Source organism: Anas platyrhynchos, chromosome 2, assembly GCF_047663525.1.
Source record: "Anas platyrhynchos isolate ZD024472 breed Pekin duck chromosome 2, IASCAAS_PekinDuck_T2T, whole genome shotgun sequence".
Lineage (NCBI taxonomy): Eukaryota > Metazoa > Chordata > Aves > Anseriformes > Anatidae > Anas > Anas platyrhynchos.
The window spans coordinates 18,718,108-18,857,356 of record NC_092588.1 but is presented as its reverse complement, the minus strand read 5'-3'; the positions used below and the strand labels follow the sequence as shown (position 1 = coordinate 18,857,356).

At 37.7% G+C, this 139,249-nt stretch overlaps 1 protein-coding gene and 1 long non-coding RNA gene across 8 annotated transcripts; one reads left to right on the top strand and one right to left on the bottom strand.

Moving 5' to 3' along the window:
• Positions 1-19,499: 19,499 nt before the first annotated feature.
• On the bottom strand, positions 19,500-134,794 carry RSPO2 (R-spondin 2). Of its 7 annotated transcripts, none has more exons than XM_027452602.3 (6): positions 134,596-134,793; positions 133,765-134,097; positions 81,150-81,338; positions 70,473-70,616; positions 68,905-69,090; positions 19,500-23,830 (listed from the first exon to the last, which is right to left on the bottom strand). In XM_027452602.3, exons 2-6 carry the CDS (start codon positions 133,892-133,894, stop codon positions 23,721-23,723), a joined length of 759 nt encoding a protein of 252 aa, XP_027308403.1. In that variant the 5' UTR covers positions 133,895-134,097; positions 134,596-134,793; the 3' UTR covers positions 19,500-23,720. The 7 variants fall into 7 exon arrangements, with proteins under 7 accessions (XP_027308403.1, XP_027308401.1, XP_027308405.1 ...); XM_027452600.3 differs by having other exon boundaries at positions 68,905-69,093; positions 134,596-134,789; XM_027452604.3 differs by having other exon boundaries at positions 68,905-69,093; positions 133,801-134,097; positions 134,596-134,787.
• On the top strand, positions 48,151-68,106 carry LOC140001824 (uncharacterized). Its single transcript, XR_011807377.1, has 3 exons — positions 48,151-48,216; positions 49,052-49,169; positions 67,977-68,106. It is a non-coding gene; the product is annotated as an uncharacterized lncRNA (long non-coding RNA).
• Positions 134,795-139,249: the final 4,455 nt, after the last annotated feature.

Genomic DNA, 139,249 nt, shown 5'->3' with positions numbered 1-139,249 from the left:
ATGGAGATATATAAGAACAGAATGTGCCTAGAATGCAATATTGTTCATTGTCTAGTGTAAGTTTTAAGGGTGTACAAATGCAAGCTTAAAAGGGATTAACTTAACTCTTCCAAGACCTGCAAAGCATGTTGGACAGAACTTGTACACCAGGGGATCCCAAGATGACTGCTGAAAATTTTAACCATGGAAACTGAAGTTTGTACATTGAAATGGTTTGGGTAATGTTATGAGTCATCATAAAACTGTCACTGTGTTTTACTTTTTAATTCTACATTTTTTAATGGATGTTTAAAGTATAAATATGGATGGAAGACACCACTAATATAGATCTTCCCCAGTGTCAGTCTAGAATGTATTCATCATATTATTTTCATTTGGGGGGTAGTACCACAAATAAGTGCACTTTTCTGGCAGTTCCATGTTTCAAAAAAGTCATGTATATTTGCATGTTCCAGTTTGATCTGTACATGTAGGATCTCTTTTAATGAGTCTTTTTTCTAATCAGACCATGTGGCAAAATGATAGTCTTGTTCATACAACTTTACATTAGAAGTAATGCATATGTTTGCTTCATGCAGGGAACAAAGAGTCTATGGATGTTGGAATAAACTGCAAGGGCTGTTTACTTGAGGTTTAATTCCTGCTAGTCACAGCTGTCAATGTTGCATGTAAGTGGTATATTCCCCATTGTCTCCGAACTCTTTGTACTGTCTGTAAAATTAATACTGCTCAAATATTATATAAGCCATGCAGCTGCTAATCAACGATCTACAATTAAAGCAGTTTTAAAATGTGCTGGGTGTTATAGTCCCTCTAATTCTTCATTTGCTTTTTTTTTTTTTTTTGCATATTTGCAATTTCCTATTTTCCCTAGGAAATTTAGTACTACACTATAAGAAAATATGAGGTTTTTTTCCTCATTAAAAGTTTCCATTCACTTTAATAGTAAATCTGGGCCTGGAACTGTCTGGGCATTATCTGTTGAAGAATGATTGAAGAAATTGCCCAAACTCAAAAAACTGCTGCTTCAAAGTAGACAGGTGATCTTTCCTCTTTATTCAGCCCTTGTGAGGCCACACCTTGAGTACTGTGTTCAGTTTTGGGCTCCCCTATATAAGAAAGTCTTGGATGCACTGATAAGAGTCCAATGCAAGGCCACAAAGATGATGAAGGGACTGGGGCATTTCTCTATGAGGAGAGGCTGAGAGAGTTCGGGCAGTTTAATCTAGAAAAGAGAAGGTTCAAAAGAGATCTCATCACTGTCTATAAATACCTGAAAGGAAGGTGCAAAGAACATAGAACCAGGGTATTTTTCAGTGGTGGCCAGTGCCAGGACAAGAGGCCCTGGGCACCAACTGGCCCCACGGAGGCTCCGCCTGAGCACTTCTGTGCTGTGCAGGTGACGGAGCCCTGGCACAGGCTGCCCAGAGGTTGTGGGGTCTGCTCCTTGGAGACCTTCAGAAGTGACCAGAAGGGTGCTGGACACCCTGCTCTGAGTTTTCCTGCTTGGGCAAAGGTGGGACCAGGTGGCTTCCATGACCCCTGCCAGCCTCAGCCACTCTGGTATTCCATGACTAGAAGAATTTTTGCTATTTCCTAACTCAACCCCTGAACATCAGCATGATATGCTACCAGTCCAATTCTAAAGACCCGGTGGGGAAAAGGAAAGATGGTGGGACCTGTATGTGAAGATAAGACTTGGGCAGAACAGTGACTTCAGTATTTTTTCTCATTGTTTCTCAGAATATCAATTTAAAGACAAAAGGGAGATAATAGCAATATCAGCCAACATGTACCAGCAGCCTTCACCCTTCAGGTTGTGAGACATCTTCCTGGAATGGATGGATGTTTTAACAAAATGCTATAATAGAAATATCAAAAACCCAGTTAAGCTCTAACTCCATACTAAGCCAAAATGAGAAATGACAACATCTTGATTTAACTTACTCTTTTGTCTGTTCTGAAATTCTGACAATAAGTTTGAATTGTAGGATAACATAAGTTTTGGAACAATATAATTATTTCCACTGTCCTATCTTATATTCCAGAAGAAAGGTGCTTTTTCTTTAATATATATATATGTACTGGATGTGATGGGAAAGATCATTGCACATTTTATATCCCATTTATGCTTTGAAATGTCTATATACCAGTGTTTGCAGAGTACAGAAAGCCTAAAAAACATGACTTTTTACATTTGAGTAGTAATTCATTCACAGAACTCAGGAAAGAAAAAAAAAAAAAAAGAAAGAAAAAAAAAAGAATTAGAAGGAGGAGGAGGAGAAGAAAATATATATATATTTTTTTAATGTAGCAAATTACATATTTTTATATTTTCTCCTAAAACTAACAGAAGAAACAGGAGGAAATAATGAGCAACTGTTCCTTTAACCACTGTGCAAAAATGTCAAATGCTTTTCATTTAGCATACGACATTTTCTGCTTTTTCCACTGTTAAACAAATTACCTAAGAAAAAAAGATTTCCTATGAGTAACATCTCAGTAAAGTAAGATGTCTTCAAGAAGTTCTGCTGACTTTTATAAATGGTGAAAAAAGAAAGAAAGAAAAAAAGATTAAGCAAATTACCAGAGCTGAACAAAATTCTAAGCCAGAAAAGCCAGACCCCAGCAGACCTGCAAGAGATTTGAACTCAGAAAGTCAAGACGTCAACAAAGCCTCATGAAAACTCTCATGTGGAGCAGTCAGTGCACCACTGGAAACAGGGCTTGCATCAGTTGTGTGAGAGACATATTAAGTCAGTAGAGTTTGCACTGGGGTTGGAACATTGGAAATGTCACCATATTCCTTTTTTCACTTAGTCCCCATGTTCAAATCACTGATCTCCCAATTATAAGTACATTACTGTTTGCGTAAGAATTAATTCTTCTAGCAAGTGTTCTTATTTGAGTAGAGTAGCAGTTTGTACCATGAAGGGCTATTGAAAAGCACGCTTTGTGTTCTTTTAATTTGCTCCTATAAACACAAAAATTGGAATCAGCTGTCAGTTTAATTGAAATTAAAAGGATGAATATCACTTTAATGTTACAATTGAATGCAGATTATTTTTTAAAGAAAAAAAGCAGCAAGTTGTGCCTTGAAGAGTTTGTAGAAGATTTATTGCAAATGTACAAACCAAAAGCATTTAATGCAACCACTGTTAATATGCAATATATATTGTTTTATTTTTCATACAGCTAATTCTGGCAGATACTAATCATCCCACCCCAGACAAGCACATGTATTTAATTATCACTTTGTCTCTAAAGCTGATATAAATGCCAGTAATATAACACAATCTAAAACAATTTAAATATACTCCACTATTATTGGATCTAGACATTTTTCTTCATCTTGTGTTTAAAATTAGTTCTACTATTCTTACCAATTATTCTGATATTTTCTTGCTTGTCTCGAATTTTCCCTCAAAGAAAACCTCAGCTTAATAATGTTTTGTGACAACACGTAGACTTTTAAAATGAAAACACAGTAGAAAGCAAAGCTCATTGGGGTCAATTAAAAGAAAATTAGACAAAACAAATGCAGTTTGTTTCAACAGCCTTTGGCTAGAGTGATACCTCCTCTGCATGTAGCTACATCATTGAGAAAACACGTGCAAGTAAAATCTGGTAATAATAGCAGAGTACTCACCAGTCCTAGTTGTGTACTAGTTATGAGGTAATCTCCTCAAAACTGTTAATCCTCAAGTTCTCAATGAAGCCCATGCCTGCAGGAGTGTCTTCCTTACTTGGCATTGTAAAGGCTCTCTGGCCTTCTAGGCTCCAGAGTTTTCACGCGTATCAACTGCAGTGACCTCATGTAATCATACTCTTACTGTATTTAACTTGTCTTTCTCAAGTAACATCTAGCAGCATATTATTTTGTACTTTGCAGGTCCCATTTCTCTAAGTTTTGGTAGGACAGCATGCAGATGGCATTGAAGAGCTCTGGCAAAGTAAAACAGTGGATTAACTGCCTGCCTCAGGAACAGAGACCCCCTTGCCCTGTGGCACCTGTCCCCCACCATGGAGGAAGAAGTTTCCCTCCTTAGAGTTCTTCAAAAGCCAAATGGACACAGTCTTGGCAACTGATTGTAGGTGGCCCTGCCTGAGCAAGGGGTTGGACCAGATGGCCTCCAGAGGTCTCTGACAACCTCAACCATTCTGTGACTCTGTGACACCAGTGGGATGTTCCTGAGCCACCAGTCTGCACTGCTCTCTGAGTAGTGACTGTCCTCATGTGTATCTTCCCCCAGGCCAGTGCTCTGAGACCCTCACATGCCCACATCTCATGGAAACCCAGAGGTCATTTATACAAGCCACCTTTCCAGCAGAACTGGCATTTCCTTTATCAATTTAAAATATCACTAAAAAGGGGAAAGAAATGGCTGTGGCTGTGCTTTCTAATGGGGAGATGGGTTAAAGGTTCTGTTGTGGCTTAGTTCAGTATCTTGAGATGGCTAAGCTAGCCAGAACATCTACAGATATTCTATTTGCTTGGCATGAAATATGAGCCAAAATATGCAGGAAATATATCTTCCCCTTTTCCAAATACTTCCTTCTGTGCTGAAAAGAGTGATAAGCAATGAATGTCCTTTGATTTTACTTCTTAATGTTATTCATAAGACAGTTGTTTTTTTCCAAGAAAGGTCATATTTTGTGAACTATATGGCTGTAAGGATTTCCAAATTTGACAAGTATCCTCTCACCCAAATCATATCTGAGGTTTTCTCTGAAGCAGACAAAGCATGTGGAACATTGGTTTTATCCTGACTTCTAAGAAACCATGATTTTGATCCTGAATCTTAACATCTCAGTATGCCCTGCTATCAATGGCTACAAGGCCTTCTCACCCACTTAGCACCAGGTTATATGCCTCTTCTCTTATAGACTGGCCTCCTGGCCTCTCTTTGGCCCACCACACCATGGTAGCTAATTTCCATATTCTGGAAAACCTCTTTATTTTTCTGTGATTTGGCTAACAATCTCCTTGCCCAGCTGCTCTGAGACAGCTCTCCCTGAGATCTGGCTTTTGATTATTTCTGGCTCTAGCATGAAACAGAAGGAATGACATTCTCTCCCCAGCTTTATATAAGATTTTTAAAGGGAAAACATTAAAGAAATATTTTAACCAAAGATTTTTTCACAGTCTGAAGTCAGATATTTTATTTTTTCCTGTTGACTTTCATATGTGCTTAACATTAAAAAGGAGATAGGAAAGAAAGAAATTTTAAACTTTGCTCTGTCTCTTTTCTGTTTTCTTAAGTACATACATACATGCCTGTTCAAACAAGAGGGAAGTGAACCTTATCAGTGTGAAAGAAAACTTCACCTTTCCTGTTATCTACTGGTGCATCGTTGCATATCTTTGTTACTGTCAGCTACTTAGAGAAGCCAAATCCCTATGCTCTAGCCTAAGTTGAGAGGGCAAGTTTATCCAGTATAATATGAGCCCCCTCTGGACTGACCCCAAGGTACTAATAAGAACAAACTGCAGGTTTTGGCAAAAGTCAAGAGGGCAGAATGTGAGGAAAAAGCATCAACTTTAGCTTTCTGTAGACAGTGTCAGACTTCCAAGAACAAACCTAGCACTTTAAAGAGAAAGGCAATCTTTCCCTTTGACCTCTGTGCTGGAGTTTTGACTTGTGAAATGGGATTGAGATTTAAGCAAATGAGGATGTAAAATTACATAAAAGGTGTTTTCCTTCATCCATCATGTACCACCAATGTAATCTGTCCTTTTAAAATAAACAAATAAATGAATAAGGTGCAATAGTCTCATTAACTAAAATTAAGGTAGCTGGATGGTAGATGAACTAAAGATCTCTCTGTATGTTATAAATAAATACTTGATGAGAGGGAATGAAGATGACAGAGACAGATCCTTGAGTGGTCTACAGTGGAAGGGCAAGAGGTAATAAGAGGTAATAGAAACAAGCTGAAAAAAAGGAAAATCCATTTAAACTTCAGAAAAATATATTTTTTCTTTTTAATATAAAGGTGGTTGAAAACCTTTAACAACATGGAGAAGTTTGTGAATTCTTGACACTTGGAGATACTCAAAACCTTAACAGAGACAGTCTGAGCACTCTGGTCCAGCTGACCCAGCTTTGAGCTGGGGGTCATAACCAAATGATCTCCAGAGGCCCCTTCCAACTATACTGTGATTCTGCTTCCAAATCTATCTCCCTTGTTTCATAAACTAAATGAAATTAAAATTCATTTAATTTTCACTTCAGGATGAAGGTTAAATTTCAGTGGGTAGATAATTGAAAATTCCATGGGATTAAATTGAAGATTCAAAATTTAAAAGATTTTTAGTACTCTCATAATACCAAAAATGCATAGCCAGCTGAAAGTAACAAGTAATAAACAAGGTAGAACTACAAAGGAAAAGCTCTAGACATCACTTCTAACCAGGGTATTATTCTTTAAAAAAAAACAAATATGTATATACGTATGTGTCTTGCAAATGGCAAGTCCTGGATTCTCTGGAAACTGTATAAGCGACATTTTCAGGAACACATGATGGTAGCTTGTGGTAAAGCCACACAACTGAATGAAAGCAATTAAAGAAAGCTACCTACACTATGCTTAATTTATGTCTGACTTTTCACAAACACAATGGCTTTAGTTGTGGGTTTTCTTCCCACAGTGTAGAGCAGGCAAAAAAAATAATAATAAAAAATAAAATAAAATCTACTGCAGTACTTTAAGACATGATAAAAACACTTTCCTTTGTCTTCTGGTAAAAATAATTAATAATAATAATAATAATAATAATAATAATAATAATAATAATAATAATAATAATAAAGTCTTGCCATGGGTCTACATGTTATGGGTTAAATGACAAGCAAAATATGAGTAGAAGTATTATAGTTTCCATTAGCAAAAGTTGATCTACAAAAAATTATCTTACCTTCCAAACTCAGTACTCTCATTTGTTTTAACTACAGACAATGACAGAAGGTAGAAAAAGAGCTTGCTTTTTATTAGGCTTTGAGAGTATAGGACAAAGCTGTACTAGTACATCCAGAGAAGAAGCAAGCTTAATATATAAGGTAAATCTTGCCATGTCAGTTCTCTTCTGGTTAGAACAGTAAGTTGAAGAAAAGGTTAAGTTAGAACTAAGAATTAAATTTCTCCTTTAATCTAAGCTGAACCTATATATATACACATACACATATATATTACATACATTATATATTATAATATTATATATATTTGTAATAATAATATTTATATATTATAAATATTATATACATTACATACATAATACATTAGATATTGTAGTTTAAATATTAAATACATTATATGTTGTATTTCCTTAACAAAAAGAGCTTGTCTTCCATACAACTTTCAGTTCACTTCAACCTTTTAGTCAGGTTTTCTTTTGCTTTTTTTTTTAAACACAATCAAATCTATGTGTTGTTCTGATTTTTTTTTTTTTTTTCAACTAAAAGGACATCATAAAAAACTCATGTAGGAGTCTCTACTAAAAAGGTTTTGCCAGCATACATAGCAGAAAGGGAAAATATATATATATTTCCATCCAGGAGAGGATACAAATCTGAAATATTTCAACATTGTAATATTGCCCATTGAAAATTTCCTACTGATTTTGCAGGGGAAAGGGGAAAAGGAAAAAAAAAAAATTAAAAGGAAGAGGAAGAGAAGAAAAAGAAAAAATACACAATGACAAAAAATAACCTCATGAACTATTGACTCCTTTCAGGTCTGCATTCATTCTTTATGATTTCTTAAAGCTGTGTATTATCAGCTATTTATTTCCATTGTTTTGTAGAAGTATTTGCAAGCACGTTTAGCTTGTTTAAAGGAAATATCACTGAGAAACAAGGCTCGAGAGCCAACACATACAGTCTTGGGTAATTTAGGTGACTGCAGAGCTATCCCTGTAAACTTGGATTGCAACGAAAATGCAGTGGATGCCTTGTTTGTTAGCTTGATTTTTCTGCTGTGCTGTGAATCTCGGAAGTCAGTAGGTTAAAGATCATGAAGCCACATTTCATGAAAGATAATATTTCACTTTTATTGATGCCTGAAGCGCCGCACCGCCTCGGCGGCTGCCCCGTGCTGCCCAGTGGCCGCGGGGCGGCGCTGAGGCTCCGGAGCAGGCTCCGGTCCCTCCAAAAACCGTCTTGCTTGCTCCCGGAGTTGTCCCTGGGAAAGAAAAATCCTGAGGCGAAACAAAGGAGCTGTGCGGTATCTACGTGCAGTTCTTAGCCTTGGCTGGAGGCAGGCTGCAAGTGCCAGAGAGCACTAGGCGCTTCCCGTAGCTGTTCTGTACCGGTGGTGCTGCGGGAGGAAATTAAAATAAACATACACACACACCACTGTTCAGCTTTTGTTCTGAGATAAACCTAAACAGTCAAGCTCCTTTTTATTAAAAATGCTCTTACTGTCATTCACGGGGAGAAGAGGGGATTATAACACGAATGTGTGTGTTGGTTTCTTGGATGGTTTCTCAGATAAGGTTCCTTATCTGAGCTTTCTTGAATATTTTTGTCTGTGTATGGTTTTTGTTTTGTTTTTCTTGATAAAAATGCTATTCAGGCAATAAAACAAAATCTATTAGAACTTCTTTTGGAACTATTCTAGGTTTAGTGTATCTGATATTTCACAGATGGGCATCAGAGTGGTTTTGGAAACTAGGCACTGTTTTGTTACTAAAACCTACCATAGTAAAATCTCTCATCACTATTCAAGCTGCATACTGTTTTTCTTCAGTCAGGTAGATCCTGATTAACCAGGTAATGCTTTGCTTAACCTGAGGGAAGCAGAAACTGCTCTTTATTGCGTGCAAATAAATGAATCTGAATTAGCAAAAATATCTAAGAGAGAAAGAGAGAGAGAGAGAAAGAGGAAGGAAGGGAGGGAGGGAGGGAGGGAGGGGGAGAGGGAGGGAGGTGGAGAGGAAGATAGGGAAGGAGGGTGAAAGGGAGGGAGGGAGGAAGGAAGAGGTCTGTATATGACGAGTCTTTTCTCATCTGAGTCTGGGATCTATGCAGACTGGAAGGATTTACCAAAATCTTTATTAACAGATAGATTTTCATTAAATATCAAAAAATCCTTCCACGTCCAGCGTCCAGAGGATTTTTATTACCCATGAATCTTCATTTGATTACTTTCAAAGAAAGTAGTGGTCAATTTTGATGAATTCCCTTATTTTCAAACAGTGTTTATTTTGGTTCTTGTCCCTTTGAGAAAATCTTTTGAAGATTTGTGTGATGTGGGTTCTTTGTGAAATCTAATCTGTTAATCTTCTTCTGATGCAAAACTGTTAGGCTGTTAGCAAGAAGTCGTACATGAACATAATAGTTGTTAAGTAATAATGTTCTATTATACCCTGCTGCACAGTGACAAAGTGTTTAGGGATGGGATGAAGATGATAAAGTAATTGACTTCTCTTTGCTAAACCCAAAAGACTAATAGCACCCTTTCTCCATGGTGCTGCTAGTCCTGGTTTATTCTTGTGAAAAAATAAGAGCAACATCAACACAGTGGGATTGGAGGGCAGCTGAGCCAGAAAAGTGTATGGTGAAAGGATATTCAGAAAAGCAGGGCAGTTAACTGGAAATGAACAGGACAAGGCTAAATCTAGTAACATGGTATTTTGAGAGCAATTCAGAACTGTCATTGAAGTCCAAAGTCTACATGGTGCAGAGACAAGCCACAGACTGGAAACTTTAGGCAAGCTTGATAATATTCCAGGAAAAGAGAGCTTGGTAAGCTTTATCCCTCTGCATGAACCTATGAGTGCGTGAATCAGTGTGGAGAGAGTTTATCACTGTATCTTCCACCTATCCTTAAACAAAATCACATAGCAGGTAGGTAAGGTGAAGGGGTTTGTTGAAAAGGTGTCTCACTGGTGTATAAAGGTAACCAAGCCAATGTCATGTATGCTAACATACATGGTGTCCTACAACCTGATGATGTTGCTTAGGCATGGGCCAGAAATCAGGCGTGGCATTATTTTGCTCCGTTGCCCAATGTACAATGTTGGCAACGTCTAATTTTACTGTTCTAATTACCTTAATGATTAGCATGGCACAGCTCCTGCTCTGGGTTTCATGGAGCTTTCCACTGGAAATTAAGGCAAGACAGTGGAAGTTTCTCCTTTGCTGCAATGGCCATAAAAACAATGGAACAATTGATGGACAGATTATAATATCTTCAAAAAAGATAATATGTCTCTAATTATAAATTTTGTAGAACGGATAGATACAGCAGTCTTTTTCAAAGGGCTTGAGGCTAAGGAAGATGCCCCAGGCAACCAAAAAAACCTTTTACTCCATCTTAAGCAGAGATGGCTATGTGTAAGGAACTGGTATGAAATCTGCTTGCTCAAGCTGGAATGTAACAGTAAAATATAAAACTTTCCAAAAACCTCTTTCAGCACTGGAATACTCTTTTGTTAATACAAAGCAAACAGTTGGCATATTACTCTTGAAATATAAGAGTAAATTAAACAAAATTATGGTAAAAAAAAAAAAATAAGATTAGAGGAAATAAGGAACAATCAAATGAAGGGATGTGCATAAAATCCCAAGAGGTAATGAAAGACTGCTCAAAGCAGTCTTCTTTTCTATCTCTCTGAAGGCAATAGAGAAGACTGTTGTAGCAAGACCTGTTATTAAAAATTACTCCTTTTCCTTGTTTCTTGGTGGCAATACTTGACGCCTGTTACAGAAGGAGCTCAAAATTCAATTGTTTGCTGCTGCACAGCAGCACATCATGACTCTCTCTAGACTCATACACTCCCTTGAAGTTTCTGGATCATCTGTGAGTTTCTGCTGGGATGGAGCAAGAGCCTCTGTTCCTTTTTCAGCTTTTTTGAAGATTTATCAGCCCCTCTCAGAGTGACAGTTCCCTTTTTCTTATGAGGTATAATTCTGCAGTTGCTAAGGGACATGGTGGAATGTACAAGAACGTATTGTGACAGTCCTAGTTTTCATGCTAACAAGGATACAAATGTTTCTGCTCAGAGCTTTGGAATTTAGTTGCCCTCCTCCTCCATGGTGTCTTTCCTTTCAAAGGTCTCATCCAGAAAGCCCTGGACAAACTAGACAGAAATGAAGTGCTGCTATTCTCTTGGCAGCATTTATTATAGGCATGGAGGGCAAACAACAGTCAGCTCAGTCCTGTGAGTGCTGCTTTGGCTTCCAATTTACACAATAAAGCAAAACATCCTCTTTGGCTTCTATTCAGTTTTATGATACACAGAAATACACATAAAGTTTAATGCAAATTTTAGCATCCCCTTTGTAGAACTCTGTTCAAGTAAATACATGTACTTCCTCAAAGCTTCATATATTTCTAGTTACTTCCATGGCTTGATTTAAATATTTACTCCTTAAAAATTCAGCTTTATTTAATATTAAATTTATTAATGCATCTTTGAACTAATATATCTTTTCTATTGTTTTAGTTACATTCTTGTTATCTTCCACTATTATAAATATTTTTGTTGTGTAATGCCCGAATATTTCCACTTGTTTTGTGCAGACAGCTTGAATTAAAGAACAACATGGGGTCTGGCAATTTTATGAATAGACAGCAAGTCTGGGGAAATGTATGAAGGTGGCAAATGATCAGTGACTGGGGAGATCATGCAGAGACTGAAATTTTGAAATTTTGAAATTCTTAAAACCTGGCAGCTGTTTGAATATATGGCATTGATCCTAAGGAAGGATCTCAGCATTGCAGCAGACTTCGGGTATCCAGAGCCGGGTAATTTTGGTGTTTCCTGCACAGAAGTGTTGTCAAACAAAACTGAGCAGAACTGGATGCCCTCTGCAGCATTTCCAGGGTGGCTGATCTCCATCTTTGCAGTGCGCCCGGGTGTCAGTCTGCTCAAACATACCTTAGATGTGAAGATTCCTTTACAAAAAGTACTTTTTCGAACATTTTTATGACCATTCAGTTCTTCATAGATATATAAAAATGCACTCCAGTTTGTTCAGTTGCAAGACAACAATAGAGTTTTGGCTATTCCTGCTGTAGGTATTTCTGTCACTGATCCTTTCATTTGTTTCAGCACTGAGGCCAGTTTTGCATCTGCCATTTCTCTTTTCAACAGCAAAAGAAAGCATCAGGTAGATATGGACATTCTCTGACAGGTCTCTGGAGAGGGTTGAAAACGTATGTCTCCCTCGAAGGCACAAGGCTCAAGATCTCTGAAGGTCTCTCAAAAGAATTAACAGGAGACAAGAGAAGGGCTGCACTACTTGTTGAGATGTTAATATTTCTATATGTCAAAAAGAGAAACTCCAGTCTTTCAGCTATTTTTTAATCAAAACAGTGACATATAGTCAAAGTGATCCTAAGAATATATCAACTTAGCATTTGGAAGAGTACTAGAGAAATGAGACTTGAGATACAGTCACCTGAATCTTTAGGCCCTGACTTTTGCAAAATCTTTCCAATGGGAGAGATTTTGTGATGGGAAAACCTCTTTCCCTCACATGTTTCTCTCTAACATCATACCTGTCTCCAATTGCTTTCTACTGCAGACCATTAAACAAAATGCCAGCTTTGTGCAAAATGGTTTCCTTGCAGAACATTGTGGCCTCAGTGCTTACCCAAGTGACTTATTCTTGGGAAAAAGATTAACACTACAATACCCCACAGCTGCGAAAAGTTACCTTAATTCCTACTTGTTCAGCCAGCAAAACCTACAATATCAGCTCATCTGTTCCTCTGTCTGGATGCTTGCTGACTACAGAAGTACTGATCTGGATTTGCTCTGCTGTGGCATGTGCCTCAAGTACAGCATGTTCAGCCAAGGTCCCCTTAAAAACCTAGGCTTATACATTAAATGGTTTTGAATTGACTCTTACCTAGGAGACTGAACAGTAACAGCAGAGATCATGCACAGAGGCATTTGAGAACACAAATTTTTGTGAACTTAAGCATCTGTTTCTATTCCAGGTCTCCATTACTGTCAGCAAAAAATATAACTAGCTACCACTTGACACAGAGTATAAGACAATGAAAGGGAGCTACTAAATAAGGTCCACATTTAATTCTCTCTTTCTCTCTCTCTCCCTCTTTTTTTTTTTTTTTTTTTTAAGTACTGCTGCTACATTTCTGATCAGTATCAGAAATTATCTTAAATCAGGAGGGAATGAAACTCATCTGTTTCTGCAGAACTCTTGCCAAACACATCATTTCAGACAGCAAATTACCTGGAAATATTCACACACAACTTCTGATACAATTTCAAGGAAGAAAAAAGAAACACCAAATAAATGTTAAGCTGTCAACAAACCCAGCACAGTTCATTTCCTTTACTGCCTCCCCATAAACTCCTGGGGGTTTTCAGACTGAAAAAGATGTTGCCCTGTTTGATATTCTAATCTGCTCAGGACCTTGTAATTACATCTCTAACCCAAATGTTAGCAGCTCCCTCAGCTTCGCACTGCCTGACACGCTACACATCTCAGTGTATGGAGACTGTTCAGATTAAAACTGAAGCTCAGCTCAGCTGAAATATGACTAGCTAACACATTTTGTCGTGGTTCTCTCTATAGCATCCCAGCATTAGCTCAGCTTATCCTTTTTCTCCTGTTGCAGCTCATTTCTGTGATCTTAAGCAAGAGACCATGCACCACAGGACCAATATTGAAAGCTTTCCCAGCCATACCAACACAAGACAGGGTATTATAAACCACTTTTCATGGGGAGGGCAGTAATTTTTCTAAATTGACTACATTCATTATTTCCAACAAGGATTCAAAGAATTAGAAATATTATAAATAGTTTTCAGGAAAATTGTAAAATAATTGCATGAAGAATTTTGCATAAGGAACCGAGACATCAGCACAATCAGTGTTATCATTCTGCTTTATCCTGCACTGTTGTGGGCAAAATGGGAATTTTGCTAGAGTGCCAACAAATACAACCTCCACTTATCGAGTTTGGTATTGAGAAAAATAATATGCACACACACATGCACACAAATTTATAAAACCTCCTCCTTGGTCTTCAGTCTCTATTTTCCTTATTTCTGCTGTGGGTTACACTTGGTCTGTCAAAACTTCTCCAGTGAGGTAGTGAGCTGAGACCCTCAGGGGTGGCACCAGACATCCATAGCTGCAGTCCTTCAGGGGTATCCCTGCCCTGGTAAGGGCTGTAGTCCCTTGTGGGTTGTCTCTCCCCTGGTGCAGCATGCTCACAGGCCTCTCAGGGTGACCATATCTTCCTTCAGCATGGAGAATCTCTTGCTATAAAAGTACCTCTCCAGACCCCTGCAGCCACCATTGTCTTTCTAAAATATTTCTGAGTAACAGCACTGGGGGCTTCTATGTTTGGCTAAAGTTTTGGTCAGTGATGGGTTTTCCCACAGTTGACATTAGTTGCAGAGCCAGCTGCAAGCAGCAGTGACCATCACAGCACGGTTCTTGTCCACCTTGCACATATCACCACTGCTTACCCTTGTGGCTTAAACCTTGCAACTTATGCCCACTTATGCTTATATGCCCAATATAAAATTGGAAAAAAAATATAGGGTATGCTGAAAACTAAAATGAACATGTAGGACAAGCTACTGTGAAGATAGCACTGGCTTTCTAACACTTAAATATTTATGTCATACTCTAATTCTTCACACTCCCAAAGGTTTCCCATCAAAAGAATCCTTTGAACTTGTAAATGGTATATAAAGTGTTTTTTTAGGGTGGGTTTTTTACTCCAAAAAGTAGTTTTGCAAATTGACAGGTTGTACCCCAGTTCTTCTCTCTTAATATCATTTACTGAAATAAAAAACTCATGAAATAACTAATCATCTCTCTCTCTCTCCCTCCAAATAAAGACTAAAAACTAAAGGCTTGGAACTTTTTCTAAGAAGCTAAATAACAATTATGAAGCTCACAGTCTTCTAGGTAGCAATTTGCATAACTGGCATTGAACTGGTGCTGAATATGCAAAGCATTGGGTCCAAGCCAGTGGCTTCCTGTTCTGTTGAGAAGTTTCTATTTGCACACATGCTTTCTATCTCTCCTATGATCCAGAGATACCAGGACTGGCTAAAACAATGCTCTTGGAAAAAAATGAGGATATTTTGAGGACTTACAAAGCTTATATGAGTCTTATGCTGTCCCCCACTGATGAAAAACTGCAGCAGTAATTGTACTTTTTCATGAAAATCTTTTGTCTTCATTAAGAATTTATTTCTTTAGAAGTCAACAAGTTTACCTATATAGACTGAACGGGGAGCAGCAAAGATCTCATCTACAACTTCAGTTTTTAAAAATGAAATAAATTTTTGTGTTCCCATTTACAAAAAAATGGTGACTAGATTCATCTTTGTATCAGAACTTCAGCTGCTTGCCTGATTGTACCACATGCTATCCCATATGGCACACAGTTTTATACAACTAGTCATAGTCAAATACAGCTGGTCATAGTCTGTGAGATAATGGATGGCCTCCTTTCCTTTTAAGACCTCAGTGTCCTGTGCAAATAACATTATTTTTTTTTTAGTTCCATATATACACAATATCATGTGTTTCTTTACTACTGTTACTATGAAACAATTATTAAACATGCAAATACAACATACATTTTAGAAGTTCTTTGCTCTGAAGGGCTGAATCTGCATGGAATCTAACCATGGAGAGACTTCCCTAGCAAATAGCATTTGTGAGACTGCACTTCTGATTACATCTGATGTTAACTTCCAAAATGTTCAGGGTAGGACACTTGCCAGTTTAAGATTACACTGTTCTTCAGTCTAGTCAGAACATTTTTGGAATGTGTTTGTTTTTGTCTTTAGCTGCATCTGAATGAGTGCCAATGTGAATTTTCTTAAAAAAAAAAAAAAAAAAAGTGGGGGTGGGAGTAGGGAATGACATTTTAGTCACCAGCCAAGTCTGTATTTTTACAGATTTTTGCCTTCTCATATTCAATGGTGATTCACTGAAGTCTCAGTGTGCCTTCTGGGAACTCACAAATCAGACGAATACAGTGGCATCTGATAGCTTCACCTCAGAAAGATATACAGATTCAGCTGCAATATTTGATGAGACACCTGCAGGTGTCTCAGATTAATGCAATATAGCAGTATGTTACAAACTATGTCACATCCCATTGTTTCTGGGATGCTGTGGTTTACAGACTGCTATACTCAGATTTTCTATCTCCATCTATTTTCATTTAGATTAATATATGTCTGTCATCAACCCTAGCAAGGCTATGATCTCTGGCAGTCTGTGGAGCAGACAGCTGTGAACTCCAAAGTATTTGGCTGCCACAGGCAACTTAAAGAAGGCTAGTGAGTCAGTCCTCAAAAGTACCACCACAACTGTACAGACACCGTTATACAAGAATTAAAAGCTAGATACTGGCTGTGCGTTGCCCTTCTCTCTGTCCATATGCACATCTAATCTTTCAGAATATTACATGCAGCGCTCTCATATTGCATGTAGGCAACTAATCTCCCTTGCAAATTGCTTAGATCACACTTAGATGGGTTTTCATTTCATACTATTTTCAGTACAATGGATGACAAAATAATTGTTAAAAGGCTAGGCCAGGCTAAGCAAAGTTCTAAAATTCTATATATAAAGTGTTAATGTGATTTTATATATATTTAGGTAGATTTGCTATTAAGTCTCACCTGGACATGTATTTTATTTTCCTACAAAAACAATAGTATACTTCTGAGAGTTTTTAAATTGTGATTCACTGACCCAGATGCACTTTGCATAGCTGATACCATGTGGAAAATGTGTGTGTGTCATGTTTGAAGCAGGTCCTGTGTGAGATCTTTCATCAAAAAAAAGTCTGTGCAACTCTTTTCCTCACTGAATGCTCTGTGGAACCAAATTTTACAAAACAATGGATAGCAAGAATTAGCATAAAAGGACTTCTGTATTACAGTGAGAGAACTAGAATAGCATATAACTAACAAAGAAGAGGATATGTGTGCTTGGTGTTGTGCATAACTTATCAGTGACAAAGAAATTCATTACAATTAACACCACAACAGTCAAATTCAGAATCTCACTCATTTCAGCCTATCTAATCAACCCACCCTTGCTCAGTTCCCAGGAAGGCAGAAAATACACACAATACAGTGTATACAGAAGACCTTGTTGCTGTCAATCAATGTCAAAACTGCTACAGTATTGTGAAGCATGATCTGCTCTCAATACCTTTAAACTATTTCTAGAGGGATGGGGAGGTACAAAAGTTTCTACAGAAAATAAAAGCGACTTCCATTTGACAAATGTAGCATTCAAAATGGGCTACAGCCTGTGCACAGTTTAGGTGTTGGAAAAGTTAGGAAGGCAAAAGCAGGATGAGGAAAGGCCACTTGATGTGGAAAGGAAGAATAGCTTGCTGTTTTTGAGACAAAGTCAGATGGAGGAAAACACATGTCAGGAATTGCATTGTATATACTGCTATATTCCACAGTGGGGAAAAAAAAACAATCTGCTTAGCAATCAAAATCAGTCTTAATTTCAAGTCCTACTCTAAATTTTAAGAAACATATGTTGAGTTTTAAGACTGATCTTGAATAAAGCCTTGGTGATGCTATAGCCCAGGCTGAAATAAATCATACATCTTCACTGTTAACAAAGGGTCCTTAAATAGCCTTCATTTGCCAACAATCCTCAGTCTGAATCTATACTTATACCTGTTTGACATTTTAATAGGGAAATGGTAATTTGGTTTTATGACAAGGTTACTTGTGACAGAATGCTTGGTTGTACAGCTGAGTTCTCCAGCTCCTCTGTGTATTCAGGACAGTAATGCTAGGGTTCTGTTTAAAAACACAGTGATATTCTTGAGAGCCATTATGGTTAAAGATCTTGCTTTTCTAAGAAAAAAAAAAAAAAAATAGATGCTTCTCAGATCACGTCTGCCCTTTCTTTTTATATCACACTTTTTATATCTTTTATATCTTTTTATATCACACTTTTTATATCTTTTATATCTTTTATATCTTTTTATATCACACTTTTTATATCTTTTTATATCACACAATTGAAGCTCACCAGATAAATTATAAGAATTAATATATTTCTTCAAAATACATACACTAATTTCTGTCTCTGAAATAATTTCTGGATTTTCTTCAGAGTGGCTGGCTGTATAACTAGGAAATATGCTCCAAAACGTCTGCAAGTCTGCCACATATTGCAAAGCATCTATAGGTTGGAGATCATGGGATTTCCTTGAAGCATGGTAAAGGAAATGCCTTACCTGACAGAATAAGCAAGCTATAAAGCATTTCTGGTAGAAGCACAGTTCATTCCTTCTGCTAAAGACAGGCCAGAGTGTAACAAAGAAAACAAGGCTAAAAGGAGAGCACCAAACTGGAAGACAGAAATCCTGTGACTGTACTTCATGTCCCTGAGATTTTTTTGTGTATATACAGCAATTCAATAAAAGATTGAAATAATTATGGAGCAAAGATCAGAAGCCCCCCTGCTGTTACAGAACTTAGCTTCTGTAAATGGTAACCAATACCTCCAAGTCCACTCAGAAAGAGAAAGAACACATGGCCTGTCACCAAAATTTCTGATAAAAAGAGGACTTCAGAGGAAAAAAAAAATCTTATCTTTCCCACCTCCCCACCCCCTCCACCCCCCACACCCCTACAGTCTAAAGTCTGATAGGAAAGAACTAAGACATATTTGCAAGCCAAGACATATTCTCCAACTGACACTGTCTGGGCAATCACTTTTTTCTCTTGAACTGAATTTCCATTTTGAGAAGTGACTGGGGAGAAACAAATCAGCCTCATTTTCAGTGTTTATTCATTTGTGGTTTATAAACTTTTAGTTAGTTTCATTGGTATTTTTCAATTAGATCAACAAGATTACATGGGTGTCACTGAAGACATAACTTGAAAACAAGGAGTCTGGGCAGCAGTTTCTCCAGAGGAGTAACCACAGAGATACTACCAGCCAGTTTAGGTAAGGTTCCAACTTCCCTAGAGTTCAGAACTTCACTGGACATATTAGACATAAACAGTGCTAGCTTGCCTAAAAATAAAATAATAATAACAATAAAAAAATCTGTTGAAGCCTTGAAAAGTTACACAATGGGCTAAAGGCATCCTGTAGGTCAGGTTGCCCTAATACTTCCTAAATTCAATATTGTTTCTTCACTCCTGGACAGAGGCCTCTCTTGAAGGAAACAATGCCAGGCTCGGTGTAGAGCTTCAGTGAAGAACTAAACAGAAAGCTGATAGTGGTTTGTGGGTTACATTGTGAGAAGGGTACATTTTGTTCTTGTTGGTGTCAGTCCAAAATAACATCAGTCTAAACTTTACTGGAATTCATGCTGGCTTACACCACCAGAAGTGGAAGTGAACTAGTAGTGTCAAGAGACAAGTACATTTTGTTGGTGAAGGGAAAGAGATGTGCATTTTGAATTCAAAAGGCTCTTATACCATCTGCTGAGTGGTAGCATCAGTAATCAGTAGCATCACCCATGTTTTTAAAAAATCATGGCACTTTTGCAGGTAGTATCCAGTTAGTTTTATTCTATATGCTATTTCATAAACATAAGAAAATTGAAACATAAATTTTGGTCTTAGTCTGCTTGCAAAAGTCTTCTCAATTTAGAACCTTTCAATTAAGATTTTTTTTAATCAAAAAAGAAACAAAGTTAACATGATGTTTCATGTATTTTTGTTTTGTTTTTAGCTGACTCAATTTAAAATCTAACATATTTATTTCTGTTCTGCACTATAAACTCATATTGCTAAGAGAAGACACATCTCATATGTTCTATAGATATTAATATCATGTGCATCTTTATATATATATAGTACATATATATATAGTATAGTATATATAGTATATAGTGTCAGAGAACAATATCCTAACACTGACATTTGTAATATGGAATAATATGGAAGGTTTGCATTGATATAATGTGGAGCACAACATTTTTTTTTTTTTTTAACCCAGCAATAAGGAAAGAAAAATGTAGTAATAATTTATCACTATATCACTAGCAAGAACAGCTGAGATGCATTAAAGACCAGCCAGCCACAAAATAATTGCTTTAAATGTTGACCTGTATTTTTACTAGAAGGCTAGGAGAATGCAGAGCATACTGAGGATACAGAAGTCCTAAAAGGAGGGTGAGGCTATGAAATTCTCTCTTCTGAGAAAACTGAATAAAAGAATGAATGTTTTGGAAAAGGAATTATTTGGACATCATCTCAATGAAACATTTTTTTGTTAACATAGGAATATAACATGGGAAGTTTTGTCCTGCTAATTTGAATCTTTCCTAGTTTTGAACAAATTTCCAATAGTTAATGTTTAGAGACATAAAAACAATGTGAAGACAGAAGCTCCACGGCTCCAAATCCTTCCAGTATTTAAAGAAACAACTGGATTCAAAAGGTAGTGACAGTTCTGAAAAGGAAAAAATGTAATCTGTGGTTATTTAGCCTGAAGAAGATGTTAGAGGAAAATCTAGCTGCAGTCTTCAGCTGCCTGAATAGGGTTTAGAGAGGAGACTGAGTTCAGGATGACAGACAGAAATCACGACAACGAAATTCTTATTGGACAAAAGGAGAAAACTTCCCTGTGAAGGTGGTCAAACACTGAAACAGGGACTAAAAAGGTTGTGAAATCCTCCACCTCAGACATACCTGATTAAATTTGAGGTTAGCCCTCTTTCAAGTAGGGACTGGGATCAGATGGTCTATCAAGGACCTTGCCAACTTCAAGAGAAGTATGATCTTATGACATCCCAAATACTATGAGTGCTTTTATAGAATCTACTGTGCAAAACCAAGATAAAAATAGATGTCTAGGTCAAAGAAGAAACTACACATGAGAGAACTTGTTACTTAGAGATGAGTTTCCTGTGTCTATACTCTCAAGGAAAATCCAAACATGAGGATGACTAGGAAAAAAAAAAAATCAATGTATTTCTAATATATAGTGCCTGTATCCTTTTCAAACATGTTGTAAATATCAACAAAAACAAATCTGTTTGGAAAAATCTCCATATTTTCCACTCATATTTTCCACTCATATTTTCCAGTGTGAGGAAATCTGCATCCACATACCTTCTCCAATTATTCTGTCTGCATTTCGAAGGAATACACTCCTTGAATTAAAAAGGACCAAAAATATTTTAGTCAGAAGCTTGTGACAACATTTTATTGTATTTTGTAGCATTCTTTCCATGACATGCCTAATACAGTATTTGTAACCACTACTAGAAGGATGGTACGAAGGTATTCACTGCACTTACAGCCAAATTTGATAACCAGTAAGCAAAAAGGCAGCTACAATTCTTACTGTCCTTTTCTATTATTGTTATTATTATTATTTTTATTATTTTTATTTTAAAGTGAGCATTTAAAGTCCAAAATAGCAGCCCAGGATCAGAACAATCTTACTGTCCTTAACATTATTATGTTCTAGGTAAATATGAGCATATTTTAAATGAAAGGTGAAAACCTCATGGTTAAGTGGAAGTCCACAAGCAGTTTCATGGAATGTTTGTAAGTGTCTAAATTCTGCACATTTTTAGCAATATGTGTTGTAAGTATGAATATATTTGTGCTTATAGGTGCTTTATTTCCCTAGTTTATTCATAAAGCATACAACCCATAAAACTAAAAATAAGATTTGTGGGATTTTTCTAAACTATATCTCAAAGAGAGATTTGTAGGGTTCTGTGGTCTCTTTTACCTTTTTCTTTGTTGAAGAACACTGGGACTTCACGTGTGCAGTAACGCAAGTACAATTTAAGCCAGGTCAGACAGAAGTTTTATGGACTTGATCACAGTGAGAGAGCATTCAGAGAGCACCTTCCCCTCTGCTCCCCCTTTTCGGGCAAGCAGTTGTAGAGGACCCACTTACCTACTGTTTAAAACCAACAAAAGAGGTGAGGAGAATCATTCTAACATTAACTGAGCCAGATGTCAATCCTTGGGAGGGATGGGCTCTAGACAATCATTTCTTTTTATGTTAATAAGGCCAAATACCCATGCCTGGGAGAGATGGACTCCTTCAGTAGTTTGCTAACTGCCACAGCTGACACTACGGAGCAATGGCTCTCGGTGGATCCTATACAAGCAGCGCATCCAGTACATTCAGTATTATCCTATCTCAGAAGTGAGTTGAAGTGAGTGGGGGATAGAAACAACAGATTCCTAGATTTTATTTGAAAGGAATTAACCTTTTGTTAGGATAAACATGTTAGACGGACCTACCACAACTTAAATATAAGTATTTTTAACACCACACCTTGGTTTGTGTAGGTAGCGATGCAAGGTTTAGTCCTAGAACTAGAATAAATTCTCTAACTGACAGCATAAATGACAGTAATTTTAGTGTGGGCTTTTCCAAGCAGATATTCAAAGATCTCCTCAAATACAAGCCCAATAATGCAGGACTACCAAATTAGACATCCTGAGCCATTTTAACTTCCTACAAAGACATCCCCCTGCCCTCCTGTCCCCAACCCAGATGCAGATTAAATTTTCTAAACCTACAAGTAACTGGAAATTCTGGAATATTGACTGGTGCTTGATATACTTTTGAATGACTGCTCTTACAGTGTTTTTCTTTTGATTCTCTGTACTCAGGTGTTCAACTGTTGTATCTGACTGGATCAGGACTAACAGAAATAAATCATTGTGCATCATATTTGAGAAACTACACATACAATCTTAGATACCAAGAACTTCTGTAAACTTTCTTTCCTGATACTCAAAACATCTATCATCATTATGCCTCATCTTAAAAAAGTTACCCTTCTTTTTCTTAGACAAAATACACAGGGGATGAGATAGGAGTACAGAATAGCAGAAAAAACTTTTCTTTTACTAGTCTGGTAAGTATACTTCAAAGCTGACACTCCACTGTCCACTGAGGGCCAGTACAAGGTAGTTTAGCCATCTGAATGTGCTTTACAAATGAGAAAAAAAAAATCCAGTTTGGAACTACTGAGAAATATGAAAAGATACTTAAAACATAGTAAAAAGTAAACATTTACCGGGTTATTTTAAAGTATATTACTAGAACCAATTGGATATAACTTTAAACCTGTATAAAGTATTATACATAAAAATGCATAGATGTACAGTAAATATGTTCATTTATATGTAGACAGCATAATATGTACACATAGGGTCTGTTGCGTATCCATAACTCTAAGCAGTAATTCCTGTGGTATATTGTTTTAAAGCAGTTTTATTATACAACTGTTTCAATGTAGCAGGTGCTGAGAACAATGCACATTAACACTAAGTAGGTAAGTCATACCCATTGAATCTTGAAATGTACAAATATAGGGGGAAAAGGCCATAAATGCAATAGTACCTACACCTCCAAGACTTCCTTTTTTTTTTTTTTATTTAAATATGCACAAGTCCGCCTAATGGTGATACATAGGTTTCTTTCCTGCTTCCATTCAGTGTCAACATGTTGACCAAGCACTCAGTACAAAATCTTTGACACACTTCAGCACCACTTCCACTGATTCAACTCAGTGCGCTCCTGACCTTGAAGTCTTCAGGTCAAAAATAAGACGAAAAAATAAAATAAAAAATATATAAATAAAACAAACAAGCTTGTGGGCTTCTTTTCACAAGTTATTTGCCACCAATACTGTTAAAGCAGCTGAATCGTAGTGCATCCATGGGCAGGAGCGTATAGCAGCTTTTGTGCACTTCGCAAAAATATATTAAAAAAAAAAAAATCAAGTCTTTACTGGCTTGTTTTATCTGTAGCTAAAAAGATGCTGTGCTGCTTCTGAGCCCTCTCCATCAAATTCTTTTTCTTCTTTTTTTTCTCCTTTGTTTTTGTTGCCCTTCTTCCTAAAAAAAAAAAATAAATAAATAAATAGAAAAAAAATATCAATGAGTCAATTAAGTAAAGAATACAAGGCAATATTAGAATGTAGTCAAAGAACTCAGTGGCACAGAAATTACTGATGGAGACTGCAGATGTAATGCTTGGTTAATAAGCTTTGATCATCAGTGAAAACAGAACTTTTCAATACAGTACAAGAGGAAGCAGGATCCCCAACTGTCAGCACTTGTCCACATGCACAGTTTTGCTGGTATGAGTAATAATGTTTATGTGGGTCTCAGTTTAATGGGATAATTCATGCAAGCAATGTTATGCAAGTGCCTAGGGCCCAGAGCCAAACAAGTACGTAGACTCTAACTCACTAAAAGCTGGATACGTGCCTTAGACCCTTGCGTAAATTTGCTTGAGTGAGTAATCCTATTTAAGTCAAGTCCAATATATCCCTGATTTACATGAGAAATTAGGCATTGCAGCCCAAGTATTTGGCTGGACATAGTCTTACTTGCTTTGGCAGAAGGAATGCCACCTCTGTAAAGAACTGCTATTATTGATGATTAGCACACACTGCCTAATTCTCACAGCACATTATTGTGCTGAAACACAAAATTCATTACACGCTTTCTGTTACTGAAAGTTCACTGAAAAATAACCAAAATGATGAAATCAGGATCAATACAGGAAGAATTCTCAGAGATTCTCAGAGTTCCTGAAATTAGAAAGATTTTTTTGCTGTGAGGATTTTTTTTTTTTTTTACTACAATGGCAGCACATTATTTATTGGGAGAAATATTTGCTAGTATGACTTTGACTTACTTCCACATTGTTTTTTAACTAAAAGAATAAAGGCCCAAACCAGTATGAAACATTTTTTCTCTATTTGATAAAAAGGCTGAATGAATCTGATTCCAAAATCATTAAAAAAAAAAAAATCATTAAACACATAGGAAGATATATATTTGAGATTACATATTTGTAATCTGCTAATCTGCCGCCTATGCTACTATTCTTTAGGAATTATTACAATACTGCCTTTTAAAACAGGACAGGGCATTAAGGTAATGAGAACATGAGTTTAACCCATATTAAAATCGCAAGGGTCCTTGGAGTTTACTTCTGCTTCTCGTTAAAGTCTGGTATTAATACTACTATGGCATTTTGCCATTTTTAAATCTAGTTAATCCTACAAAGTAAAACTTCAGTCCAACCAATCATTAATCAAAGCCGCTTTTAAGTTAAAACTCTTTAGTAACACTGTATCTAATGACTAGGCACACCTAATGAGGTCAGAGAGAAGTAATACTTGACACAAAGGGGCATTACAACAAGATGGTTTTGATTACACAAATTTCCATATCACAATTTTGTTTTGTCATTCTATTAGCTAGTTTATTGCAGGGCATCAGAACTGGGATGAATATATAGTTGAACACTGCATTCTGTATTGCATTTTAAATACACTTTTTCTTTTTCACCTGAGTCTTTGAAATATTGTTAAGGCAGCAGCAGATGAAGGAAAAATCAAACTGAAACAAGTGGCAATCCAGTCAGAAGACCGACAGAATTTTACCAGAGTTTTGCTGTACAGTTTGCACAGTGATCTCACATTGTGAAGTTTTGCACTGTACAGAATGCTCATTAAAAAGAAATATAATTTCCAGTCAGTGCCACATCCAATTTTCTCTACAATGTCCTCCTGAAAACTAAAGCAAGAGCTTACTGCAAGTTTCAGGTAGTAACAGTTTCTATTATTTTACCTCTGAAAAGTCTGACATGCACAGGTAAAATGACACATAGCCTGCTTGGTGTGTATGTTTAAGCCTTACAAAATAGCTCCTGTAATTGTCAAATCATATTGATGGCTGATGCTCTACAGCAGCCATCTGGCTGCCTGCATGGAGAAGGCAACTCCCCTTCTTTTACACATGCCCTGGAGTAGAAACCTGTGGAAAGGCAGTACCACGGAGCCCTGCATGCCTCATAACTTGCTCTCATGTTATTGAGACCTTTGTTTGCTCACTAAATTTCAAGTGCTGTGTTGTACATAATAAGTTTTATTATTTATTATATCAAGTCGATCGGGCCGGATGGGATCCACCCAAGGGTACTGAGAGAACTGGAGGAGGAGCTGGCCAAGCCACTATCCATCATTTATCAGCAGTCCTGGCTATCGGGGGAGGTCCCAGTTGACTGGCAGCTAGCAAACGTGACGCCCATCTACAAGAAGGGCCGGAGGGCAGACCCAGGGAACTACAGGCCTGTCAGTTTGACCTCAGTACCAGGGAAGCTCATGGAGCAGATCCTCTTGAGAGTCATCATGCAGCACTTGCAGGGCAAGAAGGCGATCAGGCCCAGTCAGCACGGGTTTATGAAAGGCAGGTCCTGCTTGACGAACCTGATCTCCTTCTATGACAAAGTGACGCACTGAGTGGATGAGGGAAAGGCTGTGGATGTGGTCTACCTTGACTTCAGCAAGGCTTTTGACACCGTCTCCCACAGCATTCTCCTCAAGAAACTGGCTGCTCTTGGCTTGGACTGGCACACGCTTCATTGGGTTAGAAACTGGCTGGATAGCCGGGCCCAAAGAGTCGTGGTAAATGGAGTCAAGTCCAGTTGGAGGCCAGTCACTAGTGGCGTCCCCCAGGGCTCGGTGCTGGGGCCGGTCCTCTTTAACATCTTCATCGATGATCTGGACGAGGGCATTGAGTGCACCCTCAGTAAGTTCACAGATGACACCAAGCTAGGTGCGTGTGTCAATCTGCTTGAGGGTAGGAAAGCTCTGCAGGAGGATCTGGATAGGCTGCACAGATGGGCTGAGGTCAACTGAATGAAGTTCAACAAGGCCAAGTGCCGGGTCCTGCACCTGGGGTGCAATAACCCCAAGCAGAGCTACAGGCTGGGAGATGAGTGGTGGGAGAGCTGCCTGGCAGAGAAGGACCTGGGAGTGATGGTGGACAGTCAGCTGAATATGAGCCAGCAGTGTGCTCAGGTGGCCAAGAAGGCCAACAGCATCCTGGCTTGTATCAGAACCAGTGTGACCAGCAGGGATAGGGAGGTGATCGTCCCCCTGTACTCGGCTCTGGTGAGGCCACACCTCGAGTACTGTGTTCAGTTTTGGGCCCCTCGCTACAAGAAGGACATCGAGGTGCTTGAGCGGGTCCAGAGAAGGGCGACGAAGCTGGTGAAGGATCTGGAGAACAAGTCCTACGAGGAGCGGCTGATGGAGCTGGGCTTGTTCAGCCTGGAGAAAAGGAGGCTCAGGGGCGACCTCATTGCTCTCTACAGGTACCTTAAAGGAGGCTGTAGCGAGGTGGGGGTTGGTCTATTCTCCCACGTGCCTGGTGACAGGACGAGGGGGAATGGGCTTAAGTTGCACCAGGGGAGTTTTAGGCTGGATCTTAGGAAGAACTTCTTTACCGAAAGGGTTGTTAGACATTGGAACAGGCTGCCCAGGGAGGTGGTGGAGTCACCATCCCTGGAAGTCTTTAAAAGACGTTTAGATGTAGAGCTTAGGGATATGGTTTAGTGGGGACTGTTAGCATTAGGTCAGAGGTTGGACTCGATGATCTTGAGGTCTCTTCCAACCTAGAAATTCTGTGATTCTGTGATTCTGTGATTCTGTGATTTTCAGGACAATACTAAACTACACAGACAATATCCAGATGACCAGCAATGCTAACACAGTCCCAAACGGCAACTGTCACTTTAACCAGAAAACTGAATATGAACAGTTTTCCTTGGTTAAACATCAGCTCCCGTATCGCTACCATGATGCAATAGAGATTAGAGATTAGCAGAAAAGCAGTGACTATAAAGACTATGTTGCTGAGATCCCAATGCATGAAAACTTTTATTAAATTCAGACTTCAATTACAGTCCTGATTTTGTCAGCAAAAGCACAGTCAACAGAAGTAACTTCCGAATTCTTGCTACAGGCTTCTTTTGAAGAACACTATACAGAAAGCAAATCCCCAGAGAAGATCTGAGAGACAGACTCTCCAGGCTCCCCAACAGCAGGGCCACAGGGTGAGGATGGCCATCTGAGGAGACTTTCCATGGGTACCAGCAGCAAGCATGGAAGCAGCTCCCTCCACTCCAGAAGACATTCCAGGGTGGTGGACCTTGTCTACAGTGACACTTGTGTGGCCTCCTCCTCTGTGTCCTCCTCCTCATGCTCCCTGATCTTGAGAGCAAAAGCCCTGACTCCAAGGCCCTTTCTCCCTTGGGGCTCTGCTGTTCTTAGGTTTGCTTAGGCTGTTATCATGGAAACACAGAATCATCTAGGTTGGAAAAGACCTCCAAGATCATCTAGTCCAACATTACGTAGCAAGTCTCATCACTAATCCATGTCCCTTAGTGTCACATCTATCTATTTTCTCCAGGGATGGAGACCACCACTTCCCTGGACAACCCATTCCATGTTGAAAAGGATCTTGAGGTCTCTTCCAACCTAGAAATTCTGTGATTCTTTGATTCTGTGATATTAGCAGTGATTTATTTTAGTCAAGAACACTAAAGTGTTCTTTTGAAGAACACTATACAGAAAGCAAATCCCCAGAGAAGATCTGTGTGCAATGATAAGTTCTTGAGGGGGGGAGAACATAAGAACAAGTTTTACTTCTACTGTGTGGATTGCCAGCCCTCAGAGGGAACAGGGTGGATAAGAAAGTTGGACTAGCCTTTTTCTGCAAAAGCCTCCACTATCATTGAGAAAATCAAGCCACCCCTTTGAGTAAGAGTGACGAAGCTATTTGTAATAACTGCTGAAAACTATACAGCACAGATTGTGTAAAAATAGGGTTGCTAGAAAGGGAAAAAACCTACAGTCCCCCTCCACACATCCTAGGAGGCACTGAGGCCTCACATCAGGCTCTTCCACAGCCTGTTACTCAGCCCAGTGTTTCCTCCCAGCATGGCTCCAGCTCTCTCCCATCAATAGCAGGTTACAGCATTACTGTACAGAGTGACAATAGAGATAGCAATCCTGGTCCACATAGCCTATAAAACCCTCCTTATCAGAAACAGAGCCCCAGGGAGCAGATCGTTGAGCGCAGCACCTGGGATCTGCAGCCAGCAATGCTCTTTAAGTGACATCGCATCGTCTCCAGCGATAACTCGCCCACCTGTCAGCTGGCAGATAGCCATGAGCTTTTCTTCCCCATTCTAAGTTACAGGCCTCCACATCAGATCTGATTTTCAATCTTTATTTTATTACTGCAGACAACATATCCTTGAAAGACCTTGGTGTGAACAGCGGTTGGAGAAAATACAAATAATTCAATCAAAGAGCAGGTTATCTGAACATGGGCTGTTCAGGTTACCGTATTCCTGTTTCTATTTAAACTGACTTTTCCCTTGCATGCTAACAAGGTAACTAACTTTTTGTTAATGCTTTGAAAAGCATTTTTTATCTCAAACTCCCTAAAAAAAAGAGCGCCTCCATTTTTATTATCTGAGTCAGCTCAGAACATAATTTAGAGAAATGTGTTTAATACTTTGTACAGTTATGTGTAGACACTGAAATATGTTTATGGCCTAAGAAAGAGCAGAAATATAGTTAGATTTGGTGTTCAGTTATTTAGCAAATAAAATCCTTAAAAAGCTTATCTATCATTCTGTATCTCACAGTTCTGCACAAAAGCTAGACTGGCAAAGACAATCAATCAAATCCCTTATTTCAATGTTATACAATTAGGTTTTGCTGTTTGCTTTGTAAATGACTAATGACTAATTCTTTTTTCTTTTTTTTTTTTTTTTTCTTTTTCTACAAAGTATATTATCACAATCATCTGTATCTTTACAGTGTTATTCATTAAACTTTTTTGGACTACTTGTTTATGGCAGGTGTATGGTCAACTAATATGCTGTGCAATGAAATGTTATTGTTAGATAATAATGTAACACAATTTCTAATGGTATAATAATATACAGGCAAAGGTATAATAACATCTAGGTAACATTGTAATTCCAACATCAATTCCTGAAAAAAAAAAAAAAGTATGCTAATATACACAGCAATTGTCTATACACCATAGAGTAATAGCTGTGAGTAACTTTGTCAGCTTTGTCAGTATGTGAAGTACATTTTTTCTTTTTATGTTGTTGCTTTCGTACCACTTTATTATCATTGCTCCTAAAGCAGATGCATGTTGCTATATTAGAGATTCGTGCTCAGTTCCCTGGCTTGTCTCCTAACCTGAGCTCAAAGGGATTTGGAAATACTGCATGTACCTTCTGGACTGACCCTTCTGATCAATTCAGGATACACATTACTTGGTTCAGAAAGAGCCTTCATCAACTTCTGTCAGCTGCAAAAGTGTCTTTCTCCAGACAGAATTTGGGGGGCAGATTCTTAACACTCATGGCACACCTGATTCTCCAGAATTAAATGAAGCAGATATATTTACAGACTCCTAGACATACTGCTTGAGGCATCAGAAATCAGCATCAGTTCAGTGGCCAAATTGTCCTTCATTTGCTGTGTAAATACTGTTGTACGTACAGCTCTTCTAATGAAACATGTCCACTTCGAGTTTCAGCAGACAGAGAAAATGAAATGCGTTTTCATCCACATGAGGGCAGTAAGGATTTCAATCTAAAACATTTAACAAAATAAAATAAATAAATAAAAAATCTGCATCTTTACTTCGCAGTGTAATTCCTTCACAAATTTTCAGTGTAGTCACATAAACAATATTTCATTACAGAGAGATCAAAATGCTTAATACTCCCTTCTTTATTTAAAACATTTTCCTCTTCCATTGATGACTACAGAATGATGGGACTTAAAAATGTCCTATCTATTAGTTTCATATGCAGAATTTGCACTGCACTGTAAAGGCACAGTGTTGTCTTGGAATAATAGCATACCTCATTAAATGCACATTTTGATCTTTTCTTCCATTTCATTTGGCATTTTAGGAGCCAAATGTTACATACTTGTAAAACATTCTCCTACAGATGTAGTTCTAATTAAGATCCTGAGTGTGGCAGCATCTCCTCTGCAGGGTGAGCTAGAAAACTTATAACACTCAAATCAACAACAACAACAACAAAGGATTCAGTCCAGAAATTATTCTCCAATAGGAAAAAAAAATATATATATATATAGAAAAAAAAGTGCCAGAGTGCCAGAAAAATACACAAATTGTTAAGAAATCTTACACATTCAGTAAAAGAAAAAAGAAAATCCCCACTGCTACTAACTCAAGCTTAAAGTGTGGCTAAAGGATGATTTACAGACCAACTCTGACAAGTGGTCCACAGGAAGACAAGGAGAACACAATGAACTTTAGTAGCATAGTAAACCTTACATTATGGGCATCACTACTCTTATTACCTGTTACGGAGTTAATGACAGCTTTCCTAATAAGAATTTGGTCTGAAGTTATTTTTTAACATTATCAAATTTAGGCTTAAATTGCTCAGTGCGTTCTACAGAAAGAATATGACTAGGGGGAGGTCAGCCAAAATAACTATCAGCCAAAATAAATAGCCATTTTGGGCAGGGAGTGAAAGAGATTGGGACTTGGATGGTGGCACTGGAAAAAAAAAAAAAAAAAAAAAAAAAAAAAAAGAAGAAGAAGAAGAAAAAAAAAAGGCAAATGGGTTGAGGAGACGGGACAGAAGGGGGTAAGTGTCAGAAACCAGTGACTCATTCTCCTGGTTGAATTTCTGTTGTTGCTTGAACTCTTACATAAACACATTTGCCTCAGAAGATAACAGAAAGGATGTTATGATCACATAAAGTACATAATCTGTCTATGCCACCATTTCTAATCCCAAAATATCAGATTTTATAAACATGGATTAATATTTGCAAAGCATTGAAGTATGAGAACAATGAACACCTTAGAAAAGTCATGAATTATTTAATGTTCTAAAGGTTGAATAATGTTGAGCAAACTAGGCCTCAGAACAATTACTGAGTAAAAATAGAAGAAAAAAAAAATCTAATTATGCTGTAACGTAACCAATATGAAGGAGGAAATTAAGGCATTTCTTCAGCTTCTAAGTGCTTGATTTTGCAAACTTAATGGTCTTATTTTTTACTTTTTCATGCAATACTAATAGTTAATGATGTAAGTTATACATATTTGTAGTCTATTGAAACTAATAAAGCTATTACAATAATAGACAAAGAAAATGAGTTCCCTTATGTAAAAGGCACAGTTAGATGATTTTTACTCATTCTTGTCTGTTTGATCTGAGCTTTCCTGATGAAAACCATGGAAATTTCTGCCTTGAATAGACTTTGTAATTCCTACATAAACTGGTACGAAAGCATCGGTAATGCAGAGCTAACTTGTGTGATATCTTATTCAGTTCCTGGCAGTCAGAATTCTGACATCTTATTTTCAACTTAATAATTTCACAATTTAGGGTAAATGATTATATCCCATCCTACACACAACATTGCATATGACTGGTGTTTGTATGTTTCCAGACAGAGATGAAAGATAATTTAAAAGAAGAACATAATAATTTATTGACTTAAAAAAATAAAATAAAAAATCTGCAAATTTCTGTATCTCAATCCCACTATCTCTTTTTATGTCAAAATATCCACTAAGAAGTGAATGGTTTTATTATTTAGGGCAAGAATAAGCAAAGTGAGGTACTCTTTTCCTCCCAGAAGTATGTATCTACTTTTCATCTGCCCTGAATGAAAACTACTTAAGGAAAATCTGATGTTCTTTTCTTCTAGACAATATTGAGTATCATCAGACTTTGTCATCTAATTAAGAGACAGATTCCTACACAAAGAATGGAATTTATATGTCACAGTCTACTAAGAGCTCTGAGGAGTTTTCCTCAACTTCAGAGCAAATTGACTAAGAGTAGTCTTACATTGCTGAAACACAGCTTTCTCCATGGTGCAGTTTTAAAACATGCACAGTAGATGGCAGTGAGATATTAACTGAAAAATGGTTTCCACTTCCATCAAATAATATTCATTTTTCTTTGCAGAAGTATACACATTTACTCTGCCTAGAAAAATAAAAATGATAGAACATAAAAATTAGGACTACACACATACACACTCAGAAAAAGCAAAAAGAAGCACACTGTGGGAAGAGGAAAACTAGCAAAAAAAAGGTTACATGGAAACTCACAAAAAATCCTCTGATAGAAGACCTAAGCTTAACTGAGTATTATAGATGTTCAAACGTTGGGTATTGTACCCCATTTAGCCACAGTTATATGAAAATATGTCGTTATCCAATGCAGTCAAAATGCTAATCTAAAGTGGATTTAGCTCAGAATTCAAAAGTTCTGGACATTAGTGGCAAACAGGTTACTCACCAACCTTATCTCAGTCAGCACCATGTCAGATCAGATGCTTTAAAAGCACAGCCAAGCAAAATATTTCCAGTGGAAGTATTTTTTGTTTCTTCCTTTCACAATTTAATATAAATTTCAAAATAATAATAATAAAAATATACATATACCCAGTCAAGAATTTGCATTCATATGTAAGTATACTTTATGTATATAGGCAACAGTTAGAACTGAAAACTCTAACTGGGTTTGAACTTCTATATGTTCAATGTAACTTAAAACTCTTTTGTCGGTACTTCAAAATATTCTTTTTATTATTATTATTTTCTGCCCACTTTAATTCATTTTTTTATCTCTTCTTATAGTAAATATAAAATATTTTTTATTGATATAACATTTATTTGTGGCACCTGCAAGATTTAATTTCATATTAGAAATTGCATCAAGGAATGTTCCATCCATTGTATTAAAAGTTCCACCAAAGGTCTCTTACAGAGAGAGACTACACTGGAAAGCTAAATTTATTATTTACTTATTTATCTAGATATTTTTGTTCTATATTATTTAGTTCTATATCTTCTATATAATATAATATATAATATATAATATATATAATTATATATAGTATAATATAATAATATAATATAATATACAGATATAATATATAGATATAAATATAAATATATTATATTATAAAATATATATAATATAATTATATTTATATTATATTATATATAATATGTTCTATATTATTTAGTTCTGAAGGGTTTATCTTTTTATTTCCCTTTAAGGATTCTGACCCAGAACTGAATACAGCAACAATTTTGTTCCATAACTACAGCTCAGATAATAGTTTCAACTGTCTATTCTGCTTCTCTTTATGCAGAATATCACAGATGATCTTTCCAAGACTTAGTAAGAAGAGAGGCTACACTGCACACCTGACTACTGAATAAACTACTGTCAAACAGGAGGACCCCTGATGAATTGCAACTGAAATCCTATTGGTTTTTAACATATTATTTCTAATCATATGATGTAAAATCATTACCTATATATGCTCATCAAGAGCAGTGTACTAGATTAGCTGTTAAACCTGAGTTGCTCACATATGCTCATTTGGTTTATACTTGAGAAGGGGCTGAAACAAGATATTAAGGCTGCCTTCCTGACTTTGGTCAGGTTGATCTCTGTTTCTCCTTAGCTATACCAGTATGCAATGTGTACACTTTCCCCTTCTCCTCAGACATTTTTCTGGTGCAGAAAGAGGAAATACTTTCACTTGTTTTCTTCACTAGATTTGCAACTAGAACTTCACTCTATCCTTTATAGTTTCCACTATCAGTACTATGGTCATGATGGGATCACTGTCTCAGTTTTTGTCTAGTTTTTGTCTCAGTTTTGTCTAGTTACAGAAGACTGGTCTTCTGTATGAGCTTATCTTTTCCAGTACATTCCCTGTGCTGGTGCAGCATAACACACTCTCTATACCTAATGATCTAAATTTAGCTTTTAGGACCTCCCTTTACCTGTATACTGTGGCCATAGACTTCTGTAACCATTTAATCTACCGTAAATTCAGGCAGCCACTGAAAAGGGGGAGTTACCCTTCTTCCTGCTTTCACCTCCCTCACAGCAGCTTGTTCCCCATCCTTCCCACGTGTAGGGGCCAGGTCATCATCAAACTGTATCAGAGAATATCCCCAAACACTGTACTTCAGCTGTCTGCTGTGTTTTGGCTGGGCAGCCAGCACCCTCCCCTGCCCCTTTAGGAGATGTCTCAGGAAACAGCACAGGCCAGGACCATGCTCCTGTAGGCATGTCCCTGGTTGGGGAGCTCTAAGCAGAGCAATGAAGATGTGGATCCTTGTCTGTTGATGCTGGTGACAAAGCAGCCCCCAGCACATTTAATTAACTGCTACTGATGTAGTCACTATCTTTGAGTCATGGGCAATCTGGATTTAAGAGATGTTCTGATGTATATGTCTTTATCCCTAAATGAATTTCAGTAGCTCTCTTCCCAGCTTAGAATCACAGAATGGTTTGGGTTAGAAGGGACATTAAAGACCTAATTCCATGGGCAGGGAGCCTCCTGCTTAAACGTTAGCACTTTTCCATGACAGCCTATGAGGGCTCTTGGACTTACTGCACACATGGAGTCTGCTAACATTCATAAGCATGCTAGGTGTATTTATGTTGCAACCAATTACTTCTACATCATATAGCTACAGAAGGGTTATTCACTATCTGAAGCTTGTAAAAGGGCACTTTTCTGCCTTAATCCTATTTATTTCCCAATAGCCACACATCAGTTTTTCACAGATGTTAAAATTAATACTGCACAGCCATTGACAGAAAATAAATAGGTATAATATCCAATATGGCACTGTATCTTGCTAAAACTTTTGTTTGTGCACAAGTATCATCAAACCATTGTCACAATTTTAGAAATAGCTTTGTTGACTATAGCAGTATTGGAAAATATAATAATAAAACATTGTTGTTGTGTTTTTTTTTTTTTTTTTTTTTTTTTTTTGTTGTTTGCTCTTCATTCAGAGAATGCTTTATAATTAAGTTATTATAATTAAGTATAATTAAGTTAGGAACACCAAATCTGCTGACTGAGTTCTGCATAGTAAGCCAAATAATCAAATTACTCTAGGCTTATTACTAGACTTAGCAACTTCAGGTAGCTTGTTTGCCTTGAGATCAACAGAAGCAGTTCTTACTTGAAGTTCACTACATCAAGACTGTCTCAAACCTGTATATCTTTACAAAGTCTGCAGATGAAATAATAAATACCTAGATAAGAAAATTAGACATTGCATGTCTCCTTAAGAATGCCCATTCTTTATATTAATGTAATTAAAAACACGGTTTATTCCTTAAAACTAAAGAAGATGTGCTAATTGCAGGTGAGAAGCAGCTTCAAGAGAAAGTCTACTGAGATTTCTTACATAAACATGAGCAATCATATATTGCTCTCTTATGCTGTTGATGTTAATAACTTGTTGGAGAAAGGCATCCGGTATAGATCTGAAGGAAACAAAGGATCCACCACTTCCTCTGGTAATTTTTCCAGCAGTTAATCATTCCAGTTAGAAATATGCACCCAATTCCTAACTTAAATTTTAATATCCAGCTATTATTTCTCATTATACCTTTCAAGGTCGGACATTTTCTCTCTATGCACTATATATCATCATCTTTTTTGAAAAGTGTGTTTTTGTGTTTATAACATTAAAGTTATTTTTTAGGCCTCAAAAAAAAAAAAAATTGTGACTCATCTCTGGTTCAGTTTTTCAGTCACTTTTATAAATAATGTTTCTCTGAGCAGATGTTTCAGTTCTGCTCTTGTATAGGCTAGAACTGATTTACTGTGCTTTTTCATATTACATCATTACAGAGCCAAGAAATGCATGTTTTTTTTTCTTTGTTTTTTTTTTTTCTCACAACATTGTAGTAGACTCAATGTTTCTTCTAAGAAACATTTTTTTTGTATGTATATGCAATTCCTCATCCTGCAGGTATGCATTCCTGCAGGATCCATTTGATCTTCCGATATAGCATTATATTTAACTACATGAAAATTAATTGTATTTGAATGGGACTACTTTACAAAGCAAATAAATTATTTTGTCTTTAGATTTATCCTGGAGTATTGTTCACTATTATAAACAGAATTTTTATTTTAATTTTTTAAATAGGATTGACTGAAACAAACAGCAATGCTGTATAATACCATATTAAGGCCATCATAACTTTCTCCTTGACATCCAGCCAGCATGTGGTTTAATTTTGCTGTGGTAAAGATAAGAAAACTTTATAGATCTATAAAAGCCCCAAGTTTGAACATATCCATTTCAAGTACAGCAGCTATTCCTGCCTGCGACTTCTGTGATGCTTTTGTTTGCTTCATTTCTACAGATGCAAATATTAATCTAAAAGGAGATCAACTGATTTTTCAGAAGCTTTCCACATATGAACGTACAGTATCATTCCTCACATGAAGAAATTTTATTTTGAAAGGAATTCTGAATGGATAAACTTATCTGCCAGTGGTACAATAAAAACAAAACAAACCACATTGGGCTTGACTTGACTGTAAGCCTCTTAGAACCTCTACCAACTTTTACACCAGAAGCTGCAAAAAATAGACAATAAAATGTGATTTGACAGGGGAGTGCCATAGAACCTAGAATTGTTATTCACCTTCAACATAAAAAACTATGTCTAGAAAGAGGCACGAAACCTGAACAGACTGCATTTCCAGAATGAAACAATTATTGCCAAGGTTATGAGGAATGCCTCTTTCTGGATACAGCTGGAGCAGCTGAGGACATTTTGCCCCAGCAATGCCTCAGTGCCCAGTACTCAGTCATTGCTCTCACAGCTTTGTGTGCAGAAGAGACTGTATTAGCAACTGCTAATTCACATAAGCAGAAATCAGGGCCTGCAACACCACTCAAGCTATCTACCTGGGTCCTTAAGGCCACCCAGATGACCCTGCGCAGGACTGAATGGGAGTGGTCCTGTTCCCTCCCTGGCACAGCTGTGTAGCCATGAACACCAGGAGCAGGGCAGCACTGCCTTCAGATATATAGCAAACACTCAGAACTAAACAAAGTTTACACTGAAAATGACTTTCCTAAACTGAAGTTACACTTGGACAATAAACTTATCCACAAGAGCTGTTTCACATACTTAGACTGAATAATGGGCATGACTTTCAACCCTAAGTGCATCAGTATTTAAACATGTTGTATTTAAAACATTTATATATATATATCTATATATATCAGTACTACATATATATATCATGTATATATATATAGTGTGTATATATATATAGTAACGATTTTCAGAAAAACACTGAAATACTTTTTTTTTTCTTACCCAGAGGTTACAGACATGGATTTGTTAGGGGAATGAATGGTCTGCAGCACCTCTGTTGACAGCCTGTTGCTGCAGATGTTCTCAGCACCACAGGGGGCTGTCTTACCCCCTCACATACACAGCAGCTGGATTCAGCCTTGGCTGAATGATAAGAAGCAGTATAATGTGGTGTCTAATAATACATATGGAGTGGACAAATTAAGTTCTCTTCATATTCTGATTTACATCTGCAAGAAAGACAGAACTATATCTCTGCCATCAGTTTAAAATAATTCTAAACTAAAATAAATACTGAAAGTTTTTTTTTTTTTTCTGCATAAAATATTTAAAATATATATTCACTGATAAAGCTGGAAAAAAAAAAAAAAGTGTGGATGCTTTGTTAAGACGAAACGGAAAACGAATATATGAAATAAACACAGCATGTAGCTTAAAGGCCACTTGCCATAAAAGGCTTTTCCTGACTGGAAGTTACAGATGTACTTAAAAAAACAGATGTACATCAAAGGCTGTTGATTAGAAGCACAGAGAGAAGTAATTATCAGTTATTTTTCTTCCAAAAAGAAATTCTTTATTCTAATACCAATAAAACCTTAGTATGTACAGAATGAGTCTATGGGTTTAATTAACCATATGAAAATATCAGTGTATATGCTATTCCTGTTCCACATCATCACACTCTCATGGATACGTTGGGTGTGCTTCTGACAGATGCTTCATTGGCTTCATTATTCTGTGACAGTGTTAGGTTATAGATATTGCATAACTAGAATTGTTCGAGATCTATTCATTTCAAACTTGGAAAACAAATCCCTGATGCTAACAGTTCTCTGTGGGCCAGCGGTATTTCCACCAGTAATAGAGAGCCCATCCTGAACACTACAGCTGGTACAGCAGGACAAACCACAGTCCTTGCTAAGCTGGTGGCCAGACACAAGTACTACAGTTTTGAACGCTGTCCTGAAATACCAGCAGCTTCCCAGGCACATTTCTGACTCATGCCAAATAGTAATTCTCCCAGAAATGGTACATTCCTTTCTGTACATTTTTTGCAGAATATCAAGAGACGATGAAAGAAACCTTAACTCTTTAAAATTCTTGACTAACTTCAGATTAGTATTTGTTTTTCAGGCAACAACTTTTACATTTCTGATTTGGGACGCAGTTGTGATAAGCCCCCAGACTGCAATATATGGATCTAAAGGGAGACATCTGAGTGCATACTTTGACTGCATATTCAGCCTGGGCTGACACTGTTTCAAATGCTGGAAGGAAGTATTTATTTGAATCAAGCTCAGTTAAGTGATTATCAGCTTCGCACATTGAAGTATAGTTGATCTCTACTGAATGCTAATTATTTCATCATGTTAGCAAATACTCATTTCTTGGCCAGTGTCTTCATTACAATTTGTTCCATGTGTTGATGTAAACTGTCCTATAAGATTAATAGTGGGTGACAACTGGATCATTTTAGGGTGTGACATACTTATTAAATTAGTTACAAACATCCACTCAACTGTTTATTTTATTTACTGAGACAATTAATCCACCATTTATGCCACTTTCCTTCTCTTTAAATAAGACTGGAAGACAACATTTTAAAATTCTCCTTTGCTGACTTCAGGAAATTCTTTTCAAAATTATGTTGGAATTTATTCTCCTTCTAATTGTGCTTAATATCATGATAATTTCCTTCCGTGTAGCCAAGTGATAACTGACTCCTTAACACTATCCTTTATTCTCCTTAAAGTGCTGTACACACATTTGGCTTTGATGTAATTTCTGTTGTTATTTTTTGTGTAAATAAACTTTAGATAATAGCACTATCCCGGACCAGAATTGAATGGTAAAGATAAAGTACTAATATCCAGTCAAAAATATATGTTTGTAACAAAAGTATGTATTTCTCCCTGGTTTGCCTGTCTACACAGAGAATTAAATTTTCCACAATTATATGAATTATTAGTTAGAAATTGTCAGTATTATAGTTTTCCTCTAACAGAACTATAGAAACATCCTAGGTAGAATAATACTCTCTGTTAAATTTATTTTTCATATGTACACATTTTTTTGTTAGTGAATGATTAGTAGTAACTTAGTTCCTATGATGTGTAAATTTTCTCTTCAAAAAAGTTTTTGGTGCATTAGCAAGTTAAGAATCACAAAGGAGATTAACACTCATACTCTATGATGAACCTTCAGAATGCACTTATATATATGTAGTTAACTAAACACAGCAATCCTGACACCTATACAATAATCGTGCCACACAAAAAATTAAGTTTTAAAATGAACGTTAAGATTTTGCATCAACGTCACAAGTTATTTGGGTATATTAGTTATTTTTAAAGTTAAAGGTTCATTCATACACAGTTGGTTTTTAAAAGAAAATACCTTAGTCACTTGTGTATTTTGTAACACTGAAAATAATTCAACCACTTTAAACTACCAAGCAGTTTCTGCATGGGTTTATCCAAGAGAAGAACCACACAAAAACGTTTAAGAGTCATCTGTGATATAAGAGCAACAAAGCAATTATTCATTGTTAGGAAATGTGTTTATTTATATTAAAGGACCATTACATTGTTCTTTTCCAAGAAATACAATTCAATGCTCTTTAGACAATATTTAAAAATATTTTTGACTTAATAAATGAGATTCTTTTTTTTTTTTTTAATCTGTATAAATACACAACTGAAATCCTTGTGAAACAAGGCTTTCCATGCCAAGCATCAAATATGGGGAAATTTTTATGATTTAGTATGAATTCCTGGAAAACACCGTTTATCAGAGAAAAAACTGGCCATACTTTCACAGTATCCGCTCTAACAGGCACCACTGCAATGGGCTGCAGATCTATGAATAGGCCAAGAACAGAAGCTAAAACTAACAATGAACAGTGTAATATGTTACAAAGTGGGAAAACAACTTTTTTTTTACTTTTTTTTTTTTCTAGTTGGCAATAGATTTTGAACCATAATTTACATAGTGAAGAACTTGATTTCATCAAATACTGTTTGATAAGTGATTCCATTCTTAATTTTCATTTCAACTGTTTGGCAATGAAAATATAGTTATTTTTGAAGAGCTGACTTATTCTCTTCTTACGTGCAAGAATTTCTGCTTGGGAACACAACTGAGTTTTCAAACAGATCAGATATAAGAAGTCTGTTCACTCCATGCTGGCCAGAAGTCTTGAGCAAGACTGACCCTTGAATTTCTTAAATCCTCAAAAACATAGGTTCATAATGTTACAGGCTGAGACAAACAGCTGGTAGCATCAGAACACAAGAACATGGAAGTGGCTGCTCTGGGTCAAACAAAGATCTACCAAAACCACTATTGCAGCAGTGGCCCCAAACTTACATGTCAGTATCTGTATAAGCGAACAAAAATAAGTGCTACCTTTCACAAGAAACTTCACCATCATGTGTGAGGCCTGCTGTGTAAATGGCCACACTGAGTCACTTTCTGCATATGGGCTTACAAGCAGTTTTTTGCTGGGGAATGCATTTTCTGTTAGAATAGTTGGAAGTGAATGCCGAAATATCTGCCTTTCTGATTCTCAGTATCTTCTTTGCCACTTCACGACTGTCACACCGCAAAGCTGGTTAAGATCATGTATCTGTGACATTTCGGCTCCTAATTTTTCAGCTGATTACAGACCATGCCAAATTTCCTTTGCACAGAAAGGACAGTAGAATTTGCATGACACTGAAAATGCATGAAACCTAGTTTTAACAAGGGAAAAGCATAAGACGTAGTGAACCTGCAAATCTCACAAGTACAGCGTGTGACATGACAGATCAGAAATGATAAGGGAAAATCTAAACCACAATAAGACTAGAAGATAGAGGGGTAAAGAGTGGAGTTAAGCTAACCATAACAGTGTTCTCAGGTTAAAACCAGGAGACCTTATTTCATGGCACCATGATTCACAACAGGTCCGTTCTAAACATTACAGGGACATGATCGACATGATCCAACTTCTTTACCAACACCAACCTACAGTATCACTCATTTGTACAGAGGCTGTCAGTGAAAAACTCATGCCTTCATATCATGTGAATCACTGCAACTCTAATTTAAATGGTTTATGACTCAGGCTTACAACATCTGGAGGAAAGGCTGAGAGAGCTGGGACTGCTCAGCCTGGAGAAGAGGATGCTCAGAACTCATCAATTTCTATAAATACCTGAAAGGAAGGGGCAAAGAGGATGGAGACAGACTCTTATCAGTGGTGCCCAGTGCCAGGACAAAAGGCACTGTGCACAAACTGGGACACAAGAGGCTCCATCTGAACATCAGGAAGTATTTCTTTACTGTAGGTGTGACATAGCCCTGGCACAGACTGCCCAGAGGTTGTGGGTTCTCCTCCTTGGAGACCTTCAGAAACCATCTGGACACAGTCCTGGGCATCCTGCTCTGGGTGTCCCTGCTTGGAGGTGGCCTCCAGAGGTGCCTCCCAGCCTCAACTATTCTGTGATTTTGTGATCTGTATTTCCTAGGTTAACAGCCATAGAAAGTATTGCATACTTTTGCTTATGACTTCCAATTACTTACAGTTTTGAAAACTTATCCTGAATGTTGGTTACAAAAGATGAAAGCATGTGGAGACACAAATTTCAGATAAAATGACTGAATATTTGGCAAAACTTTATTCTCTCTTGCAGACCTCTACTTTTAAGATTACTTCTTTTATAAATTGATATCAGACAACATTCTGAAATAAGAGCTTTTTCATTATTGGAAAAGGAAACAGAAAATTATTTTCCTGATGCTTAAATGGGGTCAGAAAAGAGAAAAGCATCTGTTAATATTCTGTGTTGATTCTCACTTATTCATCCAGCTATTGTAGTAATGCGAATCTTAAGAGTTTGTTGCAGATGTGCAGCTATATATAATTCAGCCAAGTCATCTGGTCTTTTTGCATTGAGAATCTTCACCAAGAAGATGATGGTAGGTTTAATAAATATATTAAAATAGAATTTTAAGCACAGCACCTTCCTGCCAACCCTGCCACAACCACCAACACTGCAAACTTTCAGTTGTAAATGTTATTTTGAGAAGATTAAAATATAGACTGTCTTAGAAACCAAGATACAAGTTGCTATTAGATTTCAGGCTTTAACATTGACATTTCAAGACAGGATCTTTTCAGGTTCTACAGTCACTAATGATATTTCTTATTATTATTGTCGTAGAGAGTCAGAGATTGCCAACAGAGCAGATGATTTAGGACTGTAGAAAAGAAAAGAGACAGAAATGGTTTTAGTACCTCAGTTGTAAGGACAGAGCATCCACAGATGTAACAAAAAATGATCTTCAGGTAAACCAAATGAGCTGCAGATATTTTGCTTGAATTACTGTATGTTAGATAAGCTCTAATTACATTTTTTATTGTATTTTTTTTAGATAGCTCTCTACATGTTTTAAAATTGCCTGCAGTTTTCCATTGAGACTTAAGTCTTCCATAAGGGCAACATCTACAGCTGAACTAAAACATCATGTGCTCTAAATGATATATCTTCAAGGCACACTTGTAAGACAGAAAACAATACAATTGTTACTTACTGTCTTCTTCAAATATTATTTTGAATTCAAACTTAGCCTTCATACACACTGATCAGGATTTCTTACCTAAAGGCTGTACAAATATCCACACATTACTCAGAGTATCTATTAAATACAGAACAGTATCATCAAAAAACATCAAAATTATTTTGTATGTAGAAAAAAAAACCTGCCTAGACAAGTTACATAAATGAATTTATTTCATGCAAAATGAATGATAGCTCACAAAAATGTAGGAGTGCTTTTTAGCATGAGTAAATAAATGATGCATACAGAGTGGATAACACTGGTTATTTAAAAAATAAATAATTTTTTTTTTTTTTTTTTAAAGGGAACAGAAGGAAACTGGGAAGGCAGGAGGGATGTCTTTAAACAGATAGAACCATGTCAAAGACAAAGAAGAATGCATGCAGAGGAACTGAGGATCTTACAAAATAATTCTGAAATGTGCTAAGAGCCTGATTGTCATTAGGCCCAACTAAAGGCAGGGGGAATGGCATGGAGGAATTAGGGTTCATTTATATTAAGTGTTGTTTTTTAACCACCCTCTGATGAAGGAATTACCTATTTAATATATTATTGTCTTTTTTAAAAACACTGTAATTATTTCATAGGAGGGCAGTAATCTGATATCATTACTTTCATCTACTAAGCTCAGCAACTTCAAAAACGTAGCTTTTGTTGCAGCTCCTACACTTTGATACATATACCTGGAGATGTCACTTGCAGCATGCACCATGCACAGAACCTCTACAAGCACTTGCCAGCTAATCTGTCTTTGTATGAGCATTCTGAGTGCAGTGTAGCTCCATCAGACACGAATACCGAGGCTTATCTCAATAGAGAACTGACTAATTATGCAGAAGATTTGCATGGAGTCATTATGAAGTATTAAGAGACATTTTTTTCTCAACTGACTTTAAATATATATATATATTGAATTTTGTTGTGGTTATGTTTAGAGAACTAAGAGAAAAAGGGATGGGGGGGAAGGGGGAAAGGGGGGGACAGAGTAGGAATTTCCCAAGAAAAATGCACAATGTGCACAACAGCTCTGTCTCCTCTCCAAAACTGTGTTATTCCATTGAAACTCGTTTATTGTTCTTACCATGAGATAGAGTTTTAATGTTGTTTACTAGCCACATCTTGACATTTAGAAAAATATCTCTATATCAAGTAACACAATTATACACAGTACAATAACAATATAACCATACAAAACAAAACACAATCCCTTAACCACCATCTGAATATTTTCATATGCTTCTGCAATTCCTACTTTTAACCAGTACTGGAAGCTCAAAAAAAAAAAAAAAAAAAAAGAAAGAATGATTGTTCTTATGGCATGACTTCAAGGAAAGATTTTACATGTTTTTCACCTAGTAAAATGTTTATCCTTTCTTTTTAAGGGTAAGATAAATTAACTCATGTTGAGGACTTTTTACAATAATATAGAAGGTAAGTATTCTTGACGTCAAAATGGTAGGTTAGGATTGAAGGGATGTGGGTTAATATCAGGACTGTATTTAAAGACATAGTGTGCTATCATTATTCAAAAATAATACACAGTTCACTACTATCTACAATAAAGAAATCTGTCCCTCACTATCCATTTTATTATTTCACTGCTTGATTTAGCCTTGTAAAAAATATGTTTTATAATCCTTGAAAGCAAAGTGAGCAAATTTTCACTGATGTCAATCAATTCCAAGAATAGTGTAAAGAAAGTTTTCTTGCCAGATTTGAATCCAATTCTTAAGACACAGTCATGGAGGGCTCCTTGAAGAGTGTTCAGCACATGTGACGACCAGATTATTTTGCCCTATTTGGACTAAGTACAACTGCAACATAAATATTTCATAAATTAGCTCACTGTTTTGGAAAAAAATAATAATAATAATTAGAACATCATCTACAATACTACTTGTAATCTAGCAGTTTGCAATCTTGAATATTTGTATGGAGAAATGTAGGACCGCAAAAATCCCATAGCAACTGTTATATCATTACTTTAGACAGAAAAAGGCTAACTTTAAAATGTACACTTTCACACACACCTTGAGGGATTCAGAATAGCAAGTCCAACTAGAATATAGAAGAGCATTTTGAAAGAAGCCAAAGTATTTGCTAAAACACACTCTTCTGAAAAGATACTCTTTAGTAGCAAGTGTTCAAAAGTGCTCAGCACTCAGCAGGGCCTATTAATAACAGAATTATTATTGAACAAATACATCTGGTGAACTTTCAAGGGCCTGAACAGCAACTGTGTATTAAAAGAAAAACGATAGCTAAAGATTTAAGTTATTCTAGCTGCAAGCATTTCCTGATTTAAGAAATACCAGCCAGCACAAACATACACACACACACAATCTAATATTAGTATTATAAAAAATAAAGACTTATTGCCCCAATCTCTCTAAAGTGGAGGGTTATTTTGGGGGGACAAAATAAGTTTTAGGTATAAATGAAAAATATGAGAGATGACAAACCTGTTTAGAAAAAAAAACAAGCACACAAAATCTAAGTATTCATATCTTAGCCAAATGTGTTGAGAGTTATAAAAATCAAAGCAGAATAATACATGTTGCTCTTAAGCTACAATAACTCAAACAAAAATTTTTCCAAATCTTAATGTTATATACATGTTTAAATACTCAATTTCCTGTTATTTTTCCTTTAAAAAAAATAAAATAATAATAATAATAAAAAAATAGACTGTAATAAGCATCTTCAAGCAAGGGAGATCCAGATCTGATTACTATTATTTTTAAATTAGGCAGAAAATTCCATCCTAGCCAAAGTACCTCTTGCACTTATCCTCAGAAGTGTAAAATCACTATGTTTTCGCTCCTTTTTTAAAGAAAAAATATGTTTGCTAGCAAAAATGAGATATTATGGAGCTTGTTTAGTATTAACTTCTGCCAAATGTAAACAGTTTTTTCTGCAAATCACTACTGGATCATACAGAGAACAGCAGTAACTATTATCGCTTCATTTTTAGGCTTGAAACTGCCCATGTTTTCTCCTTGTGACTACTCCAGACTATTACTGAAGGCACTTGCTTTCAACATCTAATATGCTTGGTAGTATGGTAACATCATTACTGTTCATTGGCCTTTTAAAATTTTTATTTTTTATTTTAAATTTCTCAGCTAAACACCATGTTCGTATGTACACTAATGTGATAGGATAACTTAAATCAAACTTGAAGATGAGATAAAACATTTTTAAAATAGCTACTTTGTACTAGCAGAATGTAAATATAACTAAAGACTGAAGTATTTTTATGTGTAGCAGGAAATTGCTGTGCTTAATAAAGCATTTGGAAAACCTGACTATTTCATAACTAGTTTTAGTGCAATCTCTTTGAGGACACACAATTATACCTATTCAACACAAATGAAACTACTGACAGGAAGCAAGGAAGTAAATTACCAGCTATTTAGCTCAGACACAATTCATTATGTTATCTCAGTTTAAAACCCTAAACTAGAATATGAATTTCTAATCTTCTCAAATTAGCATGCTAGATTATTGCATTGACATTTTCGTTCAGCAATAACACTTGCTTTTTATTTATTTATTTATTTATTTATTTGTGTATTTATTTATTTATTTATTGTTGCTGACTAGGTTTTACTTGCATACAATGAAAGCAAGCTCTTTGAAAATATGCCAAGTCTACAATCGTACACAGTAACATTATCTTCTTCATAAAATATATGACAAGTGCTTTCATACAGAAATACATCAGAGTTTTCATATGAATATATAAATGAGAAACAGCATTTTGGCAAACACTGAAAACTTAACCGGCACCTTTTTAGGTTGGATGTCAGGTACAAGCTTGACAACCCCACTGAGTCAAAAATCATGAGTCAGCCTCAATATCATGAGTAAGATTTAAAACCACTAGATTTTAAATAATTAAGTTCCAGTGTGTTTTGTTTTTTTTTTTTTTACTTAATTTTTGGTGTTGAAATATTTGGTGTGTCTGTGTTTCCAGACTTTCCCCTGCAGCTACAAAGACTGGAAAACTAACTAAAATATGAAAACTGTTATTATGTAGTGGTTTCATCAGCTCAATTTTAAGAAATCAGGAAACTGGTTACAAAACTCATGCAAGAAAGAATTCCTTTGTATGGAACTAGTGTCCTCATTACTGTTTTATTCTCTTCACTGAATCATCTTAGAAAGTAATAAGCAAGTAATCACCTTTTTATAACAATTACTGCAAAAGTGATGCACGGCAGCTTCCACGATTCCAAGAATTCTATCCAAGCAAGAAGCTGCGATTTCTGCAAGCATTCATGGGGGATCCATAGGCAAGCTCAGGAAGTGTGGGATAGATGAGTGGACAGTGAGGGGGATTGAGAACTGGATTGATGGCAGAGCTCAGAGGGTTGTCATCAGTGGTACAGTCTAGTTGGAGACCTATAGCTAGAGGTGTTCTCCAGGGGTCAGTACTGGGTCCAGTCTTGTTCAATTTGTTCATTGATTTGTTCAAATCAATGACCTAGAAAATGGAATAGAGTGCACCTTCAGCAAGTTTGCTGATGTCACAAAACTGGGAGGAGTGGCTGATCCACCAGAAAGCTGTGCTGCCATTCAGAGGGACCTGGACAGGCTCGAGAGTTGGGCGGTGAGGGACCTCATGAAGTTAGGTTATTCCACCAAGGGAGGAATAACCCCAAACACCAGTGCAGGCTGGGGGCGACCTGCTGGAAAACAGCTCTGTGGAGAAGGACCTGGGAGTCCTGGTAGACAGCAGGTTGACCATGAGCCAGAAATGTGCCCTTGTGGCCAAGGAGGCCAATGGGATCCTGGGATGCATTAGGGAGTGTTGCCAGCAGGCCGAGGGAGATGATCCTCCCCCTCTACTCAGCCCTGGTGAGGCCACACCTGGAGCATTGTGTCTATCTCTGGACTCCCCAGTACACAAGGGACATGGGAGCTACTGGAATGAGTCCTGCGGAGGGCTCTGAAGATGATCAGGGGACTGAAGCATCTGTCATACAAGTACAGGCTGAGGAAGCTGGGCTTGTTTAAGGTGGAGAAGACTGGGAGAGGATCTTTTTAATGTGTATAAACATCTGAAGGGAGAGTGTCAAGAGGATGGGACCAGAAAAGTGATGCGATCTAATTTCAGTAGTGCCCACCAATGAGGCAACTGGTACAAACTGAAGCACAGGAGGTTCCAGCTGCATATGAGTAAAATCTTCTTTACTGTGAGATTGACAGAGCTCTGGGACAGGTTGCCCAGAGAGGCTGTGGGGTCTCCTTCTCTGGAGATATACAAAACCCACCTGGATGCCATCCTGTGCAACAAGCTCTGGGTGATTCTGCTCAGCAGGGGGGTTGAACTAGATCATCCTCATAGGGCCCTTCCAACCTTGGCCATTTTGTGATTCTGTGACCAAATACCCTATAGATTACAATGGATCCACTGCTGAGACAATGTTCTTTCTCATTGGCAGCTAAAGCATTGCAGCACTGACAGGACCAGAGTTGTTTCCAGAAAAGGCATCATTCCTAATCAGATATTTTCTGAAGAGGAAGAAGGCCAAACTGTCCATACAGCACTGTTTACAGCAAGTAAGCTTTCCCTAATGCCCAAATATCGTCATTGAACAAAAACATTGGAAAAATTACTTTAAGTGGTATAAAAGGTAGTCAGAATAGTTGAATTGCTAGTGAACTGACGCGAAGCCTTTACCACATGCTGAACAGTCCTCCAGCTCCCATAGTTAATTGTATAATTAGATGAAATTTTGGTTCACATGAAAATAAATAAAACACACCCCTATCAATAGATCCACACCCTGTTTTAATAGCCCTGAAAGATGATACAGAGATGCTGACTTGGACGACTGTCTAAAATATTTTAAGTGGTTCCTTTGCAACATATTGTTTCCAGCTTTGAAGCACACACTGTGACACAACTCTGCTACAACTCTGACTCCAGCAACTCTATTTAAATTCTTATATTCTATACTCATCCAGTTGAGGCAGGTGTATTTTTTTTTTCTTTTTCTTTTTAATCATTGTTTTTCTAAGACAACCATCGTGGTCTTAAGGATCCAGAATTTCTCAATTAAGTGAGAAGGACTGAAGTTATTTTCTGGCTCCTATTTGAATTTCACTATTAAGTTCTGAGATCCTATTCCTTTGTGGAATAACTAACGATTATAATGCAGCCAGATTTAAACTAATCTTACAACAATGAATTTTTGCTGTTTTTCATGACTTCTGTCTATAAGAATGAAGAAGCTCATGCTCATTAGTGCAGTTAGAGATCAATAGGTGCCCATCTGAGTTGGGCAATACTGAGTTATTCTAGATGAATATCTCATCAAAAGATCTAAGCTGTGACTGCTTTACAAACTCAAACCACAGTTTTATATAAAGTAAGCCTAAAATACTATAATAAAAGACGTGTTTTTTTGTTTGTTTGTTTATTTGTTTGTTTTCCCTCCAAAGAAATGGAGTTTATTTTCTCTCTCTGAAATAATAATAATTAATAATAATAATTCAGGTGGTTGGAAGAAAAGAGAAAATTAATATATTACTCTTTCAAAACATACTCCACACACACACAAAAAATAAATATCTAGAAAAGATGTATTAATCAACATTTTTTAGGGTTTGAAATATTAGCAATCACTTAAAAAACTCCAGTTGAAATAAATATATAGCATGTTATAAAACTCCTTATGAAACACATTGACCTTCTTTGGGCCATCTCTTATTACTGTGATCTGCAGAAAATATAAATCCCTGTTCTCCTTTTCATTGCCTTAGCTGCAGCAAAAATGAACCTTATTTCACAGGAATTTTCCATTTATATGTCTAGGACTCATGATCCACTGGTTTTCCCTGTTCTCAAAAGAGGTATTACTACAGCCTACGCTCAAGCTGGCATCGGATTGCAGAGCCGATTAGGAAAGCCTGGTGGCAAAAAAATCATGTACTGAGTGCTGAGTATTTTGTATTACAAAAATGACACTGTAATGATTTTGAAACCAACTTCCTTTTGATTCTAGACTTGTATTCTGCCATGGTGCTTTCTTTTAGCCAGAAACCTTCCATTATCTGTTCTAGCTGTCTAACCAGAGCAATGGTTTGAAGCCTGACACAGGACTTGCTCAGAAGATCTTTTTTAACAGTGGAGTTTTTATGGCCCATAAATTTCTTCAGCAATCCATTATCAAACACAATCTCTTTTCTTCTGTTGTAAATACACTCAGAAGAGTTCTTATATATCACCCTTAGTGCTACACAGCAGAGTTGTGAACTGACGTTTAGTGTGTCTCTCCTGCACAATCTTTTGCAATACTTAAAATTTATTCTCTGTATTTTGCCAAATTGTGGGTTTTCTTTGCTGGGCCTCATAGAAGTTGTTTCTTCTAGTTTAGCTGTTATAAGGAACAGATGGTAAATCAGGAGGTAACAAAATAATCTAGTCCACAAATTCAGAGGAAAAATACAAAGCTGGAATTTAAACATCTTTGTGGTAGTTTAACTAGCTGTGTTTTAGAAACCCTTTAGGCATTTGTCATCTAGCAGATAAATGTAGACATTTTCTCAGTGTTGGAGATACTGTAGTATTAAAGCTAAATAAAATCTACCTTCAATACAATTCTGTCAGAACTGATCAACGCTGCCTGGCACTTGCATCTAGTCAACAGCTAAGGTATAATGTAACAAAAAAAAAAAAAAAAAAAAAAAAAAAAGTACAGTTTTTACAGTCCAACTTCTACCATTCTGAAATGCTTGTGTAAGTACAATTGGCAGCCCATTCAAGATGTTCACATTTGTATCCAACAGATAAGCAAAATAATTTAAGAGCTACCTGTCATTTTCATCAGGAATTCATTATAATACATGCCACGGTATTATCATAGGATATTAATGTCATTGGAAATACTTGTGATCTTTATGCTACATGATAGTGCAACTCAAACATAGGTTCCTGAAAGTCATGTCCCTTGTTTGAACTTCTTTTAAAAAGTTCTCAATAAATCTGGCATGACACAAAGCGACTGTTCTTATTGGTATCCTACTGCTACTGCTCTTTACAGCTAGATACCTGCATGTTTTTCTGATCTCCAGCATAGTCAGACTTTTTACCAGTTTCTCAGAAGTCATCAGAGTAGCAGTTCTGAAGAGCTAACTGACAAGGAATGCTCACAGGAAACCAATAAATTATAATTTGAGTAAAAAGGATTGAAACGGATAAATGTGAACAGCTAGGCTAACCGGGTTCTACAAGAAAAAAGACCACACGTGAACAGTCTTAACAGATGTAGTAGCAGTTGGCTACTCTTCCTGCAGAAATATATTGCAGACAATAGATGTGTACAACCTAAGACTGAAGTGCTAAACTTGGAGGTTATATGTAAGGCGGTATAAACTCAGTGTTAATTTGAACTTAAATTTCCTTATAATTGATTAACTCTCTACAAAGTAATACCAACCAACATAATTTTGTATTAAATGGCATAGAATACATGTATGTAAGATGTTAATAGAGTGGAGGATATTTTATATTAGATTTTTGCAGCCCCTTCAGAATCTAAGATATGCCAGTTTAGACACCGCAAATAAATATGTTTAAGAGAGAAGACTGACTGCCCAGGCATAAAGGAGCACCTTTGGGAACCAAGTATACTGAGTCCAGTATTGCCTCCATCATAATTAATACCACTTCTGTCCTAGATCATTTGAAGCACAATGCTATACTGACCCAGATACAGTACCGAGCTCCCTCTGTGGTATTGCATTGATATTTTACATGTTATTACTCATTTAAGGTTCATGCATTTTTAAGACTGTGCCCAGATTATTTAAATATACCCATTATGAATGACATAGTATAATACCATGTAATATCAATGCAGAACAGCAAAGCCCTGTTCATCATTAGTACTAATTGCTTTCTATTGCTTTTCTTCGCTGCTAGTTGTTGCTGTTCCTTTTCCAAACATTATCTGCAGTCACATTCATAGTGCTTCAGAACAAACCTGGAATTCAAATCCTTTAAGAGGAGGTTCTTTTCATTCACCTATGACATGTTAAGTGAAAAGTATTACAGAAATCCATGGTGTTGAAGTTTTCCAATGTGAGGTAAAAATTACCCCAGAAAGCTCTAAAATAATAATTAAAAAAATAATAATCACAGTAGATCGTTTCCTCTGTTCCACTGTTTCTTGAAGCTTACCAGAGGTAAAGAATGTAAACTTATCTAGAAGCAATCAATAAAGGATTTCCACAATACATCTTTAAGAATCAGTGATGCTGACTCCAGACTAGTTCTAACACTGGTGGTAACTTAATCACATGAAAGCAGCTGGGGAGATTGCTCCTCCACCTATTCCCTTTTGGCATTCCCCTTTGACTCCTGTAGCCAGCTGGTGCAAGCTGATTTAATTAAATCTGGCCTACAGCAGAGTACTGGAAGCTGTTGCATTTATGAATTGAGCAGCATCCCTTTCCAGAATTTTGTGAGCCCCTCTGTGATAACTATTTGAGAGGAGTAAGAATGAAACCCCCAAGTTAGCACTGATGAGCTATGCATCCATACAGCAAATCACAGTTCTTTATCACAAACACAACCTCATGTCCTGCAGGATTATATCTCCATAGCACTGTGCAAAACCTAATAAATTCTGTCTTTCAGTAGAGGTAATCAATGCTTGCACAGTGTTGTACTAACACTTTTCAAATATTTTTGTCTCCAGAGCTGGCTTATTCAACACACCAGCTTGGGAGCCTCTGAACTGCACATCATCGTGTATGTGCTCAATATATGTCAGATTTTAGAAGGAAACCAGTCAGTGAAGTAGCATGTATGGATGGGCTTTACCTTTTGTATTCAGCTAACAAAGCCATTAATAAGGACTCAAATGCACCTGCATGAACTTTTTCTGTCTAAAGAGCAAAAAACATGAAGAAGCCCTAACTACCAATTTCTCATACTCCTTCCTCTCTCATCCTTTTAGCTGGATTCTTTACTCTCCAGATTCAGGCTCTTTGTTTGTGAGACATGAAGAAAACATTTCTGCTGAATTCAACCTGAATACATGAGGCTCCTCTCTTAGGTTGCCTCTAGCTAGCAAGCAAGCAGGCTACAGAGCATTCAAAATGATCCTCCAAAAGAAGAAAGCTATTGTAAAGCATCCAGACAGGCCATCACAATCAGTCAAGTTACAGAGTGTAATGAGTTCCGAACTTAACAGCCAAGCAGCTGTAATTAGCTGCATGTACACTGCTAGCCAGTCAGAGGGTGATGTATGCTTAGATAATTTACTTTCCATTGGTACTGTGCAAGTATGCACCCCATTAGCTATGGCTTTGCTGAAGAGCTCTAATTACTTCAACTAATAATTTAACTGTTGGCAATCAGATGCACACCCAAAAAAACTTATTTCTGTCACAACTAGTTAGAGATCACCAATCCAGGACTGTAGGGCAGGCCAACATGCAGAGTCATACACATTTTCTTACAGCATTTTTAAGCCAGACAGTATCTAAATATCGCATATACAAATAATTCATATTTTCTTTAATATTATGCTGCAGTGAAATCTTTCTACTTCAGTCATAGTTGCTGGTTTTTACAGAATAATATTTCTTATATCTGAACACTGCCCTTGTTAGCACATGTTCTGCTGGAAAGATGAATGGTACAGACGATGAGTATTGGAATCACCCAACCAAAGATTCTGTCTGGAGCATGTCAGGATATGGTGCTGTATCAATGCTGTGAAAATGAATATCTGTATAGCCTAATAAATGTATTACTTTAGAAGAGACTTCTTCGAGAAGAAAGCCTTAGTGAAACCTAAGAATCCTTAAAAATGAGCTAGGCCAACTGCTCTACAGACATACCACACCTGAAGCAGATGGATCTCCAGACCTGTCATACCCAGGCCTGCGGCTTGGGAGAGAACTGTGCCTCACTGATTGATCCTTAGGGAGGGAAAAAATAATCTCAGGTAGGTGAGTGTTTGCTGGTTTCTCTTCTGTGGCTGAAACAGCTAATTATACTGTATAAAAAAGGCTGGCTGGCTGAGAAATGAGAAATGAGTAAGTGTATGTTTTTTCCATGTACAGGTGAATTGTAGTTTCAGAATGAGCAAAAGACTAAACCAACAGGAGTTACTTCATAAGGGCATGGACAATAAAATTTGTCAGGCACCTTTTATGGACAAATGCAATTTATGCACTTGGATCAGCTACAACTGTTTTCAGTATTTGTATTTCCATGTGGATTAGCATCTGGCTCTCTTTCCACATTTTTAAACAACCTTGAACTGTGTAATTGCCATGGGATGGTTCTAACTCATATTCTAACTCATAGTCTGGTCATTTATGGGGATTTGCACTGGTACTTATTTAGTTATTCATTAAAAACAGGAAACTCCCATAGGAGATACTGCATCATACGATACTCATGCTACTTCTGAAATACAATATACTTCAGGAAACACACATGTCAAAAGTATTTATCTGGTCTAAGATATAATAATGACAATAGATAAATTGCATGTACAACTTCTTAGTGATTGGAAAAGCTATTTGAAAGCTTTCCCAGGAAAATGTTTCTTATTGCTTTACTTCAACTAAAAAGGAAGATTGGAAGATAATTTATAGAGAAAGGGAAGGGGAAAATGTGCTTGAGTTGGCACTTCTGTACTGCCAGTACAGACAATCCTTTGAAAATAACTTGAAAATTTATCATGCTGCAATATGATAAAACAATGCATAAATTCCACAGGCTGAAATATCCTGATAAGGTAAGTAAAGCTAAAACCTTGCACTCAAGTGTATGTAGTCCATTACAAGATATGTGTTGGGCAGTGGTCCTAAGAAAGAAAATTAAAAGAGAAATCAGATGACAAAAACTTTTCAGATGACAAAACTTTTTCCACAAGTTTTTTGTCCGTGTGTTTACGAGTTCTGCTTGTCAAAGAGAACCAAGCCTCTTAAAACCTTCGAAAAAATGACCCCACAGTTAAATAAAGAAACCAATCTAACCCAGGTTTCACAACAAGACTCCAAGGAAATTTACACTATTTATTTGTATCTAAACAAGTTACAGGTTTCAATATGTAACTTGTACGTAATACATAACAGGTATTTTACCATATTCACACTGAACCAAAACCCTTTTTAATACTTATCTGGATTAAGACAGCAAAAAATGATTTGTAGCTGCCATGTGGCTTGATATGACAATCACAGAATCACAGAATTGAAGGGGATGGAAGGGATCTCGAAAGATCATCGAGTCCAACCCCGCTGTCAAAGCAGGTTCCTTAAAGCAGGCTGCCCAGGTAGGCGTCCAGACAGGCCTTAAATATCTCCAGAGAAGGAGACTCCACAATATCAAACTGCTCAACTGCTACGCAAGATCTGCCATTCTACCTTCAAGGAAAATACATAAATACTAATCATGTATAATAATAATAATAATTAATAATAATAATAATAATAATAATAATAATAATAATAATAATAATAATAATAATAATAATAATAATAATAATAATAATAATGAGAAACTGAGAAATTCTATGAACATTGAATGGGTACAAGCAAAGACAGAGAATAGTGGTTAGTTGGAAGGGTTATTTACAGCCAGCATTGACATTTTTCAAAGCTTTGTCAATTTTACAACTGACAGTCATGCAACCTTTCTCAATGATCTTAGTCTCTTTTTTACTCTTATTGTTACTTGGCCTCCCCATGATTCATTACCCCCCAGTTCTTGCCTTCTTTTTTTTGTTTGTTTTGTTTTGTTTTTGTCTCAACTGATTTCTATATTTTACCCTTTTCTTCAACTGGTATGATTGTCAAATCTTTTCATGCCTCAGTTTCTCCTTCATCTGATGTTCTTTTTCCATCTACCCATATCATAAGGTTTATATGGCTGTCTTTTCTCATAGCTTTCTCATAAACTGCACAGCATCTCTAGCAAGATCCCATGATCATGTGCTTTTATTAAAAATATGACAGGCAATATAAATATAATTGTAGAGCAATTTAGGTTGGAAGGAATCTATGGAGACCATCTAGCCCAACTTCCTGCTCCAAACAGTTAACTTCAAAGTTACGCCAGGCTCCTAAGGGCCATCTCAAGTTTTGACAGCTTGCAAGAATGGAATTCCCAGGACCTCCATGGATAACCTGTTTGAATGCTCAAACACACCCACTGTGAATTTTCCATCAGCCCAATTGTAATTTGCCTTGTTACAACATGTGCTTATTACTTCTTGTGTGTTTGCTATGCACCTCTGAGATCAGTTTTGTTCTTTCTTTTAAAACTGCCTGTTGGATAGTGGAAGACTATTAGATGCCCAACGAGCTATTTCTCTTCCAAATTAAACAAATCCTATTATCCCAGTTCAGATTGGATATTAGGAAAACGTTCTTCAGTGAGAGAGTGGTCAAGCACTGGAACAAGCTCCCCAGTGAATTGGTCATAGCTCCAAGCCTGGCAGTGCTTAAGAAGTGTTTTGACAACGCTCTTAAATCATACATGATTTAATTTTCAGGTTGTATGTAGTCAGGTGCTGGACTCAATGATCCTCATGGGTCCCTTCCAACTCAGGCCATTCTGTGATCCCAGCCTCTACTACTATGATCCAGTTCCCAAAACTTGGATACGTAAAAACTTGCATACGTAATCTGTCCAGAGAGCTTTCTGTGATATTATGGACAGGTAACCCATACTACTCCTTATGATAGTTACTTTTAGACTTGACACAAAGCTCTTTGCACTTGCATGTTCATTTTGAGCAAATGCTATTTCACTAAATAACTTTTTTAAAAGTGATAGATGAGAAGACAGCTGTATGTTATTTTTTTTAATACGTTTAATGGACCAACCTCAATGAAAATAGCCACGTGATGTTTTAAGTCAATTAAACTCTATTGTAACCACTTCAATTGGTTTTAGGAGAACTTCTGTTTGGTTGATTGGTTTGTTTTGTTCTAAACATAAAGGAGAATGAGCACTTCAGGATGCTCAGGAACTAATCCTGCAAGCCAGACAGCTCCTCATACAAGTCATGTGAAGATTCCTTAAGTGGCTAGCAGGGAGGTACATTAAGAACCTGGGCAAATTCAGAAGAAGATCTTGTGGGCCCTCCCTTATACTTAGCCCATCACCTCCTGCTGTGCATGTCACAACAGAAGAGCAGAACTTCTGTATGATGACTATAATCACATTTTATGCTTCTTATCACTCTTCTTGGTGAAGAAATGCTTAACCAACTACCATGAGCACAGGGGCTTTAAAATAAAGTATTTCAGTGATTTCATAGACACATGAATTTGCATGCCCTTTTTCTTAGGAATTCAAATGATTCAAATGATGATACAGACAACATAACACTCTAGCTTTTTGTCAAAAAAACTTCATAACTCATCAGAAGGCCTTTCAGGACACTTAATTGCTTAGCCACTTAATTGACCATATTTCAAACACATAGAAAATGGAGGAGGATGAATCAACAGCCATATCATGTTCCCAGAGTTTTAAGAGCAATGAGCAATGTGATGTAATTTAATCACAGCAAACAGAAGTCATTCCTCTAAAATCTGCAAAGAAAACCTGGATGCTGGTCCTTGCTGGGCAGTACTTTGTTTTAGAATTAAACATAACTGCTACTTCAGATGACATTATATAGCTTGTAAGAATAATTTTTAACTACTTTTCAGATATGATTCTAATCAGGTGGCATTTTATTAGAAAACTTTATTGGAAAATAACTAAGGAATGGATTGTTTCCAACATCATAATGGAAAAATAACAGCAGTTTTTAGAAAGTCACACTAAGTTCATACTTCAGCTCTTTTTAATAAATACAAATCCAATGCATACCTAACACGATTATTTTATCTCTTAGCTCACAAATGCATATGCACTTCCTTTTCTGCATCCATTCTGGGATTTTTGTGTCTGGATGGAGAGGTGATTTTATGGTGTTGTAGGCTCTTCTTGTGTTTTGTTGTTGTGTGTTTTTTTTACGTGTTGTTACACATATTCAGCTGAAACATTTTTTGTGCAAGTGAAGTTTTAAAACAAGATTTCATCAATTCATTACATCATATTTCCAAATTCATATGACTAAATAATATATATTACACTATATGAAAAGTATTATTTATGTTAAGCTTTCTGTATCTCTGCCCTAGAGCTAAGACAGCAACATATCATACTATGTTGTCAGGAGTTAATGGATTTGTTATTCTTCAGCACTAAGAAAATATCTGCCTATCTTCATGTATTAGTTTATTTACTGATTTGATATGAAAGTATGGAGGAGACCACTCTTCCACCAACATACTACTAATTTTCCTGTCTCAGCTGCAGGAAGGTATTAAGACAAACACATAAGAAGTATCAGTACAGGTATTTTTTGTTTATAAGAAATGACAATACAAAGTAAGTTGAATGGATTAATGTAGAAAATAAAAAGATGAGGGTTTCCTGCTATTTTTCAGTTACTTTATACTGAGTAACTTAATGGCTGAGAGGTACACCTTTTATATGCAAATGTATGTGGCATCAGATACCAAAGCACTTTGATGCAGATACTTCCATGCATTATATAATTTTCACACCTATGTGCCAATGAATGCAAATATCATGAAAATGTGATTTAAAATTTACTGTACTTATCCATATCTTTCACTTAGAATAAAAGAAAAATAACAACACTTTTCTGGTAATTTATCAATCTCCATCTCACAAAAGAAGATATGAATAGGAGAAGAGCTATGACGAAAAAAAGGTAAAATACTGAATCTCTGTGTATTTTCAGAGTAATAGATCATTCTGGTTTTCTCACAGTTTACCTGGTTTGAGCAGGAAGATGAAATAGATGAACTTCTGAGGTCCTTTCTACCCTGAACTATTTATGATTCAATTTTAAGTTTTTATTATTATGAAATGGAGATGAGAAACTTCATGTTCTTTTTAGAAGTTGTCAAGAAGTTTATATCTATTGTTAATATAGCCATATCTCTTTCCTATGTATCTTAATTTAAAGTACTGGACTAGTATTTAAAAGTCTAGTTGCAGGCACTCTTACTGAAATGAGCAATATTACAGATTTCACTTTCTTTATGGTCTAGATTTCCTTTGTTATTGGCTTTCATCTCCAGCAGCCCCTTCAGAATGTGATCAGCAAAATGGTAGAAAAAAAAGCATTTGAATGCTTTAATCCCAACATTCTGTGTATGAAGCAGATGTTGACAATCCAGACGAGCAGATTCTGCAGCTGACAAAACCTTGTTTCCTGAACAAATGCACTAACAAGCATGCCAGGCTCCAAGGGTTAAGCCACACTATAAAACAGTTCTTGTTTTCTGGAAAGTCTCCAAACTATGTTCATCATGTCCCTTCTTGCTCCCACTTGCTAGCTCCTTCACAAAATGTGCAGAATGGTCACCAACTTAAATATTTATGTAAATATTTGCCCATTATTATTACTTTCCCAATCTGCACTGTGCAAATAATTGTCTTTGGAGGAATTACTTCTTGTAATATCTCTGCTGATGCTGAAATTATTTTTCCTTTTTTTTCCTGCAGAACCTTTGAGTCATGCTTTGTAACTGCAAATTATGGGTTATGTTTTCAGACAAGCTAAGGCCAAGCCTTCTTGGTCAAAGTGTAATTGGTGCTCACAAAATGCATCAAGGAGGCAAGACTGTTTGTTGACACCAATATTCTAGTAGAACCAGTGTTCAGCAGAGCTACACTTACTGCAGTTGCTACCTTTCTGCTGATGTCAAAATATAATAATAATAATAATAATAATAATAAATGTTAATAATAAAAGTTAACAGAGAGTTGCAGTAGGCAGTATCCCGTTGCAAATATATGTACTATGTACTATAATCTCATTTTAAATGCTGATAAGACTTGTAAACACTATTTTTTAGTATCAGTGATAAATAATATTCCAATTTCTTCAAGATTCATGTGATACTAAACAAAGCAATGAGATCTTACTGTTTGCAAATCATTTCAACTTTCCCAAAACCACAGATCTTTACATTTGCTGCCAACCCTCTTCAGATCATGCCTCAATAAACAAGATAATCTTTTTAAAGCAGGACCATTTTCTTTTGTCTGTAACATGCCACACACATTTATGTCCTGATTTAATTTTGGAATGAAATTCTCAAGTTACTAAAAAAATGTTGACAAGTTTCTTGAAAATTGATACACCCTTCAAAAAAAAAAAAAAAGAATTCTATAGAAAGAAATTTTATAGAAAAATTACTATATTAGTATCGCTATAACATCTCTTATGGTCTTACAATGTTTTCTTAGATTGCCATGGTGTATTAATTTAAAATAAATGTACACTATGCTATGTATCTTTTAGATTTTGAGATTGTGAATGTAAGGCATTTAGCCAGACAGACAAATGAACGGGTCAAATAATAATAAAGTAAACTAACAATTATCAACTAAGCATTTATTCTGACTAAAGCTAGACTCAGAAAAAAACATTTAAAACTTACCATGATATTCAAAATACTAGACATATTATGCATATTAGTTCAATATATATATATATTAAAAAAAAAAAAAAAAAAAAAAGACCAAATTAGGAGATCTCAGTACTATAGTAAACATGGGAAAGACGTTTTGTTCTTTTCCCCTTGAGCAGTCACTTTAGCCTTTCTCTAATTGGGAGTAGCAGATAACAGAAATTTTCAAATCTGAATCGCAAAAATACGGTTCTTTCAGCCTAAAACCACAGCATGTTCTGCCTTTCACAGGAACAGAATCATTCAGGTTGGTCCTGATGACACAAAGCTCTGAGGAGTGCCTTATACCCAGGAAGGCTGTGCTGCCATACAGAGGGGCCTTGCCAGGCTGGAGAGTTGGTCTGAGCGGAACCTCACGAAGTTCTGCAAAGACAAGTGCAGGTCCTCCTGCACCTAGGGAGGAATAACCCTAAGCACCAGCACAGGCTGGGGGGTGAGCTGTGGCAAAACAGCTCTGCAGAGAGGGACCTGGTGAACAGCATGCTGACCATGAGCCAGAAATGTGCCCTTGTGGCCAAGAAGGCCAAAGGTCCTGGGGCGCATTAGGGAGTGTTGCCAGCAGGCCGAGGGAGATGATCCTCCCCCTCTACTCAGCCCTGATGAGGCCACACCTGGAGCATTGTGTCTATCTCTGGACTCCCCAGTACACAAGGGACATGGGAGCTACTGGAATGAGTCCTGCGGAGGGCTCTGAAGATGATCAGAGGACTGAAGCATCTGTCATACAAGTACAGGCTGAGGAAGCTGGGCTTGTTTAAGGTGGAGAAGACTGGGAGAGGATCTTTTTAATGTGTATAAACATCTGAAGGGAGGATGTCAAGAGGATAGAGCCAGTCTCTTTTCAGTTGTGCCCAGCAAGGGGGCAAGAGGCAATGGGCACAAACTGAAGAACAGAAAGTTCCAGCTCAATATGAGGGGCCACTGTCTACTGTGAGGTGACAGAGCACAGGTTGCCCAGAGATATTGTGGAGTCTCCTCTGGAGATATTCAATCCTGCCTGGATGCCATCCTGAGCAATGTGCTCTAGGTGATCCTGCACAGCAGAGGGGTTGGACCAGATGATCTTCAGAGGTCCCTTCCAACTCCATCTGCCCATTCTGTGATTCTGTCCCCAGTCCAACCTCCTGCTCTCAGTAGGGTCAAGACCATTCAGGCCAGGTCAGGTTTCAGAAACTTCCAAGGATGGTCAGGGCACAGTCCACTGGACAAATGCAGCCTGGTGCTTAACTGTCCCCATTAAGAAGTTGATTAGTCCAGGAACAGCAATAACTGCCTTTGCCATTTAGGTTATTTGGTCTTGTGGCATTGTAACATGACCAAGAGGAGACATAAAATGTGGTAATGATGTTTACCGAGTCCTACCCAGAGAGAGCACTAGTATTGACTCTTAAAGGGCAGATGGCGTTCGCAGGTATTGTGAACTAAGTACAGGTGCAATGTAGAAAGGTCTTGAAAGCAAAATTTTCAAGAATGCCTCTTTAGTGTAGATGTAGTAAAAAAGCTCAAATGAACATAGTCTGTCTGATGACAGAGGTCACTTTGAACTGAGTGTTCTTGTGCTGCATTGAGTTTGAAGTCTTCTTAGTAAATCTTCTGAGAAAGAGATTAATTGTAGCTGAAAGAAACCTCATGAAATTCAGAGACAAGTGCAGAGTTCTGCATATGGAAAGGAAGTAGACCTTGAAAAAATACATACTGGGCACTGACTGTGGAGGAGCTCTGCTGGGAAGGGCCTGAGGTGTCCTGCTGAAATTGAGCTAAATGTGAGCCAGCTGTGCACCCTTGCAACAGAGATGGCAAACAGCATACTGCCTGTATTAATAAGACAGCAGGCTGAGGGAAGTGATCCCTTTATTTGTCATTCATTAGACCACATCTGGGAGACCAGATGAAGCTTTGTGTCCCTCAGTTCAAGAAAGATATTGATAGATGAAAGAGTTTAACACAGAGCCACCAACATGGTTAGGGGCTGGTGCACTTGTCCATTGAGGAGAGACTGAAGGAACTGAGTCTGTTGAACCTAGAGAATAAAACAGCTTTGATGAGCTCTCCAGTACTGTGCCAGGTAAGATCATGGGCCTGATCCTCCTGGAAACCATCTTGAGAGATGTGGAAGACAGACAGGTGATTAGAGACAGCCAAGACAGTTTCACAAAGGGCAAATCATGTCTGACAGTAAGTTGGTGGATTTCTACAACAGAATAACAGCATTGGTGGACAAGTGAAGAGCAACAAATGTCAACTACCTTGACTTGTGCAAAGCCTTTGATACGATCCCATACACCATCTTTGTCTCTAAATTAGAGAGATGTGGATTTGATAGATGGACCGTTCAGTGGATAAGGAACTGGCTGGACAGACATAATCAAAGAGTCATACTCAACAACTCAATGTCCAAATGAAGACTGGTGATGCCTAGCATCCTTCAGGGGGACTTAGGACTGGTACTGTTTAATATTTTCATGGGTAACATGAACAGTGAGATTGAATGCACCCTCAGCAAGTTTGTGGATGGCATCAAGCTGAGTGGCATAGTAAATACCCTAGAGTGAAAGGGTGCCATCCGGAGGCACCTTGACAGACTTTAGAGGTAGGCATATGCAAATCTCAACAAGGCCAAATGCAAGGTACTGCACCTGGATCAGTGCAATCCCAAACATCAGTACTTGATTCTATTAACACACATTTGGGCTCTGCATGATGGTGCATGGTGGGAGGATGAGGGAGACCAGACAAATTGAAACAGAATTTCAGTCCGAATATAAAGTTTTTCAATGTGAGATTAGCAAAGCATTGCAACCAGCTTGGCCAGAAAGGTTGTGCAGACTGCCCACTTAGATATTTTCAAAACCAGACTGAATGTAGCACTGGACCACACTGTCTAACGCTACTTTGAGCAGGATGTGACCTCTATGTCTTTTCCAAAATGTATTATCCAGTGATTCACCCAATGATTTGCTGGGTGTACAACCAAAAATTTCTTCAGTTAGCCTCTTCTAAACCATATATATTTATATGTGTGTATATATATATATGTGTATATATATATATATATATATATATATATATATATATAAATATTCAGAGATTTGAAAATTCCCCTTGATAGGTTTCAAAGGAGAACAAACGTAGCTAGGACCAAGACGGGGGGTGGACAGGCAGAATGACAAGGACATTGATCATTTTTACTGCAGTCATTCTCAGAGAAAATATTGTTTTAAAGACAAGTTGTTTTCCTTATCTAACAAAGGAAACTATACCTGTAACATTGTTACTATTAGAAATTATGCTGGTTTAACATAGTTTAAGTCTACTTACTTAATGTCTTCATCAAAGTGTATGGACAGTTTTAACCTGAATATTTTTTTGTTCTATCTTATATATATTTGCAAACCAGGATCACTGACTCCCTGTTTGCCACATCACTGGTAGCTTACCTGACTGAAAGAACTTTCATTACTTATTTAACATTTTAACATTCATCTTGTAGCTCTGTGCATTTATTTTCTCTCTGTATTTAAGTACATATTTTTGTCTTTTAATATTTTCAGTCATAACTTCTGCATATTAATAATAAAACGTAACTACAGTGTAAGGATAGAAAGCCTGATTGAGTATTTTCACTGGTGCTCTTGTAGAAGTCTTATATTCTATTGCAGCAATAGGAAGACACAAGATTACTGCATAAAAAGCATTCAAAATGAAATCAAATAGAACAAAGTCCTTTTTTTTTTTTTACATTAATTACATGTCTGTGTTGAAGAAAGAACTCCCTCCCACCTCGTTACTTTCCCCCTTTCACCATTAGGGAATTAATGCAGACATAAATGAAGAGAGAAAGATGTAAGCATTCTCAAATGGAATAGTGTTTTTTACCGGAAATAACCGTTTTGTGTAAAATAATATTTGTGGAATATTTAAAGTAAAACTGTTTCACTTGACTTGGTAATACTTAATACGAAACATGAAAACAATCTGTGAGTACCTGGAGGGTACAAACAAAAGAGAAGTAATTTACTGTGTAGAACATAAGGAACATGCAAACATATGAGGAAAAAAAAAAATTGTAATAAATATAAAGGAAAACTTCAAGACAACAAGATGAATCAGCCCACAGAACAATTCTGGCTGCTAATTTCCCCATTTCTTGTATATGAATCGCTGTTTAATTTTTTTTCTTTCCTTCTTTCTTTTTGAGCTATAAACTAGAAGATTCCTGGTCAGGAAGAGACCAGCATGGGTAGGAGGTGGCCTGAATGATCCAAGCCATCTTTTTCTAAGTCTAACTTCTTGTAGTATGAGTCACGTTACGCCCAAGCCACAGGGTAACATACATAACATGAACAGATATACAAATGTGACATTCCCATCTGGTAATAACAGCTAAATCAATTAGTACTGACAATAAGAAAATATTACTAAGTAACATCTACTTTGAAATCAACTAGAGTATCCTCTCACATGTTGCTGGCTTCAGTAGGAAAGAAGTGATATCATCTTTCACTTGCATTCCAGCTTCTATCTCTATAACTCTGCATATACCAGGAAAGTGATAAAGAATTCTTCTTTATCAACAAGATTCATATTATAGCCACATGGCCAGACGGGTAACATCTTAATCCCTGATAAATAGGAAACTGAAGTACTTAGTAGGAAAACTGAATTTAACTCCACTTTTGCAAGCATAAAATCTGTTTTGGAAGTTTTTCTGTAATACAGACCATAAATAGTAACTGTAAAAATGTACAGAAGTAGAAAACATATGTCACAAGCACTTTATTTGACCCTGTTCTACCAAAAATATCCTTACTTCCTGTGCTCAGTTTAATCTATCACAATCTATAACCATCTCAGCCAATACTCAGCCTACATGTTTGTGTGTTTACGTACTGAGAAATTTAGGACAAAAGGATTTATTAGTATAGCCTTTCAACGGATACTTACAGGGATAACTGTTCTTCAGTCATCAAATATTGCTAACCTTGCTTTTTTTTTCCCCTCTTACTTCCTCAGTTTAAAAGTTCAATTACAAAATTTCTAACATCAGGAAAATGCTGCATTTTTAAAGACAGAATCTCATCTTTAACCGCCAGAATCTGCTTGATTTGAGCTTCCCTGTAGCAAACAGGTCTGCCTCCTGGTACTTCACCATCATTAGGAAAGCAATGAAGCATTCTGAGTGACTAAAGGGGCAACCTGCTAACTAAATGAAATATGATAAAGGAATTGGATCTTGGACCAACTATGTGTAAAATTGTAATTTAAGCATATAATAAAGCCAGAGATTCTAAGACAAATTCAGTGTTTCTCACCTGCAGAGGTAGCCAGGTCAGGGGAAAACCTACCCCAGGCACTTAAAATACTACTAACATATCTCCTCCCAGGAGTTTCTTAGTGGAGAGAAAGGAGTTTATACCCTGATCAGTGATTTATATTATTGTACAGAATCAGTATTAATTGTCAGGACTCAGTGTGGGGAGTTCAAACCTGCAGTTTTGTACATATTTATATTTTATCTCAGAGAATACAGACAGAGAGTTGCACACCATGGAAGGACAGGAGAGAACTATAAACTTCAGGACTTATTAGAAATAATAGTTATGAAAGAATATTAGAAGTCTTTCACACTGTATTTGTATTTGCAGCAACAACTTTTCTGGAACATGTTGAAAAAAAGACATAGATTTGATCAAAGATCTTGGTGTAGACTACAGAATAAATTTCCTAACTCTAAGGAAAGCCTTCTATGTACCTTCAAAAACATAAAATTTGGAAGGTAAATCTTTAATCTGTAGCCTGAATTTCCAGAAAATAAAGTCCAAAACAGCCTAACAGCTCTGATTTTTACCTTTTCCCTCCTCCAAAGAAGTTCATTTTTTATTTTATTTTTTAACACCTCACTTCTAGACTCATCGCTTCTCTTTTATCCTAAAATAATTGATACCAAAACCAGTCTGTTGGACAACCAAAGTTTTCTCCTTTTTTTAATACATAAACTACTGTATATTACATATATTAGAAAATTAACCATTAAACTCAAAATGTAAGAACAAAGTGTTAGAAAATATAAATAATGTAAAAGATTATATTGGCTGTATATCACATATAAAATAGATCATTTTGGTGTTACATAAGAAGTCCATACAATCTCTTGTTTGGGCTATATTTAACTTGCTCAGGGTATTTCTATAGTCTTTTGCTGCTACTCATGGAGGTCAGTCTGCATGTAACATGAATCAGACTCAAAGTGTATAGTGTGACAATGATGCTTACTTGTCATCTTCGTTACCTTTTGTTCACCAGTGTTATGTGTTTTTTGTGTGTTTTTGTTTTGTTTTCTTTTTTCCTCGTTGGCTTACAATTGACTATTAGTATTGTATTTGCATTTCATTTCCACAATTGAAATACCCTCCACCTCCCCGCCCCAAAAAAATAATAATAATAATCGACATCATTATAGTCAACTCTTCAGTGAGACTGACTTTGGGAGATTTACTTAGGTTGCAGATTAACTGTGCTGTACTATGCACCCTGTACTACTATGACTTTATGTGTAAGTGCATATGCATGCATGGACATGTCTGTGAATATAGATAGTGGGACAGGGAAGAAGAGTGTATAAATTAGATTCAGTTAACCTGGAGAATCAACTTTATATTCTTTTCCAGAGTGATACCAGGGTCCTAGAGACAAAACTACCAGAACATAAATCATAGTTATTTATGCACCTACTCTAAATTTAATTTAATTTTAGCATATTCTTTGGGTTATGGCTTAAGCTCAGGACTCCACCACCCTTTATTCCTTTTGATTTGTTTGATTTCACAGTTCACCATGCTTGCGGCAGAAAGTTGGACAAGAGATCTCTTGATGTCCCTTTGAGCCTGAATCTTCCTTTAATCCTACAATTCCAAAAGAAATTGCATCTTTATCACCTGCTGATCACTCGCCTCTCCTCCAAATTCTGGAAACTGTAAATGTTCAGTCTTCACAAGTGAAAGATTAAGCATTTCAACTAAAAAGATAACAAAAACACCTCTCACCAGTGACATGTCTCCAAGCTGGGATCTACAAAACGGAAAAATTTGAAACTTCATTTGCTTTTTCAAAGTTGCCTCACTGTTTAAGTCTTAGAACACTATAATAAAGGAATATGATTCTTTTATCTGTTCATGGTAATTGCCATAAGCTGGTCTCATGCCAAAAAACATGATGTCTATCATTATTCTGTTTGTTTCAAATATAGCATAGTTTGGCCCTGATCAGAACAAGATATTCAGAACAGGTATCATTTCGGCTAATAGTTCCAGCTAACAATGCCATGTGTAATTTTCTTCATTTAGTTTAAATACCCATAACACCAGCACTGTGTGTCACCTGCAGAAAGATTTAGAATCATGATCTTTTTTCACAATGTGCAGAGCAATTAGTTATTTCACAATCACTATAGTTTTTAAGCTGCAGCACAATCTACAAACTGTTCCATTTCTTTGATGAGCCACCTCTTTGAAAAAATAGACCAGGAAGAACACAGTTTCACAGTCCATTGAGAGACTGATCATTCCCATCCAAGCCTTTCCCTCAAGTCTTGCTGCACAAATTAGGTCTGCAGTAGTACTGCTGCCATTCAGCCTCATCTGGCAGAGCAGACAGGGTTTCTGCTTCAGCTGGAATGAAACAGCTCTTTTTTTCAAGTTAGAAATAGAATTTCAGTTAAGGAAAACTCAAAGATTTTTGTGGTGTGGTCTAGGCTTACCTCCTGGACAATGTCTCATAGCCATTTTACACCGTCTGGATTCTGCAATGGTTGGGCATGGTATTGTGTCTTTTGCTGGCTTCTTCACAATTTGTCTTGTTCTCGTTTCCAGGCCCCACTTAAATCCACATGTTTTATTGTTTCTGCTGCAAGTTCCCCACTCACTCCACTGACCCACTTCACAGCCTTCTGACAAAGCAAAAAAGAAAACACATTATCAATTCTTCTGGTTCTTTCATTCTCTTGTATAAAATTTTGCAAAAAAAAAAAAAAAGCACCACTAGAATGCACCACTTAAAAGCTTTTCTGCTAACCAGCAAAAACTTGGATACAAAATATTTTACAGAATCTGAATCATTTCAGTCTATATCATTTCAAGCATAAAACAGTCAGACTATCAATCTGCTTGTACAAACAGCATATCAGTCCCAAATACTCAGAAACACTCCTAAAATCATGAGATTGATTTACATTTTTCTCTTTTTATTTAATAAATCCGATTCAGTTGTCAACTAGATTTCCAAAGCTCGAGAGTTCACGTTTCTAGGTCCTCCCTACCATGAAATACAAGGACCATTCTTGAAAGGAGTCTGTCCTGACAGTTGCCAGGCTTCAAGGTAAAACACCAAGCTGTGAGACTCAAGCATTTGCCAGTGTTGGCTCAAAGTTATAAATCAACTTTCTACTAAACACACTAATTTGCTAGTTTACATTTGGAAAAAAAATAAAATAAAATAAAATTAAATAGAGAGGAAATAGAGCTCTGAGCTGGTGACAGGATCTCAGTGCTATATATTTTACAGAGCCTGCAAAGGAATATTCACCGTGGTTTTGCATCAAGAGACGGTGAAAATGCGTAAGACCAACTTCAGCTTCTATTACTCTCTCTTCCAGGTCTTCTCATCTTTCTAATTTGTCCTGCACATGGATGTGACTACCAACACATCTTCCCGATTACAGGACTTGTATACATCATTTTTTATTTCCCCCTCCAACAGTGTTTGTTGTAGAATGCCCAGTGTGCATAGATGATGCCATACAGCAACTTAAATGAGCTGGTATATCAAACTCCTCCTTTGCTTCCCTTTATTTGCTAAATGGAATTGTGGAGAGCTACAGAGGAATTAAAAATGACTTTGAAGCCCAGGTGCTACAGCAATTCAATCTGCCCTGCCGCTGGGTTCTGGACTTTTTGAAAGGCAAGAGGATCAGGTAGTTTTATGAGGGCAAGAATTCAGTGAGTATGTTATTGAATTCAAATGCTAATGCAAATAATGTCCTTCATGAAATCTTGCAAATTCTGAGTTACAAGATAATTCATGGGACATAACTTCCTGATGCAGAAAAGAGATGCATTCCCAGTAATGCATTATTTCAAAGTTTGGGAAAAAAAAAATATATATATATATATTATTATTATGGAGAAAGAGATCCAGACACAATCCATTAGTGAATATTTCTTGATGGGAACTGCTAAGCATCAGCCTAAAAAATTTGTCATCAGCATTTGAACCTGGCCACCTGGCAAAGGAGTAGCTTCAGCAGCACTGCTGTGCTAGAAGACTCACCCACACATTCCATAAGCTCTTCCAAGGCAGCAAATCCAGGAGGGCATCCTCTGAAGCAGCGGCCTCTGTGTGAGTAGAAGCCAGTTTTGCATTTGGTGCAAAAGTCTCTGCTAAAGCAGGAGTCGCAGTTTTCTATTCTGCATCCTGAATCAAAAGGATCATAAGGAATAATGACACTGCTAAGTTAGACTCAAAATGAAAGGATTTATAAAGCAATAGAATCGCAAAACCACAAGTACTATAACGAGGAACAGTTATCCTAAAATCCATTCACTATATAAGAGAAATCAGTTAACTGTATGTACCACATTTCCTCTACATCCTTTTGATCCTATTTTCTAATCAAAACTGTAGATAAAACTTCCAATTAAGTGATTTTTGAATTGATGTAATCTTTCTGGAGGAAAAGTATCAAATAGAAACTAACCTTCTGTTTAAGTGATATTGGGGAAAGTAAGACAGAAGTTATTTTGGGAAGTATGCAAATAGTCCACATATTTGTTTGTTTGGTTTATTATTTATTCCTGCAAGAAGGATCCACATTTTTTACATGACTTCACCCAATAAACAGCTGAATGTTTTCATGTGTTACGTCTGATTTCCATATCTGCACATATGGATGTGCCATCAGGAAAAAAAAAAGAAAAAAAAAAGTAAAAAAGTCAAGTTTTCTGCATACAATTGCTCTCTATCATTAATGAAGTCAATCCATAATTATATATATATTTATTAATATATTAAATGTATTAAATGACAAAACATATACAGCTATAATAAACAATAAAAATATAGCTACTGCCTTTTGAAACATTGAATTTTCCTAAAAAACAACTTTTTTTTTTTTTACAAAAAAAAAAAAAAAAACATACCAAAAAATAAAAAACATACCAAAACACTTAATCACCAAATCTTAAGCATACCAAAACAATTAGTCTGGGTGATTGTGGGAAATTATTTATTGTAGCAACTAGGAAAACATGACACTTATTAGATAAGATTTCTTATGACATTGGACAAGAAATTAGGCAAAGTGCATGGAAAAGAGGAAAAAAACATATTTCAAACACTGGTATACCCTTGGTTAGAAAACTCAAAAATCAGTTTGAAGTTTCCCACTGCAAAAGGTAAGCATTTCAGGCTGTGTGCAGACACAATCAGACAACATGTTTGCAAGGAAATCCAGTGCCCAGCAATTCTCAAAGGGACTCCTACCAGCACATCAACAGCAAAAGCTTGGTTTCTTACCCACAGTCTTTTTTATAGGAAATTCCCAAGATTTACCATTTCCTTTTCATGAGGTTTGCACTAAAGATCAATGCCCACACAATAATTCTGCAAAATCACTTCCCTAGATTAATGCATCTGCAAGGTAAAATAAGGCGAGCTGCTCTGCTGTACTGGGTGTACTGAAGTAGTTAACTGCAAATCTGGCTTGTTATATTCAACATGTACTGCAAATATTTTATCAATTGCAATGCTTGAATCAAACATTGTGTGTTTAAATATTCAGGAAAAAAAAAAAAAAAGCCTTTTGCCCACACACACAAGGCAGCTTGAAAAGACATCAAGGTTTTTCCAAACCATTTAGTCCAATGATGAGGTGAAGAACAGAACATTAAAAGATAAATTAGCATCATGTGACCCTCCCTCATATCTAAATGACGCAAGTAGGTTTTTTTTGTTTTTTTTTTTGGAATAGTGTTTTAACTACTGCTTTCAAATTATGTTGAGGAGTAATACATATAAAGTTTATTCTACTTGAACTCTCTTGAGTCAAAGAGAGATTAAATGGAAAACATTTCCTGCTGATAATATATAAACATGCTAATCAGGTGAAATCCTGTCTCACCTTACACTGGGGGTACATAACACATATATGAATACCTTATATTCAAGCATTAAACTAATGGATCAGTCTCCTATTAGTTCTTTGATCGTATTTCAAATTCCCATCCTATTTATATCCTTTGCTTTGCCTTCTATGTCAATTTTACTTCGTATTGCAGTAGAACCCTTACCATGACAATTATATTTTGGACACATTAACAGGGACTCCTGGGTTAAGAGTGGGCTGAGATTTCCAGCTAAGCAACTTATTTTTAATTTTTTCCTATAAAGATAAATTACTCCAAATATCAAATACCTATTGTTTAATCTGTATCAGATGCAGTTTAGGGAAAAAATACTAAAAAATGTATTAGGAATACTGTAAGATTTCTGACACTAAAATTTTAATTCCCCAGAGTGATCCAGCATGGTGCTTGGGGTTACCAGGTACTACTTGTAATGTTTCAAATCATGAAGGATGCTTGTGTAGCTCTAAGCCTTGAAGGAGTTCTTTCAGTACAGATTCAATAAACTAAACTAAAGAGATAAAGAAAAGTGGTATTCCAAAACTTTCTATGAGTCTATTTTCAATCAGTCACAGGAGTGGTTATAAAACTAAGAAAATTTTTAAGTGGATTATTTTTGGTGCCTAGCTTAATTTTATCACATTGTTTAAATGCTTTAGCGGCAAATTTGCATTACTTATATTTTAAATCAATGTGATATTAATAAATAATTTTAACTGTGTCTGAGCCAAGTAAATCAAAATAAGTTAATTCTTAAAACTCTTTTGCTTTTAAAGCTATCAACATGGACAGAGAAAGAATGCATACTTATTTTTAGTTGAACGTTTAAAGAATACTGATTCTTCATTATCAATATTATGATACATTGGTATGCAACTAAATACAACTGTATTAAACTTAGTATTTGTTTTTGTTTACTAGCATTATCTACATATATGTTATTAAATGTAAGTCTTAACAGAACTCTATTTTAAATTCCTTTTTTTTTTTTGTATTCTATCATTTGTGTAATCTGTGTAATTTGTGTATCATAATGTGTAATCTGGTATGAAATCTAAAGAGCTGTTTGACATCATATTCAATAGTTAAAAAACTAACATTTTCCAAAATGGCTTTATCCTTTACACAAAATAACACAATAAGAAAACAAGAAAATATTGTTTCTAGTGAATTGTTTTTATTTATATTGCATTTATATTATATTTATACTGTTTATACTGAATTGCTTTCTTCTAATTGCCATAGCTGTCAACTGTTCTAATTTTTTGATCTTAGCATCTTATGTCTAACTCTGGAAAAGGGAAGCAAAACCTTTACTATTTTTCTAAATAACTTTAAATTAATTAGTCAGTTTACTGACAACTATAATAAACCGGAACAAAAGAGATATTATTTTTTAATCTGGAAAAGACATCAAAAGGATGAATTTAACTTGCTAGCTGTAAATCTAATTGCCTTTTTCACTAGTTTATTTCATTTTCTGTACTGTTCCAGTAGCTAAACGATGTTGCTAGTATACTGTTTTGTGTTTTTTTTTCACTTAAAAGACTACTTAGAAGTTTACAACACCACAAAAAAAAAAAATATATACAAACTTAAAAAAAAAAAAACACCTTGAGCATTATTAAGATTTTAGACACAAGTTTTTCTGTAAAAGAAAGAAACAGATGATGCACAACCCCCAATACTCTTCAGAAATGCTTTGATTTTTGCTCTAAAAATAATCATAAAAATGTGTATATGCTTCTGAAAAGTTGGGGATAACTGGTAGATTTTAGAATTTGCAAGGAGAAGTCTAGAAGTGGAGTTTTAGAGGCTTTGGGGGAAAGATAAGGCTAGTGTTGAGGTTGAGGAGAGAATGAATTGATAAATTCAGGCTTGCAGAAGAAACCTTAAGAGCAATCACACACCTCTGGCAGGCCAACCATACTTGCAGGGCAACAAGAAGCTAGGACACCTTAATGTTTGTAGTGGTTTTACTGTGCTAGGCAGCTAAATACCACAACTGCTCTCTTACTCCCCCTCCTTAGATGAGGAGGGGAAGAAGTAAAGTAAAGAACAACTCACGGGTTGAGATGATGATAATTTAATTAAAGGGAAATAATTATTATTATTAAGGAAAGATTATTATTAACTAAACAATATAACTAAAGGGGAAAAAAAAGGGGGGGGGGAAGGGAGGGGGAAAGTGAAACAAAAACAAACAAACAAACAAAACAAATAAAGGCTATGTGGAAGTGCAGAGGAAAGAAATTACTCTCTACTTCCCACAAATGAGCAATGCTTGACCATGCCCTTGAAGCAGGGCCTCAACACATGCAGCTGGTGTTAGGGTGACATTTTCACAAGGAGAGCCCACCCCTCCCCTCTTCTTCCTATTTCCACCTTTTGTTGCTGAGTGTGACACCACATGGTACGGAATAGCCCTTTGGTTGGTTTAGGTCAGCTGCCCCAGTGATGTTTCTCTTCTCACTTTTTTGCCCACCCCCTAGAAGAGTTAGAGAGAGTCCTAATGCTGTGCCAACAATGCTCAGCACTAGACACAACCCTGGTGTGATACCACTGCTGTTCTAGCTACAAGTGCAGAGCACAGCACTGTATGGGCTGCTGCAGGGAAAGTTAACATCCCAGCCAGACCCAGTACATTTTCAGAACCTGAGAGTGAAGAAGAGGTGCTTTGGTGCTGCGGCTCCCATTCACCTAGCAGCAAGATACCTGTATGTTAGAATCCCTACTGCTTCCTTCTCTGATACTCGATTTGCAGTGGGTCTGCTTCCCATCAGACCTCAAGTACCTTCTATTCCTGCTTGGCATTGTGTCTCCTTATATCCTACTGGACCTACTACCCACTACTACTACACAGTCAGGAACTCTCATAACACTCATGCTTCATCTCTTCTAGCACAACCTATTTTCTGTCTAATGTTTCTGTCTTAGCACTAAAAGTAATGTCACATTCTTGCTTCCATTCTTCCACTTCAAATGTATAAAATACTATTTTATTTTATTTTAGGTACAGTTTCAATAAACTAAACTAAAGAGATAAAGAAAAGTGGAATTCCAAAACTTAGAAATGCTAACTTTTCTATGAGTCTATTTTCAGTCATAGTCACAGAAGTGGACATAAAACTATGAAAGTCATCCCCATGTGGAAGTGATGTATCTTCCTCTGGTACCATCCTCACCTATCTAGAATTCAAAAAGCACTCAGGGACCCCCAGAGAAATCTGGTGGTATGTCTGATTAGCACAGCTTATTTCTAAACAGATGCCATTTTTTTAAATGTTACACCAGACTTCCCACCAGAGCAGTATGTAAACACTAAAAGCTCAACATTCTGACCTCATTGAAATCCATGGCAAAAGTCCTAAGTGCTTCAGCAAGGGCAGTTTTCAACTTCCACGTTTTTTTACACCAACAGATAGATCACAGCCCACTATAACTACCTTAATGGGCAAAAACAATATTAACCCCCCTGAAGAGAGACAATCTTTCATGATAAATGTGTATTCACAAAGTAAAAATTGATAACTAAAGAAGAGCAGTACTCCAACAGTCAGAAATGCTAACTTTCTACAAAGTCTATGCGTAGTCACAAACTGTCACAGGAGTGGTTATAAAATCACAGTACCATGACTTCACCCCTCAGGGGAAAGGGTGGAAAAGAAGTCATTGCTTTGTCTGGTGAAGCTACACTGGGCTGAAATTAGACTAGAGTGCTCTGCTGAACTATCTTCAGTATTTAGGCAAAACAAAATTAAACAAAAATGTATCCCTTCAATAGAGCTCTGAAATGTATTTATTTATTTATTTATACAAGATACATACCTTCTCCAATGGAAAGTCTATTGATACTGTGCAATCTCTTAATTTAACCTGAGAGAAGAGTAAGGACTTGAGTGAGTGACATTTCAATGCAGCACAAAGGCAGATTACAGTATGTTAAAGTGCCTCCATGCTTTAGAACAGCTACAGAATATGCTCAAAAAAGAAATATAATTCCATGAGCTACAGCTGACCAGGACCTCAATGACCAGGAAACCTACAGAACTGAAGGACCAAATGTTTTGGTTTTCTGGAGTAGAAAAAGAAAGAAGATCACATTCACATCTCCCTCAAAAGAGCCATTGGCAAAAAAAAAAAAAAAAAAAAAAAAAAAAAGATTCCAAATACAGAAATTTAAAACATTTTAGATGTTTCTTACTGAAACAGAGTAGGAAAAGATTAGTTATGAGCTTAGGAGCTAATGCCCCTTTTTAATTTTCAGTGAGCTTTAGCACCCCATGGCACTTCAGAAATAATTTTCTTCTAAACTGTTTCTACATACACACCAGATTTTTATTATTATTATTTCTATTTTTAAGTAATAGCTATGAACCATGTTTCAGTCAAGATTAGGGCAACCTATCTTGGCTGGCCAGCAATAAAATATTTGGTTTTAGACTTTACAGTCTCATTTATTTTGATCCATATATTCATTCTGAATATCACACAAAACAAATGTAACTGAGGTGGATGAAGCTTTCAATATTTATAGAAAACTGCATAAAATGCTACATTAAAGAAGTATGGAGGGAAAAAGCCTGGATTACACATCATGCCCAAATTAAAGATACATTTTAAGCAGATGAAACACAGTAATATTAAAAGATTTTCCTGAGCAGTTTTGACTTCCTGACAGTCCTGATAAGCCACTTACACTAATACTTCTTTTAAAATAAGCATATAAGAATTGACAGACTCATATTTTAGAGAAGGAATCAAAAGCCCAGGAGTTCAAAATATAAATTCAGATACTGAATTAAATGTAGACCTAGGTACATATGCCTGCTATGACTGGAGGAGAGGAGAGGAGAGAATACAGGAATACAGGATACAGGAATGTATCTGACAATAGCTTAATTTTATTCTATAGTTACAGAAAGCATAACATTACCAGAACAAGTACTATCCTTCCATTGTAAATCTACCACCTGATTTAAGATGACGTAGAATAAGCTGAATTGTAGAGAAACTATAATGCCTTTGGAGATCAAGCTGAAGAATACAATTCTGCAACTCCCTCTCTCATTTTTCTGCTTCTCAGTAAACACCATTGGTGCTCCACTCTTAACTTCATTCTGCCATCCTGACATTGCATCATAGAGGCATACAATGGTTTGGTTTGGAAAGGACGTTAAAGACCTTTCCAGCCCCCCTGCCATGGGCAGGGACACCTCCCACCAGACCAGGTTGCCCAAAGCCCCATCCAGCCTGGCCTTGAGCACCTCCAGGGATGGGGCATCCACAGCTTCTCTGGGCAACCTGTGCCAGTGCCTTATTCATTGACCAGCACCAACTTTTACACTAATCCCCTGCAGAATTCCCTGAGCTAGGAAACATTTCAAAAACCCAGCCATTTCATAATTCACCTGGAAGACAGAAGACAAAGGCACATGAGGGACAAAGACTGTTAATACTACTAAGAGTAGGAGACACATGGCCAGAGCTGAAGTAAGCTATGCTATGAGCAGCTCCTGTAGAGGATGGAGTTGAATGACCAATGGAAAAAAGAGACCAAAACATCAAATGGCTTTCAGGAAGGTCACTGAGGAGACAGTAAGGAGAGGGGGAAAGTCTTAAGAAAAAGAGCTTCAAACTACATGGAAGCTATTTAAAATCCCAAACAAAAGTGGCCTCAGTAGGAGTGCAGGAGGGGGGGGGGTTGTTTTGTTTTATTATTTTTTATTATAAAAATAGAGATTTCTAAGCTACAATTTCAGCAGGAGCTGAACATAAATTCTATCTGACTACAATCATCTTACTCTGCAGTACTACACAAGGAATAATTAAGCTATCGAATGTCAACGATGCCTTACAATTTTGTAACAAAGTGTGAAAAAAAATATCATATTTCTTTATATTTCATGTGTTTAATAAATAAATGATTTGTTTAAAAGCTTCTCTTTATCTCTATTTTACTTAAGATGGAAGAGGTAATAACAAATTTAGCAATGAGAAAGAAAGTGGACATAAGGAAATGGAGTAGCCAGACAAATCTGAAGGGAGGTATAATTTCTAAGTTGTAAGTATGTCTTCCCCAAAAAAGATTACAATGGATACTGACTAGGTTGAAACATTCAAGATAGGCTCAATACATTAATCAGACCAACGTTAAACCAACACTGAGGTGACAGATTTCATTCCATTCTTTGTGTTTTCTTCTTCTTCTTTGGAATATTTTTAATTCTTGTTGGAAGAGTATAATTCAAAGTTATTAATTATTAAAATTTCTTGGAAAACTAACAAACTGTAGCTCATCTCTTGGGCATGCTTTTACAGAAAAGACACAACACTTTCCAATTTGGTGTCCAAATGTACTGCATTCTTATACTTCAGTGTTCAAGATGAAAATCAACTCCAGCAGGAAACACTACATCGACTTCTAGGGACAAGTAGTTTAAAAATTACATGATTCACTGTTACTAGAAAAACAGTCTAGAACCATTTAGCAAATTCAAGAGACACATACTGCTTACATGTAGAAAAGAAAATTAGCCTTGAAATTCAAAATTTCCGTAATTTTTGGAGCTGTTGCACTTGGCTGTAGTATTTATTGTGTTACATTTGGCACTAACTATGCTTGGCTTTTAAAATCATGTCAACATTTTCCATAAAAAAAAAAATGTTCTATAGCTTCTCTAACAAAAATGGGCAAATGTTCCAGTAATAAAATGTTAAACAGCTTTTGTGCCTGTAAAGACATTAATAGGGCAGAAATCATTTCAGCTTATGTAATTTAAGCCCTGTAACTCCCAGACGGATTTTAACATTGCCAGAATTTTTATTATTTTTAGCTGAGATAATACTATCTGAGCAATAGGCTGTAACTAGCTGTACCTAAAACTATCTAGCATCAAGTAGGAAGAAACCTATTCTACTTTTTAAGAATGTTTATTTAAGTCAGCTTGAATCCACAAAATGTCTGTGTTTCAACAATGCAGCGTGTGTGCCGTGCAAGATCACCAAACCAAGAGCAAAAATGTGGGTATGATTTATAAATACACCAGTTGGCGATTACACCAAAACAAAAATATACAGGTCAAAAATCATTGGAGGGGAACCAAAACTGGTCTGTAAATGCAACTGCATAATTATTCTCAGAGGGGGAGACTGTCAAAGGCATGAGGGTGAGTTAAATATGCAGTACTCAACACATGCCAGTATGGATTGGACACAACCTCACATTTGTGCTTTTCAAAACCAATCCTGTAATTCAGGGAAAAAAGGCCACTTTCTGTAAGTGGTAAAAATGTAAAAAAGTTGTATTGAATTCACAATCCACCTTCTGCAAATAACTTAAAAAAAAAAAAAGAAAAAAAAGAAAAGAAAAAAAAAGAAAGCAAGGAACAACTACCAGTAAAGACCATAATTTTTCCTATCTCACAAACACAGTATAGGCTAACATAACTAAATTAATCTATTTCCCAAAACTGTAAAATATTCAAAGGTATTTTTACAGCCCAGTTTTGAAAGGATGAAGGTGGACAAGTTGCTGAATTCACAACTGTGTTATGAAAATGAAGGCCAAAATCCTAAATTGCTTTACAGAAGGGATATATAAACTACATACTAGTCTCATTTAATTTTTCATCAAAAACTAGCCACCTGGTACAGATTAGGCGGCACTCAGCAATGTTACCTAACACAAAGCGAAGGACACCATATCCACCAAGCCCGCGCAGGGAACTTAGAGAAACAGGCGGGATGTCATTACGTGGGCTGGAATGTGGCCAAAGCACTGCAGTTAATGCTCATATTCTAGCCAAAAGTGCCACAGAATGACCTCATATGGCTGTCAAGATTATGTGTGATCTGAAAGACAGCACCCACTTTCTCACAACACAGTGCATCCCAGTGACATGCTGCAGGACTGAGGGGGAGAGTGCCATACGTTTAACGAACTTTTGATTATTTCAGGAAGCAGAGAAAAGCTGTTTTTCACTTCAGGTTCTTAGGTTTGGTGACCTAATTCTGGTTTGACTATTACACATGAAAAAAAATATGAATAAGAGGTAGTAGCAATGATTAATAATCCATATGGGTAATTGTCCACATATGAGCATATGGAAAAATCGATACAAATAGGCACAACTGCCAGATAGTGGTGAAATAATGTGTAGATATACCAGAGCACTCATTGGTTTTAACAGTTGTGCTGCTAGGCACAAACATGCAAACAAGGAATCTTGTTGCACATTAGCAGGTTGTAAATTTCCAAATAAAATGCAGTGCTAAAAGTGAAAGGTTGTTTGTTTCTTTTTAATAGTACATCTGTTTTATTAAAATAGCAACACTTACATATTAAAACATGTCTGGTGTGAGGTGTCTGGTCACCTGAAATTTGTGTGGGAACAAATAGCATGAAGGGAAGCCCACCCATATCTCAGTGCATAAACTAGGCTAGTTCCTACATGAGTCATTATTAAATTAATGCTTACTCTTTTTTATTTTCCTATAATAGGAATTGTTTTTTGTTAAAACCAAGAATATCTGCTTAAATCATCATTCTTTCATAAATTTCTCTATAACTAAAATAAAAACAACAACAACAAAAACTGGTTAATACATAACAATTTAATTTACTGAATGTTACAAATCTTGGCATGAGCCAGGACATTCTTTAGAAAGAAGTTTTATGATGATCTTAAGACATCTGTAAAAACATCATTACGTTCCACAACATATAATTTTAAAAACGAGTGTGAATTATGGCCTTCCTATAAAAAGTGAATGTAAACTTTCAAAACAAACAAACAACAACAAAAAAAAAAAAACAACTCACTTGAACATCTGTTCATATCAGGCGTTCGGAGCCCATAGTACCCCGATGGGCAGGAATGCAAGCATTCACCATATTGTCTCATTCCTTCTCTTCGTAGGAAGAAGAATAACTTATGTTGGCATCTGATGCACCCATTATCCTTTGAACAAGATAAACAGCCTTTGCAAATTGGATTTGGTCCATAGCTAGCTGCAAAATAAGAAAATAAATTACACTTTAAGATCATCTAGAAATTATTTTGGCTGGAGGTCCTCTTTCCTGTAAAGTGTTAGTTATCTACTGCATGATTACAAGTAGTTTTAAAAGAAAGGTTACACTCACTGCCACACATCTGCACTGGCAAGTGAATAAAAAGAAATGTAATCTCTGTATTTTACACTAGTATGTAGGGCAATTTAATGAACTTACACACTTTTTAAATAAAGCTACAAGCAAGTGAAGACCCAGCTATACAAAATTCACAATTACAACACAAATAAAATTCATATGCTGAATTCTAGTTTGAACCTGAGCATATTAGCACAAACTATCAGCAAAATATAAAAATATCAGCACCCTGATCTATGCACCTGGAATGATATTTCCATTGAAATACAGCACCGAAACCACAGCAATTTCTTGCTCCTGAACAGAGAGCAACATTAAGTTGCAAACTTAAGCAGCAAAAACCTCTGCAGAACAGGTACAATACTAGCAATGCACACCCCATATCTGTTGAGGGTGTTAGTGCAACTATCTACAAGTTTCTAGACAAAATGGGTCAAAAAAAATACGCACAGACATGATGCTACATTTAGATACAATTATCATTTTATGTCAACAGCTATTATGTCTTCATCTAAATTGTTTTATTGTTTGTTTTTATGACTTGAGTGATACTGCAACACAAATCCTAACAGCATCTTTAGTACCCTGCCTTTCTCCAGAGTCACAGAACACGCCCCTGCCCCCATGTGCACTCAACTTGTTCTGAGGCGCTGAGTCAGCACAGCAGGTTAGCAGAGGAACGATGGCTCAAGATGTTCCTGAAACCAGAATAACTTAATAGGACTTTTTAAATATTAAATTGGCCACAGGACCTCACAGAAATTTGCCAGTTTGAACCTGGTTTACTGTGAAAGGAGAAAGAAAGAAGAGAGAGAAAGAGAGAGAAAGAGAGAGAGAGAGATTATGCAACAGAAGGAAAGTATCTTTGAGGCGTCGACATCTTTTTAATAGAGGCCACTCTGACAGCAGCTGGCCAAAAGCAGGAGTATGTTTAATTGCTATATTTTTAAAGTATTTAAAAGTATCCACACCCTAACATAGTACTCCAGTAATATTATTTTATATAGAAGTATAAAAATGGTTGTTCAATGTCTGACTTCACCAGCAGAGCTGGGAAAAGAAGAAAAGAAAAAGCCCACCACCCTCTGGAACCAGTAGCTGATAAGCTTTACTCTCACCTTCGCACATCTGCACACCACATTCTCACTCCCTCACTGCTCCGTGCCCCCCACTATGCCTCTCCAAGTTCAGTACGACAGCAGTCAGTTTCTATCTTATGCAAAACACTCCTGGTGGGTGGCAGGCAGGACAAGGAACCAAGCAATCTGGCATGAAACGGCTCGGCCAGTGGGACACTTTCTGAGTGTTGGAGTCCTCTGGCACTAGGCTCATGTTCTGAGATTCTCTTGATGGGAATCGAACCCTTATCCTCTATGGTACACATACTGCTATTCCTCAGCTATTTTAAGCCCTTTGCAATGACACATCCTACAAGACCAACTGCCTTAAATCCCTGAACATTGCACACATCCTGTTGTCCACAAGACCTCTGATTTAAGTTTTCCTATGGTTCATCTCGCAAATACTCTCATTCTTCAAAGACATACAAGAAGGGAAACAAACAGATGAGCTAGGCCTGAAAGCATCCCTCATCTCACTGTCAGCAGGGACTGCCTTTCTGTAACCACATCAATTAATATGTGACCATGTACTCCAAAGCAATTGTTGCTTAACACGTGGTGGGCAATCCCGTAGACCTCTGGGTCCCCTTTTAGTCTCCTTGCATCTGACTCTCAGCAAATCTGTACCTCAACTTGCTCAAGGTTCCTCACAGAAGCCTGTACTTTAACAAAGGAATTGAAAAGAACAAAGCAAAAGTAAAGCTGCAAGATACTTAAACTTATTCACCACTCAGAAATTTTTGGAGTTTGAAACACCAGAAGTCAGGATCTCATATCCAGCATGTTGTTTCTACCACAAATCAAGGATGTTTTTCCTCTCTGTCCCTCTTGAGCAGCTGCACAATATTGTCATCAAAGAAGCCAGCTCCCCCACTTCACTCCAGGTTTCAGCCTTGCATGTCCGCCTTGTGCAACTGTCACTCTATCCCTATGCTCTCTTTTGGAGTAAGCTAACTCTTTCCACAACATAAGCCACGCATACCTCTGGGGAGTCTGCTCTGGGGAATCCACCAAGTAGGCAGCATGATGCCTGCAGAGCTCTGCCACACAGTCCTCACAGTCCTCACACCCTTTTCTAGCAGTTTTGTGCAGGAGTCCCCCCATACACCAGCGGTACAACTTTCATTAGGGGTGCCCCATAGACTCACACCACCCAATAAGCAAGACCTGTCATAAAAAAAAAACACTATCTAAGCACAAAGTATGATCCTTGCATTATTTCAGAAGCTGAACAGAGAAGCATATATATGATTTGACTTAACACAACCATCTGGGGCCAAGAAGAAATACGAGGCCAAATGTTAAACAGCATGGACATAACTAAAGGCTACTATTCTCAAGAGTGTGGTTTGGGAAGCAGGGATACAGTCTGGAGCAGATATATTTGTAATGTCCATGTTGGTCTTATCCCCTTCCCTCACTGACCCCTGACAAAATTCAGACTTCTTGGCTACAAAACATGTCTCTGTTTGACTCTACTGTCCACCTTTCCTTTATCTATGACTGTCCACATGTTATTCTCTTTTTTTTTTTTTTTTTTTTTCTTTATTTCTGGTAAGATGCTTTTGGTGTTCACCCTTTGTTCTGCAGACAAATTTAATTATGCTGACTTACTTGGGCTTCAGAGATGTTCAGGCATATTCTCACATGAAATGGAGCTAATAGCATAAAAATGATTCTCCATTACTTTGTGTTACTATTTGTTTAGGAGATGAAGGGTAAATCTTTCACAACTTCAGGTCAACAACACAGGATATGATATGGTTCAGTAACAGCTATTTTGTAAGTTGTGCATAATTATCCCCAAATTTTATCTCATATTTAGGTTTCCCAGATTGTCACATCTAGCCTGTTCTTTACCTTAACAAATTTGAAAATTTCTCTGCCTGTAGTTTTTCCTCTGATACAAATGTTATGAGGTTCAGTATTAAAACTAGCAAACTGCTCTGAAATCCTCATGTTATAGATGAGGCACATGTATTACTACTTAAATGTCTGATTATTAGACACAGTGATTTTGGATAACAGATAACACTGATTTTGGATAACAGTCGTCACATAGTGATGACTTTTCCTCTTGCTCCCTTGTTTCTAAGTTATATATATATATATATTAAAAAAAAAAAAAAAAAAAACACTAAAAATACATCAGATAATTTTCTCTTTTCTTTACCACAATAGCCCCCAACCCAAAATAAATAAATAAATAAATAAATAAATAAAATCAGTGAAGAGTTATACAATGATAAGGGGAGAAAATATGGGGAGAGAACAAGATTTGTATGCTATAATAAAGAGTGTAGACTTTATGACAGAATCTGAAAACTTCTGAATGTGCTGTTTAGGCAACAAACTGAACAATTTCAAAGTATTTTGCATACAGTAAGTTATTGTAAAGTGTGTGTCACAGAAACAGCTTTCTTCCATGCTGTTGCTGCTTATATTCTTGCAGAGCTTCATGGCAAGCATACTGGCTTCTTCTGCAACCTTTTTGTCAGTTCAACTTGTCCCATAGCAGGAAAAATCATGACATGCTCTACTGCTAAATTACTTGGATACTGAACACATGCTTTAACAAATCAAATGCTCCAGCAATGTTTTCAGCATCACATAAGCATGCCATCTTGAAGATATCAACTTAACTATACTCACAGGCTATAATGAAATTCTACAAAACCCTCAACCCCTCAGAAAGTTTTCCCTTTACATCTTGCTTTAACACAACAAATACAATATGTTCTTATTGTATATAGCTTTTTCAGTTCTCATGTAATTGCTCCTTGAATGAGGAAGTGAATGCCTCTGTGTTCAGCAGGAACATCTATACACTTCCTTTTGAATTTCTTCATAACTTTTTTTTTCCCTTCTCTATTAGACTGCAAGAAAAAAAAAAATAACAAGCTTATAAAACGTGGTCAATCACATTCCAAGTTACCAGTTGCATCATATGCAATGTAAAACATCATACTCAGTTCTCACATCTCGATTTCAGCTCTGCCTGGAACACCCTCCTTGACTCTGTGTGCCAGGCAGGCAGATTTTCTCCATCCAAATCCCTCATGAAAACTCACTCCTTCCACAAGGCCCACAAATGTTAACCAGTGTCAGAATGCTGCTGTCGTCACATCATAAAACCAAAAATGCACACATGCTCTAACTTAGCACCATCCTCTTGGTCTCAAAGCACATGATTGCTCTGGCTGTCTGTTAACTTTGTGAGCTCCTTGCAGCAGAAGCAACGTTTTGTACAGCCACACAGGTATGTATCTGGGTGTGAACACTGCACATAAACACAAACACACACCTTTATATAGATAGTGTGTTTTCTATTTCTTCTGCTTGCTGCTTCTACAGCTACATTATAGGGCATCCTCTGTATTTAAATAAAAAGCATTTACAGACTTGATTCCCTGTGTTGCTTTTTTATTTTAAATCTGGGATTAAATACGCCATTAGAAAAGGTTACTTGAGAACACAGACTAATACCCAAACACTGAATGAAACACTTCTGAACTCTAAGAGTGTTCAAAGTTTCATGGTTTGGATCCATATCAAGTAAAATCAAATGTCAGCTAATTACTTTAACTCTTGTCTGGATCAAATGTATTAAAACCACTTCAGCAATATGGCTTAAAGTGAATTGTTATGACTATTTGAAATCACAAGAGAACCAACAGTACAAAATGAGTCTAGTCTGTTCCCCACAATAATACAAGTTGCTCTGTGAGCAAGAGAACTAACAGCATTTGATTTCCTATGGATTTTAATGTCTTGCAGCCCACACCACAATAACTGCTACTAATTTGAGCCTTTCTTGTATACCCACTTCCTAGCTGTCACAAATCTCTTCAAACCCTAGTGCTCCACTTCACCCCAAGAACATGCCTGTAAAAAACAAGTTGAAATGGACAAATGGATACAAAACCAATCAAAGAAAGACAAGGACCTGGCAGAGTGAACAGGTGCTAGAAAACATCATTACCTTAACATCATTTCTTTAAAGGGTCAGAATAGCCTGCTCATTGTGATCTTAAAATCACTCACTGCCTGTTCATTGTGTCACTACTTACCTGTTTGGTTTTGGCCTTTTGAATTCTCTGAAGCCAGAAACTGGGGTTATTGGTACAACAGCCCACTTAATGACACACTTGCCCTGACTGGGATTGCAGCTACATGAACATTGATAATTGGAGTTTAGCTCAAATCTAGCAGAAATGCCTCTGAGACATTTATCATTGTAAACATGAGGTGTGCACATGGAACTTGGAGGAGCAAAGCAACTAAAACACCATTACAAGCTGCATTTAAAGTAGAAAGAGTAGATTCAGAATTCAGTTAATGCTATAAAGATAGCATATATCATACTATACATATATCTCCAGTGCAAGCAAATAAACTAGAATACACTATTGCTTGGCATATGACTTCAGAATGGCACAATGATTACAGCCATATAGGTGCACCAATATTATATACTATAGCTAAAACCTATCTAATAGGTTATTAACTTATTGATTAATAATTTTCTTGGCTGGCCAAGAGAACAACATATTTTTCATTAGACCTGGGGGGGGGGGGAGGGGGGAAGGGAAGTAAGTTTTGGATAGAAAACTTCAGGGGAAAAAAAAAAAAGAAGAAGAAAAAAATGACTAGTCTGACTCTAGTCATTCATTGTCTTAATTTAAGAGAATTATGATATTCAAGGTCAAAGGGGACTTTTGTGATCAATTAGTCCACTGCCCTGTACAAAGCAGCCACAGAACTTGTGCTTTACTAAAACATATCATTTAAGAAACCACTCAGACTTGATTTTAAAATTTTCAGTGGCAAGGAAACCACCACAACCTTTGTTAAGATATCATAGGGGCTAATCACTCTCACTGTTGAAAACCTGCAATGGAATTTTGAACTTCAAATAACAACCACTGGACCTTTTTATATCTTTGTCTGCCAGATTGTTAACAGTTTTTCAATGTTTTTTCCCCAATGTAGACACTCTGATCAGGTCAACTCTTAGCCTTCTCATGGGCAAGATAAACAGAGCAAGATTCCAGAATGTCTCACCGCAAGGCAAAGTATCCAGTCCTTTGATCAATCCCTTACCATTTTATCAACAGACTTATGGACACCAAAAAAGAACTCAGCAGTGGAAAAGTGATTGTACCAGTGCCAAATACAGAAGCGATACAGCTTCTCTACTATTCCTAGATATTACTCGCTTGAAACATTCACGTATTATGTAACTTCTTTTGACCACAAAAATACTGCCTCACAAGTACCACAATGCTCTGCATAGGAAGCAGCCATTTTGTTCCCCAGTGCATTTTGCAGTTACACAGCAGATCACCCAGCGTTAATCATTTTCAGGTCACCGATCCTTAAACACCTGGGATCACTCTCTTCCAAGTTGTCCACAGCCCAGAGTGTTTCCCAGGATGCCACTCTTCCTCTGAAGACAAACTGTAGGGTGGCATTTCACTTCAATAAATATGGTAAATAAATTTTCAAATCTTCAATAAATTGGGCGACGAAGCTGGTGAGGGGCCTGGAGAAAAAGTCCTACGAGGAGCGGCTGAGGGAGCTGGGCTTGTTCAGCCTGGAGAAGAGGAGGCTCAGGGGCGACCTTATTGCTCTTTACAGATACCTTAAAGGAGGCTGTAGTGAGGTGGGGGTTGGCCTGTTCTCCCACGTGACTGGTGACAGGACGAGGGGGAATGGGCTAAAGTTGCGCCAGGGGAGTTTTAGGTTAGATGTTAGGAAGAACTTCTTTAATGAAAGGGTTGTTAGACACTGGAACAGGCTGCCCAGGGAAGTGGTGGAGTCACCATCCCTGGAGGTCTTTAAAAGACGTTTAGATGTAGAGCTTAGGGATATGGTTTAGTGGGGACTGTTAGTGTTAGGTTAGAGGTTGGACTCGATGATTTTGAGGTCTCTTCCAACCTAGAAATTCTGTGATTCTGTGGTACAAATCTCCTTAAATTTATGCTCACAGTATCATAGAATGGTTTGGTTGGAAGGGAGCTTAAAGATGCCATGGGCAGGGACACCTCCCACTAGACCAGGTTGCTCAACCCTCCATCCTGGTCTTGAACACTTTCAAGGATGGGGTATTCACAGCTTCTCTGGGCAACCTGTGCCAGTGCATCATAGTAAAGAATTTCTTCCTTATATCTAATCTAAATCTTTAACTTAGACAATTCCCCCATGTTCTATCACTACACTCCCTGACAAAGAGTACCTCTACAGCTTTCCTGCTGTGTCCTTGGGATACTGGCAGGTCACTATAAGGTCTCCTTGCAGCCTTCCCTTCTCCAGGCTGAATAACCCCAATTTTCTCAGGCTGTCTTAGCAGGAGAGGTGTTCCAGCCCTCTGATACGCCTTCATGGCCCTCCTCTGGACCTGCTCCTGTGCTGGGGCTGCAGAGCTGAATGCAGTACTCCAACTGAGGTCTTTCAAGGGTGGAATAAAATAGGGGGGGGATCATTTCCCTTGATGTGTTGCCCACCCTTATTTTGATATGGCCCAGGATACAATTGGCTTTCTGAGCTGCAAGCACATATTGCAATAGCTCATAAGTGGGCAATTTTATCTGTATGGCATTATGAAACCATTTTTTCACTTCCTTTAGAGGTTTTAATTATATTACAATATCATAATTTTACATTTAAGCCTCTAACATTCGTAATCCTTTCCTTTGTAATCCTCATTCCTTTGTTAGCGATACAATGTTCTCTGATTATTCTTGCCTCAGAAGCTTTCTCTTTATACTACCTATATTTCAAAGATAGCACATTTTTATTCCACTTCCAGATCAAAATACTTCACTTTTGTTACATGGCCAAATACTTCCAGAGATTTCTGTACTGTTTTCCCTACCACTGTGGTAGGGATAATCACTGTAAAGACACATAAGATACCATTGCTGTCAAGCACTCAGGCAGGTCTTAAGGAATAGCCTATACATTGAGATATTCTGCAATACTTAGAAACCATAGACACTATCAACACTGGATACTTGCTACCAAATTCAGAAGCCTACTTAACAATAAAATGACAACATATGGTATGTTTGTTTCAGGATGCCTTGGTTGCTCAGATAGTTTGAGAACATTACTGATGCTCTTTCTTAGCTTAGCCAATCACAGAAATGTGTTAGCCATCTTACATCATTCAACCATCCAGATCTTTTACAGACATCTCTTGCAATTTACTTTCTGGATATCTGTCATCAGTTGGAAACATTTAACTCCCCTATTCCACTTCTGCTATTTATGGCCTATCAATCCTCACCTTCATCTGCAGAGCCTTCAACTCTATTGAATGGTGCTTCATGGTTCTATTTCAGTTATGAATCCTCCTCCACAATTTCTTTCTGTTTTGTTCCTAAGGGGACAGTTCCTTTCTCCCTGAAAATGGGATAGCATTGTTTCCTAAGCCTGGTTGCTCAGAGTTACTCCATCTCCCCAGCATTCCCCAGTGACTATACTTGTCCTTCCAGTCTAGAAATCCAGAGCTGTCCAAATTTACATTTTATGCACAGGAAGTCATTACTGGCTACAGGATGGAAAAAATAAAAAAAAAAAAAACCCAACCCACAGAACTGTGGAACATCTGTTGCAGGTCACAAACGTCACTATCACCTGTCATCCTAAATATTTAGAACAGAAATAGATACAGAGAGGAAAGTTTCCCATTCCCTGTTCAAACGCCCTTGGAAACATTAGCTTTTATTGCTGTTTGCTGTTCACAGGTTCACCAGATTTATCCTAGGTCATCCTGTTGTCACTGACAGAGTAATACAACACTAATATTTGAAACACCGGGGATAAAAAAAGGCTCAAGCATCACAGCCAGAGTGCATACAGAAACAAAACAAAGTAAAATAAAATGAAATATACTAAAAAAACAAGCAAACAAACAAAAAAATCCTCCCTGTATGTTCACGTACAAGGGCAGTGACACAGCAAGCCTAGGAGAGGGGAAAAAAAGCCTCACCAACCAACTGGTTCACAAGTTCACAAATGCCACTTTTACAGGTCATTTATCTTGAAGCCTTGCCACCCAAAATACCTATGTTTGTGTTCAGAATTCATATATGATTCACTTTCATGTACCTGTTGCCAATCCCATTTCTGAGTTTTAATTTATAGGCCAATACGCTTCAGTTATAGTAAGAAATTGCATTAAATCAACTAACAGACCAGCCATTTAATTTAATTCATTCAAGTTGTTGATTTGTAAAGTGGCAGCTTCAGTATTATCACACTGAGTGGCTGCTTCAGTTCCTATTACACAAGAACCCTTCCAAAATGCCCTCTGTTTCATTTGCTTATGAGCTGTTAGAATCATGTTGGGTTTTCTTTTTTCCTTCTTTCTTTTTTTTTTTTTTTAAGGAACCCTGAACAGCAATAACAAAATATGGCCAATAGATGCCCATCTCTGTACTGTTTGCACAGCTGTGAGCAGTTTTCCTTTACTACAATCTCAAAATTTCCTATCTTATCTGGCATCTTCAGTCTCTGTAAAAGTACCCATAACATAAGCTTTAAATAAACTTCCATCAAGTAGTTTTATGATTTGGGATACTTTACAAACCCCAGATAATTTGATTAAATGCTGGAAGCATCATGTACACTAGCCTCAGAAATCCTAAACATAAAGGCTAACAGGATTTTTAACATTCAGCATTTTTGGAGGATAACTTGCAAAATCTAAATAAGATAAATTGGAAGGCATTAATTACTCCTTTAGTTTTCTACAGGGCTACAGAGTAGAACACAGAAATCCTCTAAAGCCAGTACTTAAAAAGACAAAAAATATCACACCTGAGATTCATGGTTGCTCCCCAAAGCCCAGAAATTCAAACATGCAGACGACTGCATAGAATAATTAGAATCATAGAATCATAAAGGTTGGAAAAGACCTTCAGGATCATCTGGTCCAACCCTACCAACAATATTACTTGCTAAACCATGTCCCTAAGCACCACAACCAACCTTTGCTTGAACACCCTCAGGGACAGTGACTACACAACCTCCCTGGGCAACCCATTCCAATGGCTGACTGCTCTTTCTGAGAAGAAATGTCTTCTCATTTCCAACCTGAACCTCCCCTGGTGCAAGTTGAGGCCATTCCCTCTAGTCCTATCACTATCTAGTCCTATCACTAGTTATCTGTGAGGAGAGGCTGACCCCCAGCTCCCCACAGCTTCCTTTCAGGTAATTGTAGAGTTTCACCTTTATGTTTTTAACTTATAACTGTTCTATCTCACCTACGGATGAGGCCCAGGAGTTCCTTGTAGGACTCGTATGCAGGAAGAGGGTGGTGGGAATGATTGCTCATTGCTCATAGCCCCTATGTTCCCCAGTTCATTTTGAGTGGGAAGTTTACCTGCCTTCCATTGGAAATCTCATTTGGAAGCATAAGCAGATGCTCAAATACTGGTAGTTCTAATGCGTATACTGATAGTATAACTATGAACAAATAATTATACTGATTTCAGAGACTTACTATACCTTGGAAACACTGTGTTTATTTACTGTGTTAATGCAGACACTGCAAAGATAAACAAATAAACACTTTTTTACTTTCCTTATAATACCATGCTTGCTGGTAGGGTGATCTCAGCAGTGAGACCACAAAGCATTGTTTTTCTACCTCTCAGGTGATTAAAACTCATTTGGTCACCAGTTCCAGACCTTTCCATTTCAAGTTCCCATGCTATAATCATCTAAAAATGCACAGGCTGTCACAGCCTATTTCTTAATTACAAAATTGTAGAGGAATGCTTTTTCCCCATCTACATATGAGTGCCACTATCTGACAGCACACTCACCAGAAAACTTCATCCAGCATGTTGCTGCTGCAGATCAACAGCTGGGACACAAATCCTAATGGAATATAGTCCCAGGCATTTAAATAAATTTATTTTGTCAAACCTTTTAATATCTAGAATATTTCACTTAGATGCTGTGAAAAAGATTCATCTCTACCATGCAGGTGAGTAAATAGAGATTTAAAGTTTTTCCCCTTTGGTGGTGTGTTTACTTTGTGTTTTATTGTACGTAATAACTTTTCCAAGCACTGAAAGCTGCAGGGATCCAACATAGAGGCATTCCAACAAAAACAGAGTTCCAAACCAAGATCCACCCAAACCGCTGAAGACAAAACACTATTGGAAGCATTAAAGCTAAAGAGGTGAAGATCCAGAACACTCTGCTTAAGGCACTAAGTACAATGACATATAAGACTTTATGCATGACATTTCACTTTGCCACTTCATACTTTTACTGACCAGTAAAAAAAAAAAAAAAAAAAATCAAGCCTGGAACATCATTTCCTGGAAGATTAAATTTAACATATTTTTGAATGTGATAGATATGAAATCTAGACTCCTAGGCTGGACAATACATATAGCAATTTGAACAGAAATAAGCAAAAGGAAAAATTGTATTTTTTTTTCATTGTTAGATTAGGCACCACTAATGACCACATGCTTAACTATTGTTTACTATCACATTTTTATGTGCAACAGGAACTGGCATGTAACGGAAATGCCAAACAAATAAATATTTGACTGTGGATTGTAAATCTGTAATAGTGAAGAACAAGCCTTATTTCTTCAGTTTATATAGCAGTGAACACACTGGTTAGTGTTTCATAAATACCAAACTTCTGAAATGTTGATCAGGATGGACATGCAGCTTTTTAAAAAAGGTAAAAAATATTAAACTGAAAGGTATAGAAAATCAAACCACCTAAGAATTAAGAAATCTAAGGTTTAGATAACTAGGAATAGTCTGTAAGATTTAACAGCATCAGTCATAAAAAGCTGAGTAGGAATCTTTAAAATGCATGAGAGATTATATTCACAGTTTCTTAAGTTTTACAACATAAATGCAGTACTGGTCCTTATATTGAACACAAGACAGCTCCTAGCAAAGCTTCTGTAGGAGTTTGTACAAGCCATGTTGCCAGCTGTCCAAGCCTGATAGAGGCAGCCTGAGTTTCAGGTTAAGCACTAGGTTGAGAATGAAGCTAGGACCACACGAAGTATAATCGCACACATAGCAGGAGGCTAGACAAGGGACATCCCAAGGTCTCTTTCAGCCCTCCCAAGGTCTCTTTCATCCTTTGGTCCTGTGACCTGCATCTGAAGTCTCAGGTTTCACTTCTTGTTTGAAGGAGAAGACAGCCTGATCTACATGATGTGCAACACAGCTCTGACGGAGGGATGGGTAACAAAGCACATGGGAATATGGGAGGTTTTCTCTACGTCCAGATGTATCCCATTTCACAGGAGATCCCATAGAGGAAGGCAGAAAGTTTCACAAGGAATGAAATAGAAACAAATCAGTTTGGACATGTGCTTTAACTACTAATAAGGGAACCTAAAAAATATCTTAACAGCTGGAAGTAACTCTCCCCAGACAAAATGGGCCATTTTAAGAGAAAAAATTGCAAAAGCTTACCAAAGGAAAAAGGCCTACAGGTAGTAATGCAGCTCAGCTCAAACCATATGAAATTCAGAAAAACACAAGACAACATCTACCACTGTCCAAAGCATTCTGAAAGTTCCCCCTACAGATACCTTTGTTTTGAAAAGAGCAGATAGGATGTTCCAGAATGACAGGTGGCAACGTCCTGCCTCCTGTGAACAGAGGGCCTTGTGCAAGGATAAAGCCACTATGCTCTGTATTGTCTTGTTCACCAAAACAAAGGTTTCATTAAAGTCACACCTAAAATTAGAATGTGGGTATGGATACTCACTTTGCATTACCAGTAGAAAGGGCTGTATGTTCAAATGCTAAAAATTGCACCCATGCCCAATTGTTCCACACGATGAGGCTGTGATAAGTAGTGATGGGGACACTGTTCTGCATCAGGCAAACCATTACCCTTTAATGTCACAGGCAACATGTGTACAGCAACTCCAAGACATATCAAGCTCTCACTCACAAAACTAGAGCTTTGTGGGGTTCAGAGGACTTCCAGCCCTCTGAAGAGACCAGGATAATTTTTTCCTTAGTTATCAGCTATCAGAAAAGAAAAATGACATCCCAGAAAACTTTGGCATTGAGAAATCTGATATGAAATATGTCTGATTGAGCATTAAAATCAGTGATAATGAAAGAAGCGCTAAATTCTTCTTCTAATGTGATTTGGGGCTGTTTTTTTGTTTGGTTGGTTTGGTTTCATTATGTTGATTTAAAGACCGCTAATTTAGTGTGCTTGCTATGGGGTAATTCAAAATTAGATTACCTTTTAAGACAAGAAACAGGTAATCGTTGATCACAAATTAGCAGTTGGAAATGCCTCTGTGAGTTTTGGTCTGGCTGCATTTCCTCTGTCCAAGCAATACATAGCATAAGCCAGAAATGTGACTATTGGAAGTTTGCAAGGGCCAGATTTGCCAAGCTTAAATTACTTGTTGGCATAATTGACTGGAAACAAAAATTAGATGTTGGGAAGAGTTAAAATAGGGAAATTTTAAAGGAAATTCTACTGGATGAATAACAAGCCATAGTTCCACAAGTACTAAAAAAAAAAAACAAACCAAACAAACAAAACAACAACAACAAAGTATGGCGAAAGACCATTATGACTAAAAAAGTAAAGAATAACATGTGGAAATGGCATTAAAATACAGCTTCAAAGGATGGGAAAACAAGACAAATAACAAATAATGTAAGTTAAAAAATTGAGATAACTGACAAAAAAAAAAAAAAAAAAAAAAAAAAAAAAAACTCAAAGGGTTCAAAAACAATAATGAAAATAACTCAAACTCCACCTCTTTAAATCCTCAAAATCCCCAATCTCAATACTGAATAGAGACTAGAACAACAAACCATATTTCTAACACTTAAAATAACACAGAGAAAGCAAAAGACCCTAACAGTTACACCTCATGTTTGGAATAAAGCAGGATGTATCCACCCAATGTGGTAACATAGCTGTATTCCAAATGCTGCCACCCCTATGAAGCAAAGCTATGCAAGACCATTTGCCAAAGAGAAAGATAAATAAATAAACTATCACTTCCATTGAATTGCTAAAAGCACTTAGTGTTTCCCTTTACAGTTTTTTTTAAGTGTTAGAAAACAGAGGAAAGCCCGACAGCTTGTGGACAACTTATGTACCAAGCACAGAACTACAGACCAAACCACCAAATCACTGACCAATTTCAGGTGGGAAAAAATTAATTTTTTAAGAAAGTGTTGCATCATCAAGAAAGAGATACTAAATATACATACGTATGTGTGCAATGCATATGTAGGTATAAGAAGCATGGTTTGGAATCAGATTAAACTGTTACTCCCTATGAGCATGGAAGGAAATAAAAATGTTGACAAAGCTATCATTTCATTTCTTCAAGTCATTTGACAGTATGACATGGCATTTTTATTTTAAAATCTAGCTCACCAACAAATCTCTAAATATATACTGATATTAGGAATTACTCAATGTTTACCAAAAAGAGGATCAATAAATAAACATAAATCTTTCCTAGTGCCATCTGCAGGTGACAAAAGTTGATGGGTTAACATGTCATCAGAAGCAACCATTCCTGGTACGAGTAACCTCAAGACTACACAAAATCCAGCAAATGCAATTGAACAAAGGTAAATGCGAGCTATCCAGGTGAAGGGATAGAGACAGTCCGTTCTGTTGATGATGACAACTGGAAGATGAAGTAAGGTTTGAAATAAAACTGGAAGTAAGGTTTGAAATAAAACTGGATGCATCCACCCTGCAATTAAACACTGGAATGTGTTGCCTGTAAGATGGAAGCAAGGGGAGAAGAGAGTGGGAAGAGGTTTGGAGTGTCTTGGAGCCCTTTTTTATGAGACTTCCTCTCTCTTCAGAGGATATATTCTTACAATCCACTTCTGGGATAACATATTTGGTTCTTGCCTCTAGAAATGTCAAGCAAGCACTTCAGAATATGTGAATTGTGAGTGTCTATCATCAGTGTGCTTATAAATCAGGAATCCTAATCAGCCCCTATAAACTGAGCTTTGTTCAACAACACGGAACAGTCTTAGAGCTGTATTTTCTTCAAATTAACCTGAACTGAAAAACGCGTTCCAACTATGCATCTAACATGCTTCAACATGTAGCATACACTCAGTTCACAGGACCACATTAAAGCTAGCCCCAAGTAAAACCCTGAAATGCCTAAACACTGTTTAAAGTGTAGTCACCAGGTCTCCAGAACTAATTATTCAGATATATAAATGCACCCCACTGGGCCTCATTTCTTGCTATCATAGATACATCCAGCCTGTCTCCCTCATCCCAGGCAGGACACAAATGTCTGGACTGCCCTTGATAGTCTCATGGCTTGGTAGTCTCATGGCACAACTACAGGCCAGGTGGAGAATGGATGGAGAGCGGCCCTGAGAAGGACCTGGTAGTATTGGTTGATGAGAAGCTCAGCATGAGCCAGCGATGTGCACTTGAAGCCCAGAAAGCCAGCCGTATCTTGGGCAGCATCAATAGAGGCAGGGTGAGGGAGGCAATTCACCCCCTCTGCTCTGCTCTTGTGATACCTCACCTGGAGCCCTGCATTCAGCTCTAGGGCCCCCAGCACAAGAAGGACATGGAAGTATTAGAATAAGTCCAGCGGGGAGGGCACGAAGATGATCAGAGGGCTGGAACACCTCTCCTACAAAGACAGGCAGAGGGAGTTGAGGTTGTTCAGCCTGGAGAAGAGAAGGCTCCAAGGAGACCTTGTAAGCAGCCTTCCAGAACCTAAAGGGGGCTACAGGAAAGCTGGAGAGCAACTCTTTGCAGGGAATGTAGTGCTAAGACATGGGTAAATGGTCTAAACTAAAAGAGGGTAGGTTTAGATTAGATATAAGGAAGAAGTTCTTCAATCAGAGGGTGGTGAGGCAGTGGCACAGGCTGCCCAGAGAAGTTGTGGATACCCCATTCCTGAAGGTGTTGAAGACCAGGCTGAATGGGGCTTTGAGCAACCTGGTCTGGTGGGATGTGTCCCAGCCCATGGCAGGGGTGGCAGAACTAGATAATCTTTAAGGTCCATTTCAACCCAAACCATTCTGATTCTATAGCTGTTAAGACAGTAGTTATAAATCACAGAGTCTCATGCTTCAGGACTCAACCAGTAAACTGAAATTATTACTTACCAACCCACAATTTGTAACTGTAGTTTCCCAAGAACAAGGCAAAATTATTTTTCTCTCTCTGAATTATCAGACTGGCCATAACTAGAGGCAAATAACATGCAAGATCACTCATGTCTGGTTTGTGTACATCCCCCATATACTCAGAGTAGTCAAGCTAGTTATCAGATTACATTCAAAATGGAATTTTCTTCCATCAAATCACCATAGGCTTGCTGCATGTGGCATGGTTTACCTGCTGAGACTGCCTGGGCAATTCTCATTTAGTTAAAGTATCACCTTTATGGACGCTAAGTGCTCTGTGGCTCCTAGGTTGCTGCTATGGTCTATGGCACATAGTTGGGTCCCCAGAGAATTTAAGTGTTTTCTGCCAGCTCAAGTCTTTAGACTGTACACAGATCTGCATAAAAAGTATGATCTGCAATATATTATAACAGTCTTCCTGGTCTTAATTTTTAATTTACTTTTATTATAAAGGCTGTACGTCTGAGGGGAGGAATGAACTACTCAAGGGAGCACTCAGCTTAGAATAAAGCATACCTAGCTTCAAGTCATAATTCAGCCACAGTTGTTTTCATGGCTTGGCTCTATCCCAAACAAGACCAGGACAGCAAGTAGCATTGCTCTTTTAACTCTGAATTCCTCATTGCTAAAATTGAGATAATAGCAATTTACTAATCTCAGAGGGAAGGGAGTTTCAAAGACTTAAAGTAAGAAATTGAATGATTTTATTTTTCTAAAATATAAAATAAATATTTTTATTTTTCTATAACATATAAATTAAATTAAAAAAAAAATCCATTTAAAATTAAAAAAAAAAAAAAAAAAACATTTCTGGAATATTTCCTAGAGAAGAAATGATTTCTTTATAGTTCTCCCCTTACTCATTTCTCAAAACATTTTATCTGAGAAACCAGCAATAAAAAACTGTATAAGTCATTGAAAAGAAACAAAAAAAATCACTGAAAAATGCAGACCACTATTTTCAAATGAGGTGCCTGAAACCTGGCAGCTAAATGCATACTTTAACATTCAAATTTCATTGACATTTTTGTACTTTAACATACTCTAATCATGTCAAAGAAGTCAGTAGGAGCCGGGACCACTCCAGTTGAGTCTCCTGGTACAGTTTCTAAATGATAAATATTTGTTAATTATGAGGAAAACTGTGTAGTACAGCTTCAGCACAACTATGGTCTCTAATTCAGACAGCTAATTCATATCATGATTACAACTCTCATTATTACATTTTTGACTTGAAGTAATTAACTGGAAGAAAGAGAACATATTTTCCCACTGGAAACAGATGACATGAGTTTTCTGTAAAGACAGGCAAAAGCTCTTTAAGAATTTGGCTATTATGAAAGCCCCTGGAGAACCAGAAAAGCAGCATTTGAGTAAAGACAATGCTAACCATACCATTATTTAACTAGAACATCCTAAAAATTAGCAGTATTAAACTGTCAGACATGCTCACATATATACTGGTCCAAAGTATAGCACATCCGTAGTCACTTACTAGAATCTCCAAAATAAATAAATAAATAAATAAATAAATAAATAAATAAATAAATAAATAAAAATCTTAGCTTCAAGACATTCACATAAGTATCTGTAAAAGGAAAGAAGTAATGGTACGTACAGGACTGGACTTTAATATGAGAACTGAAAATGACCTCAGAAGATCCCAAAATACACTCTGATCTGTTCTCTTCGAACAGTTATTTCACAGGAAGAAATAGAAATTTTTAAATGCATCTCTCATTATCTCAGATGTACTTGAGTTTTTAATTAGTTAAGAATTTTATGAGATATTTTTCACACAAAGTTGAAGCTGAGAATCATAAGCACATTTTTATCTCTACCAACAGACGCCAATTTTTAGGAAGTCCATGACAGTTACTTCTGCCTACAAAAAACACATTAGTATTTAAATTTATATGTAAATACTTAACTACTTAAGCTGAAACTTTCAGTTACTTGAGCAGTCTCTATGGTTTGGTTGTTTTTTGTTTGGGGTTTTTAATGTATGAGGGGGGGTTGTTTTTCTTTTTTTTCCCTGACATTGCCAAACACAGAGAGAACAGGCTACCCCAATCTAAGCTTTAATAAAAAATAAAAAATAAATAAAAAATTGAATAAATTATGCAATTAGAATATTCTTCAAAGTGCAGCTCTTCTCCAAAACATGACTGCAAAAACAACATTGTGGTGTTCTGCACTTGTGCCTCAAGGGCAAGAAAGTTTGCTCAAGTTCTGAGCTGCACACATGTAAATGTGTACATGCACACATATACACACGCATACATACTCCCTGCCAAAACCAGCCTTACAAAACAACTAATTAAATCATGACATGGAAGGTTCTTGCATCTCCCTCAAAGATGTTGTACTCGTTATGCCTTCTGTTAAAGCAATTAAAAAATATGGCCAGTTAAAAAAAAGAGATGAAAGTAAAGGTAGAATTGAGATCAACAATGCAAATTTATTTAATTATTCTTTAAACATACAAGCAGGCATCTGAAGCATTTTTTAACACAAATTCTGGCTTTACAAGGCCAACAAAACAAGCAAGCAACTTCTAAGTCTATGAAGCAAGTAAGTCTATACATGCAAGGAAGTCCCAGAGTAAAGGCTTTATTTTATATAAGATATTTTTAAGATACTATTTCATCTTGTTCTGTATTGAAAAATACAAAACTACATCTCAGTGTAGTACAGTATAGTGTTCTCTTATGGCTAGGTTTTGATGCTCATTATAAAGTCACATCAGAGTCTCTTTACAGTTGGGGTCATGGGATGAGATGTGGTGGTCCAGATGTCTAAGATCAGGGACCTGGCAGCACCTCTGTGAAAGGAGAGGAATGGGAATACCAAGGGCTGTATGTAGAGCAACTGCCAGTGTCTCCAAGTGGAGCTCTAAACTCCTGGCTTACTGCTGCTTCCTCCACACTGATCATCACAGGGAGCCAGTGGTGGGAAGTGTGTGACTGCCCAACCCTTTATAGGCAATTTGCCTCCAGCTACACCCCTGTGTTACCTGAACACCAAGAACAACCCTGAACTTGGGACACACAAGGCAACATTCATTTTGTGGCTGTTTTCCTTTTAAAACACTTGCAATACAGCTGCCCAAACAAAAATAAATAAATAAATAAATCCAGATAAGTATCTGATCAAGATAAAAGATAGAGCAGATGATTTAGAACCATCACGGAATATGCAAGATAGATAATCACACAGGATTATCAGGCTTACATATTTCATTGCAGCCAGAGGAAAAGACTGGATCTTGGAAACAGCTTCCCATTTGATGCAGTGCAGTCTGGTCAGACTAGGATTCTGATAAAAAGACAAAAAATATTCTGCAAAGATGGAATGAAAGTGTAGGGGAAAGAGGGATATATATACATATGTATATATATAATGGCACCTTCTCATGCCTATTCTCTCCTCCTACACTCCTCATATATCACCATTCCCCATGGAGCTATTAAACTCAGTGTATAGCTCCTTACAATTACTATAACCATCTGATTTTTATAACCTCCCACTCCAGGCTTTCATTAACCCCAGACTCACTTGATGCCAAGTCTTCCTTCCTGGAGCACCATGGCTATGTGTGGAGTCCAGCTGGCGAGTCAGGGAGACATTGTAAATTGGAAGAGTGTGCTGGAGCTACTTAAAGTTGTGGTGAACCAGAGGAAAAGGACCAATTGCACAAAAGATTCAGGAAATGGATATAAGGTGTTAAAATATCCATCGAGAACATAATTTATGGAATGACATCCAGAGCACAACAAAATCTAACAATAAAGACATCTATCCAAACCAAAATCATACATCCAGACTTGGTTCTGCACAGAGTGACCTGTAAAAACAGATCCCAAATTGCCACCATACACCTATCACTGTACATTTCCTGACTTCTGGGAATGCAGCACAGTGAGAAAGCAGCAAATTTCCCCATCTTGTTGATGTTCCTCTAACTTCAAATCTGCTAGATTTTAATTGCTTTTCAGCAACAACCTCACATAGCATGCTTTGGCTGGGAACATATCTTTATGTTCAGTTATGGTTCCTTCACTCTAAATGGAAGCACTGTCAGGCTTCTAACACTAGAAATATTAAGAGGAACTGTAACACAAGAACTCTGGTTTAAAACAGCCTGTGACCTGGAAAGACATTTTTAAACTTTGTGATTTAACTTTTTTTTTTTTCCTTCTTAGGGTTGATTACATGTGAAAATTAAAAACTGAAAAAGAATCCCAGGTGCCAAAACTTCACAGATTTCCCACACTGTCCACTATGGTCCTTGTTGAACAGCTGCCTCCTCCATCTCCAAAGATGGAAAGAAAAACAGAATTGTGCCATAGACCTGCAGGAAAACATTGTGCAATGCTTAGCCCTGCTTTGTTGCAAGAACCATAAAACACAGCCATTTTAATTTAGCTTTTAAAAACTATGTAATCTGTATCTGGAGAAACAAATAGAAGGATGCATGAACAAATTACACTTCCTCTCCACAGCATTATAGCAACCGATTTATCTGCACTCAGTTCTAATGGGAGCCACTCATTTTCCGATGAAGCTGACTCAAAGATGAACTCACTCACATGCAAAACGATCTGGTTACACGAACTCGCTCACTCACAAAATCAACTAGTCATGACACATCCACAAACTCTGCTCATCAAAAATAAAACAAACACAAAAGCTTTACTCTTCAAACTACAACTAATCTGCCAATTCAATAACAATTGCGAAAAAAAGGAATTGATTAAAAAGTTATATAAAGTAGGAGTAAATATTATACTTTTACACTTAGTTGTATGACTTTCTATGTATGAGTTTTTGTTTGTTTGTTTGTTTGAAGCATTCTGTTCCCTAACTGTATAACTCTTAACCAAGTACACCTAATAATTGAAAACCCCATGGTACGAACTGCCTTTGTCATTTTCAGGGATGTACAGGAAACTGTAATCCCATTTTGCAGAAGCCCTTGCTGTTTCCAAATTCAGGAAATCCCACTTCATCCCACTGCAGAATAAAGTAGGAATAAATACCTTAAAGATAAAACAAGTTCAGGAGCTGCCCACCTGTCAGAAGAATTTAATTGCCACAGGAACACAACTTGGCATCCCTAGCACTTCCCAGGTACTCACTCCCTTTTGTGACATTTAGTGGGCAGAAGTGAAGCCCCTGATGCCCAGCACCATGGCACAGCAGTCTGCTCTTCTCATGCCACCTCGGAAGCTACCTGTGCAGCCAAAGTCCTGCTAGTGCTAGAGTGCTATAGGAGCCCCAGAGTGGATTCAGCCTCCACGGTATCTTTCCTTGTTAAGAAATACTGTACTAAGCCACCAGACTAAGAAGGATTTATAAACATCCTACTGATTTCTGCAGTGGTTTTGAGATGGTCCAGAGTTGGATGTAGGTAATGACCTGACTGGCAACACTTCCATGCACCCACATTTCTTTCATAGCTGACAGTCTTTCTGCAATTGTATTCAATGGTAGCATAGTTCCCCTGACTCACTGGAAGCAGACAGGCTGCAAGAGCAAGCATGCAAATCCCTACCTCGACACTTAAATAATTATTAATTTTAAGAAATACATACATAGTGCAGTATTTTAGAGCCAGCTTACACTTTAACCACAGCCATTAAGCTTCACTTTGTTCTACAACACTTTTTGTCACCAGAAAATAGCATAAGGTATAAAATAGAACATTCCTAATTCAGAGTCAGGAAAATAATAATAACAATAACAAAACAATAATAAGAATAATGACTATATTTATTTCTAGATAAATCCTCTAAAATAGCTACTTGGGAAACACAAGAAGTTACTTAAACAATTAGTGCTTAACTTACTTAAAGTCTGGAGAGCACATATTTATCAATATGTAGAAGTTCAGTGGGAAAAATAATTAGCATCTTATTTTAAAAGCTGTCTGAACTCTCCATTTCCTTAGGGAAACAGTCTTGCCAGCCTTAATTATAGTTTCCTAAAACTGTAACATTCAGAGGTCTTAAATCCTTTACTTAGTTTTATTGCCAGTAATTAGAGAGTGTATGGTTTCTTTACAAAAGATGGAAATGTTTTAAAATATTAAGAACTTTGTCAAGAAAGCAAAGTACTTTGATACTAATAAATGTTCACTTCTCCCTCTCTTTTTTTGCTTCCCCCACCTCATTTTGCTGGATTAATTTTGGAACATAACATGTATTGTGCTTGGATTTCTCCCAGACTTGAAATCATTATTTATCATTTACGATGCATTTTCTGGACACATTTGGCAACCAAATCCCAGCCAGGTCCCTTTTTACCAGAGTTTGAGTAAGCAGGACTTTAGACATGAGTACTTATACAAAGAGTCAGTGCTAAACCTGAAACACAAGTTCTCTTTTAGTCTTAAATATATTGTGCAAAATAAAATAAAATAAAGTGCACTTTCAGTAATAAGCAATAAATTATATGACCAAAATGTGTGGGCAGTATTTTGAGCATTACAGGCTAGTAAAGAACACATAAGATAAAAAGCCTTGTTAAGTAGTGGAGTGGGCACCTATACCACAAAGTACATAAAGCAGAGATGTTCTATTAGTCAACTAATGACACATACTTTGCATTCAATTATCATTAAAGGAATACGAACAAACAGCACAGCAAAACAATGCTGTAAAACTGGGTGTAGATTCTGCAATATTATATCACTTACAAAACAGTCTTTGAGCTAGAAACTGCTACAACCATCGCTACCTCAGGAAGCTGCGGTTAGCTGTTTGGAATATTTCATTCATTTGTTATTTTTAGGAACGCAGACATCTAAATAAAATTTTGTAGGCACACAAGGTTGTCTAAGGGTAAAACTTAGTTTATCATGTTCAAAAACACAAGAAACAAGGAATACAGAACAATGCTTCTTTATTGGAGGGGTGGTCATTTTGGAGCATGTGGTGATTAGGAGAGAAAGAATTGTTTTCAGTCCAAGTTATGCTCTGCTTAGTTTATCTTAGAAGTCTGCAAAACCACGAGGCTCAGAAGGGGTCTCACATAAATAGATGTCAGTTTCAATGTTTCTTTTCAAGAATGGATTTCTTCACCATAACTAGCTGGCTGAGCCACGAGAAGTGCCTTGCTTCATAATGAGTAGGCTGTAGCGTATTTCTGATTGTGATCAGGTTGGTATCACCCTTTCCCTTTGAGCATGAACATCCTCCTCATGGCTTTGTTCCTACTGGTGGTACAGGTACCAATAGAGTGCTGCAACGACAAAGACCACTAAGGCCCTAAAGTGGTCCATGAGAAAACGTTGTCATACCACCATCAGCTTATCCTTTTCCTTCTCTTGTAAGTGAAAGTTCCAGCCAGACTGCTGTCTTACAGGGTCCTCCTGCAGCCCCTGTAAAACAACCTAGAATGACCCAGTCCCAGGCCAAGGTCTACATTCTCTAGTATGGTGCAGAGGGAAGAGTTAGGAGCTCCTCAGTCAGGAACTGAGATGCTCAAATATGTACACACCATGTATCTAATTAAACATGTTTAACGGCACAGAAACAGGTCATTTAAATTACAGGAATTGCATATACTTTGGGGATTGCCTTTTTGCTCTTTTTATTTTATTTTATATCACAGTATTTTAACTGTGTCGTTCCCACTCCCACCAATGCTGCTGTGCACAGAAAGTAACACTTTTTCTAACTACTAGACGTTACACTTGCATGTCCCTGTGTGCATATATCTGTATACAGTGCTAAACCATTTCCTCAGTCTTCTAGAAGAGGTTCCTGGAGAAGGTGCTGTGCCGAGAAGTAGGTGTAAAACAAAACTCTCATGGGAAAGGGAAGAGAAACACTAAGATAAAACTAGCAAAGGAGCTTGTTTATATTATTTCACAATGCTGGCTGGTTTTAAGTCCTAGCTATCTCAGTTACAGATGCAGAATTGACACCTGATTATAAGAGAAATTCTTACTACAAAACTCCAGGCAATGCCTCAAGAGATGCTTCAAATTTCTCTTATTCTCTAACAGTTGCAGTTCCATGCTCACTTCTTAGATGACAAATACCTGTTTTGCATACTGCTGGGACAGACTAGCTGGTAAGATCCAACTGGAAGTTAACCAGGAGCATAAAAAGTTGACTTCCAACATAGCTCAAGGTTGCCCTGAGCTTCTGCAACTACTGTCTCTCCATAAGAAACCCCAAACTGACATCAAGATCACATACACAGCAGTTAAGACCAGAGCACCTTAGGCTATGTAAGAACCTAACCACCAAACCTCATGTGGTTACCCATAAAGTCTACAAAAAAAAAAAAAAAAAAAAGAGAGAGAGAAAAAAAAATATTTGAGGAGCCATACCAGAAAGACAGAAACTATAAATTACAAATGTGCTAATCCCAAACTTTTCCTCCCGCTTAATAGATATTGTCTTGCTGGCATGTTGAAAGAATAGGTCACTCTTAGCAGGGTTTGGAGGAGTCTTGGAAGTTCTTCATCCCTGTGGATGAGATTCCTGTGGTCTTGCACTTGGCTGGAAAGGCAGGCATCTTCCAGGGACAGAAAGTGTTACTGGATTCCTGCCGGGCAATGGGAACATACATGCCCATTCATCCATTCATCAGCTTTTCCTCAAAGGCTCCTGTGGCCTTTGAAGCAGGAGTAATTATCCAGTCAATTTGCTTTTTTTTTTTTTTTTTAATCATTCTCCACCCACCCATAGCAAAGTTTCAACACTGTAATACAGGAGAGTTTGGGGAAAGTACCTATTCTTAGAAACAGAAATTAATGTAAATATCAGAAACAATGCCAAGACACAAAAGGAAAGCTCGTCAGCTCTTCTGCGATAAGGATAGGACTCTCCCACTCCCTCTTAGAGCCCCAATCTTTTATAATAGAAGTAGAATTCCAAATAACATTGTATGTACACACACAGAGAGATGCACACACTCTGTAGCTGAACAACTCCCCGATTTGCTATCATAGAATGGTTTGGGTTGGAAGGAACCTTAAAGATCATCTAACTCCAACTCCCCTGCCATAGGTAGGGATGAGAGAAGTGCTATTCTAAAACAAGAAGAGTGTTACTCACTAGGACTACAGAAAAGAGAAAAAGGTAGAGATCAATTCAGACTGACATCAACTCCTACTCCAACCCCAAATCACTTAACTTCTTTCTCTAGTTTCCCCTCTTTCAAATAGAGATAATGGTTAAATAAAAATGCACTCGTTGGAATAGGGAAAATGATATATATATGATTTTAGTAACAAAGTAGTTCATAGATTCTACAAATTACTGTATCACTTTAGACTTTGAACTGTTCGCACTAAGGTTTTGTCTCATTTCCTTCTTGTTACTGCTCTTCTTCTTGTTACTGCTCTTACGGACACATGTGATCTCAAATATGTGTCAAAATGTGAAAAAATACATCCAGAAGCTCAATTAAATGTATGTAAGTTTCTTTGGCAACATTAGGCACCTATATATGAGAGAACAGACTATTTTTCACTAAACAGGTCCATCAGCTTCAGACCATATTCCAGAAAGTACACAAATTAAAAATTCTGGCATACAGCTGGGAAAATTAAATATATATATATATATACACGTTTGTCCTTAAAAAAAAAAAAAAAAAAAAGTTAATCTTTATAAACCACAAAAAAGTATCTGTGTCCAAATATGGAGCAGCTTTAAGTATGATCCTGTAAGATCTTCCATCTTCACATACTTACATGGTGTTTTCACAGACTAAGAACAGAACCTTTCTAAAGAACAAGCCGGAACATAGGGATGAAGCTGAACACTATTCATCTCCATGTGTAGTTATAGGAATCAACTAACAGCTTAATCCACCTCCCACAGCAGTTCCATGAAAACACTTAGAGAGTCAACAGTTAAAGCATATCAGCATTCCTTACTTCCAAGGGTGTTTACACCACCCTTGCCTGATTAGATATTTAAAATGAGTTACATCTGTGCAAATTTGAATTCAATTGGAAAAGTGAGTCTGTAAACTAACTTTCCAAGTGAAATATATGAAATAAAATGATAGCAGAGTCCAGACAATATAAGAAACCAAACAGGCAAGCCTGAGATAATCAAATAAGCTGTGTCCCAGAGATGAAGTACTGTTCTTTCACTTGACATCAAATAGCAAGTTCATGTTGTCCCCTCGCCAATTCTAGTGGCACAGCAGAATACCCCGGTCCTTTCCTAGCTATCCTGAGCCTGGTCTAACATTAACAACATGTGTTTGTGGAACTGGAACAATTACTTGTAGATACAGTAAAGGACAAGCACAGATGTAATAATGAATCTAAAGAGGAAGAAGTAGTTCCATGCATTCCACTCTAAAAATCCCATCTTAACACACAGGTGTATTCAAGTCAAGTATCTACACCTGCATGTGGCCTGTAACTTTACCATGAGAAAATTACATGCTCAGGTAAAAGGAATCAAACCATAAAATGGGAATTCTCTGTCTTCTATTCAATTAAGATTTAAATACCATGAGATTTTATTTATGGAAAAAATAAGAGGGGACACTCAAGACACTAATATAATTCTTCACAGAAAAGAAAAAAAAAAAGAAAGAAAAAAAGAATTTGCTGAACATATTTTCAATAAATCATTCCAACGTATGAAACATGAGTCAGACCAACTCTTACAGCACTTTTAAAATGCACTTTACAAACTCCCTTTGATCAACACTGGAGACATAAAACCCACCTACAAGGTCAGCTGTAGAGAATATCAGGAAAAGCAGGGGCCACACAGAAGCATTTGCCTACACAGACAAAACAAATACAATATATATAAGATTTCAACACATTTTCAAGTCCTTTTAGTGTTGGCAGAAAATGCATGGTCCCTTGAGTCCCATTGAAACCGTAAACTTTACCCAGGTCTCAGCTTTGAGAGTCTGTTGAAACAACAGTTTTCCATAGTGTATTTTGTATTGACTACTAATGTTGGAAAAAACATATACACGCTCTTCCTTTTTTGTATTTTTCCTCTTTCCTCTCTAATTCAGCAAATGAACATTTGTGACAATACAAAGAACAAATTATAGCACAGTGTGGAAACTGTAAAACAAACACATCACCACAAATAAGTGTCAGAGATCGAAATCAGTAACTACAATGCAAAGAAAAAATATTTAGGAATTAAACAGAAGCCAGAAACCAGTCAAGCACTAGTGCCAAAAATCCACACACATACACACCCTAAGTCCCAGGATGGTAACTATGGAGAACCAAATAGGAAACAGAGGAGAAAAGAGTAATGTATTTGAGTATATAGGATACTGCAGACAAGTTAATATTGCTGCGCAAGTGAACATACAAAGATTTGGGAGCTTAACAGAACATCCTAACATGCTTTCAAAACAATCTTGAAAGTCAGCCTACCTCAGTAAGTCTTCACAACTGCTGTTGCTGAAAAGGCTTCAACTTTTAAGCTGCACTAACAGAACTGGAGATAAGCAGATTTCTTAATTTGCAAGTATTTTGATCAAAAAAGTGCTACTCATTTACAATTGTGAGAACAGGAATAGGAACTGTGTTAGCTTTATGCACACAACGATTTGCATGATATAGTGGCTCCAATCTACTTTTGTGAAGTCAGAGTTTTGAAAATACAGGAATAAAGAATGAGAAAGGACCTATGCAGGTTGTACAATGTAAGATACATATAAGCTCTTTAAAATTCATCTTTAAAACATTTTTCAACCATAATTCCTTCTGTCATCACTCCATAAAGGAATGCTATTTCAAAAAAAAAAAAATCCACTTAAACTTTGATCTCCACCCTCTATCTGAACTTCCTAGACTTGAGTCCACCTGGTGAGATTCTGAGTCTTGATGAAGATATTTCATTTTATGAATTTTCAGCTTAAAATATTTTCATCAACTACTTAAAACAAATTTCCTGTTTTACTAAATTACCTTTGTTATGAATTTTAATTTCTACTGCAGATATCCTGGATTCTTTTTAAGTTAGAACCGAGTACACACATGTAATGAGTTACAATGTCCAGCAAGTTAGGGATGGAATTAACCTCATCTAACTTTGTCAACTAGAAATCTTAAGGATTCACTCAGGTCAGCCCCTTAGGATGCAATAAATTCCCCTCTGAAGATGCTCATCTTTTTCCACCGACCTGAAGCTAAGTGGGCTGAACTTCCCAGCTGAGATTTCACTGACATTCACATTTCATTTCACTTACTAATGGCTAGGTCAGACTGAATCTAGCCTTCAGATGGCTAGAGCTGCATAAGGTGAGTCCTAATCTAAACTTTTACTCTATGACATTCTCGTACTCTAGCTGCTGTAACAACTTACATGATGCAAGGGGGGTATGCTTTGTAGGGTAGGCAGACAGATGCTTCAAGCATTACTTGTTTTGTAGACAGAGGCTCCAAAAACATACTTCACATAAATATCTAAGAGGATTAATTAAGAATCTGCAGAAAAATGAGGGCTATCCTGCTATTATTTACAAGAGGTTTGAACTTTATTTTAGTCATTTATTTATTTATTTATTGGTACATTCAAGCTGCAAACTGTGGTCACTCAATGCATATGAATTCTTACCATCACTTTTAAGTTGCCTCTAAAGATTTCTTTTATCACAGTTTATTACATTTAAAACTCCTTAACCACATAAGAAAATTACTTTTGGCTTAAATTTCAATACAATTACCTTTCAGTGGCTGAATTTCCAGCTTTGAGATTTAAGGGGATTTTCTGGGGTTTAATGCTTTTTTGTACATATGTGCATTTAGCATTACTGTACGGTTATGCTATAGGAAATGAGGCACTGAGAACACCAGCTTCTTGTTAAATTCAATCAGCAGACAAACAACTGTGTCTTTGTCATAGAAGCCCAAGTTCAAATACATAAGGATCAGATAATGAAAAAGAGAGGGGGGGGGGGGGGAAGTATCTTGTATGACACAATATGCTTTCACTTTATTTAAGAAGCAAATAGACAAGTGTCTAAATCAGATACTCTGGAACTAAAGCAGCTTAAATGACTGCATTTTAAAGCCTAAAACATGTTTAAGCAGTGGGATTTTAGAACAACTTACACATTAAAATTAAGTTAAAATCAGCGTTTTTCTGTTAGCATTTAAAATTTGAAGAAAATAAATAAATAAAATGGCCCTAAACTCCAGAATTTAAAAATAAATAAATAAATAAATTGATGGGGAAAGAAGGGTTAAAGGAGAAAGAATCACAATTCATTTTCAGAAACAAATTACCATCTCAACATCCTTGTCTTTTATGTTCTGAATATGTAACAGGAAGCGGTGAATTGTCAGAGGTATGTATAACTATGCCTAAATTATAGCTATAAAGCCAGCTAGCCTAATTCTCAGAGAACTTCTAGTTAGAACCTACTCAGATTACATGCAGATAATAAAAAGAATTAAGCTAGGAAGCTGAAGGGTTTTTTTTGCCCACACATTACTTAAACATGAATCCAATTACTGAAGTTTCATGGAGTGGCTGTCTCACTCCATCCAGTTTCTGTTAAAACAAAGATGATATAGCTGTACGGCAGTGTTGAACAGTCCTGAATTAATGAGGGCAAATGAAATCTCTTCTACAATATCATTCTGATGTGGGAGGAGTTGTAGGGGAATCACTTTTAGTATAATAAAAATGATGGTGATATAATGAATAATTATTACGGGATTTTATAGCTGGAAGGCATGGTAGTTATTTCAAAGCTATTTGTAACCAACAGCCTTATAAAAAGCTAGAATGTATTACATATGTGCAGAAGGTAACTGGGAGCATGTATTAAATCCCAACATCTGAAATAACGAACGGATGTTTGTTTCTACAGTAACTACCTCTTTTTCAAAAGTGAGCTGACAAGCAACTAAGTAAATTAATTATTAGCATTTTAAGAAAACAGAAATGAGGACTTAAAAAATAAACTGCCATGAGATGAGAGCCCTCCTTCCTCTGACTGACAGCTATATCATTCTCTTCCTTCCAGCAGCAATCTGTTTTTCTGTTGAAATGTGTGGATGGACTTGCCCTGGTAGATTAATTAGTTCCAGTTGCCATTCAAAAAAGTGCTAATGCCCAAGAGCAGAGCCCCCAAAAACAAGTACTGCCAATGCTTTGGATGTGAGAGAATGGGATTCTAAATACCCAGTCTCTGGATTCCTGTGATAAAAGAGTAAACAATAGTCGCTCGTTCTGTATTTCTTATGAAAAAATAACAAAACAGTTCTGAAAAGGATAAATCGATGAAGAAGTGGCTGAGTGGGCATCTGGCAGCCAGCCTAGGCCAAGCCACCACACTTAACCACAGGCAACAGTCACGAGATGAAGTGTGAACATCCATGTGGAGTACACAAGTGGGAGATGCACCCTAACATGGGTCTGTCCCTATATACAGGACTAACTGTTCTGGATACAGCTTGGACAGGGTGACCTGCAAGTAGCAAAACAGCTCCTTTCAAAGTCAGTCTACTTTTTTAAGCAAATCTAAGCAGTTAATTCAATATGAAAAAAAATACCAAATGAAAGTTAAATTTCTTAGTTTTACTAAGAAGTCTTTGAAAGGTCCATTTCTACGTACTTTTTTTTTTTTGTAAAGTTTGGACTTCTTAACTTAGCAAGATAGATAGAATTTAGCAAGAACTTCAGCAGTATGCTCTCACATTTACATGCACACACATTCATTTCAGAATAGTGCTTGTAAGAGTCATTTTAAGACACAATGAAAAGCTGAAAGATTAGATTCCTGTCTATATCCTTTTAATAAAGTCATGGCCCTTCTCTTCTACCAAGAAGGGCCAGGCTTGCCTCGTTAGCAGTACAGTGATGCAAGGGCCCAGAAGTCCAGGCTCAGGGTCTGGTGATGGTTCCTGCAGCCGGTGCTGTAGGCGCCGCAGGGCCACACTGCTGGCACTGCTCACTCTGCCCAGGGAAGCCAAGAATCACTTCCCCAGTGTGGCACCGATGTTCCTTACCAGCCTGTGCCTAAGGGGTGGAAGCAAAGGAGGGATTGCTGCAGGTCTTTTAACATGCTCCCCACAAGAAGGGTGATGCAGAAGCCAGTGAGATGAAGTGTCACCCAACAGAAGTGGCTAGGCTGGGCGGCAATGTAAGTGTGGCCCTACCTTTGTAGCCCAAGTCCGGTGGGCTCTGAAAATACTCCCAGGTGTAAACATTATTTGGATTTGGGGAACAGGCAATTAGCCACTTACATAATGTGACCCTACATTAGCTACCAGTTAATAGCCAAGCATTAGTTTCTTAAATGTGATTGATAGAACTGCTGTATTTTTAAATGCTCAGCCACAAAACAACTTTAAAGAACTAGCTAACTAGTTCTTAGCTTTTCTACATAAAATAAATGAATAAGTCACTGATTCAGGAAGACTACATCCAATATCCATAATTTCCTATATATTCTTCCTAAAGACCCTTCCTAGTCTTTATTCTGAAAAAGGATAAACTAAGATATGCATTGTAACAAGTGTTTTAAAATACAAGTGATGTACTGAAAAACTACTTGTTTAAAATGAGGTTTTCCTTAAGAGCAGGGTTATTACATTTCAGTTTTTAGGAATTTAAAGGGACAATGCAACCAACACTTAACGCCTGCTTATTGTAACAGTATAATACTGTTGGCTTGAATCCATTAATGAAATAATCTTTGTCAGAAGTGTGTCTATAAAGAAGGTTCTTAAAAGACCCCAAAGACATTATAGCACTGATGGTTTACCATTATGTGGTATAGCAAAGTTTTATTCAACCAGTTCTAAAAGCAGACATATGGAGTCCATTAAAACACTCTCTTTTTTGTGGTGTAATTCTGAATGGCTGTATTATGCTACTTATTTAAAATATGGATCGTAACTTCCACCACCAATTAATAAGAGTTCTACACATCGCATGCAATTTGTAAGATGTAGAGACTTTGTCATCAGCACCTAACACTTGAACAACATCAAGAACTGTATTTCAGCTAACTGTAACAAACAAAAGATTAACATGATGAGAACCGAAGAACTTTGACACCAAGTCAGGGACACACAAGTTAGCTGCTGTTACAAGTCAGCAAAGAGGTTCCTCTCCTATAAATCTTCTGACATTTTAAACAGTTTTTTTGTGCTTTTTTTTTCTAAGTATACATTTCTATCTTCTGTCACACATGCATAACCATACTCAACCACAGTATTCCCAAGTAAGGAATTTACATTTAATTTTATAAACAAATATTTTTAAAAAAGAATCTTAGTGACATATGAAACTAATCAACTCAACTGATCCCTCTTCCATAGTAAAAACTGCTTTCGCTGCTACTTCCTCTCAGTGCCATGTTCTGCACACTTATTCCCGCATCGTCTTTTCCCACATTCCTTTCTTTACTATGTTCTTTTGGACTTCCTGATTAAAGCAGTTAGGCCTCAGCCTTATATGTAGCTCCTGAATTCAGCACAAACCTACAAAATTCTTGCAGGGACCCTGCTTCAAGATCAGGGCTATGATAGAAGAACCCAAGAGGCAAGGGTCAGGGTGCATGCTCAAGGTTCAAGTGGCTATCTTCTTGCAGAGCATCCTACCTAAGTAACAAACAGAAAAGAAATAAAGCTTAAGTGTTATCCAAAAAAGTATATCTGCTTTGCACCTGCACATGTACTTACGCATGGATGAATTTTGAGTCAAAAACTTCACAGCAGAAACTAACTAGAAGAAAGCAAGACAGGAAGGCTTGTTTATTTTTACTCAGAATTCTATTGCTTGCAAATTCAGCTAAAACAAAAGATCTATTGGGTTTAGTAAGTTTCTCAAGTAGCTAAGGAGAAAGATTTTAAAATACGTAAATGGAAGTAAAGTAGCTTCCTTGTCTTAATGAAAACTTCAATTTTTCAGTTCATTTAGACCACCACATTAAATTTAACATAATAATATCATGCACTAAGAACTATGAGGTTTCACCATGATTCCAAGGGAATCTGATAGTTAGCAAATGTGGTATCTCACAGATATGCTGGCCAATAAAAATGGATACACTGAAAATGGGAGGCAAGAGAGGCAACAGGACATTTAAAACTGTTCTCCTCATATGCCCACCTTCAGCCTCTGAAGTGTTACAGGGCCCTGAAGATGCAAATACACAAGGATTTGAGCAGACCTGTGTCTCACTGAGCCCATCACTGGCTTGGGCTCAGCTCAGGAGGAGACCAGGAGCAGATGACGATATGCTGGAAGATGTGGGCAGTCAATACTTATCAGCACATTAAATATTGCGAACAAAGCTGAAGCCAGGCTTAGGTGAATGTAAGGTTCCCAGTTTAACCCATCAGGTACCATCACCAGCACTACTGCAACTTTTTCCTTTCCTATTTTTGGCCTTGCTGGCTTTATTCTGAATGGGAAAGAGAATGATCATCTCGACATGTAACCAAGAAAAGACCTTCCTTTAAAACCAGCTCTTCCTTTTTATCTCCTTTGTGTACTTATAAAACCTTGAATATGTCATGCAGTAATCATATAACCAAGAATTAACAATTGGACTATAATGCACAGCAAATGTTCTTAGATGAGTCACTGTATTCTTTGTATTCTTGATTTGTTGGATTCTTTGCTGAGCAATCACCAGCTAATTACTGGGCTAACTATAGAACACCAAAATTGTTACATCTGCTCAGACCCGTCTGTTGAGGAAAAAAAGGATTTCTCATTACAGATGCAAGTTTCATATTAGAGTTAGAATGAAAGTTTATGCAGTGATAGTTTTCAAGAGATCTCATTACAACTTTCCTTCAACTATTCAAAATGTTTCTCATAAACGCGTCCTTTATGTTTTTAAAAGAAATGAACAACTATATTATCTGCCCACCATAATACTACCTTCAGACTACTCTCCCAGGCCTTGTAATACATGTCAGCAGACTTGGGTTCCACAATTCAATAACTGGAAAATTCCAGTATATCAAATAACACTACAAGAACAGAAACAATCTTTCTACAGAACATGGGGTACAATTTTTTTCATTGCTTTTGCAACCCACACACACATTTAGACCTACACATAGTGAGCACAGAGTAATATCAAATGTTGTTGCAGAAGAATTTACTGGTCTTCTAACCCAAATGAAAACCAGCACAGTGGACAAGACATAGAGTTGCCCACTGTACAGCACCTTGGGATTCAAAATGAACAGTGCATTGCAACTGTATATCCAGGAGCATGGTGGAGCATCTTTTGCTACATTAGTGACCTGTTAAAATCATCATCGTCTCCACATATCTCTCTCTACTGACAGTTGATCGAATGGCAAAGTACTTGCCAAAAAAGGCCTGGCTTTTGTTCAAAGAAAACAATGTAACATGGATAAAAGGCAGCCTAGCTGTAAAAAGGAGTTTTTAACAGTAGCAGCAAGAAGAAATGTAAAGAAACCTAAACATTTTTTTCTGAGGGTTTTCTCTCTCTTTTTCTCTCTTTTTTATTTTATTTTATTTTAAGAAACAGTAAGAGGAATGTCTACTACTGTTACAGATACAGGTACCACTGCTGGTAGATATTAAGTTTCCAATTATTTGTTATAACACAGCTGAGAGTGATTAGACAGTTTACATATGACTGCTAGGAGCCCGGTGCACATTATGTAGGCCATCAGGTCCTGCAGCCTAAACACAATTCTTGATTTAATGGATAAATGAATTTTGCTAAACCACTTCAAATGCAGGAATGTTTTCTGAATCTGTGCACAGGCTGTTAGTGTATTTCCATGGAGTCTCATTCCAAAGAGATCATAACACACTAATAAATGCTGCACCCCAAAATCACTTATCAATTAATTAGATGCCGTTTTTTTGTGACTGCTTGTAAGCTTCTACACTGATGTCTCATTTGGCAATTATTTTTCCTTTTACCTAATATTGCTTTCAATGAAAGTTGATCGCTTCTTAGGAAAAAGTTTTGTTTTAGTGTGTCGTTACCCCCCACACCTCTATTTCTCTGCCTAGCCTCCCCACATACACACTGGAAAACATTCCTATTTTCCTCCACCAAATCCACTGGATCATTTCTCATCTTCCCAAAATACCACCTCTATCCTGGAAGCCCACATACTGAAAGATCTTAAGGACAAACTCCATATGACAGAAAGGGAAGCTTTATTAAGAAAGAGAGCTTTCAGTATAAACAGAATGAAACTCTGCAGTACAACTTTTGAAATGTCACTTATAATGAAGGCCCTTGATCAATATTTTGCTCTTCACCAATTTAAAGCAGAAGTCTAGCACCTTAACAGTGTTAGTGCCAATCCAAGAGGAAAACATTGCATGGAAAAATGAAAATTGTGTTCAAAGGCCTTCAAGCTTCCTTTCCACATGCACGCTTCTCACAGATGAGCTACAGATTAAAGTACATAGGCTATTAGCTAGAGTATACTTTCCAGTTTGGAACCCAACCGATGTTTGGAGGAAGCATGAACTGAAAACACTATACATGGGATTTCATGTGACTTGATATTAATTGATCTCAGAGACAAGCACACAATTAAAAATGTATATGTAAGGCACCAACATCTCATGTTGTTAACCTATTTTTTTTAATCTAAATTAAAAAGCCAAGTGATATTTTAAAGACCACATTTCTTGTAGCACATTCCTATAACCAGTTCATTGTAGAGGTTGGTGCAGTCCATTTTCCAACTGAATAAGACTTACTAATTGACTTAATGTAAGGCTGTTGAGACCATTATGTTCATGACACTTAAGACTCATTTATTGGATGATATAGGATCAATAGGATCAATTCTCTCCTACTTCTTAAATGAAGTGAGCAACTCTCACATTAAACTTGGGAAGAATAACTAGTCCAAAATTAGAAGATCACAGTAAAATAGACAAGCTTGGATTTACTGTTTCTTTGAGTAAAATTTATATGTATATTAATTATTCCCTCTGTCAAACATAGCTATTCTCATCACTGAGGAATCTTTTTCTTTTGTAAGACTAACTGGAGAACTCTTCACATTCTTTAAATTGCCTCAATTCTGGATTCAATGAATATTTAGCTGAAGGCAATAAAGCCACTGGCCCTATCTATTTAAGCTATGTCCAGCAAGATGTGATAGGCATCAAGACATAATGTGAAACGGTTGAGATTTCTTAATGCTTTTTGCTCCTAACCCCAAAATAAACCAATAGCAGATGAGCCTTGTCAACAATTTGCTAGTTGCTTAGTACACTCTGACTACCATGTTCTAGAATGCACTCTATATATCTGGTTGGTATTAAAATGCATAATGAATAACATATTTACATCCTGTATTTTTCCAATCCTATTCACTATATGACAGGATTAATGGGCCTACAGTTCACGTCAGGAGCCAAATTGTTCTAATAAAATAAGAAGCAGCTATCTACTGAGAGGCTGGACACGGCACAACTTGTTTATTGCCAAATCTGAAACAATGCTAACAAAAGAGAGTTTTACTAAATCTCATTCATGCCCATAATATTTTACATGCTAAAACTATGCTGAGTAAATAAAATTCAGAAAGCTGAAGGAAATCCTATTCTCTTATTTTCATTGAGCATTAGGAATGAGTTTGGCTCAGTACTGCAAACAACTTGTCTTCTAGATCACCTCAGCTACTTCTGAGGTACCTAAAGACTCATGCAAGATATAGAAAGTACTGTGCAAACAAGCAAAGGAACAGTCATACTAGAAACCATGAAAATCATGGTGAAGTTTGTTCACAGACATATATAATCCAACAGTCACATCAAAAGTGAGCCAGTGGTGATATTCTCACTCCACCAAGGTCAATGGAGGATGTGCCACAGCTTTAGCAGGGTCAGAATTCTTCCTATATCTTTCTCTTGAAGAACCTACAGACCAGTTTAAACAAATGAAACTACCCTGCTTTAAAGTCCAAGAGGCATGTTTTAACCATCATGCAGACTCTGTACATCTCCTAAAAGAATTAAATTCAACTATATTATCTAGTTCTGTTCCTACCTATATTCTGCTATTTTGTTCTGATGTTTATAACTTGGAAGGTCTAATCCTTAGTATTCTATATTTTATGTATGAAAGAAGACATCTCAAACTCTCACTATTCCCACACTACAAAAATACACAGCTTACTGCAGGATCTCACTTTAATTCGATCCCAACAGCACTATGCTTTTCATCCTGCTTGTACTTAGCACATTCAAAACATCCTCCAAATCTGTCATTTTCCCTTTTGTCAAACCAAGGTATCAGAGTTAGAGATATCAAACAAAGATGATGGACCAGACTTTGAAATCTTGAATTGGAACATATGTAGTCATTTGCTGTTCAGATACGTATAGCTTTATCTCCTTATCTTGCAGAAGTCGCATAAAAAAAAAAAAAAAAAAAAAAAAAAAAAAGGAGCTTCTGTATTTCATATCAAATCACAGCAAGATGTAGTTTACCTGTGTACTCTGCATGCTTAGCATTCAGGACATTTCAAACAGAAACTGAAATTACTATTTGGCAAGGGGCTACTCATTTTTTCGGTAATTCTGTGGAAATGCAAATACAGTCTTAAAAACAGGCAAGTAAGATGTTTATAAAAAGCTGAAAGCTACTTGGCTCACATTACATAGATGAAGTTCCTAATGTGAATAATAAGGGACTCAAGAATTAAAGGAAAGACACTGGCAGCTCTGAGGAGGTAAAGACAAATACACTATGTACATTTTCTATTCTTAATGTAAGAAATACACATTTCTTAATTTTGAGAATGCCTTAAGTTTTTTAATCTGTTTCCATTTTCAGATAAGTTATACTAAAAATCAGTAAGGTGTTCAGCTAAGTACCTCTAAAAGCAGGCCTCTTTGATAATATACTCACAGCTAAAGTCTGAGGTGTCTCAAGTCTTTTGTCATTTCAAAATCTTAACCATATAATTATCTTATTTAGATATGAAATAAGATGTAATTCCGGCTTTATGCATATATAAATTGTTCACACTGCTGTTAAGTCAGTCTACTGCAAATAACTACTTACGTATGAAGAGTTTCATACTTTGTGTCTGAAAAATTAGTAAAACGTGTCAGGATAAAAACACATTTAAACACTTCTGGACACATCTTCTCATGAGAACACAGAAGATTTCACATCAGCCAGAACAAACCCTTTCTAAATCTCTTAGATCATTTGCATGGATGCAACGTTCTACATGCAGGTGTTTGCTCACAAACCTGAGGAGGCAGGAAATTAATTTATGTGCTTATTATCCTTCATAATAACTGTATACATGCCTAGAGATTAACACTTTAGGACCTCTTAGCAATGCAAATCACTGATACAATTTAAAATGCAGTGTGATAAAACACTACACTATGCAACAGAGCAACTGAGGCACAGAAACAAAACAAAAACATTCAGTTCCTGTTTAAGCTGTGAATGCTCAACATTTATTTACATAGGGGAAAAAGGGAGAGAGGAGAAAAAAAACTCTTTGCAGACATGCACAAAAAAAAAAAAAATCCATTATGGGGGTGGTGGGATAGAAGAATCTGACGTTTAAGACATACTGACCAGCTCTGTTGGTAAGAGAACCAGGCACCTTGGATTCAAATTTCATGCTCTCACCACTAAACCACAATCCCTGCAGAGCATTTAAGTAAAGCTATAAAATGGAACATCAAACACAAAATGCAAAGCTCTAGGATGTATTTGAATACTATCAAACATTCAGCTAATCGGATTTCTCCTTGGCTAAACATACATAAACAAAACAGTGAAATTATTCCATAAAGTAGAATATCATGGAGATCTTTACATGGTTTCTACATGGAAAGAGCAGATACTGTTTCTGTTACAAACTAAGCATGAATGACAAAAATCAAGAAATGAATTAACACAGTAAAAAGCAATGATGAAAAACAAGTCAACAATGTTTGTGGCTAAACAAAATGGGTAAAGCTTAGCCAAAGTTTCAGAAGTTAGCAGTGAGAGACATAAATGAGAAAGAAGGATAATATTAAATGGTTCTGACATTAAATCATTCCAATACAAGCCTCTTGAGAGACATGTTATTCCTCCACAGCACTGCATTTCACTGTGTGCCTTTTCTCATTACATTTCTGCTAGACTTAACTGTGACTTAAGGTATTCTTAAGAAAAATCAAGTCCTGAAAGGCACATATTATGCTGAACCTCACAAAAATCTAGAATGAAATACCATTTGATGTATATTGTTTTTCTATGAAAATAAGAACTTTGTAATTAAAGTTTTACATGGAAATTGATATACTGAGCAAAAGCACTACTCACTCCAGCAGCAGTGAATAATGGTTCAAAGAGAGGTGTAAGAAACTTCTTGTTGGTAAAGGCAAATGCATATCTTCACTAGTTTTCCTGACCTGTCATACTCGACTCTAAAAATGAAAGCATAAAATAAAATAGTTCCTGTGAAGGTCTATAATTTTTCTAAGTGTAAATTGTTTTGATTTCCATATAAAAAGATTTCCCATGTAACCCTGCAATAGCCAGATCTACAAGACTTGGCAGGAATGTCTATAATGGCCTGTGGTGGTGAACATTTGTTTTCTTCTAGCCTTCTTCCAGTTCATTGTGATTTGTTTTTTCAGACGCACTAAGCATCTCCTGTCCTCCTTTTACCTGTCTTTTACCTTATAGAGGAACTCAGGCATTTATAACAACAGGACTTGGTATTACACCTCTAAGAGATACCCTTCACTTCAGAGAGGTGCATGGGAAAGCGCTGTAAGCACTTCCAAAACACAAAACAGAATAAAAAGTGATTTTCAAGATCGTCATAGCAGGCATGCTATACTCTTAATAACAAGAGTATGAGGCTACTGAGTTGGCTGACCCCTCACTACCAAAAAGACAGATCATAATAGATAAAAATACCCCTGTGCAACAAACCATTCCACTGAGTCTTCTCTTGGATTTTGAGGTGTGATGCACTTTTTTTTTTTTCAGCTCTCTCCACCTACAGATATGAATGACGTGTAGCTGTTTATCAGATAGAGTGCTTACAGTGAGCTCCCGATAAGGATAAAAGCAACAGAATGCACATGAAAAAATGTTAAGACTTTAGTAATTAGAAAAAGCCAGCTGCTGCTAATAAGGAGAAGGAATGTTAAACTGGGATTCTTTTTTTTCTTTAATTTTTTCTTTAAAGTTTTCTGCCACTAAGACACAGAAGCCAAGTAAATCACCCGACTTTCTCACTATATGATTGCTTGTAGAAATCCATGCATGGAAAAACTACTACAGCTCATCTGGTAGGAACACAAGCCCTAAATGGAGGTCTTCGTTCAGGTCAAGCTTTGGCAAATTCTAATCCTTCTCAGGTGACATTACTTGTATTCGACCACATCCCAGTTGATCTCTTCAAATATTTTCCTTCCTCTCCTCCTTAAGCCTTCCAGAGTGTGTTTAAGTAGCACAGACTAATGTTATTTTACCCAATGAGCCTCATATTACACCAGGCTCAATATGCAGTAGTTTCACTTAGCGGCTGCTTGGAAAGCTATTAAGAGAAAACAATACGAAACCAAGTCTGTCTTCAGATTCAGGTTTAATAGAGTCACATTTCAACCCCTTTCCAAAAGCTGAAAAACTCTACATGTATTTATGCCACTGCTAATGTTACAAAAACTAAAAGTTGGAAGCAGCGAGACTTTTTCCAGGAGTCTGATGGAAAGAACAAAAAGGAATGAAAAAGAGTTTGAGTTCTCAGATAGAGTATTAGAAAAGTGAACTACAGCTCTAAAATAAGAGAAATGCCTGACTTTCACTCTTTCTGTAGGATCTGACAGTACTATTGTACAAGTGCAATATTCACCAGAGCAAGCACCACTTCAGTGGTGTTCACTACACCAGAGTCCATTTTTCATTATCCACAGACTTACAAGAAAATGTGTGAGAGTGGAGTTAGTTCCAGTATCCTAATTATTTCACTCACAAGCCACTCTATGGTATTTGGAGAAACATTTATCTGGAAAGAAAAAACAAAATAAAACAAAGAAAAAAACATTGGGGAACAAGGAACTCCCATGATGTAAAATTAACATGATGGAAAACCTGATTTTTATGTTACTTAGTATGTTACTTAGTAGCTTTAAATGATACAAATCACCCAGGTAAACCAAGGTTTTCATCTTCTTTTTGGTTTTGCCTCCTACATTTCACTCACTTCCCCTGTGCAGTTCTATTTGTGTTTTTTTGTTTGTTTGTTCATTTTCTTTTAACATAGGTGGGAGAAGGGAAGTCAGAGGTGGAACAGGTGCTATTTAAAGACTTCTACTGGCCAAGGAGTCTTGCTGAGGGGAGAAATGACAGAACTGGGAACTCCTGTGTCACCACTGAATATGAGGAAGCTCCTGTAGGTTGCTCAGTACTCTTAACAAATTTAAGGTTATTACTGCACAGGATTTAGTGCATGTATCCTAGGGATTCCTAAAGGGCACAGGCTCCCCATGTTTCTTCTCCATGTTTCTTGTCTCCTTCTTGTGCCCAAACAGGGACAAGCTAGGTACCTAAGACATTACCAAACCAAAATACTTTTCCCAGAATCCCATGATGGCTGAGGCTGGCCAGGCCCTCTGGAGGCCACCTGGTACCACCCGTGCCCAATCAGGGACACCCAGAGCAGCCCAGCACCCAGCACCACGTCCAGGCGGCTTCCGAAGGACTCCAAGGAGGAGACGCCACAGCCCATTGTGGTGACAGCACCGAGCCTGCTAGAGTTCAATAAGTGTTTGGACAACACTCTCAGACATGTGGGCTGATTTTGGGGTGTTTCTGTGTGGAGACAGGAGTTGGACATGGTGATCCTTGTGGGTCTCTTCCAACTCAGGATATTCTGTGTTTTTGTGATCATCTTTGTGGCTCTGTGTTGAACTCTCTCCACTATGTCCATGTCTCTGCTGTAGTGAGAGACCCTTGGGAATTACATATATTTTACTACTACAAATCTTTACAGCAGTAGAGGTACACAACATGTAGCACTAGCTAGCCCACAGGTTATATTTATGGAAAGATTTTGCAAGATTCTTATCAGTTTCACAGCACACAAATTGCATTGAAGCAGTTAATAGTTTTCTGGTTTTGTTTGTTTGTTTTTAGAATAGTAATTATTGTAGAAAACATAAACCGAACACAGCGAACTTGCATAAGTATAGAAAACACCATAGGTAGCTGTTTAGGAAAAAAAAAAAAAAAAAAAAAAAAACTAAAAATGTGTTTGTAATTTTTCTCATTTTACTTTGCAACTTTCCAGTTGCAAGTATTTCCTAAAATGTATTTCCTCAAAAAAAAATTTGAAGGCCAACAGTGAAGTCCAGCAATATCTGAGACTGAATAAAAGAGTTACAATGAGCACTTATGTGGTTTTACTAGCTTAAAAAAGAAACCATGACCACTGTCACCTCAGCATCAGTGAAGTCATTGCAGTCCTGCAGACAGCACTGCTGCTGTGAGAAATACAGCTGGAACCCAAAATACAGAATCATCTAGGTTGGAGAGACCTCCAAAATCACCGAGTCCAACCTCTGACCTAACACTAACCAGTCCTCCACTAAACCATATCCCTAAGCTCTACATCTAAACATCTTTTAAAAGACCTCCAGGGATGGTGACTCAACCACATCCCTGGGCAGCCCATTCCAATGCCTAACAACCCTTTTGGCAAATAATTTTTTCCTAATATCCAACCTAATCTATAATACCTCCTCAGAAGCACCTTCAAATTAAAAGTACATTTAAATTACTAACTCCCATATTGCCATATCATTAATTTTTTCATACCGAAACACTGCTTCGCGTTTGCATAAAACAGGAATTTATTTAGTTACCACTGTCTTTGATGCATACATGTGTTAACCAAAATTTTTACACATGGACAGACTGACAATGAAAGCAATGCCTCTGGGATCTGGCATGTACCCACATACCAGCATGGCAGGCTTCCCCGCTCTGTACTATGCCAGGCATACATCCCAAGCATGCTCCACATGACCTGTCCATGTGCAGTCAGTACTTGTTGAACATCTTAAAACCACCAAAGGAGACAAGCATCTAGACCATGTACACTCAGATGGCCCAGGAGCCTATCTAACATCCACCATCAGCTGTTGCCCCAGGAGTAGATGACCAGAGCGCAGACACACAAACACCTTGCTACGAAAGGTTCCGTCCCTCCTCACGTCAACTTTCCTCACAAGTGGCAGTTCAGCAAAGTAGGGGAAACAAGACTGGCTGTTTTGGAGAAGTCAGAAGGCCAAATTTAGAGGTGAAACCACCTACTGAGAATGCTCCTGATGAAGGTATTAGAACACATAATTCCATGAGGCTAGATAAATAATCCAACACCCCATGAAACATTATTTGCTTTTACATCCCTTGCAAGAGCGAAGCATCTCAACACAGAGGCCATTTTAAAGTATTTTGCAATAACAGGCAATAACTTTAAACAAACTGAAACAAGAAGCTGCTGTCTCATGTTGTAAGCACAACCTAAGGCATCTTGGAGGCATTATAGTGCTCCTGCTGAGTTACAGTTACTTTTGCGGAGTCAAAACTGAGTCCATGCCCATCATGTTATTAGCATGCACTGTGTAAAGTGAGACATAGACCAGGTCTGAACTAGCTGTCATGAAAGGCCAAAGAACATTTCTGCTAGTGGGGGGAAATCCAGCCTAGATTCTGCTCTGGTGACTTCAATTCAGGGTTTCTTCCTTGGCTGTTGTCTAAGTAATGCCAACACTACACAGCCCCATCGTATCTGGGATCCTTAAATGCTACCTCATTATAGATAATGTGAAAGATGATTAAACCATGATTCCCATTCAAAAGAGTGTTAGCTACATGATTGCCAGTAGATTCAACAGGAAAGTCAGTAGGTTTATAATAAAAACATATCTATCAAAAATTTTGCAGCAATTGAAAAAAGAAATGTGCAAGTCGGTAATGCCTATCTTTGCTAAGCATAGTTGCTGTTTCAGTGGCTTCCAACCTGCCCAGCAAATTTCAGAACAGACATGCTGGCTGTTGTCAGCCCTGCTATACATGTGCAGATTAATCTGTGAATGCACAACAGCCATTTGTCTGATGTGGCTGTTTTGGGTTTTTTTTTTGGTATTTCAAAGGTGGCAGCCATACGGCTGAAGAGACCATGCATTAGTGCAGAGTATATATTTGTCTGTAACATATTTGAGCCAGCATTTCAACTCTGGAAAAAAAAAATAATATCTGGATCAGGAAGTTTATACTTTGCTGCACCACTGCAATTCTCTATCAGAAAAGCTGTTGTCCCTCTACAGTGTATATCTGTAGTTTTTCCCAGTATACACAGAGGCACAGGTATTACATTTTAAAAACCCCAGAGAGCAAAAATTATTATTTAAACACAGTAAAATTTTACTAGACTGACTTTTACAGCACTTTGAATCTATATTAACCATATATGATATTTGCTGGTGCCCTCTTCAAATAGTGTTCATATTAATAGTGTTTATTCTTAAATGTAATTACAGAATTGCATGCCTGTTCTAAATATTGGCTGTAATTAATCACACTTTATTATGGTCTGGTATGGTATTGTCTGGTACCTTACCAGACAAACACCATCCCGTAAAAACAAAATAACAACAAAAGGAGTGGATAGCTTAAATTCCATTCACTTATAAAAGGACAAAGTTTCTCAGATACATCAAGTATTTGGTTCTACTGAAATCAGTATTTCAAAAAGAAATACATAACCGCTTAATTAATGGATGCCATGCTTAATTACTGGATACCAAACTGCACGCTATCAAAAGATGTTTAACAAGCTTCTCCTGTTATAGTGAAGCAGAAATCATTAATATCTTTGTACTGTTCACCACATCTTGACAAATGGAATCTTAAAAACCTCCCTTTTCTTTGTGATTATGTAACCAGGGTACTTAAGATATCTTAAGAAAAATCACTTTTTTGCTCATACTACTATTTTATTCCTTTATTTACATTCTTTCACTCCTTACAATTTGTACACTCAAGTTTAAGAGGAAAGGCCCGGAAATTTAATCACCAATATCTTCCCCACGCTACCACCCAAAATGAAATTTGAAGTGACAACTCGTCATTTAAACAACAAGGAATTCCAACAAAATAAAGTAGCACAAAGCCACATAGATTCATGCTAGCATTGTCTTCAAGAGTATTTAAGTACTAACATAAGGATGATGTATACTTGTACATAAAATGCTGACGTCTGCTCCATGGACCACAGTTTGATGGATGAAGCTCAGAGGTGTGCATATGTTTGAAATCAAGGTGCTGAGATGGGGCAATCCAAAATTAAAGACATACAATTAAATTCCCAAAACCTTCTAGTTGCACAGGATGTCAGAAAATCTACAGTAAGTAGTATTGTGATTGTGATGACTCCATCACATGATGAGTTACAGTGGTTGCCTCCATCCCATGCTCAGGATATCAACCTTCATTTCAGCTATATACTTTTGACATACACGACATACAAACACCAATTTCTTGTAATTCCCCCTTTCCCATCTCCATGGAGAAACTATATTGGAAAGGTGGCATTCAATTCTCTCCATCAGACTCTCACTCTTGCCTCTCCTGTGTTTGACACCCAGATGCACCGTTATCTACCTATGGGGGAGCACACACAGGAGAGGCCACCACCCTGATCTGTTTCAATTTCACTTCTCCTCAGAGTTTTGGAGAAGTGTTAGTGAAAATGGACAGGATTGTTCACCTCATGGTAAACCATGCAACAGCTGAATCAGAGAAACATAGCTGCATCACTTTTTTCTCAATTCAGACCCAAAAGTTATCTTACTGCCCACAGATATATGAAGTTTAATAGGTAAAAAAATAAACCCTGGTCAAAAAATGGCCTTAATGCATGGAGCTACCTGGACAAAGCCATTGTGTAGACAGGAGCAGTAGCTGTACAACCCAAACTCCACATCTGTCTGATGGTGCTCAGAAGCAGGATCCACTTGACACTTCACTTAGTAAGGTGCATTGGTCAGAATCCAACTTTATTATGGCTGAATTCTCTTCACAACCCTTTTTCCACACACTACACCTACAATTCTTTGGGAAGAGATTTAACAGGCTTTAAACCCAATACCACTGCCCAGAAAGCAATAGATTCACTGCACATGCATAAAGCAACTTTGCAGCACCCAAATAATGCTTTCCAAAGCATTGCATCTGCTGAACAAACACTACACAGATAATGAGTATACACACCATGGCAGCACCTAATTTTGGTGTCTAAAGCAGCCTGTGATGAAAGGATCAAGCTGTTACACTTGTGCATTATCAATAGCCAACATATATGAAGTCATGCTTTTCACCAAGAAAAGGATTAGCAAATACTTGGAGTCTAGACAAATACCAGAAGGTTCTCCAACTGTGCCTGAACAAATCTTTGAGGTTAAAAGAGAGGGCATATGTGAGGAAAAAAGTTATTTAATTTAGTATTATATATCTAAAAATCAAACAGACAACTAATACAAAATAAATTCTTCAGGGACTGTATCTGTTAACTTTAAAAGAGCTGCACCAACATGTAATTTTAATAGCAAAGGTCAGAAGGTTGGATGTGGTGCATCTCCTCTCATTTGGTGTTGATTTCAGCTTCCCTTAGAGGCCAACAATACATATCTGAATTACACTTCAATTATAGATAGAGGCAAATGTTCATCTTATTTAAATTTTATTGAGTTAGGGGAATGCTTTATCTGATCAAAGGCAGACATCTACTATAGGGTGAACTAAATTGTACTAAAAGCTCCACAGGCCCCACTGACTAACACTCCATCCATTCTAAAAGAAAACGTAGACGTTTCTGTTGCAGATAATAATGTGTAGTCACCTGAATTCCACCCCCACAGTTTATAATCAAGGATGCATTTTTGGAAAGGGATGTTATGACTCAGCTACAAGTTTATGACTTTGATGTACAGTCCACTGGGAAAAATACGCAACCTGTGATGATCTGCAGGTTTGACTAGACATTGCCCTCTAATCTATGAAAACAAATCAACTTACATAGCTAAAGTTTTTTTTTTAGTAATGAAAAAAAAATACCTAGATGATCAGAAATGAAATGCAGACCTCCATGGGATAGTCAGACTTTTGGCAGAAGTAGGGAGAGAAAGAAAATGAAACAAAACAAAAAAGTTTAAAGAAAGACCATTCTCTTTCTTTATGCCTTCAGTTTTGATACTGATCACCTCTTCCACATTCTATCTTTTAAAAACATCATATTTTTTCAATAAAAGCAACTTATATAAAACAACACCGTGCTAGTTTACTTTATCATATTAATTACACAGCCCTGTATACTGTAGCAAATACATTTAAGTGTGAAACAACATTCTTATTTTTATGACCTTATCATCCCTAATTAGTAAGCACCCTCACTTTAGGTATTTGTCATGAATTTTGACATGCTCTAGCAACAGGTTTCAGTTAAGCCCTAGGAAGCATACTCCCCAAAATTGGAAGGCAAACAGTTAAACCAAAGCTGTCAAGCAGATAAATATGTCCTTCATCACACTGAAGAGCACTTTGAAAATCTTCCTACAGGTTTTAATACAAAATAATAAAAGCATAGACTTACTATGTCTGACCAGACACCCATCTAGCCCAGTATCCTCACTCCAAGTGACCTATAATGGAAGACAAATGGATGCATACAGGAAAGGAAAAGCATACATACATCAGTATTATGCTATGTGCTCCCCATTTTCAGCATTCATCATAACAAGCCTCAAAACACCTCAGGGTGTTAGATGCATGTGACCTGCTCCAACGCTATCCTGCCTGGTCTCCAGTTGTTGCTCCAGGACGTCAAGTACATCACCTGTCAAACTTTCCAGGCACAGAAGGGCATCTTAAATATCACAGACAGCACTAGAAGTCTACTTGAGGCAACTGAATCAAACATCTGAACTTAGATGTCCACTTTCAATCTAAATCCCACTCTTGGCATTTTGAGCATCCCTTCTGCAAATCTTCACAATCCACTTCAGCACTGTGCATCGTTACCTAGTTCGTTATTCCTTCATTCACACAGAAGTTCTGGCTTTTGCTGAAGTTCAAGAAGCTTCCTCAGACTTACCAGGCAAGAGAGCATACATAGCCAAAAATTTTACAGATTGACTTTTCAACAGTTTCAGTATTAGGATATTCTTACTCATGTAGTAGGATGAGTATATAAATAATGTTTCGTAACTAACTATCCTAAGTGGTAAGACTGAAGGATTGAAAAAGGGAAGCTACCTTCTACTGCTCACAGGTACCTGGGTAATCACTCCAGAAAGTGTTAACATGTCTTTTACAAATTGTTACGAGTATTTAATGTACAACCTGAGGAAAACATAGAGTTCAAAGTACAGCTTCCTAGTAGGATTTTAAGCCTTGATCTACAGACAAAAAATTCACTGTCCTCCAAATGTAACACATTTCAAGTTCAAAGAGAGGAGGTTAGATCAAATAAGATGTTTGGATACTATTAGACAATGAAAAAATATTCTTTATTGTATGATTTTTTGTTGTTTAAGGTAGTACATTGCTCTTTGGAGTCAGTAAAATTATTGTAAAAACAGATGTGGTATTTACCTTAATCAGCTATTTCCAGCACAGGTTTCTTTTTCCTAAGGATCAAATCCTCAGTTTTTCCCATGCAGCTGAGAAGGGCTCCAAGATTACCTGCTTCTCAGGCAAGCATATTAGGAAAGTTACAGCCCTTATATCTAAATAAGTTTTCCTCTAGTTGAAAATCCATGTAACAAATTAATTACCACTGCATGGTCAAGATATCCATCTTCCATTAAGGTGATACACATTTAATCCGCATAATTTTGATTCCAGCAACTACGTTCCTCCATATATGCATGTAATCCTATGAACACCCTACAAAGAGCTATATTGAGTCACTGACACTTGAGGAAGCTTCCCTTCCCAGGCTCTCCTATTTCTGCCTGTGGATATTTTGCCATCACAATTGTTACTTACCATTCACATATTGCCACAGATGTAGTCCCTTTCTTTATGTACATCCAGCACAGTGTGAGAACATCCAGAGGATGAGTATTTATGGCAACCTTTATCACACTCCTTAAGTACAAACTCTTATGAATTAATTAGAGAGAAAATTCCTACACTCACAGCTTTACTTATATCCAAGATCTGCAAGAAAATTCCAATATTGCCATATGAATGTGCCCTTCTTTGCTGTTCCAGCAGTGGTCTCATCAACTCCAGATAGTCTCTCTGTACTACAAAGTCTTCCTGTCAATGCAGACACTGCTACCGTGTTGACTTTCTTGTTAGAGAATTCTTTTAGCAACTAATTTTTGGTGGTTGTTTACAATGAAACCTATATTCTTTTCAGCTGATGCTTTTGCAGAAACCCATTGCTCCTCCTGGTAAACCAGGCTGACAGTCTTTATTTCTACATACCACCATTTGGATCTCAAGTTTAGGAAAGTTGTTCTCCTCAGTTCTCAAAGAGGAGGAGAATCATGCTTGGTCTCTCATGACTTAGTGAAGTGCTAAGACATGAAGTTGCTCATACTGATTCCTAAAGAGAAAGAGAAATCCAAAGAAAAGATTAATTTTTTTCATTGAAGTGAGCAAGTGAATAGGTATCTAAAAGAAGTGAGAAATCAAGTTATACAATTAAACAAGAAAAGGAAAGAAGGTGCTTTGATATTAAATAAACTAGCTGTGAAATTGGACTACTGACTTTTATGGTATAAAACCCTTAAGTATATTTTAAAATAGCTTCTGAAAGAAAGGCAAGCCACCATAATCACCTTCTTAGGATGGAGACTTCCAAAGGGAGAAGTTGCTAGAGTGATTTGAGGGAAGTACGGGCTCCGGTCTGAATGAACTAGGCAAAGCAGTGTTTTAAATGAGCTGCAAAAGTAACTAAGTCGAGCAGTGGAGCTAGCAGAATCTGTTGATTGTGAAGTATTTAAAGAGTAACTTTTAAGATTGTGGCATTGACTAACAAAGCAAAAGTCAATGCCAGGTAGGATCCACATTCTAAGCACAGATATTTTTTTGTTCCCCTTCTACTGCATTGTTGCATGCCTTGGTTTGAGAAAGAGTTGAAAGCAGAAGGGGATACAGAGGTCTGGAAATGTCCACTCAGATTTACTAAATTCTTGTTTACTAGAGTATTCCACACACACACCAACACAGGCATATATATATACTTAAAGTTTATGGTATGCAATTTAACTGCTTTTCAGAAAAGAAAAAAGTCAGCTACACGTGATATTTGCCGTGATTCCAGACTGAATGCAATCGATTTCTACCGCACAGGAGACTCAATCTATGCCAAAAATTTTATTTCATTAAGAAAATGATATTATGGAGCATCTGAGATCATGTAACAGACAAAACAGAATGCCAGAGAAATTTTAACTGCCAGTACCCCACAGTGAATGCCTGATTATTTGCAGATGGGATATGGAAAAATTGTGAAATTATTGGAATTTTGAGTCCTGTATGAAAGCATTACTTCAGACTGCATGTGTCATGGCAAATGTCTATTACAGTTTTGAATACATTCTTAGATTTTGCTTTCAGTACTTAAAACTGGCTGTGCTTACTTCTTTAGGCTTATTAACTGGAAAAGACTGCATTCTTCAAAGCACGAACCAAAACCCTAAGGTGACAGCACAAAACAGTGCCAGTAAGTCAACTGTCAATACCGATGTTATTTATCCAATAACTAAACTAAAACCTAATTTAAATCAATCTCCTTTGGAAAAGCCAGTTGTTCAACAAGCACAACAATTGGTCTAAGATCAATCAGCGAACATGAGATCAATTAAAACCAGCTTAAGTTTTTGCAGGAGGACAATTCACACAACTCAAGTTAGATGTCTATTCATTTCAGTACTCCCACAATGCAATCCTTAAGCTCTGTTGTAAAGCAGAAATACCACTATCACCCTCCGCTGTCTAGCCAGCACTCTAAGTAGTTCCACATTTAATTAAAGACACAGTATCCCCTTTGTTAGCACAGATAGCCTGGTCACTTTAAAGGACTGCTATCGTTTTAGCCACACACACAAAAATTAAATTCTGGAAACCATCTGTTGAAAACCCATCAAAACCAAATTGCTTTGCAATTGCATTTGTACCCACTCTGAGGCTTACACATGCATGAAAGTGCAAACTATTTTCCTTTTGCAAGTTTTGTACTGGCTTAACATTGAAGATGTCAGCTCCCTCCCCTTCCAAGGAAGGCTTTAGCACAATTTGGTGAGAAATCCCAGTTTCTTGGCAGTGGAGCCACCTGATTTCCAGTTAACTTTAGAAACAGGGGGGGAGACACGGCCCAGAAAAGCACAGGAAAAGGGGCAACAGAATAATTCGGATATGCAAATGATAAAAAACATTTTACACCGAAGGTCAATCACCGCCAACCCCCCCCCCCAAAAAAAAAAAAAAAAAAAAAAAAAAGGAATCAAACGGGAGCCCCCGATAGCCCTGACAGCTAGGGCAGAGCTGCAGTAACCTTTTTGTCCACATGGGTGCTGTACTGGCACATCTCACCGCTCCGCCCGCTCAACTCCGGCAAGCCCGGCTCCAGCATCTCGCCCGAGCCGCCCGGACCCGCACCCTGGGGCTCAGGATCCCTCCCGGGGCTCCCCCTCAGCCCAAGCCCCCTGCGCGACCACGACTCCCCCTTAAGCCCTGCGCCCCGCGGGGTTCCCTCAGGTTGCGCGGAGAGGGACCGGGGGGCGTCCTGAACGGTGTCCGCGGAGCACACCGGGGACACTGCAGCCCCCTGGGGAGACCCCCGACGGCTTCTCGGGGTCGCTTCTCGGGGTGAGGGCTAACTGCCCCCCCGGGACGAACATCTAGCCCGACGGCGTTGGCAGCGGCGGTCCCCGTCGGGGCTCAGAGTCCCCAACACGGTGTGTCCCCCCCCAATTTCACCGCCCCCCGGGGGCCGGGCTCACCTGCCCGGGGTGCCTCCGGCGGGAGCCCCCGCTCACCTCTCTTGCTGCGTCTCCAGCGGCTGGCTTGGCAGTGGCCGTAATCCATGCAGTTGAGGATGAGCAGGGCAAAGGAGAAGAGGCGAAACTGCATCCTGGGCCGCTGGGCTGGGCAGCCTCCCTCCCTCCCTTCCTCTGGCGGCGAGGGGCGGCGGGGGCCGGTGCGGGGCTGCGGGCGGCCGGGGAGGGGGCGCCGGAGCTCGGCGGCTGCCGCAGGGCCCGGCGGGGGCTCACTCGCCTCTCACCCCCCTTCCCGCACGCTGCGACCTCCCGGCGGCTTCCAGCATCGCCCCTGCGCTGCGGGGAGAGAGCGGGGAAAAGCTGGGCTCGGGGCTTCCCTCGTCCTCCCCCTCCTCTGTTTCTCCCCGTGGGTGAAAAAATAAAAAATAATAACAAATAGCAAATAAAAAGCCAAGTCCCGGCGGGAGCGGAGTCCCAGAGAGCCCCCCAACTTTTTCTTTTTTTTTTTCCCCCTCGCTCCCTCCCGGCTCCCCGGTGCGCCCCGGGGCCGGGCTGTCAGGCGAGGCAAGGCGCTATTTATCCCGGCGCGGGGGCGCACCCCGCCCACACTCGCCCAGGTCTCGGGCACGGCGGGGCGAAGCCGCCTCCCCTATCCCCTATCCCCTATCCCCTATTCCCCTGCCTTCCCCCGGCGGCCCCGCCGCCAGCTCGCCCCGTCGGAGCCCCGACGGGGCGACAGCTCCGGGCCACATGCAAGCTCTGTGTCCCCCCTCCAAAATAAATAAAATAAAATAAAACATTAATAAAAAAAGACTACAACACAAAACACCCCACCTTCCTCTCTTTATCCTCTCCTCTCGGCGGCAAACCGGGCCGCCGGTGCGCGTCCCCCCCCCGGCCGCCCCTTTTATGCCGGGGGGCGGCCGCGGCGGCGCGGGCAGCGGGGCCGTGCGGGCTCGGCGGGGATGCGCGGGACGTAGGTGGTGCTGTGCTCCCAGCCATGCCGCCCCGCCGCCCCGCCGCCCGGCCCTAGCGCCGCCCGGCGCCGCGCCCCCGCCCTCCGCAGCCCCGGGGGCCCCCAGCGCCCGCCCAGCCCTGCCCGAGCCCCCCCCCGCGGGCTGCTCCCGGCCCCGCCGCTCGCTCCCGCTCCCCGCAACGCCGCCCTGTCCTCGCCCTGAGCTGTTTCGGGAAACCTCGTCCCGCTCGCTTCTCTCCCTCTTTTTTCCTTTTCTCCCACCCCTTTTCTCCTTCCCGCAGTGTGTGGTAATTAAATCTGTTTCCTTCTTTCATCCCTGGTTTTAAGACCTCGAGCCGTTTATTTTCCCCTCTTTTTTTTCTTTCCTGCCAGGTTCCTACAATCTCGCAACCTCCCAAGCCTCTTCGTTGAAACACCACTTTCATTATCCCGGGAAAATCGCTCATGAAGTCCTGAAGTATAAGTTTTGTGAGCGATTTCTAGCGGTTTCTAGCCATATCTCTATTTGGCAAAGCACTCTGTTTCCCTGGTAAGCGGGGACCCAACAGTACAGACAAGCGAGGATGAAGCGAGGAAGCACCCAGGAGGTTCTGGATGCATTTAGCTCGGATCCATGAGGGTCTGTTAACTCCTCATAGCATCAGCTAAACTGACCCCACATCTGGGACACGTTGATTTCTCTGCTTCCCCACAGCACCACGGGTACCGGCAGACCGTGGGCTTCTCAGCTGTAGAGCTGGACCTGTTGGGGTTGACCCACGAACCCCACGGGACATGGGGTGACAGGGAGCAGGTGCATGAAGTGGGGAGGCAGCGAGGGCCTGGCACAGCCAGCACCAAGCCAGCTCCTGCACACCCTGGGCTGGCTCTCTGCTGGGGGTCTCTTTTCCCCTCCACCCGACACTTCTGGTTCTGGGAACGCGGTGCTGAAATCCCTGAGCTGCCTCGGGACACAGCCAGCCAGGGGCTCACAAAAGCAGATGTACTCTTTCCAGAGCAGCAGCGCAACTGCATTCACATGGCACTGTGCCTGAGCTAATAAATCCCGTTAGACCCACGCTGGCTTTTCAGCTGTGGTCTGGACAACCTGACCACAGAGAGATGACGTTTGGCTGTATGGTGTTTGCCATACTGTCCTGAGACTGCATTTAGCAGCGTAATATTCCTCTAACACAGAGAAGCATCGGTGCTCAGTTGGCAGCAGAAGAGTGAGTTAGAAAGAGGCTGAATAACTTGCCTGAAACCCAAAGGCAGGTGTGTGGCAGAGTCAAAACTTGATCCTGGGCTTCCCAAGTTCTTGGGCAGTGCTGTAAGCCCCGGGCTGCCCTGCTTTACACCTACCTGGAGCACAGGAGCAGCGCTGTACTCATGCAACTGCTAGCATGAAATATGAAGACTTCTAAAAATTACATCAAAGTACAGAATAATAGCTTCTGATGATAAATTTGTATTTATGATAACTGTTGTTGAGAGGTTTCAGTGAATGAGGTCCCACTCCGCACCCACACAGGGCACCTCATGCCCGTCAGTGCTGTTACAACCTAAGCACGGCAGGGATGGGACCTTTCTGCTAATTAACACAAACCTCAGAACTGGGTCAGTCAAGGTCACGTTCTGGCTCAGTGGCAGTGGTCTCCAAGTGGACTTGGAGTGGATGCTGAGGGAAACAGTGCAAAAAATAAAGCTTGTATACATGTGGTTTGTGGTCTTTGTTTTCTCCAGCCTACTTACACAGTGAAGCTTTCCAACGGGTATATATATACACGCACATACATACATATACAACTTGTTGCAACAGAGGCCATAATTTATTTTAGTGGAGGATATTTACTGGCAACCAGAGTTCTTCAGGATGTGTAGTCCACATACCCAGTCTAGCTTCATGTGACGTATTTTATGCCACAGGCTGAGACAGACTTTTTGCACTAACAGTATCCTTAGGGCGTGTTGTTAGCACTTTGTGATGCAGAAATAGATCATGTAGCACCACCCCACAGATCCTTCTGAGCTGCAATGCAAGGGTGAGGTATGCCAGACAGCAAGAGGGGGACGGAAATCAAACAGAGGCACTAATTACACCTCAGAGAGACCTCCAGGAACTGATCTCCAAACAGCTCCATACCTGGATATGTCAGAAATACATGAATGTATAAATGGGCTTTCAGATAGGTTCCCTGCTGACAGTAAAGACTGAGGTCTCTCCAAGTGTAGTACAGGCTTTCAGAGGAAGCAGGTCTCAGCCATCTCCCCAGTTCCTGAGGTAGAACAGTCTGTCACCCTTCTCTAGCCTGGCCTTTGGAGGTCTCCCAGACCTGGAGAAGAAAGACCTCTGAGCAAAGTATCTCCAGATGAAGTACCTTCAAGCCTAGGAGTGCCTCAACACTCAGTTTTTCCTGCATGCAGTAACCCAGATGGGAGCCAGCTCTGTGGAGGAAGTCTGAAATCAGTGGTTCAGGAGCTGGTGGGGCTTTCAACACCAACATCTTGAGCCAGGCAAGTTAGAGAACCCCCAGAAACCCTTGTAAAATCTGGCAGCACTTGCCATGGGCTAGCATCCTATCATGCCATATAAACAGAGGGCATGATTCCTTCCTGGAGACTTCTTAACACCATTTATGGCAAGAGAGCTGATGGGGAGCATGTGCAGACAGTGAGACACTGTTGGTCTGTAATGGGCAGGCAGCTCAGCACAAGTGGCATTTTCGAGACTTTGGTAGGAATCACAATGATGATGACTTTAAAAGTATATAATTATCATGTATATATATCTAATACTTCTCAAGAGTTCTGTCCAAGCTTGATGAGCTGTTAAGGAGACAGTATGAAAGTACTTGTTCGAAAGAACCAGAATGTGGGTGATGGAAGCCTGCATTCTGGATCAAATGAAGATGGAGATCAAATGGTAAACTCTCACTGTTGCTTGAGATATGATAGGCAGGAAGTGCTTTCAAGGAGAAGTCAAGCAGGTAAAGCTTCCTCTTACGAGGAATATTCAGTGGAAGTATGCAAGGAAAAGAGCATTACAATCAAAGTTAATGTCCAAGAAAAAATTAGATTTATTTTCACAGAATACAATGTTGAAAAAAAGTATTTAGCAATAAATATTTTGATGATAATTTTGACATAATGATGGATGGAAAATCCATGTTTTAAAATAGGCTGCATACAAATAATCTTTCTAGGTGTACACTGGCTATAGCTTAGTTGTCAAACCTACAGTTAAGTCTGAGATGATGACCATAATACTCCACACCTCTCAGATGAGACAGCAATGTTGTTCACAGATGTCATGTTTAAAGGTACAAGAAAAGTCTCTTAGAGCTTTATTTTTGCTATCTGCATGATCATTTGAGACAGGCCTAAACAATGGCTTCAGCAGGAAGAGACAGAAAAATTACATCCCAGTTTGTCACCACTATGGAGGTGATATCTGAATTTGTGTTTTCAGTAGAAGACTACCCAGAGACAGAGGGCTGAAGGAGGAAAAAAGAAATATCTTGAAGAGACTATTCAACCCTGTTTGGCATCTGGAATGTGGGCGAGGATCACCACATGATCATCTTTGGGTGAGCTTCTGAAGGAGTGATAACATGAAAACAAGGCCAAAAAGAACAAGAAGAACCACAGAGCTAGTGCAGGACAAACATTCAAATACATAGCTAGCTAGCTATGATGGTCGATAAATCAGGAAGAGTAACAGTGACTGAGATTGGATTAAGAAAAAAATCTTTAAAGGTTTTGGAAAGAATGTCAGTAGCTCAGAAGACAAACTAGAGTCTGCAGAGCCTAGAGCATGTTGATTTTAAGAGGGAAAAGAGCTGACTTGAGAAGTTAAAGAGCAGGGGAAGGAAAGGTACTGGGATGGGTTCTGTAGTACATGTATATGGTAGACCTTTGTGTCTGTCTGTAGTCCCATTGAAATCAGCAGAGAAGAACTCACTGTAGGCATTGAACTGTGTGTGTCATCTTACTACAATTAGGTTATTAATGTGTATTGTGTGCTGCCTTCTACGGGGAGTCTTTGTCAAAGTGAGGAGCTGGGAAAATGATCTGAGCAGTAGTGTGTTTGATGGACATCATCATAGAAAGAATACGTTATTCAAGACCCGAGAAGATGATGTGGCGATAATTGAAATACCAAATGAGAGTCTGGGCAACAGCTTCAGCTGTGTGGATAGCTAGGAAGGGGTGTGTTTTAGATAGGTTATTCAGAAGTCTCAGCAACCAGAGTAATGCACTTTAACAGTGCTGAGATGATTCATTATACACTGTCCTGAACTCATTATTTTATAGAACTGGAGTCGTGTTCACTGAAAATTCAGTTTCATGTCTTGTGTTCCACAGGGGTTCACTGACTGTAAAAGATTTTACCTTCTACATTTTGGCTGTATTAAAGCCAAAGCACTGCTGCTTTTGCAATATGGAGTAATTGAACCTATCCATTCTTTACAGGGCTCCATAGGATGTGATCTGTAAGTATCCTAACTTCATCACATAGCAGAGAGAGATCTT

Excerpts from the sequence above, each read along its gene's own strand:
- RSPO2 (XM_027452600.3), bottom strand. The coding sequence starts at position 133,894 with ATGCAGTTTCGCCTCTTCTCCTTTGCCCTGCTCATCCTCAACTGCATG. Across the intron at positions 81,339-133,764 it reads GCCGGAGGCACCCCGGGCAG|CTAGCTATGGACCAAATCCA; the intron begins GTGAGCCCGGCC and ends CTTATTTTGCAG. Across the intron at positions 23,831-68,904 it reads TATGAGACATTGTCCAGGAG|GAAGAAGGGCAACAAAAACA; the intron begins GTAAGCCTAGAC and ends TTTTTTTTTTAG.